Source organism: Camellia sinensis, chromosome 11, assembly GCF_055761805.1.
Source record: "Camellia sinensis isolate YWXY chromosome 11, ASM5576180v1, whole genome shotgun sequence".
Lineage (NCBI taxonomy): Eukaryota > Viridiplantae > Streptophyta > Magnoliopsida > Ericales > Theaceae > Camellia > Camellia sinensis.
The window spans coordinates 173,176,688-173,320,866 of record NC_138971.1 but is presented as its reverse complement, the minus strand read 5'-3'; the positions used below and the strand labels follow the sequence as shown (position 1 = coordinate 173,320,866).

The following is a 144,179-nucleotide window of genomic DNA, read 5'->3' as shown; positions in this document are numbered from 1 at the left end:
TCTCTCTCCGCTTTAGTGTTTTCTTTATATAAATAATACTTTGAGTTTAATTTAGAATATTTAGTGGATCACAGTGAGCGAAAGGTAAAAGTTAGAATTAACATTAAAATGAGTTATATTATATTTTGAGTTATCATAATATACTTTACATATGTTTTGACTTACCATAATCTATTTTATACAAGTTGTATTTTATTAATTATATTAATATAAGTTATATTTTATAAATATTTCAGTTACGTGAATTGATTTTTGAATCCTATTTGCTTAAAATGAAACTCATGGATATGTTTGTTTATATTTTAAAGAATATTTGACTATAACTTTATAAACAATTATGTTTTGTAAATACCACCACGGGAATCTCACGCCTTGGGGGACTTAAATAACCATTGACCTCTGTTTGGTCAATTTATGGCCCTCCATTGTCATGAATCTATTGACCTCTGCTCTGTGCAGAGATAAGTGCTACACTATTATAGGAGCCACCTCTTGAATCCGTACCTCTGTATTGTTATGAATCTATTGACCTTCTGATTTCTGGTGTGGAGCAAAACACTGTGCGGAGATAAGTGCTACACTATTGTGGGAGCCACCGCTATAATCCGTATGAGCCACCTCTTGAATCCGTATCTCTGTTCTGACTGTTACTTCTATGATCTCTGTTCTGTTTTGTTCGGTACCGTGGTTGTGATTATTTATTTACATAATCTTAGTTTTGCTACTTAAAAAATTATTTATTTAGACTAAGTTATCTTAAATTTTTAGTTACATAACTATCCATAGTTATTTTGTGTCCCTTATACTCTTGGCATAATATTTCTCACTCTGCCATGTGCTTATAACTGTTTACTAATTTTCAGGAAACAATGCAATTTAGATAGCTTTTGGAAAGTCTTAGACGCGGAATTACGGAATAGACACACACAACACTTTATGATATTTTTCTATGTAAATATCGACTTTTTTAATCAATAAATTTTGTAACAAAAATAGAAATCTCGATGATTATTTTGGTACCTTTACTTAAATATTACTTCCGCTCGCGTTTATTAATTTGTTCAAGAATTGGCCGGAGGTAACCTCAGTTACTGGCCATCACGATACTTAACCCTTAGGTACGAGGAGCGGGTCGTGACACAAAAAGTCAAAAAAGCCTCTAAAAAAGTCTCCAAAAAAATAAAAATATAATTCAATTCATACAAAAAAATTCAAAGATTTGTTCTCATTCATACTATTTACATATTTTTTTCGTAAATGAATAATTCATGTACCCCACCTTAACTATCTTGAATTTATCCCGAAAGAAATTGTGTAGTCAAGATTGAATTTGTATAGTATGGGGTTCATGTGTAGAATGAATTTGAACAATAAGATGATAGTTATGGGTAATTTCTCGATAGTTAAATCTAAATTTATAGTATTATTCTTCGTAAAAAGTTAAAAAAAATACTTCAAAACATATTAATTTAATTTTCATTTAAATTTTATTTATTTAATTTCAAATTCTATATAAATTCATAAATGTCTGAAGCTTTGAGACCACATTGGTTGATCATGTGAAGGATACTTGCGTACTCATCCCAAGGGGCAAAAAGACATATTCCTAGGTAAAAGAAAAATGGTTGAGATAACTACCGTTTGGGAAGGAGGTTTGTAAGGTTTTTTTTTTTTTTTGATTATTTTAATCATAAAAAATAAAATAGATTATTTTAGGTATAACTAATAAAATATCACATTCAATTTATAATCATTATATTTTTTTCTTACAAAAAAAAAGTTAAAAAGTCAAAAAAGTCCTTCCCAAACCAAACTTTTTAGCCCAGACTAAAATATTCAAAAAAATTAAAAAATAAAAAAGTCAACCCACTTCCCAAACTAACTCTTAGAGTGGTGCTCTAATAGCACCACTAATGATGTGATAGTGAGTCTCGTCTATTGCCTATACTTTATTTTTTATTTTTTATATTCTTAATACATTAATGTTATTAATGAATTTTTTTTTTGTGACATGAATCATTGTTGATATTTTACTCTTTTTTTTTTTACCACTTTTTCCCCTAAAAAAAAATTATGCCACAGAGTGGACCCTTATAATTATATAAAGCAGGAAAGAAATTGATTTTCTTTGGCATGATTTTGTTTTTTTGTTCATCGGAATAATTGGCATGATTGATACAATACAATCAAACAAAGGCTGGTCCATCAGCCAGCCCAAAATGTTGAATTCCAAAAAGTTCTACAACTTTATAAATATTTATATATATTTTTACACAATTTTTAATACTAACAATTGTTGACTTGTTTCTAACATTTTGCTAGACATGTGTAGCGGCCAATTAGAAGAAAAAAGCAAGTTAACCACTTCACCATTAGGAAGAAGAAAACAAAAATGAAAAATAAAAGTAAAAAGGTAGGAGCCAATAAATCATGAGTTAGTTAACCCCTTTGAGATTGTATTTTTTTTTTTTTTTTTTTGGTTAGAAAAATTTGATTTAATTTTTGTTTATAGTTTAGATGACGAAAAAAACTTTACAAAAATAAAATAAATTGATTATCTTAAAACTAGGAAATGGTGGTTTTAATTTCTATTGTTTGATTATCACCTTTTGAATACCGAATAGACTCGTTAAGAGAGAGAGAGTATTGTTATACACACCTTATTAAATGATACATATTTTAAGTACTTAAGTTTTCAATTAATATGGTTGAGTTGTAACTAAAAATGTTACAAAAGTTTAAAAATTAAGACTATTTTGATTGATAATTAAACATTATAAACTCTTACAATCAAAATTAATTTGGTTAATAAACATAAAGATCACAATGTTTGATTAAAATTAATTTGATACATCACTAACAAAATTTCATAATTATTCTTCATATCTTATTTAAGAGTTTAAACTATCAAAAGTTGTCATATATTTTGTCATTTTGATTAAATTAAGAAAACCATTTTAGAAGTCTTATCTTCTTTATTTATTTATTTAAATTCATAACACATTTCACGTGACAAATATCACGTGACATTATTTATGTGGTATTTTCGATAAATAAAAATTCACAAAGTAGATCTTGTTGCTTATGCATCAAAATATTTTATTTAAAACCAGATAATAACTACTCTTTCGTAGAATAGCAGTTAAAACGTGATGTCGCTCCACAAGAACTAATCGAATTGCGTTGATTAAAAAATAATCATTAAAGTAATTTGACGAGTTTGATTTTGAAAATAATAAAACTAAAACTAATTAAGATAATAAAACATAAAAGAAATAAAATAAAATAAGAAATTTCTTAGGTTTCGAATCAACCACTAACCTTGTATTAGTTTTCAGAAATCATTAATTTGGATAATATGATGTATCTTGATCAGAAATATATTATCAAGAGGATTTGAATATTAAAATCCGAAAACATGAATCATTTTCAATTAATGTCGATTGTTACCACTAAACTATACTAAGTTACGATTGATGCACGACCTATCTTACTAAGTATGACTCGTCTAATAATTTTAATACACAATAGTAAAAACAATTGTATAACATGATTTGAATAAAATATTTATTACACAAAAAATCTAAAAGTTATGTAATATATTCAAATCAAATTAAAAACAAAAATACTAAATACAATAAAACCTCTAATTACTTGGTCAGGGTGTCCTAAGAAGAAAATATTTTAAGTTTAAATAATTATAGATACACTACTCTAATATATGAAAAAGACTCTGATTTTTATCACTCTGTGCTACTCCTAGCTAGAACTCTCTCCTGAGCTCTGCTCTCCTCCCTCTTCTTTTATACTCTTAAGCATCCCCAACCCCCTCTTTAACTTCATATTCGAAGGATTTGCTCCTCTAACACATTCTTTAAATTCATATCTATTTGGAAGGAGGATGGGTTAATTCTCCATATTTGGAGAAAAGATGAAAAATAGATGATCCCCTCTAAAATATTATTCATTCTATATTTTTTATTATATTATAAATAACTTTTAATATGTAAATTTAATTTTTATAAAACTGGCATCATTAAAAAAGGTGAAATTATACCTTTAAAATGAGTATAATATTAAATATATTTTACAAAAATTTCAAAATTAAATATTTGTTAATAAACAAAAATTATTTACTTTTTAATGTTAAAAAAAATGCCCAACAAGTTAAAAAAAAAAAAATCAGTTGATAACACCCATCCGGAAAAAAATGAAAGTTTGTGATTAGAGTTTGAATAAATAGTGACATACTAAATTTATTTTCATCCTCTTAATGAGAGGATTGGGTTGAAGATGCTCTTATAAATGAGTTGGACCTGCAAAAGAAAAAACATAAATAAATAAATAAAATATATAATATAATATATAGAGATTGCATTATAGACTGTCTTTTTCATTAACTTTCTTTAATTAATTAATTAATTATTATTATTATTATAATAATATAATATAATATATATGAAATTCTGTTGGATTTCGCCGCCCGTCAATCTTATTTATTTATTTTATTATACTTATTAAAGAAAATTGATGAAAAATTTTATTTCAGAATCGCGTGAGGCATTAAGTTTATTGGATAATTATTTTTGATGAAAAGTATACATTTTGTCAAATATTGTGGTGAAAAATCTCTTTTGTTGTTTCTAAGGACATTTTATTTTTAGATTTATTCTTTTATGTTGATTTTTTGTAACTTACGTGTTCAAATTGCTCACAAAAATTATCTATTGAAATTTTTATCTGTTGAAATTATCTATTCAAAATTTCTTTCTGTTGAAATCATTCAAAAATCTATATATCTATTGAAATTATCTTTCTTTTTTTTCCTTATCTATTCAACAAAGCTGTCACAATCTTTAATTTTTTTTTATTTTCTGAAACAATGATTTGTACAAATTTCTCTCTTTCTCTATCTGTTGCATATCACCGAGCTTAATAAACCTATCTATGTTAAATAATTACATGTTGAACTTATTTGTGTGAAATTCTTATCAGAGATAGAGAAATTGAACAGATCGATCATCCTTTTTAACTCTCTCTCTCTCTCACTCCTCATCTATTCAACACAAGAACAAAAAAAAAAAAAAAAAAAGAAGATAAATTACAAATGTTTGACAAATATTTCTTATTTTCCATATTTGACAAATATTTATTTTTCTTATATTTTCATAGTAAATTGAGATAATCCACAAATTCAATATTAATTTTGTATTTCACGTTTTTCTTCTTAATTCTTTCAAGGGTATTAGGATTTTTTTTTAATGCTAAATTACGTTTTTTGTTTCTTATTTTTCCGTACATTATTCTATACCCAATATTAATTTTATATTATTATATATTATAGATTTGTCGTTTAAATTTTATAGTGATTCTATATATGAAATTATATTTCATTTCCTATATTATTCTATATAATCACAACTCACAGGAGAAAAAACATATACAACAATGATACTTTCGAGGAATCTCTAAAGTTTAGATTCACTGCTTGAGTTACTTTTTCAATTGTTGAACAACAGTTCTTTTATGTTTTGACATCATATTACAGATGATTAATCATTTTACATATTGAGATTTATCTATCGTTTGAATGTTTTTATTATTTTTTCTTTTCAGCTTTAGATGTTATGTGATTTTTTCCCACTTGTCATTGTTGATTTTTTTTTTTTATATAGTTGACATTTTAATTTAATTAAGAGTGTTTATTTTACAATATTATAATTTAATATATATATATATAATCATATAAAATCATTATATGATAATCTAACCACAACATATTTATATTTAATTTTTTTAATAAATTTTATATAATTTCAATTTCTATGTATTTTTTATTTTCCAAATGAATATAAAAGAAAATTAAATAGTTAGTGTACGGGAAGGAAATATTCGTCGCTCTCTGCACTCCTCGTGTCCAAGCTTTGCTTCTTCTTGAGTAACCTGAAAACACAAAGACAATGAGCTACCCGGCGATGTGCTGTCGGTAAAACCCTCCGACGATCAAGTTAGCACACTTACAGAGAGAGAGAGAGAAAGAGAGAGAGAAGAGACAAAGGGGTAGGTAGCTCTGGTGAACAGATGTTCCAGACTTGTGCATGGATACACAGCACTATTTATATAGTTTATGCGTGCTCCTCTGTGTCTGTCCTCCTCCTAATGGTTGGATATGTTCCCTTCTTATCTTCCTCTACGTATAAGAGCAAATACTGCCAAACATCGAATGTCAATACCGTCCAACGATATTGACGCGTACGGATGGCAAAATATCTTTCCAGCAATCAAATTACACCACGTAGCACACCCCACCGAGCTACAATAAGCGCGAGACCACAATCCTCTTTTAGGACCGCGCTATGTGCTCAGTCTCATCGAACAAACCCATTCGCAGGCCCAACCGAGCTCCGTAATCCACGCGCGAGCTTCTGTTTGGTTGAATCTGACTTGGGGACAAACTCCGTCCTCTGGAAATGCACATCCTCCGACCGGGCTAGTGTCTCATCTTGTCGCTGACTTGACTAGGTTATGACTTCTGTCGTACACGTGTCCTACGTCAGACCATGCTCAGACCTCGGTGCAACACGCGACCTCATTTCGTTCGAGTAAAAACCTTGGCTCAGGCTCACACCAACTCTCACTCTTAGTTAGAATTACTTTTAATTTTATGTTACTATTTTTTCTTCTAATTTAAATATTATTTTTAATATCAAAATAAGTATTTATCTGACTATTTTATAATTTAATATATATCATACAAAATTATTATATGATAATTACAATTTTATAATACGATAGAATTGAAATTATCAAAATATACAAATAATTTAACTAAAATTAATATATATATGTGTGTGTATATATAAGTATTCAAGTAACAATTTTATAGAATGATAATGTTCAATATTATCAAAAAAAATAATTAAAATCATACTTTAATTTTAATTTAATTATTCTTTTATAAGTACCATCAAATATTGTTTGAAAAAAAATAATACTTGCATTGCATGGGTCAGATGCTAGTTTTTATAATATTATGAATATAATAAAATATATTATAAATTGTATTAAAATATAATAAATTCAACAATTTATGTACAAATACTTAAAATGTATAAAAATACATAATATTATATAAAATTATAAAATAATACAAATAAATTAACTAATAAACTATATATTAACCGGCCAAATGTATTACATTTACGCCTCGATGAATTCCACCTGTAAAATTTTATGTTGTAATTATTGATTGCAAGAGTCAGATTCAAAACTAGTGAATAAATTATCTTTAGAATAATGACTTGGACCCCTTTTTTTCCCCACCCCCTTGACCCCCTCTTCACTTGATTGGTTACTTTTTCTTTCTTTCTTTTTTTTTATTCTTTCTCTTCCAATCACTACCTGCCACGCGTCTGTAGGAGGTGGTGATTGGAGGGATCTCAATCATCACCCTTACCTTAACATGTGCCTAAGCTTCTTTGCTATAACATTATATATTCATCATCACCATCTCATCTAGAAACAGTCAGAGATGGGTAATCACTATTATTGTTTTTTGTACTATCGAAGCAAATAAATTGAGAGTGTCTGGTTCTTTTGTTGAGAAATTTTTTTTTTTTTTTTTTTTTTGTGGTAAACCTGGTTCTCAGCAAGATGACACTAAGACTCTCCTCTAAATCTCTGTGAAGTGTCTGAATATTTGTTCTGTTTCCATCACATAGATATCATAGTATTTGTATTCATATTCTCTGTTCAATGATTTCAGGACTTTGATTTCTGCTGTTTTTCGCTCAAAGTGAAAGGTACTGCTTAAGGAGGTTTGTTTTTTCATATTCTATGTCTCTCTGCTTGGTTTCCACAAGCTTAGGAAGTTAAATTCCAAAATAGATTCAGATTTCATGGTCTAAATTTTCAATTTTCCTGGAAAATCTGTTCCCAAGAGGGAAATTCTGTTTATCTTTCTCAGATATAACACTGACCAAAACATTTTATGCTGGTGATAGTACTGAAAACACTGTTTTCTTAAGCAAAGTGTTTACAGTAACTTCTAAAAACAAATTTCTAAGCGTGGGAATGCAAGTGAATGATCAAGTGCAGTGGGTTTGTAGAATCACATTCCACAGCCGGTTTTGGTTATGTTTTCGTTCCTTTTTGTTTTTATTTTTCGTGTTTTCGGAAACAAAACAATGAAAAGTTTGAAAACGCAAACTATTTCCATATCACCTTTTGTGCCGAAATAGTTTTTGAAAAGCTAAAAAACAGCGTTTTGGTGGTTCCTAAAAATTGGGTTGTTTTTAAAAACAGTTTGCCAACAAGTTTAGGGTTTCTGCAGCTTTCATCCCACGCGTACCTCATACATTGAACACTGGTTATGCTTTGCTTTAACAATCAACACTTAATTTTTCATCTTCAATCACCAAATGTCTGATCTATAGGACTCTCTTATCCATTGTTTCAGATTTGCAGCATCTTAAAGACAAGAAAATACAGAATGGAAGAAGGTCCATGGACCAGTTTCTGTGGAAGTTCTGCGTGTTCACACGAACACAACTGCACATCAGGCTTTGCTGCAATTTTCAATCCACATTCATGCCCCAACCATGTTTTGGTCATTGCTTTTGATATCATTGTCTTTCTCATCTGTTTGTTTACTGTCATCTACAAATCAAACTCAAAGAAGGTCGTAGCCTCGCCCCATTCCCTTTACTGTTTGCCAATTTCCTCAGCCATTTTCAATGGCGGGTTAGGCTTTGCTTACTTGGGTTTCGGGGTTTGGACAATTCAAGAGAAATTGAGATCAGAATATAGTTTAATACCTCTTCATCAATGGCTAGTGGTGTTGTTTCAGGGCTTTACATGGTTGTTGCTGAGTCTAATTGTGAGCCTCAATACGCAACAGAGTCGACATATCGTAACAGTAAAGCTTTGTTCTGTACTTGCCTTGTTGTTTTCAGTGTTTCTATGCATTCCATCTGTTTGGGAAGCCATTGAGGAGAGAGTAGCATCGGTTAAGACTGTGCTAGATATCATGACCTTTCCCGTAGCAATTCTAATGATCTTTTGTGCTTTTCGAGCTCAAAAAAATGAGGGGATTGAGCCCAACACCAAGTTTGATTCACTCTATGAACCTTTACAATCTAAAGAAGCTAATAAGGATGGTGAAATCAACACAGATGAGTCAGATGACGATGTAACTCCTTTCGCCAAGGCTGGATTTTTAAGCAAAATGTCATTTTGGTGGTTGAATCCATTACTAAAGAAAGGCAAGGCGAAAGTTCTCGAGGACAAAGATATTCCAAAGCTACGTGAAGTTGATCGAGCAGAGACGTGTTACTTGACGTTTATGGAGGAGCTAAGGAAGCGAAAAGAGAAAGGAACGGCACAGAACCCTCCTTTTCTGTCGACAATCTTTTTCTGCCAGAGGAGAGCTCTTTTGATATCCGGGTTTTTTGCGTTGCTCAAAGTACTCACACTGTCTACAGGACCGGTGCTTTTGAAAGCTTTTATCGATGTTGCACAAGGCAAAGAAGCGTTTAAATATGAGGGATATGCGCTTACCTTGGGGCTTTTCCTTGCAAAATGCTTGGAATCAGTGTCGGAGAGACAATGGTACTTCCAAACTAGACTAATTGGGCTGCAAGTAAGATCTTTGCTATCTGCAGCAATCTATGAGAAGCAACTCCGACTTTCAAATGCTGCGAAGACCACTCACTCTCCGGGGGAGATAACAAATTATGTCACGGTTGATGCGTATAGAATAGGGGAATTTCCATACTGGTTTCATCAGATATGGACAACGAGCCTTCAGATATGCCTCGCGTTTATTATCATGTACTATTCTGTGGGGTTAGCAACTATTGCGGCGGTGGTAGTGATCATTGTGACTGTTTTTGGAAATTACCCGGTGGCCAAATTACAGCACAAACACCTGACAAAGCTCATGGCAGCACAAGACAAGAGGCTAAAGGCAATCACCGAGGCACTCGGAAACATGAAGGTTTTGAAGTTGTATGCTTGGGAGACGCATTTCAAGAGCGTTATAGCAAGGCTAAGGAATGATGAATCAAGCTATTTAGCGGCTGTTCTGTCACAAAGAGGGTACCATTTGGTTCTGTTTTGGTCGTCCCCAACCATAGTTTCAGCTATTACTTTCTGGACTTGTTACTTTCTTGGAATTCCTCTCAATGTTAGCAATGTTTTTACGTTTCTCGCAACGCTGCGAATCCTTCAGGAGCCCATCAGGCTGATCCCTGATATTGGGGCAGTGTTTATTGAGGGAAAAGTTTCGTTCACTCGAATAGTGAAATTTCTCGAGGCACCTGAGTTGCAGGATAGGCATATGAAGCAAAAGCACGATGCAAAGGGACACGAGCAATCTATATTTATCAATTCCTCTAGGATTTCATGGGATGCTAGTTCTTTAAAGCCTACTCTAACCGACATAAATTTGGCGGTTAAACCTGGTGAGAAGATAGCTGTATGTGGAGAGGTTGGCTCGGGTAAATCAACCCTTATAGCGACAATTCTTGGAGAAATTTCAAACATCAATGGCATAGTAAGTCTTCATTTTCACTTCTTTCTTTTCTAAACCACAATGGCACACACAATGTCTTGTTCTCCACATCTATGGAAGTACAAGAATGAAAAGTTTTTACTACAGACTCTAGACCAATATACTCTATTCAACCCGTGTGGTTTCTGCTTCATTTTCCAGGTTCAAGTACATGGAAAGATTGCCTATGTTGCTCAAACAGCATGGATCCAAACAGGAACCATACAAGAAAACATTCTCTTTGGGTCCAACATGGATTTCCATAGATACCAAGAAGTACTTGAAAAGTGTTCCCTAATAAAGGACCTCGAGATGCTTCCATTTGGCGATTGCACCATAATAGGAGAACGGGGCGTTAATCTTAGTGGTGGGCAGAAGCAACGCATTCAACTTGCACGTGCACTATATCAAGACGCAGATGTTTATCTCTTGGATGATCCATTCAGTGCTGTTGATGCACATACTGCAACCAGTTTATTTAATGTGATCATAATTCTCATCTCAATCTTTTTTATTTTTTATTTTTTTTGAAGCTAATATGGGTTATGTCCAGGAATATGTCATGGAAGCTCTAGCAGGGAAGACTGTCTTGCTTGTGACACACCAAGTCGACTTCCTTCCAGCATTTGATACTATCTTGGTTAGGAATTTAAGTACTTTTGTGTAAATTTTCCTGTTGTCCTTAAATTTACATTACATGTTGGTTTTTGAATTCTTTTAGTAAAGCGGTTCACATATTTTGTTCATTATTGATTTTGTTGACAGTTAATGTCGGATGGAAAGATCGTGGAAGCAGCTACCTATGATCAGTTGCTAACTTCTAGTCAACAATTTCAAATCCTTGTCAACGCTCACAAAGACACTGCCGGTTCTGAGATGCAAACCGAGTACTCTTCTCAAAGGCCTAAAACCTCCAAAGAAGAAATCCAGAAAATTTATACCAAGGAACAGCTAAAAGAATCATTAGGAGACCAGCTGGTTAAGAAAGAAGAAAGAGAAACAGGCGATGCCGGTTTCAAGCCTTACATACAGTATCTGAATAAGAGCAATGGCTTCTTGTACCTCTCTCTGGCTGTTATCGTTCACATTATCTACATAATTGGGCAATTTGTACAGAGTCTCTGGTTGGCTGCCGACGTACAAGACTATAGTGTCAGCAGATTGGAATTGATCTTAGTTTACACTTTGATTGGGTGTGGAATGTCGATCTTCTTGATCGTTAGATCTTATTTTGTAGTTGTTTTAGGCCTTAAAACTTCAAAATCTATTTTTTCCAAGTTAATGACATCTCTTTTCCGAGCTCCAATGTCCTTCTACGATTCAACGCCATTGGGAAGAATTCTCAGCCGGGTAAGAATCTCTACTGTGTAAAACAATGTATATTATGCTTCGACAAATTTATGAGATTTTGCCTCAAATTTTTATTTTTGGGGTATAGGTATCGTCGGATCTGAATATGGTGGACCTTGAATTGGCATTCAAGTTCAGTGTGAGCATAGGGACAACGATGAACACATATTTTAGCTTCTGCGTTTTGGCTATCATCACCTGGCCAATCTTGATTGTCATCATACCCATGGTTTATGTTACCATACTCCTACAGGTAATATATTCTGTTTTTTTATTTTTTTTGCACGAATTTAAAATGAGAGGGATGAGAAAATTTAGAGATACAGAAAAAGTGCACATAACACAAGGGTGGTGTGCGCGCAAACCACCATACTATTTATACGTTTTTTAATCTTTTCATACAGAGATTCTACTTTGTTTCTGCAAAGGAGTTGATGCGAATCGTTGGCACAACTAAGTCTTCACTTGCAAGCCATCTTGGTGAATCCATTGCTGGAGTAGTGACTGTTAGAGCTTTTGGAGAGGAAGATCGATTCTTTTCAGAGAACTTGCGCCTTATTGATGCAAACGCGAGTGCATTCTTCCACAATTTTTCAGCAAACGAGTGGTTGATCCAACGCCTAGAAATCCTGTGTTCAATTGTCCTCTCCTGCTCTGCGCTTGCATTGACTTTGTTCCCACTCGAAGCTTCTAAATCAGGTTTGTAATCATTATCACTAATACACTATCACTTGTCCAATTTTTTCTCTCATAATTTCATATGACAGCACAAAAATTGTGCTGCCTAATATCAAACATTTCATCTAAATGATAGTGATCAATCGTATGATCATCCAATGAGCGTTTTTTTTGTCATCCAGGATATATTGGAATGGCTCTATCATATGGTCTTTCGCTGAACTTGTTCGTAGTTGCTTCTGTCCAAAGCCAGTGCATGATATCGAATTTGATTATTTCTGTAGAAAGGCTAGAACAGTACTTGCATATTCCTAGCGAAGCCCCTGAAATAATAGAAAGCAATCGACCTGCATTGACCTGGCCAGAAGTTGGTAAAGTGGAGATCTGTAATTTGAAGGTAAAAAAAAATTGGCAATATGGTAATCGATTTCATTGCTTTCTTTGTTTTACAATCTGAAACTTCATTAAATGATATTGAGCAGGTTAGGTATCGGCCTAATGCTCCTCTGGTGCTTCGAGGGGTCAGTTGCGTGTTCGAAGGAGGGCACAAAATTGGGATTGTTGGAAGAACCGGTAGTGGGAAGACGACTCTGATCAGTGCCTTGTTTCGCTTGGTGGAGCCTACGGAGGGAATGATCATTATTGATGATCTAGATATAAGTACGATCGGGCTTCATGACCTTAGATCACACTTTGGGGTCATTCCACAAGATCCAACTCTCTTTTGTGGTTCTGTGAGATTCAATCTAGACCCGTTATCAGAACACACTGATCAGGAAATATGGGAGGTAAGGTTTCTAGATCTAACTTGAGCTAAAAGACCAAATTTTGATTGTTCTACTAACAAAAAAAAAAAAAAAAAAGACATAAAACTACTATTTTAAGTGGTTATACATGTTCTTGAATTGTTATACTAATTAGCTGTGGATCAGAAATACTAATCACTAATTGCTATGCATAGCCTTCAAGGTGGAAGATAGTGGTAGTCTTTTGTTTTAAATTTTATTTTCTGATTTGAAGATAAGTTGTATCAAATCAAATTTCACTTTTTTTTAGGCATTAAACTTTAACTTCCATACATTCTTTTCATGATTTCAAGCATCTGTCTAACATATATAGACAAAAGAGGAAATAGTAAAGCATTCGTTATTTTCATTTTTGTTTTTTTTAACAAAACCAGTCTTCAATAATTCAAAACAACTTTTTGGTATTTCCAAAGGGTTGTTTTCAGAAAACATTTCTGAATTCAGTTTCTGGAAACAGTTTTCCAAACAAAATTACTGATTCTATTGTAAACCATGTTTTGGAAGGTTCTTGAAAAATGTCAGCTTCGAGAGGCAGTTCAAGAGAAAGCAGAGGGCTTGAACTCTTTAGGTAAAATTGAAGAGTTTGTAGGCATACAAATTGACCTTTCTTCTAAAAGTTGTTAACTAACAACATATTTTGCAGTTGTGCAAGACGGATCAAATTGGAGCATGGGACAGCGACAGTTATTTTGTTTGGGACGAGCGTTACTGAAGAGAAGGAAGATACTGGTTCTTGATGAAGCCACTGCATCAATCGACAATGCAACCGACTCCATCATACAGAAAACCATTCGGACAGAATTTACAGACTGCACTGTCATCACAGTAGCCCACAGAATTCCAACTGTGATGGACTGCACAATGGTGCTTGCTGTTAAAGACGGTGAGTCCTTGTAGAATTGCGTATAAAATGAATGAAAACACAATAAAAAAACAAGATCTCGGAATTTCTATTACTCGTAACTCAAAATGAATTTGACTGAAACTCTAAGTCGAGTAGTCAAATATTTTTTGAAAACAGTAAATTTTCACTCAAAATGTGTTTGGGGTTTTCAACCTGATCTGACAATCTTGAAAAATCTCTCAAATTACCGTTTGGCCACTAAACGGTCAAATTACTATATGAACTTGCAATCTAACTGCAATGCATCATATATCCTTGTGTGCACAATGAAAATTCTGCATTGTTTACATTTGCAGGGCAATTGGTGGAGTATGATGAGCCGATGAAGCTCATGAGTAAAGAGGGTTCGCTGTTTGGGCAGCTGGTTAAGGAATACTGGTCTCATTCTGGATGTAAAATAAATTGATAGAGAGAGAGAGCAAATGAATAAATGTGTATATATATATTTGTTGTGTGTTTATACAAAGGGAGCTTAGCTCTCTATTTATAGACTGATATTGGGCATGCCATGCGAGATGCGAGGCACCGAAAGGCAAGGCTAATGCTTTAGCCGAAAGGAACAAACACAATGATAACAAAGGCGCCGAAAGCTAAAGCTATAACAATGCTATATTATATACAAAGTATAATAATATACTAACATCCCCCCGCAAACTCAAGGAGGGAAAGCATCAACCAAGTTGAGTTTGGAAACAAGATCAGTGAAGCGGCCAGGAGGATGAGCTTTAGTGAAGATATCAGCGGGTTGATCGACAGAAGCAATAGGGAGAAGATGGACAGTACCACAGGTAACATGCTGGCGAATGAAATGACAATCAATCTCAATATGTTTGGTGCGATCATGAAAAACATCATTGTGAGCAATTTGAAGAGCACTGTGATTGTCACAAAAAAGGTCAGTAGCACCAGAGGAGGGAACACCCAGATCAGTAAGAAGCCAACGAAGCCAGAGAAGTTCCTGAGTAGTATCAGCAAGAGCACGGTATTCGGCCTCAGTACTGGAACGAGCAGTAAGAGATTGTTTCTTGCTGCGCCAAGAAATAAGAGAATCACCCAAAAAAAAGCAGAACCCAGTAGTAGACCGGCGGTCAGTAGGATCTCCAGCCCAATCAGCATCGGAAAAAGCACGAAGCTGGAGAGAGGAGCGGGCGGAATAATGAAGACCATGAAACATGGTGCCTTTGAGATACCGAAGGATACGAAGTAAGGCAGCATAATGAGGGGTACGAGGAGCCGACATAAACTGGCTGACAATATGAACTGCATAGGCAATATCAGGACGAGTAACAGTGAGATAGACAAGACTGCCAACCAGCTGTCGATATAGGGTAGCATCAGAGAGAAGAGTGCCATCAAGAGGGGTAAGACGACTCTGAGGCTCGAGAGGAGTGGAGGCAGTCTTGCAATCCGTAAGACCAGCACGGGTGAGAAGATCAGAGGTATACTTAGCTTGAGAGATAAAAGAACCCGTAGAATCATGGAAGATTTCAAGACCCAAGAAATAGCTGAGAGGACCAAGGTCTTTCATCTCGAAATGGTGGCTAAGAAACTGTTTAAGGCGAAGAATACCATCAACATCATCACCGGTGATAATCATGTCATCCACATAAAGTAAAAGCAGGGTGGTCCCTTGAGCTGTTTTCCGGATAAAAAGAGCAGTATCATAAGAGCTGGAGGTGAAGCCACAGTCATGAATAGTAGAGCTGAACTTGGCAAACCAAGTGCGGGGAGCTTGTTTGAGACCGTATAAGGCACGCCGAAGTTTGCAGACTTTAGGAGGTGGATAATCAGACCCAGGGGGAGGTTGCATGTAGACTTCCTCAAGAAGAATACCATTAAGAAAAGCATTGGTGACGTCCATTTGATAAAGATCCCAGTGGCGGGAGGTAGCAACAGCAATCAAGCTGCGAACAGAGGTGAGACGAGCAACAGGAGCAAAGGTCTCTTCATAGTCAATACCATATTCTTGGTTAAAGCTTTTGGCAACAAGGCGGGCTTTGTAGCGCTCAATAGATCCATCAGAACAAGTCTTGATTTTGTATACCCATTTGCAGCCAATGGCAGACTTGCCAGGAGGAAGATCAACAATATCCCAAGTATGAGTTTTGGCTAAGGCCTGCAATTCAGTAGTCATAGCTTGCTGCCAAAGAGGATTAGAGCGAGCCTCACGATAGGAGGTCGGTTCATAAGTAGAAAAAGCAGTAGAACCAACAATAAAGTCACGAAGACGAGTAGAAGGTTGTGTTACCCGGCGTGGGCGAGCAGACGGAGGAGGAGCCAGTGGAAGAGACTCAGCAGGAGGGGAGGAGGCCGAGGAAGGAAGAGAAGGACCATCAGAGGAAGCAGGAGCAGGGGACAGTCCAGCAGGCAAGGCGACCTCTAGAGAAGTTGGCGTGGGTGGAGGAGGAAGATCATCAGAAAATAGATCGGTGAAAGGATCAGTAAAAAACAGAGAGGGGGAGGGAACAGACAAACGGAAGAGAGAGAGAGAGGAAAACATTTTGTGTTCCCAAAAGACCACATGACGAGAGATACGAAGTCGTTGGGAGAGAGGATCCCAACAACGATACCCTTTATGTTCAATACCATAGCCCAAGAAGCAACAAAGGCGGGAACGAGGTTCAAGTTTGGTACGTTCATGAGGTTGGAGAAGAACAAAACAGGCAGAGCCAAAGACTCGAAGGGTGGTGTAAGGAGGACGGGTGCCGTGTAGTCGCTCATAAGGAGTGTGATTATGAATGACAGGTGTAGGGATACAATTGATAGTGTAAGCAGCAGTGAGAGCTGCCTCTCCCCAAAAATGTTCTGGACAAGAGGAAGATAGAAGAAGAGCACGAGTAGTGTCGAGAAGATGCCGATGTTTCCGTTCAGCACGGCCATTTTGTTGAGACGTACCGGGACAGGAACGATGAGGTTGAGTACCATGACTCTGAAGGAAGGAAAGAAAGTCAAAATCTTTATATTCCATGGCATTGTCGGAGCGAAAAATCTTAATAGTTTTAGAAAATTGTGTGTTAACCATTGCAGCAAAATTGTAATAAAGTTGTTTGAGCTCAGAGCGAGTTTTCATAAGGAACAACCATGTAAAACGGGAAAAATCATCAATAAAAACAACAAAGTAGCGGGCTCCGCCCATAGTGGGAGTAGGAGAGGGTCCCCAAATATCAGAATGGATGAGATCAAATGGTGCAAGAGAAACAGAGTCACTTTTATTAAACGACAAAGCAGGTTGTTTAGCAAGTTGACAGGACACACAATCTAAAGCATCAGAACTGACAGGACCTAATTGACCACTAGAAATTAAAGTTTTTAAACGACCAGCAGAAAGATGGCCTAAACGATAGTGCCAAAGCTGAAAAGGAGATAAACGAGGAGCAGTGGTAGTAGTGGTAGGAGCTGTGATCTGAGAGGAATCCGGAACATGAAGATGGATAAGTTCGTAGAGGCGTCCATGCTTACGGCCTATCCCAAGGGTTTGCCCCGTCCGAGGGTCCTGCACCAAACAACCAGTAGGAGAAAAGGTAACAGTTAGACCATGCTCACATAATTGACTAATGGAGATAAGATTTAAAGTGAGAGCAGGCATAAGATAGACATGAGATAAAGATAAGTGAGAGGTGGAAACAGAACCAACATGACTCACAGACAGAAGAGACCCATCAGCAGTATGGATAGAAGGAACATGAGGAGTAACAGAGATAGGAGTAAAAATAGTAGAGTCAAAGGTCATGTGATTACAACAAGCGGAGTCAAAGTACCAGGAAGTGTTACCTGCAGTGACAGACAAGGCAGGAGAGGAAGGAGTACCAGATTTTTGCAAAAAATGTTGAAACATGGCTTCGACATCTGTGTGAGAGAAGACTGGAGTGGAAGGATCTATAGGGACAGGAGAAGGTACATCCTCTGAGGCAGCAGCAGCAGTGCGTTGGAACCGACCATGGGAGGTGCTGCGGGAAAAATGCCCGGGGGAAGGACCATTGCGAGAAGCACGGGCGGGATTGCGGAAGCAATCTTGCTGGAGATGACCAGGACCAGTCTTGTTGCAAAACCGACAGAGGCGAACAGGACAATTAACCAGAAGATGAGTCGACGGAAGACTGCGATTTTGACAGTAGTTGCAGAAGGTTGACTTCTGTGGTGAAGGAGGGGAATGAGAACTCTTAGTCTGGGGAGTAGCAAGAACAGAGTCCACAGGGTGCGGATGGAGAGTACCAAACCGAGTTTCCTCTGACAAGAGTTCAGAAATTGCTTGCTCAAGAGTGGGTAAAGGAGTGCGATGGAGGAGAGAAGCTCGTACGGGCTCAAAACGGGAAGTAAGAGCCATGAGAAACTGAACCAAGCGATGTTGGTCACGGTAAGTGGTAAACAAGACAGCATCCTGAGTACAAGCCCATGGAGGTTCAGAAAGAGCGAGTTGATCCCAAACATAATACATTTGAGACAAGAAATCATTAATGGTCTGAGTTGGTTCTTGGCGCATACGGTGAAGGTGACTCAGAAGCTGATATTGGTGAGCAAGGCCAGTAGTCTGATAGCGTTCTTGTAAAAAATCCCAGATGTCCTTGGCGGGAGAGGAAGCAGAGTCAAGTTGGAACCGACCAAACTGAAGGCTGATAGATGTGATAGAGGTATTGCGAAACCAGGTAATGATCTGATAGTTTTTACTATCCCAATCCTCCAGACGATCGATATATTTGGCAGCGGAGTCTGTGGTGGCAGCGGATTCGGTGGTTGTATGGATGGGTTTGCACACATCCCCAGTGATGATGCGCCAAAGTTTCTTTCCTTTGAGAAACCCAGACATAGCTTGTGCCCATAAGACATAGTTAGTCCCGTCAAGAACAACGGAAATAGGGTGGTTAGAGGAGTCGAGACGATCCATGAGGGCAAAAGCGTACTTTTGAGGTAGAATTTGAAAAATCCGAGGGTACCAGTGAATTCAAAAGGTCGAAATCAGTGGGAAAAGAGTGACTGGACCAAAAAATAGGAGCAGAAATTCGGTCGGCGCACGTTAGCAGAGAGTGCGCGGCGCACAATAGCAGGAGACAGCAGGCGGCGCACGAAAGCAGAGAGGTGCGCGGCGCACGTTAGCAGAGAGATGCGCGGCGCACAATAGCAGAGGACAGCAGGCGGCGCACGAAAGCAGTAGGGCTGACGTCGGCTGACGCAGAAACACGCGGCTCACGTTAGCAGAGAAGGCCGCGGCGCACAGTAGCACGGGACAGTGCAGAGGCGCGTAGAGCGCGTCGGAGAACGAAGGTGAGCGTGGCCTGAACTTCTGGCAGCCCGTGGAGGCGCGTGGAAGGTCGGACGGTGATGATTTTGGTGGCGATGGATTCGTCGTGAGGAGACGAAGAGATTGGTGTGGTTGAATAGAGAAGACAGAGAAGTTCGAGAGATGCAACAATCTGTCTAAATGTGTGGCTCTGATACCATGTAAAATAAATTGATAGAGAGAGAGAGCAAATGAATAAATGTGTATATATATATTTGTTGTGTGTTTATACAAAGGGAGCTTAGCTCTCTATTTATAGACTGATATTGGGCATGCCATGCGAGATGCGAGGCACCGAAAGGCAAGGCTAATGCTTTAGCCGAAAGGAACAAACACAATGATAACAAAGGCGCCGAAAGCTAAAGCTATAACAATGCTATATTATATACAAAGTATAATAATATACTAACACTGGAAACGCTAATGGTGTGGACTCAGAGGATTTGAAGCAATAGCTTAGTAGTTGTAAGAATAACTAATAAGGTGTTAATGGTATTGTGTAATGTGTTTTTGGGATGTCGTTGCTATTTCTTTGAAATAAACACTACATCTGTTGTGCGCCAGATATGTATCACAATTTGAGTAACGTTTTTGAATTTCAATTACTACACCTATTAGAACTTAATTTTTTTTAGAATTATTTGTTGGAGATGTTCTGAGAAATTAAAATTCAAGACCCGAAAACTTACAAAACTGTGTAATATTGGCACTTCCACAGTACCTAGTAAGTAGTAACTTATGATTCATGAAATGAGGTGAGTAACCATTAAGTTGCCAACTGTTCCAAAAATTTAAGCAGTTGGGAAATGAATTCAGCTAACAAGGACAGTGTGAAGTCATGACGAGCATTTTTTATATTTTAGAGTCACAACAGAGTAAATAGTTCAAAACAAACACTTCAAATATGATCATATTTTGAATTGCGATAGGAGCATCTTTAATGTTATTAAATGTCAAATTTAGAATGTTATTACTAAATTTGGGCTATACTACAGTACATAAATGCTACAATTTTGTAACCTTGCGCTATTGCTTGCATAATTTTTTAGCATAATCATCATCTCACCTTTTCAAATATGGTTGGATCTCTATAAATTACATTTACTTGTTGATAGCAATGCCAAAATTTGATAATTTATTAAAATTTGTATTAAATTTGAAACAATATAAAAATTTGGCACTACTTCAATGACAATTCCATTGGAGCGCCCAACATTTCAAAATTTTTTTCCCATCAAATTTGTTCAACAATTTAGATAAAAGCTTGATTTGGTAGAACTTATCCCAATTTTTCATCAAATTATCCAAAAAAACCTCCTCTAACCAATTCAAGTGAAAAAAATACTGATGTTCAATATTTCATCTTTCATAAGTAGAGAGAGTACGCAATTGGAGCAGTTGAGAGCTTTTCTCTCTAAACTTTCTCTTCTTAGGCTTTCAAGAGTGCAGCGGCCATCAGGGTGGGAGAGGGGCTTGCGGCGGCCTCTAGCCTCCCGTCTTTTCCTCCTACCCCCCTTTTCTTCTTCCCTTTCCTTGCTTTGGTCTAGGGGTTGGCGCGGGTCGGTTGCGGCCATGGAACCTCCAATCCGCCATCCGTTCGCCAGATTGGCGGATTGGAGAAAATCAATCTGCATCTGTTCGCCAATCCGGCGGATGTGGATTGAGCGGATTGGCTGTTTGGCGGATGGATGCGAATCAGTTTGGCGGTTTAAAATTTTATAAATTTTTAACATAATTCAACTTGTGCACTTCCTCAAAAAAAAAAAAAAAAAAGAAAGTATTACAGTCAATGATTTAAAAAAATATTATAATCACTGCATGCCTCATCCAAAGTAAGAAAGTTTGAAACTTTAGAATATTACAATCATTGCATGCCTCATGCACATACTACAATCATAGCATAACTCATCCACATAAAGTATTACAATTTGTGGTTTTTAAAATATAAAAACAATTCAAACCACCAAAACCATGAACAGAGTAGTAGTGGAGATTGTATGTCTTTGTATTGTCACATTTATATTTGTTTTTGAAATCAAAAACCAACCAGCATATATCATATTTTCTATTTATTATTTTTAGAAATAGATTTAAAAACTAAAAAATATAGATAAATAATACGTTTATTTTTTTCAATTGAAAAAAGATATTCAGGTTGAAAATTTTTTTTCAACAGAATATTTAAACTCTTTTTTAATTGAAAACACAAACAGAATATTTAAACAAACTGAAAACACAAAGGCTCATAAATTACTGGGGGTGCTCGCGGTTTGGTGGTTCGATTGCGGCCAAAGGAATCTCAAATTCGCCATCCGTCCGCCAGATTGGCGGATTGGAGAAAATCAATTCGCAATCGTCCGCTCGTTATCGCGCATCCGTCCAAAATGCGGCGGATCGGTTCAGTTCGGTCGGTTTTGGTTGATCGGTATATCTGTTGCTCACCCATACTTTGGTCCAATAACTTAGAAATTTTGGATTTCCATTTTTTCTGTCATCGGTGAAGTGTTTGTTTCCCTTTGCCTCAACTTTGGCCATGGCTTTCGTCAAATCCGCCCTCCCCCTTCCGTCACGCCTCCACCTGGCATTGTCCATCATCGCTAGATTTGTCGCCCTTCATCATCTTATCTGCCGCCTTCTCTTGGCCTACTGGACGCCGCCTTCCTTCCCCTGCTCTGCCACCTTATTCCCTGCCAAATTTGCTTGTCGTTGCTAAAGTTTTGGTTTTGTGGGTTTGTTTGCCTTTGTTTTCCTAGCTTGCCTTGCTTTAGGTTTGCCTTGCTGTTTTGTTGCTTTATTTTATGGTTTGTTTGTAGATTTACTTTTCTGTTTTCTGGTTGCCTATATTTTGTAGGTTTTCGTATTGTTTTGTTTGTTGGTGAGTCCATTCGGTGGTGATGCTAAACTTACCCTCTATCTGGTGGGGGTCTATAAATTCTTCCAAACATGCTCTATTGTTGAACTTTTATGATCAGCTCTATTTCGCAATACGAGCACGAGTACGAAATGTGCTTATGAATATTTTTATAGGTTTTTTCGTTTGTGTTTCTGGATGTATTTTTTTTTTTTTTTTGGTTTGGTGTAAATTTTGGGTTGGATAGATTCTTGTGAGTACCGTTTAGCTTTCCTTAAGAATTTTCTTCAGATCAAAAATATATATATATATATATATATATATTTCATCTTTCATTAGTTTTATCAAATTTAAGGGAAAAGAAAAAAAAAAGATTGTTGACCATTTCATGAAAGATTTACTTTCATTTCTAGTCTAATCACTACAAGAAATGTCAATTTTGGCGACCAAAATATTGGTCGCCAAAAGTCCAATATTTAGTCGCCGAAACCATTTGGCGACTAAATATTTTGTCGCCAAACTCGTCGCCTATACCCTGTCGGCGATAGTATTGGTGACTAAACTTTGTTTGGTCGCCGAAAGTGACTACATTTCGCTACTAAATTATGTTTAGTCAGCAAATGTTATGTTTCCGCCACTAAAACTTTAGTCGCCGAATGAGGCTTTTTGGCTACTAAGTTGTTGTTGTCGGGGAAGGTGTCACATTTAGCTACTAAATAATTAGTCACCGAAAGTACACATTTGGCTACGAAACATTATTTAGTCGCCAAAAGGTGCATTCCGTGACTAAAAATTTAGGGGGGATTTGGTGATAGCCTCCTTACTATCTAATTTGTCTTTCCAAAGGACAAGAATTATATAAGTACTTTCAAAACCCCCTAATATTTTAAAACTTGTTTCTTTTACTATATTACCCTCATATCTATCAGCTCTCCTATTAAGCCATCTTCACTGTGTATTTCAGAGTAAAATTTTACTCTGTATGAAAGTAAAATTTTACTCTGAATAAGAGTAAAAATGTTACACTCTGAAACTAAAGTAAAATTTTACTCTGTATGAAAGTAAAATTTTACTCTGTATGAAAGTAAAATTTTACACTCTGAAACTAAAAGTAAAATTTTACACTCTGAAACTAAAAGTAAAATTTTACTCTGTATAAAAGTAAAATTTTACTCTGAAAAACAAGTAAACTGTGAGACTCTGAAGCTAAAAGTAAAATTTTACTCTGTATAAAATTTTACTCTGTATAAAAGTAAAATTTTACTATGAATGAGAGTAAAATTTTACACTATGAAACTAAAAGTAAAATTTTACTCTGAAAAATAAGTAAACTGTAAGACTCTGAAGCTAAAAGTAAAATTTTACTCTGTATAAAAGTAAAATTTTACTTTGGTTCTGTCAAATGAAAAAAACAGAGCAATAGAACCAGAGTAAAATTTTACTCTGGTTCTATCAAATGAAATTTGATGTTTACTCTGAAAAATTGATGGAACTTTGAGCTTTGAGCTTTGAATCAGGCCTATAATCCTTGAATCAATCGATGTTTACTTTGAAAAACATTGAATCATGCCTATAATCCTTGAATCAGGCCTATAATCTGAAAATTTTAGAGAAATCTCAATTTTTCATACCCCGGTTCTTCAGATTTTTCAGATTTTTCAGATTTTTAAAACTTTGAGCTTTCAAAAATCTATATATTCGAATTCAAATCTCAAAACACACAAACACACACATATATATAGATATATATATATTTGAATTCAAATCTCAAAACACATATATTCGAATTCAAATCTCAAAACACACAAACACACACACACACACATATATATATATATATATCTATATATCTCGGGAGATTAGAGATCGGAATCGTTCATGGTGCACAGATTTGAGTTGAAACCCTATATCGAAAGAGGGAAGAGAAGCTTGCGGAGGCTCTGGAGGATGATGAAGTCATGAAGAGGTAACGGTCGAGGACGGAGTCGATGGAGGGTTGCCGAAGGCAAAGGTGTTGCCGGCGTTGGAGAAGGTGATGACGGCGGCTTCGGTGCCGCACAAGTTGCAGAGCTCGCCGGTCTTCTTGAAGAGGCCATCTGTGGAAAGGAAAAGAGTGGGAAATAGAGTGGGTATAATAGTCATATAAAATATTTAAATAATAAATTTGTCCTTTATGCAAGACTTTATAATTATGAGGGGGTTTAGAAAGTATAATTTTTTTCTTAGTCCTTTTAACAATGAAAGGAAGGTAAAGGGGGTTTATAGCCAAATTTCCCAAAATTTAGTGGCCAATAGTTTCTTTCTCTCATTCTCAATTGTTTTAGCTACTAATTATTTGGTCGCCAAAACTTTTTGGGTTATGTTTTGCTACTAAATTATTAGTCACCAAAACATTTGATTACGTATTTGGCTACCAAAATATTTGGTAGCCAAATGCTTTAACGTGTTTTTTTTTTTTTAAAAAAAAAAAAAAATTCTAAACAACCTGTATCCATTATGAATACAACCTGTACCCTGTATAAACAATGTAATCCATCAACACTAAATATGTTATCAAGCATTCAACAATGTGCACACATTTTAGCTCCAACCATCCAAAACATTAATATTGAACGTCCAATTCTATATATAATACAAATTCCATATGAACCAAGTCTAATCCAACGTCAATAATTTCATTTCATACATAATACAGGACTAACCAAATTAATTAACAAAAAGGACATATGTACCACAACCTAAATTAGCATATATGCTAATTTCTACCATGCCAAATTAGCTTATATTTACCACACCAATGGTATTTCTTCATTTGCAGCCTGTTCATAAGGCTTCCCATTATCCCAAGTTTCAAGAGCCGCAATATGATCACTGTGCTTCTCAAGCAAATCAGCAAACCGCAACATTATTCGTGATCTTTCCTGAAAGTACAAAGCAAATGATCAATGTGTGATATTCTTACATAAGCAGTCATCTTTGGCCATGGTCCTTGGTCGAATGCTTTGCGAGCAACAGACACTGCTTAGTTGACATCTTCAGCCTCAAATGCAACAGCGGTACTGAACCTATTGATGCTTCAGCCTCAGATTTTTGTAATAAAAAGAAAAGAGTTCTCTCTTCTAGAAGTGAGAAACCAATTTCATCAAGAAAAAAAATTTGTAGATTTCAAGTTGTTTCAATTTTACAGCCAAACAAGTTTAATATAAAATTTTAACCCAATTCCTATATATTGAGAGTCTAAACCTGCAAATAAAGAAAACAAAAAGATCATCAAGCATTGGTCATTTTTAAAAGGGGAAATATTTTTTCCTACTAAAGATTGGAATGATCAGTGTCACCAGATGATGCATTGTGGAATTAAAAAAAAAAAAAAAAACTACATCCCATTTTCCAATCATACAATTTGAAATAAAATAAACCATAATCACTCTCACTTGTCATAAATTGTATGATCATTCATGTTTATCCAACTTTGTAAATTCTTCCAAGAGCACCACAAAAAACCGGTCAATAGCACATTTAGCAACTACAACAGTTAAGCAAAATGCCATAGAGAAGCTAGTGGATGTGTGGATGTGCTGACAAAACAGGCAATTGGCAGTTCATTCTCAAGGCATGCATGATATATAAACATACTTGTATAAAATATCATTAGACAAACAAAAAATACCCTTAATTCATTTGTATCTTAATGTGACAAATGCATGGCAATTGGCAGCTCATTCTCGAGGCATGCATGATAACCCAAAACACCTCAAGTATTTCCCAATCAGCGGAAGCATTATTAATTGTTTCACTTGTCAAGATGTAGGAATTTGAAACTTAAAATGTTCATGGATACCTGCAACTTCTTCACATTTTCGCCCAATTTGCTTTGTGCCATCTTTGCAGCACTAGAATCCTGCACCCAAAGATGGAAATAATGCCTCCTACTGGAACATTGTATATGAAATTAAACCTAAATATAAAGCTTAAAAGTAGTGGATCTTATCTTATATCCAATAAAAATTCCAGTCCTTTCATATGGCTCACATCTTAAACATGGCTCACAAAAATTCCAGCACAATGCATTACAACCATCTTAAACATTATGACAATCAATATGGCTCACATTTCCACAGTCATGACCAAAATTATTCACCGTAATTCTTTTTTTTAAATGTTCAAAACAAAAGGTGATGTCTTGGTCAGATTTTGAATGTTCAGATCAGTATTAAACCCATTCAAATATATAACTAATTAACCAACTCAAACAAAATGTTAAGTGATGGAGTGCACAACAGATGATTAGACATAAATCTATTGGATGCATACTTACACCAGACATAGTAAATCCATATTTTTTCTTAATTTGATCAACTGCACCAGCCTTCTCTACTTGTGGCTCTTCCTTTGACAGCACTTATTCATTTTTTACCTTCATCTCTTTCAGTTTACCTGTTGTGTGAAAGTATTCAACCCACATTTATGCAACAATTAAGAATGGATTGTATTAGAGGCTATTTTGATTCCTAATTGAAATTAAACCAGTGATATGTTTTCATGTAACAAATCTAGTACTTCTAGTAAAATATTTGAAACCATTGAATGATAACTAACTACTTTCTCATGTAACAAGGGTTATACAGCACCAGAATATGCTATCTTAAAAAAAAAAAATTAATTAAAATATTACAGAATTAAAAACTACCAAAAAAAATAATTCAAGTATTCAAGTCTACAACTCCAATGCAAATGACTCCACCAGCTAGCTAATAATTATAAACTAATCTTTATAAAACATTTTCACATAACCATATAGCATTGAAAAATCAGCAATTGCAACAGTGCACTTGCCCCTTAAAAATTGAATTACCAAATCATTTTGTAGCAGCAACAAAGCGGGTATTAACATAAATTACATTGTTCTGGGACCACTGATAACATAAAAATTTCATGAATAGACTAATTTTCCCCAAAAACATTTTCATAGAATTTTACAGGCACATTTCCTGAATTTTAAAAACCTTAAAAATGTGTGAAAATAACCCAACCAATACAATCGCAACCATTTTCCATAAAACAGAATTCTTATTTCTATTCAAATGTGTTTAGAATTGCAGAGAGGAGCGGGTGATGGCATTGATGTTGGAGGGTTACCCAGCAGGATTATTAGCATCTCTCATAGAATGCTGAGTAGTGGTTACCATAGACTCACAGCTTGCATCAGTAGTTGCCGACGCCTGCAGGACATTCATTGAACATAGGTATCTAAGCCAAAACATGAAAATGCCATAAGGAAACTTTACTTTTGTTGTTTTTTAGAGCAGTTCAATATAATTCCTAGACTTTTATTATATTGTAGAACAGTTAAATATAATTCCTTTCAAAGTATAAAACTGAACAGGCTACCAATTTCACAGGTTATCTATGCAGAGCATTGAGCAAATATGTTTGGACATCCAATATGAGACATAAAATAGATATAATAGGCATCTGAAACACATAGAAGCAAGAAGAAAAAGATCACAAAATAAACAAAATGCACAACCCCACAGACTGGTCCCAGTTGCTAGTTGTTCACAACTTCTGGAAGAACCCGTAAAGTTGGGGTTCCCAAAACTGGAAATTATATTATCATTCTACAAATATAACAAATATCAACCCTTTGATTCTTTTTGAAAGTAAATGCATCCAATAAAGACAGATAACAAGAAATAGAAGTCGATCCATAAATATATAGCAATAGCAACAATAGGGTAAGAGATAAATTAACATATAGTGTGCAGTTGTTACCACATAAAACCATTCTCGCATACCAACTGTGACACCTGTTTCTACAACCGATCATTCTCCTCCATCAACAGCTTGTTCATCACCGTCATTTTCTTGTTCACAGTCTGCAGCCGAGAAGCCTCTTTTCGTTGCTTCTCTCGACACCTGCATAGGCCAAAAGAAACTTTAAAAAATCGTTTCAAATCCAACCTAAGAACCCAATTTACATTCAATTACATAGATTAATTTATTTACAAATAAGCAGAATTGCAATCAAAATCTACACATTTAAACAAAAATTCCAAGAAATTCAGTTAAATAACCAAAGTTTTGCATCAAGGCCTCTTCTTTACCTGCAATTTTGAAACCAGACTTTGATATGCTTGGGTTCGATGTTAGACAAAATGGGACAGTCGCGGATCAATTGCTGTCGACGCAAAGAGCTCGGCTTCGGACACTCGGCATAAACCCTTTCGAGGGCTTCCACTTGCTCGCCAGTGTACCGGACATATTTTTCGGCATCGAGATGCCTGTTCATGCTATCACTGCTACTCTCTCTGTGCTGATGTGCCACTGCCATCGCCATTTTACTCGAATTCGAAGCTTCTCTGCAATTCTAAACACACTGATCAAGAAAAGAAAATGGCGGTGAAAGTGGAGGGGAGAGGAGCGGCGGTAAGGGAGAGGGAGACAGAGAGGGAGAAGGACGCTAAAGAGAGAGGGAGAAAGAGAGAGAGAGAGAGAGATAGGCGCTATTAATGGTTCAGGGTTGGGTTTGGTTTGGTGAGAGCGTGAGATAATTTCTATAAATGGTTATTGGCGACTAAACCTTTTTGTCGCTAAAGATATTTTATAAATCCCTCTAAATATTTGAAATATCTCCCTCCAAAACATTTTACATCTTTGGCGACTAAAATTCAATTTTGTCGCTGAAAACAAACTTTTGGCTACTAAAATTTTGGTCGCCAAAGGTAAAAACATATTTTTTTATTTTTCGTTTTCATTCGACAAAACAAATCGAAAAATTATAATTTTTTTCCAAAATTTCAAAAAAAATTCAATAAAGATAAAAATTAACAAAAAAATAGTAAATATTTGTTGCTTATTTTGAATTTTGAATTTTTAAAATTTTTTAAAACATATATATTTCTTAGATTTGGCTCGAAAAAATGAATTGAAAAAATAAAAAATTTTAAAATAAAATTACTAAAGGACAAATTACTAAATAAAATAAAATAACTATTTTGTTTAGTCAAATTTTCAAGTGGAGACTAATGGTATTGTTGTTAATGAAATAAAATAACTATTTTTTTTAATCATCTTTGGCGACTAAAATATGATTTGGTCACCAAAGATAAAAAAAAAAAATTATTTTCATTCGGCTACCAAAAACTTTAGTAGCCAAAAGTAGGTGTACAGCGACTAAAAATGAATTTTGTCGGTGAAAATATATTTTTTGGCGACCAAATTTTGGTCGCCAAAGATCAAAACTAATTTTTTTATTTTCATTCGCCTACCAAACAATTTAGTAGCCAAAAGTAGGTCTACAGCGACTAAAAATGAATTTTGTCGGTGAAAATATATTTTTGGCGACCAAAGCCAAAGATCAAAAATAATTTTTTTATTTTCATTCGCCTACCAAACAATTTAGTAGCTAAAGGTAGGTCTACAACGACTAAAAATGAATTTTGTCGGTGAAAATATATTTTTGGCGACCAAAATTTTGGTCGCCGAAGATCAAAAATAATTTTTTTATTTTCATTCGCCTACCAAACAATTTAGTAGCTAAAGGTAGGTCTACAACGACTAAAAATGAATTTTGTCAGTGAAAATATATTTTTGGCGACCAAAATTTTGGTCGCCAAAGATCAAAAATAATTTTTTTATTTTCATTCGCCTACCAAACAATTTAGTAGCTAAAGGTAGGTCTACAGCGACTAAAAATGAATTTTGTCGGTGAAAATATATTTTTGGCGACCAAAATTTTGGTCGCCAAAGATCAAAAATAATTTTTTTATTTTCATTCGGCTACCAAACAATTTAGTAGCTAAAGGTACCTCTACGGCTACTAAAATTTCTTTTAGTCACCAATTGTTATATGTTTAGCTACTAAAAAATTTTTTAGTCGCCAATTGTAATATTTTTAGCTACTAAATTTTTTTTAGTCGCCAATAATCAACATTCCCCTACTAAAAAAAAATTAATAGCTAAAAAGTTGACTTTTGTCGACTAATATTATTTTTGGTAGCCAATTCCGTAACTTTTGGCGACTAAATTGTTTTTGGTAGACAAAAATGGTCGCCAAAAATGTATTTTCTTGTAGTGAATGATTTTTTTTAGTAAAAATTGAATTTGATATAAGTTTGATGAATAAAATAAATTTTATCACATTTAAATTAGTGGAAGATATCCTTATGTTACAAATTTGTTTTTGGAAAAAATAAAAAAACTAACTCGAAACGTCGTCGTTTCATGTTTCGCCTAGGAATCATCGTCGACGGTTACGCCACACGAGTTCAGATCTTCGGCCGCTCTTTCCAGCAGCACTCCCAGCAGCACTACAAAACGACGTCGTTTTATAGTGAAAAAACGATGTCGTTTTGTTTAGTTGGTTTTTTTTTTTTTTGTTTTTGTTCCGAAAATTCGAATTTCCCGCTTGATCATTTTGACTTCATCTTCGTCCCTCTCTCCTCTGTTTTGCCCTAACAAACCACGCAGCTGGATAGAGAGAGAGAGAGAGAGAGAGAGAGAGAGAGAGAGAGAGAGAGAGAGAGAAGAGAGGCGCTGGAGAACGGAGAGGCGACGGTAATGGAGAGAGGTTGGCGGAGGGACGCGAGTCCGGCTGTGACGCGACGATGGCGGAGGGACGCGAGTCCGGCTGTGATGAGGTATATTTCAGTCTCTGTGTTATGTATATATGTATATTTCAGTCTCTATATTTACATTTTGTTTGGATAATCAATGTATACATGTATTTGTATATATTTTGTTTGGCTGTGACGAGGTATACATATAGCGATCCCGGTATTCCCTGCTATTGTTTAACCGTAATCCGGACTCGGTTCCGTGGATTCGTTGTTGTTTTATTCTCATTTCTATCCCTTCCTCTTTGTGTTAGAATTTTGGGTTGTGTTGGGCAAGTTGGGAATAAGTTGGTTGTGTTTTAAAACTTAGAATTTTTGCCCAGGTTTTGGTCTCTACGCTCGAGCGGCGATTTGACGCTCGAGCGGGTTTTTGTTGTTGCCTTTCCGCTCGAGCGGTAGTTGGGACGCTCGAGCGTGAATTTCCTCCTCTCAGCATTTGGTCGTCTGCAGAAAATTCTGGGAGAGTGCATCCGGCGCTCGAGCGGATCTTTGGACGCTCGAGCGTGAACCTGTGTCTGACGCTCGAGCGGGGTGTTGTACGCTCGAGCGGACCTGTTTTATATCAGTTCGTGAAATCACCTTTTTGTTCACTTTTCAACATCCTTTCTCTCTCTTACTTTTCCAAAAAGCTATTTTGAGAGCTCCTCTCACTAAAACCCTAACTTCTCTCTTAGGATTGATCTAGTAGGAGTTATTTTCTCACCTTGGGCCTTTACAAAAGTTGTGTTGATCATCGAGGGCTATCATCTAATCTGAAAATTTCGGGATTTGGAGCATTTCCGTTTCTTCATCTCCTTCGTTGAGCCCCATCAATCGAGGTAGGGATAACCTACTCCATCTTATGAGCTTTGTCTTTGAATTTTAGCATTTTGATATGTTGGGGGTTGTTGGGTAGTTTCGTGAAAGTTTGGGCCTTTGTGTAATTTTACAAAAGTTGGGGTTTAAAATATATATAAACCTATATACATGTTAGGTATAGAGAAATGAAATTAATGTTGGTACATTGATGGGAATGGAACCTTAGGGTTGTTTTGTGAATTATGGTAATTTGCCCTAATTGGTTTAATTAATTAATGCATATAATTAATTGAAGAAAACGAGGAATTGAATTGAGAACGTTGAAATTGGGAATGTATGGGATTAGAGGGTGTAGACGAATCTTTTATTGCTCATCTAGTTGAAATGTTGATATATTATCCATTTGTGCATTTATTTCCTGCTTAGAAATAATTGCTTTGGGCTACCGGTGGAGGATAATGTTGATTGTTGTAGACAATGCATGATGATCAGGCAAACTAAAACTAATCAATCGGATGTGTCATAGAGTATGACGGTTGATAGAATACATTAACTTTATGTATTGAGTGATTGTGTATATGACCAATGTGTTTATATGCAATATGTGTAGACGGTTAGTAGAATACATTAACTTTATGTATTGATTGATTGCGTATGTGATTCTGTGTTTACATGCGTTATTTTGTGTATAGAACCTTTGTGTTTATATGCATTGTGTAGAGGAGGAGATGGGGGATGTACTCCGCGGTTTAGGGGAAGATGGGGGATGTACCTCTAAACCGGATAGGATTGGGAGGAGATGGGGGATGAACTCCGTAGATACAGCTCTTATGCTTGTCTAGAGAAGTGAAGATACAGCTCATATGCTTATCTTTGAGAAGTGTAGATACAGCTCATATGCTTGTCTAGTGAAGTGTGGATACAGCTTATATGCTTATCTGTTGATGTGTAACATGCTTATCTGTTGTGGTATTGATATAGCTCATATGCTTATCTATTGAAAAGTTGGTTTGATTTGATATAACACTAAAATGTATATCATCATCGTTTGTGAAGTATGGAAGTAGTTTATGTGTTACTGATACAACACCATAATGTGTATCCACCGTGAATTTTGAAAACGTTCTAGTGATGAATTATAATCTCATCAAAATGTTTTGGCCAGAGTACTGAGCCTTGTTTTCAAACCCAAAGTTGAACAAGAAATGAAAAGTGAATTGTAACGTAGACTTGGTTGTCTTGGAATTGAAATAAGATGTAAATGGAAGTGTAAGCATCGACCATCTATCAGTTGCTAATCTTTTAATCATTGTTCATAGTCGGTTTAGTATATCTCTGCTGGGCTGTGGCTCACCCTATATGGGAACATCATTTTCAGGTACAGGTAGCATGCCACTTCTGAGGACATAGCTTGGGAGGCTAGGGGCAAACTTGCTTTTGTTGCCTTATTTTCCTTTTGATGTATTACATGTAAATTCAAGCCAAGGGCTTAATGTGTAACCGAGTCAATACTCTCTTTTGTAACAAAGTGTTAACTTGGAAAACTGTAAGCCCGTAAGGCATTTACTTTTGTTGTTAACGTGTAATACTTTTGTAATGTAGTACTCTGATGAGTTGAGGAAATGTGGATCTTTTGTATATAAATGTATGTTTATATTGATGGGTTTAATGTTATTATTTTGAGGGTGTTACAATACATGTCTCTGTGTTAGAAATATGTCAGTCTATTTCTCTATTTCAGTCTGTATGTATTTGTAGACATTACAAATATACCAGTGCTATATTAATTTTTCAGACATTACAAATATACAATTTTTCAGACTTACAAGTGCTTTGATTTGCAGACATTACAAATATACAAATATACCACTGTATATATTAATTTTTCACATTACCAGTGCTTTGATTTGCAGACATTACAAATATACAAATATACCAGTGTATATATTAATTTTTCTCTATACATTTCTCTATATTAATTTTTATATATAATTAAGGATTTATATATAATTAAGGATTTTGTGAATTCAGAAATTAGTAATTATAAAGAAGAGTGATTAGTAACTATGATTGATTTTTCAATATCATTTATAACTATGATAGTTATATATAAAAGATATCATTTATAACTATGATCTGGTCCATCATTTCAAAGAGATTTACAAAATTATAAAATAAAACTACCTTAATAAACCACTCCCCATAACAAAATAAGTTCACATTTGATGTTGGCTAATTGATTCATTGAACCTATAAATTGATTCATTGAACCTATAAATCGAAGTAATATAAATTGATTCATTGATTCATTGAACCAATAGATCGAAGGAATATAAATTGATTCATTGAACCTATAAATCGAATTGCAGGTAATCGAAGAAAATAATGTTGTTAATGAGTTGGCTAATTGTGGTTGGAAGCCAAAATTGGGCATGTCATTTGACTCTGAACAAGCTGCATATGATTTTTACAATACCTATGGCGGAAAGGTGGGCTTTAGTATTAAGAAGCTATATGCACATAAGAACAAACATACTAAAGAAATAACTCCACGGACTTTTGTATGTTACAAAGAGGGAACTTGGGGCATTGACAAGCGAGATCCACTAGTAAAATTTCCGAGACAAGAGGTGAGGTGTGGTTGTCGTGCTCGATTTAGTATCAAGTTAGATAGAAATTTAGGAAAATATGTTGCCATTGATTTTGTTGAACATCATAATCATGATCTTGTGCCTCAAGAGTGCATTCATATGTTGCCATCCCAAAGAAAAATATCTACCACCCAAGCAATTGAAGTAGAATTGGCTGCAGAATCTGGAATTCCTCTTAGGTCTGCTTATGAGCTATTTGGTAGGGAATCTGGTGGAAGAGCATCACTTGGCTTCACCAAATTGGACCAAAAAAATTACTTGAGATCGAAGAGACAAAAAGATTTGGAATATGGAGAAGTGGGTAGTGTGTTGCAATACTTTCGTAAGAAAAGTTTAGAAAATCCATCCTTTTATAATGCAGTCCAATTAGATTGTGAAGAGCAAATAAGTAACATATTTTGGGCGGATACACAAATGATAATGGACTATGCTCAATTTGGTGATGTAGTGACCTTTGACACTACTTACAAATTAAATAATGAACATAGACCTTTTGGAACCTTTGTTGGATTTAATCATCATCGAGAAACTGTTGTATTCGGTGCAGCGTTGATGTATGATGAGACTGTTGAATCATTCACATGGTTGTTTCAGATTTTTTTGGAGGCAATGCCAAACAAAGCTCCAAAAACTATTTTCACCGATCAAGATGCTGCGATGGCTAAGGCCATTCCAATTGTCATGCCTAGTACAAACCATCGACTTTGTACATGGCATTTGATGCAAAATGCTGTGAAGCATGTGAGTTCCCTCTTTCAAGATGGTGGGGTAAAGGGTGTCTTTTCAAAATTTATGCATCAAATTGATGATGAAGAAGAATTCAAAATACAATGGAACCAAATGCTTGATAGGTATGATGCACACAACAATCATTGGTTGGCGCAAACTTTTGGTGTGAAGGAGAAATGGGGATGGCCATATATTATGAATTCTTGGGCAGCTGGAATGAGTACTACTCAACTAAGTGAATCATTCAATGCATTTTTGAAGGATTATCTCAATTGTGATCATAACTTGATGGAATTTTTCAAGCATTTTGAGAGGGTGCTCCATGACAAGAGGTATAAAGAATTGGAAGCCGAGTATAATTTGTGTCAAAAATTGCCAAGGGTTTCCATTCCAACTGTGATGTTAAAGCAAATGGCAGATATTTACACCAAAATAATTTTTGAGGAATTCCAAAATGAGTACGTGCAGTCCATTGAAGCGTCCATTGTAGGCACTATTCATGATGGTGAGAGTACCATATTCACAATTCAAACGGATGTAGATGGAAAAAAAAGATAAGAATGTGACAATGGATAGAGATGGTTTTTTGAGTTGTAGTTGCAAGAAGTTTGAAGTGAAGGGCATAGTGTGTCAACATTGTTTAAAGGTGCTTAGAGAGATAATCAATGCAAAAGACCTTCCTGCACAATACATACTCAAACGATGGACTAAAAAAGCAAGGGCTGAAACTATGAAAGATAGGCGTGGGTATGATGTGAAGGTTGATGTCAAACTACATCAAAGTGACTGATATAGGTCATTGATGAATATGTTTAGAGCTATAGCAAGTAGAGCCGCCGAAAGTGAAGAAACTTATCATTTGTCACTTGCAAAAGGTGAAGAACTGAGTGTCATGGTTGAAGACAAATTAAGTGTGCACACTTTTGGTCAAGTGGAGATCACAGAATTCAGAAATTCCTCAGCTAACACATGCCCACAGAGTGATGAAGTAGATAGTCCAATCCAAGCCAAGGGACTGAAGAAAAGACAAGCAACTACTAAGGAAAGAAGGAGGATCAAGGGCGGGATGGAAAATATATTGCAAAGAAGAAAAGAATGCAATCTAAGCAGGTAATTAATTGAAGTTATGTCTGATTGTTATGTGTTATCAATTTTGTGTTATGTGTGTTAGGAAAATAATTTATTAAATAATTTGGTTGTTTGCAGGGTGATAGTTTTTGTACTCTTGAAGGTCAATATGAGCCTCCTGTTGCCATGGGTAATATTTCTAGTCAGGTAATTTTTACTATTGTGTGCAACCTTGTATTAATTTGTTGGATTGATTATTCTTGCAACTAGTAGCGTTATATTGATTATTTTTTGGTCTTTTGTGATGCATGTAGGATGGTTCTTTTTCTACTTGTCAAGGTCAATCTCAACCTTCTTCCGACATGGGTAATCATTCGATACAGGTAATATTTAATTTAGGGTGTTTACCTTTGACATGCATAGACGTTAGGGAAATTGAACCTCATACGGAATTATGAACTTTGTCTTATTCTTTGCTTTATGTTGGTTTACTTTAGGGTGTTTACACTCCACAAGGTCAATCTCGACCTCCTTTTGCCATGGGTAGTAATTATGTTGAGGTAATATAGCATATTGTTTGTTTTTTAACATGAAAATGCATTATGAATTTTTTTTAAAATGCATTGTCGTATTCTTTGCTTTGTGTTGGTTTACTTTAGGGTGTTTACACTCCACAAGGTCAATCTCGACCTCCTTTTGCCATGGGTCGTAGTAATTACGTTCAGGTAATATTTCATATTGTATGTTTTTAAAAATGAAAATACATTATTATTTTTTTTTATGGACATTTTCTTTTATTTATGTTGGTTTACTTTAGGGTCATGGTTGCGAATCCCAATCTCAACCTTCTTTTGCCATGAGTCATACTAATTATGCCGAGGTAATATTTCATATTGTATGTTTTGTAAAATGAAAATACATTATTACTATTTTTCATTTCATACTTAATTTTTTTTACGTTGGTTTACTTTAGGGTGATGGTCGTGCAATCTATATTTCTCAACCTCAATCCCAATCTCGACCTGAATCCCAATCTCAACCTTCATTTGCCATGGGTCGTACAAGTGTACATCATGTCATGTCTCCTACATATGATGTGAGTTGTAATTGGTTACATACTTTACATTGAAAATGTAGTATAGATTCTAAAAAAAGTTTAATACATGTATCACTATTGCAGGGAAATAACACGCCTCAGTCAATGCCGCCTGATTCAATGCCTTTATTGTATCCCACTTCGACATCGTTTCAGAAACTGCTTCAAGATAGTACTGCAGTCCAACTGTCGCAAGCCTCACATAGTCCTGCTGACAGTCGTGTGGATGGACATCCCTGGAAGGCTTGCACTGAACGATGATGTTATTATATTTGTGGATTTGGGTGTATTTTTTTTTATGTTCGGTGGGATTTGGATATTTTTGATGGACAATTTTTTTTATGTATTTGTAATGCTTTGTGGGATTTGTATAATTTTTATGGATATATTTTTTATGTATTTGTAATGTTTGGTGGGATTTGAATTTTTTTATAGACATTTTTTATTACACCCAAGAAGGGGTGAGAGTTTAGTATTAATGAATTAATGTTTGGTGGGGATTTGAATGTTTGAGTAAAGTATTAATGTATTAATGTTTGAGTAAAGTATTATGTTTGGTGGGGATTTGAATTTGGGTGAATTGCTCAAGTATAAATCCCAAGAAGGGGTGAGAGTTTTGTTGTTGATTTGGGATGATAACACTTCACATGATAAATTCTTCATTAATACGGTCAGAATCCTTTCTTTGATTCATAGTTTACTCTGTTTTTCCATTCAATTTTTTGTACTGGTTGGACTGTCCACTTAAATGTGGTAATCTTCATGTTATGGTTTCCATTATAATTCTTCAAACGCCATTTTTCACATTTGTTTAAAAATGTAATTTCTAGAATTGTTTAGTTTACATTCTTAAAAAAAAATGGGTGTTCTGTTCAAGAGTAATTTGAAAGCATTTTTTGCATGTTATGAAAGTGCACAGCTTTAAACTTTGCATGCCATATGATACCAATTCTCACAATTGGGATATTCAAAATAAGAACGGAGATATATAATGCTTAAGTTTGGATGACATCATTAAAAACTAAAATCAATGTTTCTATGTCAATTTGAATTTAAAATTTCCTGTTTTGATTACACCCTGTAATGTAATGGACAGGTTGAACTTATTTCCTGTTTTGATTACACCCTGTAATGGACAGGTTTGATTTTATTTCCTGTTTTGATTACACCCTGTAATGGACAAAAAACACTTATTCCCTGTTTTCATTACACCCTGTAACGGACAGGTAGAACATAATCATAACCATACAAAGTGCACAACATAACCATACAAACAGATTACACAGATTACACAGCTCTGCTGGACAAAATGAACAAAATAACCAAGTGCCATTACATAACCATATAACCATACAAAATTAACAAGTCCAGTTAACTATACAAAGATATAGTTTACCTAACCACATAACCATACAAACTGCCACTAGCTCCCATGGGTCGCAAAGATTACAAAACTATTACATTTTTATAACTAACACGATCCCAATTACAAGCAAGATACACAACCCATAAATATGACTCGAATTTTGATTTATGTCTGTTTCCAACTTAAGCATCTTCGCCCTCATAAATTGAAGTTCTTTGCTTTGAAATCGAAGTTGTTCGTTCATAAGTCGAAGTTGTTGTTCGGTGACAGTTGACATATTTTCCATTTGCACTACTTCTTCACGTCTACCTTGTGAATTTGTAGGCAAGCACCATCCCATAAAATCGCCGCAATTTTTACAACAATAAAATAATTTGTTTCTGTTTTGTTTCGTCTCCGAAATTTGAATAGTTGCTTTCTTATGACATTTAGGGCAATTTCTGTTGTTGAATGTCAACTGATCTGAGGTACCTCCGTTAACAGTTGAACTTGACATCTGCAAAATTATGCACACAATTCATAGTAAAGTTATATACACATTCAACTTCAATCAATAAGTGCACTTGACAAATGGATCTATACTTGCATTAATAACTTCAAGATAACTTCAAGATCCAAACATATTGTTGAAGTTATGTATGCCAAACATATTTATAAATTAAAAAAAGAAAGAAGTTATATATGTCAAACATATTGTTGAATGATTGTGAACTTGTGATATCTCAGTTTGTAATCTAAATCCTTAAACTGGCATTCTTTACTTGAAATCTACCAACTTAACTGTTTGCTCATTCAAAAAATAAAAATAAAAATATTCCCACTTTTTTGCAGACTACCTTTTCCAAAACTAAATTTGAGGGCTAGGATGATCAATGCATGATAGCTTTGGTAAGTAATAAGCTAGTATAGGGTTTGAATCATTGTTTTCAATATATATATGATGTGTATCAGTGTATGTTTTGAATTCAGATTCAACTTCTCTAGCATTCAACAAGTAAAATTTCACAATCTGTATATTTGAGAATTTAAGTTTTGGATGGTTGGTTTTTGTATGTAAATAAAGTAAAAGCATTGAGAATCTGAGGTGAGCTAAATAGAGATTTACAGTATGTTAATGAGCATTCAAGCACATATGATAAATGGAGGTGCCAAGCAACATCTGCAGCAACTGTTAATGTTGCCCTAGATTGGTACAAAAAGAGAAAAAATTGAATAAAATATTAATGAAATATAGTTACATTTCACTTACATTTCACCCACCTTTTCTTTTTTCTTTTATAAATTCTAACAAAAAATCATAATCCAAACACAGTGTAAGGCATACTATGACATTATCATAACTTCATGGTATGGTGCAATTTTTGACCTTATTTATTCTTTATTGATGTATTTTTTCTTAATTTCATTAACAAATATTTTTTTGGTCAATTAAAAAAAAAAAACACATATTTATCGTATACGGTGCTAAAGAAAGAGTCATGGACGAACCTTATTAGACCGCTAGTGCAGTTATCGGGATTGCATATAGAGACTCGACTAAGTGATGGGAAGAACAATGTGGTGCATTTGTAATGTCTACAGGTTATAGGAGCATACTTTGACAAACTTGGGTCAAATTCATTTGCAGTTTACTCAATTACAGTGACAGATGCAGATGAAAAATGATTAGCATACTACTTTATTTTCTAGTTATCTATTCTGTAATAGAAAGAAATCTATGTTCAACTGAAATATGTTTTGAGAAATAAGAATTTGTTCACCCTGTTCAAATAAAAATATTTGTAATCCTGTTCTTAAATATGTTAAGAAATATGAGCATGGAATTCTGTTTCTCAAACTCTGTTCATCAACCATTGTCCGAATGGAATCTATGGAACATTGTCCTATTTCTCAAACTCTGTTTTATTTGAACATATTTAAGAATGGAATCTATGGAATCTATGTTCATCAACCATTGTCCGAATCTATGTTCATCAACCAAAAAGAGTATGGGCAAAAAAAAGAATGGAAAATCTATGGAAAATCGAAAGGGAAAAATCGAAAAGAATGGAAAGGGAGAGAAACGAACCTCGTCAGTTCACTCTTCCAGATCGTCCAGATCGTCTCTCTCCTTCATCCTGTATCGTCGCCTCACTCTTCCAGATCGTCCAGATCTTCTCCTCTCCTTCGTGTCCTGTGTCTAGGGTTCAAAAATGGAAAGGGGAAAGGTGAATAAGAAGAAAAGAAAGGAAAATATATATATATATATATATACAAAACGACATCGTTTTGTAGTGCTGCTGGGAGTGCTGCTGGAAAGAGCGGCCGAAGATCTGAACTCACGCTACACTCTCTCCTCGAGGAGTCCATCACTCCCCACCTGTATTAACCCCCCTACCTACCTAACCTATACACACACACACATATATTATATAAAAAAACATTTTTAATTCCAACTCTCCAATCTCCATTTCCACACTCCCCTTCTCTCTCTCTCTCTCAAACCTACCTAGTCTCTCTCTATGGAAGCAGCATCCCCATCTCTCTCCCGCATAGGCCTGGCCGTAATGGGCCAAAACCTAGCTCTGAACATCGCCGACAAAGGGTTCCCAATCTCCGTCTACAACCGCACCACCTCCAAAGTGGACGAAACCCTGGATCGCGCCCACCACGAAAGCGACCTCCCTCTCACCGGCCACTACACCCCTCGTGACTTCGTCCTATCTCTCCAAAAGCCCCGTTCCATCATCATCCTCGTCAAGGCCGGCTCTCCCGTCGACCAAACCATCTCTGCCCTCTCCTCCCACATGGACCCCGGCGACTCCATCATCGATGGCGGCAACGAATGGTACCAAAACACCGAACGCCGCATCCGCCAAGTCTCCGATCAAGGCCTACTCTATCTCGGCATGGGCGTCTCTGGAGGCGAAGAGGGTGCTCGATATGGTCCTTCTTTGATGCCTGGTGGCTCCTACCAAGCGTATCTCAATATTGAAGATATTGTGAGGAAAGTTGCCGCTCAAGTTGAGGATGGTCCTTGTGTGACCTATATTGGGGAAGGAGGGTCTGGGAATTTCATGAAGATGATTCATAATGGAATTGAGTATGGTGATATGCAGTTGATTTCGGAGGCTTATGACGTGTTGAAGAGTGTTGGGGGTTTGTCGAATGATGAATTGGGAGAGATTTTTAGGGAGTGGAATAGAGGGGAGCTTGAGAGTTTTTTGATTGAAATTACTGCTGATACATTCATGGTGAAGGATGAGTATGGAGATGGGGAATTGGTGGATAAGATTTTGGATAAGACTGGGATGAAGGGGACCGGGAAATGGACTGTCCAGCAGGCCGCGGAGCTTTCAGTAGCTGCTCCCACGATTGCAGCCTCGTTGGATTGTCGGTATTTGAGCGGGTTGAAGGAAGAGCGAGAGGTGGCCGCAGAGGTGTTGAGGGAAGCGGGTTTGAAGGAGGAGGTTGGGGCAGTGAGGAGTGGGATTGATAAGAAGAGGTTGATTGATGATGTGAGGCAGGCTTTGTATGCTTCCAAGATTTGTAGCTATGCTCAAGGGATGAACTTGTTGAGAGCAAAGAGTGTAATTCACCAGCATGTTTTGGGATGCTTGATTTATCAAGAGTATCAAGAAAAAATATGATATAATACTCTAATAATTTTTCACCAAAGATTGGGGAAAATATGTTTTGCAAGTGGCAAACGGATGTGGTGTACCATTTCATTCATTTATTGTTTGAAAAAAATATTTTATGTAATGGATATGTTATATGGCAGAATTAATGTGATTTACTTTTTCATTTATTAACTGTCATGTGATAAAAATGAAAATGAAATTGAAAATTAAAAAGCCACTTTGTGTTCAGCCCAGAGTATTGAGTTACATTAAAATTTGGGTAAATTACACAAATCTCCATTGAGATTTAGCGAAAGTAAAATAATTTTATAGTTTTGACATAATTACATTAATATTCTTTTTAGTAAGGGTAAATAAAGAGATTGAAACTAACGCAAATTGTGTGAAAACAAAAATATAAATAAAGTAAATTGTACATTTCAATATGAAAGAGATGACAGGGTCATTTTTTAATCTATATGATTAACGAATTATTAATAAAAACAAAAGTTAAGTATTATTTGAATTAAAAAACTTTAAGAGAATTCAATATAATTACATCAAATTTATAAGACTTATTGTATTTTTTTCTAAATTTTAGAAAAAATTAGGCTCAATTCGGTAAGTTGCTATTTTGTCAAAAAGTAAAAAAAAAAAATTCAATTCAATTCATACAAAAAAATTCAAAGATCCGTTCTCATTCATACTATTTACATATTTTTTTCATAAAAGAATAATTCTATGTACCCCAACTTAACTACCCTGAATTTACCGTGAAAGAAATTGTGTGGTTAGGATTGAATTTGTATAGTGTGGGTTTATGTGTATAATAAATTCAAACTGCAAGATGATAGTTCTAAATAATTTTTCGATAGTTAAGTTTAAATTTATAATATTATATTTCGTAAAAAGTCAAAAAAATACTTCAAAACATATTAATTTAATTTTCACTTAAAATTTATTTATTTATTTTTAAATTCTATATAAATTCATAAATGTCTAAAACTTTGACTCCACATTGGTTGATCATGTGAAGAATACTAGGGTACTCATCTCAAGGGGCAAAAAGGCATATTCCTAGGGCAATATTTTACTTTTTTTTTCACCACTTTTTCCCCTAAAAAAAAAATTATGCCACAGAGTGGACGCTTATAATTATATAAAGAAAGAAAGAAAAAGTTTGATTTTCTTTGGCATGATTTTGTTTTTTGTACATCGGAAATAATTGGCATGATTGATACAATAATAGTACTGCTACAAAGAAAGTCTGTTCCATCAGCCAGCTCAAAATGTTAAATTCCAAAAAGTTCTACAACTTTATAAATATTTATATATATTTTTACACAATATTTTATACTAATAATTGTTGACTTGTTTTTAACATTTTGATTTGCCAGATATGGATAGCGGCCAATTAAGAAGAAAAAAAAGCAAGTTAACCACTTCACCATTAGGAAGAAGAAGACAAAAATGAAAAATAAAACTAAAAAGGTGGGAGCCAATAAATCATGAGTTCAAAGTACTAGGTAGGAGCCAAGTTAACAACTTTGAGATTGGGGTTTTTTTTTTTTTTTTTTTTTTTTTTTTTTTTTTTTCAGTAGTTTTTGTTAGAAAAATTTGGTTTAATTTTTGTTTATAGTTTAGATGACAGAAAAAAATTTACAAAAATTAAATAAATTGATTATCTTAAAGCTCGGAAATGGTGGTTTTAATTTCTATTGTTTGATTATCACATTTTGAATACCAAATAGACTCGTTAAGAGAGAGTATTGTTATACACACCTTATTAAATGATACATAATTTATGTACTTATGTACTTACATTTTCAATTAATATGGTTGAGTTGTAACCAAAAATGTTACGAAAGTCTAAAAATTAAGACTATTTTGATTGATAATTAAACATTATAAACTCATACAATCAAAATTAATTTGGTTAATAAACAAAAAGATCGCAATGTTTGATTAGAATTAATTTGATACATAACTAACAAAATTTCATAATTATATTTCATATCTTATTCAAAAGTTTAAACTATCAAAAGTTGTCATATATTTTGTCATTTTGATTAAATTAAGAAAAACATTTTAAAAGTCTTATCTTCTTTATTTATTTATTTAAATTCATAACACATTTCACGTGACAAATATCACGTGACATTATTTATATGGTATTTTCGATAAATAAAAATTCACAAAATAGATGTTGTTGTTTATGAATCAAAATATTTTATTTAAAACCAGATAATAACTACTCTTTTGTAGAACAACGGTTAAGACGTGGTGTCGCTCCACAAGGACTAATCGAGTTGCGTTGATTAAAAAATAATCATTAAAGTAATTTAACGAGTTTGATTTTGAAAACAATAAAACTAAAACTAATTAAGATAATAAAACATAAAAGAAATAAAATAAAATAAGAAATTTCTCAGGTTTCGAATCAACCACTAACCTTGTATTAGTTTTCAAAAATCATTAATTTGGATAATATGATGTATCTTGATCAGAAATATATTATTAAGAGGATTTGAATATTAAAATCCAAAAACATGAATCATTTTCAGTTAATGCCGATTGCTACCACTAAACTACACTAAGTTACGATTGATGTACGATCCATCTTACTAAGTATGACTCGTCTAATAATTTTAATACATAACAATAAAAATAATTGTTTATATAATACATTCAAATCAAATTAAAAACAAAAATACTAAGTACAATAAAACCTCTAATTATAGATACACAACTCTAACATATGAAAAAGACTCTGATTTTTATCAGTCTCTGCTACTCTTGGCTAGAACTCTCTCCTGAGCTCTGCTCTCCTCTCTCTTTAGAGCATCTCCAACCTCCTCTATAACTTTATATTTGAAGGATTTGCTTCTCTAACATATCCTTTAAATCCATCTCTATTTGGAAAGAGGATAGGTTGATCCTCTATATTTGAAGGGATGATGAAAAATAGAGGATCCTCCCTCTAAAACATTATTTATTCTATATTTTTTTATCATATTACAAATAACTTTTAATATGTAAATTTAATTTTTATAAAATTAGCATCATTAAAAAGGGTGAAATTATACCTTTAAAATGAGTATAATATTAAATATATTTTACAAAAATTTCAAAATTAAATATTTGTTAATGAACAAAAATTATTTACTTTTTAATGTTAAAAAAAATACCCAACAAGTTAAAAAAAAAAATGTTGATAACACCCATTTGAAAAAAAAAAATAAAAATTTGTGATTAGAATTTAAATAAATAGTGACATATTCTATATTTATTTTTTGAATAAAAAAATTAATTTTTATCCTCTTGATAAGAGGGCTAGGTTGAAGATACTCTTATAAATGAGTTGGACCTGCAAAAGAAAGAACGTAAATAAATAAATAAAATATATAATATAATATATAGAGATTGGGGTGGTTAAAATATATAATATAATATTTAGAGATTGGGGTGGTTGGGCATTAAAGACTGTCTTTTTCATTAATTTTCTTTACTTAATTAATTATTATTATTATAATAATAATAATAATATAATATAATATAATATATATGTAATTCTGTTGGATTTCGCCGCCCGTAAATCTTATTTATTTACTTTATTATATTTATTAAAGAAAATTGATGATAAATTTAATTTCAAAATCGCGTGAGGCATTAAGTTTATTAGATAATTATTTTTGATGAGAAGTATATGTTTTGTCAAATATTGTGGTGAAAAATCTTTGTTGTTTCTAAGGACATTTTATTTCTAGATTTATTCTTTTATGTTGATTTTTTGTAACTTATTTGTTCAAATTGTTCAAAAAAATTATCTATTGAAATTTTTATCTGTTGAAATTATCTATTCAAAATTTCATTCTGTTGAAATCGTTCAAAAATCTATCTATCTATTGAAATTATCTTTCTTTTTTTTCCTTATCTGTTCAACAAAGCTGTCACAATCTTTAATTTTTTTATTTGCTGAAACAATGATTTATACAAATTTTTCTCTTTCTATCTATCTATTGCATATCACCGAGCTTATTAAACCTATCTATGTTAAATAATTATATGTTAAACTTATTTGTGTGAAATTCTTATTAGAGATAAAAAAAATTGAACATATCGATCATCCATTTTAACCGTCCCTCTCTCCCTCTCTCCTCATCTATTCAACACAAGAACAAAAAAAGAAGAAGATAAACCACAAATGTTTGACAAATATTTCTTATTTTCCATATTTGACAAATATTTTTTTTCATATATTTTCATGGCAAATTGAGATAATCCACAAACTCAATATCAATTTTGTATTTCACGTTTTTCTTCTTAATTCTTTTAAGGGTATTAGGATTTTTTTTAATGCTAAATTACGTTTTTTGTTTCTTATTTTCCCGTATATTATTCTATACCCAATACTAATTTTATATTATTATATATTATAGATTTGTCGTTTAAATTTTATAGTGATTCTATGTATAAAATTCTATTTCATTTCCTATATTATTCTATATAATCACAACTCATAAGAGGAAAAACTTGTACAACAATGTTACTTTCGAGGAACCTTTAAAGTTTGGATTTATTGCTTGAGTTATTTTTTTAATTGTTGAATAGTAGTTCTTTTATATTTTGACATCATATTACAGATGATTAATCATTTCACATACTGAGATTTATCTATTGTTTGGATGTTTTTGTTATTTTTTCTTGGGATTTTTGGTGAAATCCCTCTTTTGGGCCTTTTTATTAGGGTAAAGAATGACCCAATCAATTTTCTTTCAAAAAGTCCCTAAGTAGGAAATGCCTACCTTAATAAGGACATTTTATAATTTCTATTTTTTTTTATCACAATATTGTCCTTTTATGTATACGTATCATACATTTGAAATATTTGAAATCTGAGCTGAAGATCTCGCAGGAACGAAATCAGGAACGAAATCGATGAAAATGATCTCCAAATCTAAAGATCTCGCAGCCAAAGATCTTTCACTTGGTAAACAATAGACGATCTCGTCGCCGACGATCAACACTCTCAATTAAACGAGAGTTTCATTGAGATTTGCGATTGTTGATCGAGTTTTAGAAGTTTTTCTTCTCAATTAGATATGTTGATTTGTTGATTAATTTGTTTTGTTTTGTTTTGTTTTTGTTTGTTTTTTTTTTTTTGGATTTATTTTTGTTGTATTTTGATCTAATTTCATTTGACAGAACCAGAGTAAAATTTTACTCTAGTTCTATTGCTCTGTTTTTTGTTTTAGATAATGAAAGTAAAATTTTACTCTGGTTCTATTGCTTTATTTTTTGTTTGAGAGAATTAGAGTAAAATTTTACTCTGGTGTTGGAATGATAGTAAAATTTTGCTGTCAAGAGGTGGTCATTGCCAAACACTTCAGCCGCCACAAACACTGCCTCCGTTTTTTTACTTTTTTGCAGAGTAACATTTTACTTTTAAATTCAGAGTCTAACATTTTACTCGTTTTTCAAAATAAAATTTTACTTTTATACAGAGTAAAATTTTACTTTTAGCTTTAGAGTGTAACATTTTACTCTTATTCAAATTAAAATTTTATTTTTATATAGAGTAAAATTTTACTTTTAAATTCAGGGTGTAACATTTTACTCTTAGATTCAGAGTGTAACATTTTATTCTTATTTCAGAGTAAAATTTTACTTTTACATTCATGTCTCAAATTGTGTTGGTGACACATTGTATGAGTTGTCAATCTTTGGCAAACCTAATAGTAAAAATTAATTCTAAAATATAGTACAATGTTATATTAAACCACAGTAAAATTTTATCAACACAAATTGACTTTTGGACTTGTGGTGACAGTAAAATTTTACTTTGATTGATAGTAAATTTTTACTGTTAATTGTTTCATATTTCCCCACTTATATGGAAGGACATTTCAGTCAATTCATGACATTTTTTTAATTGAAGGGCTTTTAGAGTCATTGTTTAATTCAGTGGGCTTCACACAAAATAGGCCCAACGGGAGGGGCTTTTCACCAAAAATCCTTTTTTTCTTTTCAGCTTTAGATGTTATGTGATTTTTTCTCACTTGTCATTGTTGATTTTTTTTTTATTTAGTTGACATTTTATTTTAATTAAGAGTGTTTATTTTACAATATTATAATTTAATATATATATATATATATATATACATATAAAATCATTATATGATAATCTAACCACAACATATTTATATTTATTTTTTTAATAAGTTTTATATAATTTCAATTTCTATCTATTTTTATTTTCCAAATGAATATAAAAGAAAATTAAATAGTTAGTGTACGGGGAGGAAATATTTGTTGCTCTTCGCACTCCTCGTATCCAAGCTTTGCTTCTTCCTGAATAACCTAAAAACACAAAGACGATGAGCTACCCGGCGGTGTGCTGCCGGAAAAACCCTCCGATGATCAAATTAGCACACTTAGAGAAAGAGAGAGAGAGAGGAGACAAAGAGGTAAGTAGCTCTGGTGAACAGATGTTCCAGACTTGTGCATGGATACGCAACATCGTTTATATAGTTTTTGCGAGCTCCTCTATGTCTGTCCTCCTCCTGACACGTGGATATATTCCCTTCTTATCTTCATTCACGCATAAGAGCAAATACTACCAAACATCGAATGTCAATACCATCCAACGATATTGACGCGTACGGATGGCAGAATATCCATCCAGCAATCAAATTACGCCACATAGCACACCCCACCGAGCTACAACAAGCACGGTACCACAATCCTCCTTCAGGGCCGCGCTATGTGCTCAGTCTCATCAAACAAACCCATTCGCGGGCCTAACCGAGCTCTGTAATCCACGGCGAGCTTCTGCTCGGTCAAATCTGACGTGGAGACGAACTCCGTCCTCCGGAAATGCACATCCTCCGACCGAGCTAGCGTTTCGTCTTGCCGTTGACTTGACCGAGTTATGACTTCGGTCGTACACGTGTCCTACGTCAGACCATGCTCAAACCCCAGTGCAACATGCGACCTCATTTCGTTCGAGTAAAAACCTTGGCTCAGGCTCACACCAGCTCGACCATTTCTTATTTTAAATCTCCCTCTTAGTTAGAATTACTTTCAATTTTATGTTATTAATTTTTCTTCTAATTTAACAATTATTTTTAATATCAAAATAAGTATTTATCTGACTATTTTATAATATAATATATATCATACAAAATTATTATATGATAATTACACTTTTATAATACGCTAGAACTGAAATTATCAAAATATACAAATAATTTAACTAAAATTAATATATATATATATATATATATATATATGTGTGTGTGTGTGTATATATAAGTATTCAAGTAACAATTTTATAAAACGATAATGTTCAATATTATCAAAATAAATAATTAAAATCATACTTTAATTTTAATTTTAATTTAATTATTCTTTTATAAGTACCATCAAATATTTTTTGAAAAAAAAATAATACTTGTATTGCTCGGGTCAACTGCTAGTTTATATAATATTATGGATATAATAAAATATATTATAAATTGTATTAAAATATAATAAATTCAACAATTTATGTACAAATACTTAAAATGTATAAAAATACATAATATTATATAAAATCATAAAATAATACAAATAAATTAACTAATAAAATATATATTAACGGGCCAAATGTGTTACATTTACGCCTCGATGAATTCCACCTGTAGAATTTTATGTTATAATATTGATTGCAAGAATCAGATTCAAAACTAGTGAATAAATTACCCTTAACATGTACCTAAGCTTCTTTGCTATAACATTATATATTCATAATCACCATCTGTAGAAACTCAACAGTCAGAGATGGGTAATCATTATTATTGTTTTTTTTTACTATCTAAGCAAATAAATTGAGAGTGTCTGGTTCTTTTGTTGAGATAGTTTTTTTTGGTGGTAAACCTGGTTCTCAGCAAGATGACACTAAGATCCTCCTCTAAATCTCTGTGAAGTGTCTGAATATTTGCTCTGTTTCCATCACATAGATATCATAGTATTTGTATTCATATTCTCTGTTCAATGATTTCGGGACTTTGATTTCTGCTGTTTTTCGCTCAAAGTGAAAGGTACTGCTTAAGGAGGTTTGTTTTTCATGTTTTATTTATTTATTTATAATGTTTTCATATTCTATGTCTCTCTGCTTGGTTTCCACAAGCTTTGGAAGTTAAATTCCAAAATAGATTCAGATTTCATGGTTTAAATTTTCAATTTTCCTGGAAAATCTGTTCCCAAGAGGGAAATTCTTTTTATCTTTCTCAGATATAACACTGATCAAAACATTTTATGATGGTGATAGTACTGAAAACACAGTGTTTTCTTAAGCAAGGTGTTTACAGTAACTTCTAAAAACAAATTTCTGAGTGTGGGAATGCAACTGAATGATCAAGAGCAGTGGGTTTGTAACAATGAAAAGTTTGAAAATGCAAACTATTTCCATATCACCTTTTGTGCCAAAATAGTTTTTGAAAAGCTAAAAAACAACTTTTTGGTGGTTCCTAAAAATTGGGTTGTTTTTTAGTAAAACAGTTTGCCAACAAGTTTAGGGTTTCTGCAGCTCTCAACCCACATGTACCTCATACATTGAATACTGGTTATGCTTTGCTTTAACAATCAACACTTAATTTTTCATCTTCAATCACCAAATGTCTGATCTATAGGACTCTCTTATCCATTGTTTCAGATTTGCAGCATCTTAAAGACAAGAAAATACGGAATGGAAGAAGGTCCATGGACCATTTTCTGTGGAAATTCCGCATGTTCACACGAACACAACTGCGCATCAGGCTTTGCTGCAATTTTCAATCCACATTCATGCCCCAACCATGTTTTGGTCATTGCTTTTGATATCATTGTCTTTCTCATCTGTTTGTTTACTGTCATCTACAAATCAAACTCAAAAAAGGTCGTAGCCTCGCCCCATTCCCTTCACTGTTTGCCAATTTCCTCGGCCATTTTCAATGGCGGGTTAGGCTTGGCTTACTTGGGTTTCGGGGTTTGGACAATTCAAGAGAAATTGAGGTCAGAACATAGCTTAATACCTCTTCATCAATGGCTAGTGGTGTTGTTTCAGGGCTTTACATGGTTGTTGCTGAGTCTAATTGTGAGCCTCAATACACAACAGAGTCGACATATCGTAACAGTAAAGCTTTGTTCTGTACTTGCCTTGTTGTTTTCAGTGTTTCTATGCATTCCATCTGTTTGGGAAGTCGTTGAGGAGAGAGTAGCATCGGTTAAGGGTGTGCTAGATATCACGACCTTTCCCGTAGCAATTCTAATGATCTTTTGTGCTTTTCGAGCACAAACAAATGAAGGAATTGAGCCCAACACCAAGTTTGATTCACTCTGTTAATGTAAATTGTAAATGTAAATTGTACTCCACCTACCACCTCCACTTCACCTAACACACTCAACTCTACCTACCACCTCCACTTCACCCCCTACCAGCACCACCACAATCTGCTACCTTCTCTTCTATATATAGGAGTTGTAATCAATATACAGATAGACAACAATCTTGTAACAACAAATCAATCAATAATACAATATTTTCTAACATGGTATCAGAGCAGGTTTAGAACCTACTATTTTTCGTTTAACCGGCGGGCGGCAATCTCGCCTTGGCCGCCCGCCGGACCTCAACCTAGTCCACTCGAATTTTCTACACATACCTTGAAATTTCCCTCCTAGTTTCTTTCTCTGGTGCAGACATCTCTGTAAAAGTCGGTGTGTGCTACGGCCAGCTGGGGAACAACCTGCGGTCTCCGTCGAAATCCGTAGAACTCAGAGCCAAGCGAGTGAAGCTCTACGATGCAAACCCACAAATCCTGAAGGCCCTGAAAGGCACCGATCTCCAGGTCTCAATCATGGTCCCTAACCAGCTCCTCCCCAACATCTCCACTAACCAATCCTTAGCCGACGACTGGGTCCACACCAATGTCTTCTCTGTCTGTGTCATCAATGGCGGTGAGGGCAACAGTGGCTAGGTTTCCAATGGACCCAAACGCACTGGAGTCTTCGGGGCTGCCGTGGGGGGTGACAATAACGCCGTTCGCCGCCAAGGACGAGAGCGGAAACCCTCCCCTTTACAGATCGGACGGCCATCTTCTGCCGCGGTGTGAGTACTGCTGGGCCTACTACAACACCTACTGTGAGCAAGAACAGTGGGCTTGGACTTGCTCTCTCTGCGGCACTCTCAATGGCCTCTCTTCCCAGACTATCTCTTTGCCTCTTCTCTCTCTCTCTCTCACTTTGCACCCACTCTCTTTTGCTGGCCTCTCTTTTCCTTTCTTTTTATTTTATTATTCACTTCCACTATTTTCTTTTTTTTTTTTCTTTAAGTAAAAGCCAGTGTATGTCTCCCCACCTTCGTATCTTTTATCTGCAGCGCCCATGCTTTCCATTAAAATATATTCTCTGTTCCACCGCCTGAACATCCTCCCCCACAACAATATATTCTCTGTTCTCTTTTTCTATTTTATTTTATTTATTTATTTATTTTTATTCTTATTATTATTAAACAACACCAAAACCATTCCCATATACCAGCGCCCATAGTTTCCATTACTATATTATTCTTATTATTGTTATTATTCTTCAAAAAAAAAAAAAAAAAAAAAAAAAAAAAAAAAAAAAAAAAGCCGCAAGAAGATCTGCACACCAAACTCATTTTATTCATATCAGGGGATCAACCCCGATCACAATTTTACCACAAAAAAAAAAAAAAAAAAAAAAAAAAAAAAAAAAACCAAAAGCTTTGTTTTCTTTTCTGCAGCGGCCACACATCGACCTCACTTCTTCCCTACTCTGCCGCCGGCCTTTTCTTCTTGCCTCCGTCCTGGACGGCTCTTGACGGTGTTGCCTCCGTGTTTACCACTCCACTGGGCATGATCAGTACTCCCTGCTCCTCCACTGCAGCATATGGCGGCCCTCCAAATCGGAACATCACGGTGGCCTTCCGCTTCAGCTCCTTGTTTTCTGCCCTTAGCACGCTTATCTCTGCTCGCGCATCCTTATACATGCGTTGGAGCAGAGCCAGCTGGGAGTTTAAATGCTGCACCTCATTTGTCCTACTCTGCAGCCGGTTCGACAAGTTTGTGACCGCCGTCATGCTTTCCACACATGCCTTCAGCGTATACTGATTGGCCTCCACATCCGTCTGCACCGCCATTTTTTGCTCCACAGACCGCATCGGAAAGTTCAGCGGAGCAAACCCAGCGGTGTTTGGTTGAGGTTCACTGGCCACCGCACCAGTTCTCTCTCCTGTGGACTCGTTGAGGTCGGGAAAGAGGGTAAGCAGCCCACGGGAAGACGAGGCCATTTTCTGGGCAACAGAGTGTTACAGAATATCTCTCACAAACAGAGTGTTACAGACTATCTCTCTCAGCAAAACGACCTCTCTTTCTCAGCAAAATGAAGAATTTTTCAGAGGTTTCTCTCAATTTTTCTGTCTCAGTTTCTGCCTCCTCCGCTTCGGTTTATAACGACCATGACCCAGAGACAGCCACGCGCATCGCGCGCCTTTTGACACCGACAACCTTGCACGCCTTTTCATGGCACGCCTTTTGATGCATTCGGGCACGCCTTTTGATGGCACGCCTTTTGAGGGTGCGGGCACACCTTTTGAGGGCACGACTTTTGAGGGCTCGATATCTACATCCATGTATATTTTTTGGGCAGCCTATATACACACTCATACAGTGTCTTCTACACCGGTCAAGTTTATCAATCCCTTTGTTTCAACCTCAAATAGGTTTCTATCTTCACACCTATTTGAGTTTGAGGGGGGGTTATACCAGTATCATGTATAAGTCGCTCATGGCGCACTCCCTAAGTCGCCTCCTCGGTGCACCACCACAGCTTCTACAACGGTCCGACATGACCCCATAAACTGTCTTCTCCTCGGTGCACCACCACAGCTTCTACAACGGTCCGACATGACCCCATAAACTGTCTTCTCCAACGGTCCGACATGACCCCGTAAACTGTCTTCAACAACGGTCCGACATGACCCCGTAAACTGTCTGCTACATCGGTCCGACATGACCCCGTAAACTGTCCTGCTACAACGGTCCGACATGACCCCGTAAACTGTCCTGCTACATCGGTCCGACATGACCCCATAAACTGTCTTCTACATCGGTCTGACACGACCACACAGTGTCTGCTACAACGGTCCGACATGACCCCGTAAACTGTCTTCTACACCGGTCCGACATGACCTCGTAAACTGTCTTTTCCAACGGTCTGACATGACCCCGTAAACTGTCTTCTACACCGGTCCGACATGACCCCATAAACTGTCTTCTACATCGGTCTGACACGACCACACAGTGTCTGCTACAACGGTCCGACATGACCCCGTAAACTGTTTTCTACACCGGTCCGACATGACCCCGTAAACTGTCTGCTACAACGGTCCGACATGACCCCATAAACTGTCTGCTACATCGGTCTGACACGACCATACCGTGTCTCCTATCCTGTTTTATTTATCAGTTTATTTTTCTGTTTTGTGACTCTCTCCAAACTCAAGTTGGCTAGTGCCTATCCTCCTTGAGTTTGAGGGGGGCTGTTAATGTAAATTGTAAATGTAAATTGTACTCCACCTACCACCTCCACTTCACCTAACACACTCAACTCTACCTACCACCTCCACTTCACCCCCTACCAGCACCACCACAATCTGCTACCTTCTCTTCTATATATAGGAGTTGTAATCAATATACAGATAGACAACAATCTTGTAACAACAAATCAATCAATAATACAATATTTTCTAACACACTCTATGAACCTTTACAATCTAAAGAAGCTGATACGGATGGTGAAATCGACACAGATGAGTCAGATGACGATGTAACTCCTTTCGCCAAGGCTGGATTTTTAAGCAAAATGTCATTTTGGTGGTTGAATCCATTACTAAAGAAAGGCAAGGCGAAAGTTCTCGAGGACAAAGACATTCCAAAGCTACGTGAAGTTGATCGAGCAGAGACCTGTTACTTGACGTTTATGGAGGAGCTAAGGAAGCGAAAAGAGAAAGGAACGGCACAGAACCCTCCTTTTCTGTCGACCATCTTTTTCTGCCAGAGGAGAGCTCTTTTGATATCCGGGTTTTTTGCGTTGCTCAAAGTACTCACACTGTCTACAGGACCGGTGCTTTTGAAAGCTTTTATCGATGTTGCACAAGGCAAAGAAGCGTTTAAATATGAGGGATATGCGCTTACTTTGGGGCTTTTCCTCTCAAAATGCTTGGAATCAGTGTCGGAGAGACAATGGTACTTCCAAACTAGACTAATTGGGCTGCAAGTAAGATCTTTGCTATCTGCAGCAATCTATGAGAAGCAACTCCGACTTTCAAATGCTGCGAAGACCACTCACTCTCCGGGGGAGATAACAAATTATGTCACGGTTGATGCGTATAGAATAGGGGAATTTCCATACTGGTTTCATCAGATATGGACAACGAGCCTTCAGATATGCCTCGCGTTTATTATCATGTACTATTCTGTGGGGTTAGCAACTATTGCGGCGGTGGTAGTGATCATTGTGACTGTTTTTGGAAATTACCCGGTGGCCAAATTACAGCACGAACACCTGACAAAGCTCATGGCAGCACAAGACAAGAGGCTAAAGGCAATCACCGAGGCACTCGGAAACATGAAGGTTTTGAAGTTGTATGCTTGGGAGACGCATTTCAAGAGCGTTATAGCAAGGCTAAGGAATGATGAATCAAGCTATTTAGCGGCTGTTCTGTCACAAAGAGGGTACCATTTGGTTCTGTTTTGGTCGTCCCCAACCATAGTTTCAGCTATTACTTTCTGGACTTGTTACTTTCTTGGAATTCCTCTCAATGTTAGCAATGTTTTTACGTTTCTCGCAACGCTGCGAATCCTTCAGGAGCCCATCAGGTTGATCCCTGATATTGGGGCAGTGTTTATTGAAGGAAAAGTTTCGTTCACTCGAATAGTGAAATTTCTCGAGGCACCTGAGTTGCAGGATAGGAATATGAAGCAAAAGCACGATGCAAAGGGACACGAGAAATCTATATTTATCAATTCCTCTAGGATTTCATGGGATGCTAGTTCTTTAAAGCCTACTCTAACCGACATAAATTTGGCGGTTAAACCTGGTGAGAAGATAGCTATATGTGGAGAGGTTGGCTCGGGTAAATCAACCTTTATAGCGACAATTCTTGGAGAAATTTCAAACATCAATGGCATAGTAAGTTTTCATTTTCACTTCTTTCTTTTCTAAACCACAATGGCACACACAATGTCTTGTTCTCCACATCTATGGAAGTGCAAGAATGAAAAGTTTTTACTACAGACTCTAGACCAATATACTCTATTCAACCCGTGTCGTTTCTGCTTCATTTTCCAGGTTCAAGTACATGGAAAGATTGCCTATGTTGCTCAAACAGCATGGATCCAAACAGGAACCATACAAGAAAACATTCTCTTTGGGTCCAACATGGATTTCCATAGATACCAAGAAGTACTTGAAAAGTGTTCCCTAATAAAGGACCTCGAGATGCTTCCATTTGGCGATTGCACCATAATAGGAGAACGGGGCGTTAATCTCAGTGGTGGGCAGAAGCAACGCATTCAACTTGCACGTGCACTATATCAAGACGCAGATGTTTATCTCTTGGATGATCCATTCAGTGCTGTTGATGCACATACTGCAACCAGTTTATTTAATGTGATCATAATTCTCATCTCAATCTTTTTTATTTTTTATTTTTTTTGAAGCTAATATGGGTTATGTCCAGGAATATGTCATGGAAGCTCTAGCAGGGAAGACTGTCTTGCTTGTGACACACCAAGTCGACTTCCTACCAGCATTTGATACTATCTTGGTTAGGAATTTAAGTACTTTTGTGTTAATTTTCCTGTTGTCCTTAAATTTACATTACATGTTGGTTTTTGAATTCTTTTAGTAAAGCGGTTCACATATTTTGTTCATTATTGATTTTGTTGACAGTTAATGTCGGATGGAAAGATCGTGGAAGCAGCTACCTATGATCAGTTGCTAACTTCTAGTCAACAATTTCAAATCCTTGTCAACGCTCACAAAGACACTGCCGGTTCTGAGATGCAAACCGAGTACTCTTCTCAAAGGCCTAAAACCTCCAAAGAAGAAATCCAGAAAATTTATACCAAGGAACAGCTAAAAGAATCGTTAGGAGACCAGCTGGTTAAGAAAGAAGAAAGAGAAACAGGCGATGCCGGTTTCAAGCCTTACATACAGTATCTGAATAAGAGCAATGGCTTCTTGTACCTCTCTCTGGCTGTTATCATTCAGATTATCTACATAATTGGGCAATTTGTACAGAGTCTCTGGTTGGCTGCCGACGTACAAGACTATAGTGTCAGCAGATTGGAATTGATCTTAGTTTACACTTTGATTGGGTGTGGAATGTCGATCTTCTTGATCGTTAGATCTTGTTTTGTAGTTGTTTTAGGCCTTAAAACTTCAAAATCTATTTTTTCCAAGTTAATGACATCTCTTTTCCGAGCTCCAATGTCCTTCTACGATTCAACGCCATTGGGAAGAATTCTCAGCCGGGTAAGAATCTCTACTATGTAAAACAATGTATTTTATACTTTGACAAATTTATGAGATTTTGCCTCAAATTTTTATTTTTGGGGGTATAGGTATCGTCTGATCTGAATATGGTGGACCTTGAATTGGCATTCAAGTTCAGTGTGAGCATAGGGGCAACGATGAACACATATTTTAGCTTCTGCGTTTTGGCTATCATCACCTGGCCAATCTTGATTGTCATCATACCCATGGTTTATGTTACCATACTCTTACAGGTAATATATTCTGTTTTTTTATTTATTTTGCACGAATTTAAAATGAGAGGGATGAGAAAATTTAGAGATACAGAAAAAGTGCACATAACACAAGGGTGGTGTGCGCGTAAAACACCATACTATTTATGTTGGGATCTGGGATCCCGCCCAAAACCTTATAGAAATCATTGCAAGCAGAAAAACACACCCAACTTTGGTTTGGATATGAACATCACCAATTCCCACAATTTTTGAAAAACTGGAGTTACCCATTTTCACTGTACCAAAATCTCCAGCTTGGTACGTACTGAAGAACTCCTTCTGGGATTTGAAAAACTGGAGTTACCCATTTTCACTGTACCAAAATCTCCAGCTTGGTACGTACTGAAGAACTCCTTCTGGGATGTAGCGTGGTAGGAAGCTGCTGTATCTACCACCCACTCGGTGTCGTTGTCTGACATATGGAGGCATTCTTCTTCTTCAACAGAGAATAATGCAATATCCTCTGAGACAGAAACTGCAGTGGTCCCATCTTCGGTCTTTGGCTGTCTATTGCCTTGTTGTTGTTCTCCCTTCAAGGCATAGCAATACTTCTTTATGTGACCCTCCTGGCCACACAGAGAACACAATATTTACGTGGTTCGGCCCAATGCCTACATCCACGGACAGAAATGAGAATTTTCACTAAAATGGAGCAAAATACAAAATACAGAGGAGGAGATGAAACTCACTCAACTCACAGCTCTCACTCTCCAATTTCTGATATCTCTCATCCTCTCCCTCCCGTCTCTATTTATACACAAAAGGAGTAGGTGGGAGAGCCTTCATTCTTGACTTGGGTAGCCTCCATTCTTGACCTTTGCTATGGTTGGTGGCTGCCAAGCTTGACTTGGTTGGTTGCCTTCCCATGTTTTTCATGCATGTGGGTTGGAACAACAATTTATACGTTTTTTTAATCTTTTCATACAGAGATTCTACTTTGTTTCTGCAAAGGAGTTGATGTGAATCGTTGGCACAACTAAGTCTTCACTTGCAAGCCATCTTGGTGAATCCATTGCTGGAGTAGTGACTGTTAGAGCTTTTGGAGAGGAAGATCGATTCTTTTCAGAGAACTTGCGCCTTATTGATGCAAACGCGAGTGCATTCTTCCACAATTTTTCAGCAAATGAGTGGTTGATCCAACGCCTAGAAATCCTGTGTTCAATTGTCCTCTCCTGCTCTGCGCTTGCCTTGACTTTGTTCCCACTCGAAGCTTCTAAATCAGGTTTGTAATCATTATCACTAATACACTATCACTTGTCCAATTTTTTCTCTCATAATTTCATATGACAGCACAAAAAATTGTGCTGCCTAATATCAAACATTTCATCTAAATGATAGTGATCAATTGTATGATCATCCAATGAGCGTTTTTTTTGTCATCCAGGATATATTGGAATGGCTCTATCATATGGTCTTTCGCTGAACTTGTTCGTAGTTGCTTCTGTCCAAAGCCAGTGCATGATATCGAATTTGATTATTTCTGTAGAAAGGCTAGAACAGTACTTGCATATTCCTAGCGAAGCCCCTGAAATAATAGAAAGCAATCGACCTGCACTGACCTGGCCAGAAGTTGGTAAAGTGGAGATCTGTAATTTGAAGGTAAAAAAAAATTGGCAATATGGTAATCGATTTCATTGCTTTCTTTGTTTTACAATCTGAAACTTCATTAAATGATATTGAGCAGGTTAGGTATCGGCCTAATGCTCCTCTGGTGCTTCGAGGGGTCAGTTGCGTGTTCGAAGGAGGGCACAAAATTGGGATTGTTGGAAGAACCGGTAGTGGGAAGACGACTCTGATCAGTGCCTTGTTTCGCTTGGTGGAGCCTACGGAGGGAATGGTCATTATTGATGATCTAGATATCAGTACGATCGGGCTTCATGACCTTAGATCACACTTAGGGGTCATTCCACAAGATCCAACTCTCTTTTGTGGGTCTGTGAGATTCAATCTAGACCCGTTATCGGAACACACTGATCAGGAAATATGGGAGGTAAGGTTTCTAGACCTAACTTGAGCTAAAAGACCAAATTTTGATTGTTCTACTAACCAAACCAAATCAAACCAAACCAAGCCTTAAGTCCCATCAAATGGGGTCGGCTACATGAATCCTTCTTCTCCACGCAGCTCTACTAACAAAAAAAAAAAAAAAAAAGACATAAAACTACTATTCTAAGTGGTTATACATGTTCTTGAATTGTTATACTAATTAGCTGTGGATCAGAAATACTGATCACTAATCGCTATGCATAGCCTTCAAGGTGGAAGATAGTGGCAGTCTTTTGTTTTAAATTTTATTTTCTGATTTGAAGATAAGTTGTATCAAATCAAATTTCACTTTTTTTTAGGCATTAAACTTTCACTTCCATACATTCTTTTCATGATTTCAAGCATCTGTCTAACATATATAGACAAAAGAGGAAATAGTAAAGCATTCGTTATTTTCATTTTTGTTTTTTTTAACAAAACCAGTCTTCAATAATTCAAAATAACTTTTTGGTATTTCCAAAGGGTTGTTTTCAGAAAACATTTCTGAATTCAGTTTCTGGAAACAGTTTTCCAAACAAAATTACTGATTCTATTGTAAACCATGTTTTGGAAGGTTCTTGAAAAATGTCAGCTTCGAGAGGCAGTTCAAGAGAAAGCAGAGGGCTTGAACTCTTTAGGTAAAATTGAAGAGTTTGTAGGCATACAAATTGACCTGTCTTCTAAAAGTTGTTAACTAACAACATATTTTGCAGTTGTGCAAGACGGATCAAATTGGAGCATGAGACAGCGACAGTTTGTTAGGTTTTATTTCTTGGCAATCCCGTTTGACAAAACTCCTTTGAGTTGTAATTTTATTCGCATTTTTTATTTCAGTGAGACTTTGAGTGTTTAGATGCGAATCCAACTCGAATCAAGCCTTTCAGAGAAGTTTGTGTTGATAATGCTTTCAAGATTGCCACTTCGCTGATTATGACGGGGATCGACACTGGAATGTGTGATTTTACGCTCGAGCGGATACTCCTACGCTCGAGCGCATCTCAGTTTGTTCGCACGCAGTTTTTGGTCAGTCCGCTCGAGCGGGCTGTGTTGAGCTCGAGCGGAGATCGCGGGACAGATTCTATAAATTCGCGTGTTGGGTCAGATTTTAGGAGAACTGCTCCAGATCTTCTTTTTGGTTTCTAGGGTTTATATCTGGGGATACTTTGGGAGTTTTCTTTGATGTTTTTATTGAGTATTCAACTCATGATCTAAAGAGAGTACATCAAAGGTTTGTTTGTTATACACAAAAGAGAGAGTTATTCTTCAGTTGTGGATTCTGAAGAATTCGAGCCTGAAGCTGTGGTGGAATCCAGAGTGGCTCATCAGAAAGACAATTCCGTGGTGAAGATGGGGTTGGAAGAGGCACATAAAGGTTGGTTCAATTAGGCGTTGTGGATTCGCTAGGTAATTGAGAGTATACCTGTGTAATTCCTTTTATTCTTCTTAGTGGATTGTCTTGTGGCTGTTGCCCGTGGTTTTTTGATCACAGTTGGAGGTGTCCAATTGTGGTTTTTTCCACGTTAAATCGCTGTGTTTCTTTGTCTTGATTGTTTGATTGTTTGATTGGGATTGTTATACTCTGCTTAAAATTGATACATAATCACAAATCAACATCTAGGGGAATTCTAGATTTTTCACAGTTATTTTGTTTGGGACGAGCGTTACTGAAGAGAAGGAAGATACTGGTTCTTGATGAAGCCACTGCATCAATCGACAATGCAACCGACTCCATCATACAGAAAACCATTCGGACAGAATTTGCAGACTGCACTGTCATCACAGTAGCCCACAGAATTCCAACTGTGATGGACTGCACAATGGTGCTTGCTGTTAAAGACGGTGAGTCCTTGTAGAATTGCGTATAAAATGAATGAAAACACAATAAAAAAACAAGATCTCGGAATTTCTATTACTCGTAACTCAAAATGAATTTGACTGAAACTCTAAGTCGAGTAGTCAAATATTTTTTGAAAACAGTAAATTTTCACTTAAAATGTGTTTGGGGTTTTCAACCTGATCTGACAATCTTGAAAAATCTCTCAAATTACCGTTTGGCCACTAAACGGTCAAATTACTATATGAACTTGCAATCTAACTGCAATGCATCATATATCCTTGTGTGCACAATGAAAATTCTGCATTGTTTACATTTGCAGGGCAATTGGTGGAGTATGATGAGCCGATGAAGCTCATGAGTAAAGAGGGTTCGCTGTTTGGGCAGCTGGTTAAGGAATACTGGTCTCATTCTGGAAACGCTAATGGTGTGGACTCAGAGGATTTGAAGCAATAGCTTAGTAGTTGTAAGAATAACTAATAAGGTGTTAATGGTATTGTGTAATGTGTTTTTGGGATGTCGTTGCTATTTCTTTGAAATAAACACTACATCTGTTGTGCGCCAGATATGTATCACAATTTGAGTAACGTTTTTGAATTTCAATTACTACACCTATTAGAACTTAATTTTTTTTAGAATTATGTGTTGGAGATGTTCTGAGAAATTAAAATTCAAGACCCGAAAACTTACAAAACTGTGTAATATTGGCACTTCCACAGTACCTAGTAAGTAGTAACTTATGATTCATGAAATGAGGTGAGTAACCATTAAGTTGCCAACTGTTCCAAAAATTTAAGCAGTTGGGAAATGAATTCAGCTAACAAGGACAGTGTGAAGTCATGACGAGCATTTTTTATATTTTAGAGTCACAACAGAGTAAATAGTTCAAAACAAACACTTCAAATATGATCATATTTTGAATTGCGATAGGAGCATCTTTAATGTTATTAAATGTCAAATTTAGAATGTTATTACTAAATTTGGGCTATACTACAGTACATAAATGCTACAATTTTGTAACCTTGCGCTATTGCTTGCATAATTTTTTAGCATAATCATCATCTCACCTTTTCAAATATGGTTGGATCTCTATAAATTACATTTACTTGTTGATAGCAATGCCAAAATTTGATAATTTATTAAAATTTGTATTAAATTTGAAACAATATAAAAATTTGGCACTACTTCAATGACAATTCCATTGGAGCGCCCAACATTTCACAATTTTTTTCCCATCAAATTTGTTCAACAATTTAGATAAAAGCTTGATTTGGTAGAACTTATCCCAATTTTTCATCAAATTATCCAAAAAAACCTCCTCTAACCAATTCAAGTGAAAAAAATACTGATGTTCAATATTTTGAGGGTGTTTGGTGGAGCTTTTTTAAGCCAACTTATGACTTCTGGCTTTTAAAAAGTTATTTTGGACTGTTTGGTTAAACTTATTTCAAACAGCTTCTGATTCTAACAATTTATTTTAAGTCAAAAAAGCTGATTCTGAGAAGCTACTCACCCATTGCTTCTGATTATCAACTTCTGCTGTGGACATGTTAATTCACGGTTATACTCTTACATTTTTTTATTTTTTATTTTTTTAAAAATAGAAAAAGACTCAAATGGACTATTAAATATTATTATTATTTTTTATGAAAAATGTAGACAAATAGTGAATAATAAAAAATAAAAATTAATTGAAAAAGCTACTTCACAGCTTATTTAACAAACACTACTCAGCAACTTAAATCTATAATCCAACAGTTATACCAAACAGATTAACAGCTTCTGATTAAAGTCATAATCTATAATCTGTTAAGCTATAATCTATAATCTGTTTTAACAGTTACATCAAACAGCACCTTCATCCTTCATAAGTAGAGAGAGTACGCAATTGGAGCGGTTGAGAGCTTTTCTCTCTAAACTTTTCTCTTCTTAGGCTTTCAAGAGTGCAACGGCCATCAGGGTGGGAGAGGGGCTTGCGGCGGCCTCTAGCCTCGCGTCTTCTCCTCCTACCCCTCTTTTCTTCTTCCCTTTCCTTGCTTTGGTCTAGGGGTTGGCGCGGGTCGGTTGCAGCCATGGAACCTCTAATCCGCCATCCGTTCGCCAAATTGGTGGATTGGAGAAAATCAATCCGCATCTGTTCGCCAATCCGGCAGATGTGGATTGAGCGGATTGGCTGTTTGGCGGATGGATGCGAATCGGTTTGGCGGTTTAAAATTTTATAAATTTTTAACATAATTCAACTTGTGCACTTCCTCAAAAAAAAAAAAATATTACAATCACTTCATGCCTCATCCAAAGTAAGAAAGTTTGAAACTTTAGAATATTACAATCATTGCATGCCTCATGCACATACTACAATCATAGCATGACTCATCCACATAAAGTATTACAATTTGTGGTTCTTAAAATATAAAAATAATTCAAACCACCAAAACCATGAACAGAGTAGTAGTGGAGATTGTATGTCTTTGTATTGTCACATTTATATTTGTTTTTGAAAACAAAAACCAACCAGCATATATCATATTTTCTATTTATTATTTTTAGAAATAGATTTAAAAACTAAAAAATATAGATAAATAATACGTTTATTTTTTTCAATTGAAAAAAGATATTCAGGTTGAAAACTTTTTTTCAACAGAATATTTAAACTCTTTTTTAATTGAAAATATAAACAGAATATTTAAACAAACTGAAAACACAAAGGCTTATAAATTACTGGGGGTGCTCGCGGTTTGGCGGTTCGATTGTAGCCAAAGGAATCTCAAATTCGCCATCTGTCCGCCAGATTGGCGGATTGGAGAAAATCAATCCGCAATCGTCTGCTCGTTATCACGCATCCGTCCAAAATGCGGCGGATCGGTTCAGTTCGGTCGGTTTTGGCGGATCGGTATATCTGCTGCTCACCCCTACTTTGGTCCAATAACTTGGAAATTTTGGATTTCCATTTTTTCTCTCCTCGGTGAAGTGTTTGTTTTCCTTTGCCTCAACTTCGGCCATGGTTTTCGTCAAATCCGCCCCTTCCCTTCCGTCCTGCCTCCACCTGGCATTGTCCATCATCGCTAGATTTGTCGCCGTTCATTATCCTATCTACCGCCTTCTCTTGGCCTGCTGGACACCGCCTTCCTTCCCCTGCTCTGCCACCTTATTCCCTGCCAAATTTGCTTGTCGTTGCTAAAGTTTTGGTTTTGTGGGTCTGTTTGCCTTTGTTTTCCTAGCTTGCCTTGCTTTAGGTTTGCCTTGCTGTTTTGTTGCTTTATTTTATGGTTTGTTTGTAGATTTACTTTTCTGTTTTCTGGTTGCCTATATTTTGTAGGTTTTCGTATTGTTTTGTTTGTTGGTGAGTCCATTCGGTGGTGATGTTAAACTTACCCTCTATCTGGTGGGGGTCTATAAATTCTTCCAAAACCTAGCTCTGAACATCGCCGACAAAGGGTTCCCAATCTCTGTCTACAACCGCACCACCTCCAAAGTGGACGAAACCCTGGATCATGCCTACCGCGAAGGCGACCTCCCTCTCACCGGCCACTACACCCCTCGCAACTTCGTCCTATCTCTCCAAAAACCCCGTTCCATCATCATCCTCGTCAAGGCCGGCTCTCCCGTCGACCAAACCATCTCCGCCCTCTTCTCCCACATGGACCCCGGCGACACCATCATCGATGGCGGCAACAAATGGTACCAAAACACCGAACGCCGCATCGGCCAAGTCTCCGATCAAGGCCTCCTCTATCTCGGCATGGGCGTCTCTGGAGGTGAAGAGGGTGCTCGATATGGTCCTTCTTTGATGCCTGGTGGCTCCTATCAAGCGTATCTCAATATTGAAGATATTGTGAGGAAAGTTGCCGCTCAAGTTGAGGATGGTCCTTGTGTGACCTATATTGGGGAAGGAGGGTCTGGGAATTTCGTGAAGATGGTTCATAATGGAATTGAGTATGGTGATATGCAGTTGATTTCGGAGGCTTATGACGTGTTGAAGAGTGTTGGGGGTTTGTCGAATGATGAATTGGGAGAGATTTTTAGGGAGTGGAATTGAGGGGAGCTTGAGAGTTTTTTGATTGAAATTACGGCTGATATATTCATGGTGAAGGATGAGTATGGAGATGGGGAATTGGTGGATAAGATTTTGGATAAGACTGGGATAAAGGGGACCGGGAAATGGACTGTCCAGCAGGCCGCGGAGCTTTCGATAGCTGCTCCCATGATTGCAGCCTCGTTGGATTGTCGGTATTTGAGCGGGTTGAAGAAAGAGCGAGAGGTGGCCGCGGAGGTGTTGAGGGAAGCGGGTTTGAAGGAGGAGGTTGGGGCAGTGAGGAGTGGGATTGATAAGAAGAGGTTGATTGATGATGTGAGGCAGGCTTTGTATGCTTCCAAGATTTGTAGGTATGCTCAAGGGATGAACTTGTTGAGAGCAAAGAGTGTAATTCACCAGCATGTTTTGGGATGCTTGATTTATCAAGAGTATCAAGAAAAAATACGATATAATACTCTAATAATTTTTCACCAAAGATTGGGGAAAATATGTTTTGCAAGTGGCAAACGGATGTGGTGTACCATTTCATTCATTTATTGTTTGAAAAAAATATTTTATGTAATGGATATGTTATATGGAAGAATTAATGTGATTTACTTTTTCATTTATTAACTGTCATGTGATAAAAATGAAAATGAAAATGAAATTGAAAATTGAAAAGCCACTTTATGTTCAGCCCAGAGTATTGAGTTACATTAAAATTTGGGTAAATTACACAAATCTCCATTGAGATTTAGCGAAAGTAAAATAATTTTATAGTTTTGAAATAATTATATTAATATTCTTTTTAGTAAAGGTAAATAAAGAGATTGAAATTAACGCAAATTGTGTGAAAACAAAAAGATAAATAAAGTAAATTATACATTTCAATATGAAAAAGATGACAGGGTCATTTTTTAATCTATATGATTAACGAATTATTAATAAAAACAAAAGTTAAGTATTATTTGAATTAAAAAACTTTAAGAGAATTCAATATAATTACATCAAATTTATAAGACTTATTGTATTTTTTTCTAAATTTTAGAAAAAATTAGGCTCAATTCGGTAAGTTGCTATTTTTTCAAAAAAAAAAAAAAAAAAAAAAATTCAATTCAATTCATACAAGAAATTCAAAGATCCATTCTCATTCATACTATTTACATATTTTTTTCGTAAAAGAATAATTCTATGTACCCCACCTTAACTACCCTGAATTTACCGTGAAAGAAATTGTGTGGTTAGGATTAAATTTGTATAGTGTGAGATTTATGTGTATAATAAATTCAAACTACAAGATGATAGTTCTGAATAATTTTTTGATAGTTAAGTCTAAATTTATAATATTATTTTTCGTAAAAAATCAAAAAAATACTTCAAAACATATTAATTTAATTTTCACTTAAAATTTATTTATTTATTTTTAAATTCTATATAAATTCATAAATGTCTAAAACTTTGACTCCACATTGGTTGATCATGTGAAGAATACTGGGTACTCATCCCAAGGGGCAAAAAGGCATATTCCTAGGGCAATATTTTACTTTTTTTTCACCACTTTTTCCCCTAAAAAAAAAAATTATGCCACAGAGTGGACGCTTATCTATATAATAAGGCAAGAGATTTTTTAAAAAAGTCTTAAAATGTATGTGAGATACATTTTGATTCAATGGTCTAAATTGTCTCATCTCAACTTCAATGGTTGAGATGTCTTTATTTCCCTCTCTCTCTATCAATGGTTGATGAGGAAGAGGCTTTATTTCCCTCTTTGAGCATCAACGACATCAAGATGTGATGGTCAGAGAATCTCTCTCTCTCTCTCTCCTTTCCATCACAGGTACTCATCTCATCTCTCTCTCTCATTTCAATTTTTGAACTCTCTCTCTCTCTACCTGTATTGGAGCCCATCTCGATCATCGACCATCGCGACGCCGACGAGCACCGACCACCGACCACCTCTCCTCTGTGTGTCATCCTCTCTCGACGACACCACCGACCACCTCCTCTCCTCTCACCGTCCTCTTTCGTCTCTCTCCCCTAGCAAGGTAAACTAGAACTTCCAACTTGAATTTATGACATTTTTTGTGGGTTTGGTTGTAAAGTTGCAATTCATAACATTCTTTTGCTTGAATCTGAATTTTTTGTGGGTTTGTAAAGTTGAATCTGGATATTTTTGATATGTGGGTGTTTGGTTGCGTTGATTTTGAAATGAGTTTTGAATCTGGATATTTTGTATCTGTAATCAGTTGAATTCCATACCCATCCCAATACAGTTCTTGCTGGATTTTTCTTTAATTTTGTAGCTGTAATCATTAAGGTTTTTTGAAATCACCTGCCAATAAGGTTTCCAAGTTCTTCAACTTCTAACCCTTTTGATTCTGACATATAAACCCAGTTTATACACTCTATATTTTGAAATAAGATTTAAGTAAGATGGGTGCCAACCCTTAAACCCAATAATCTGGATATTGGATATTGGGTGCCAACACTTTTGAATCTGGATATTTTCATTTTAAAAAAGTTTTGGGTCTGAAATGGGTTTCACTTGATATATATATGCATGTATAGTCCAGTGTATAAAATTGATGAAGGGTTGGAGATGTTCTTAGTAAAATGTTTAAGACTCTAAAATTGTCCTCGAATTGATTGATTTTTTTTTATCTTTTTCTCTGCACATATGCTTCATATGATTTCTATTTTTTTTTATTTCCTTTTTAAGTATTTTTTCCGTTTGATTTTTGCTTTTAGGAGTGATTGTTTTGATCATTGTCGCTGTTAATCTACATATTCAATATCTGCTTATGATTATGGTTGTGCTATTTGATTTTAGCTTTGAAATTAAAAAATTCTAATTTATTGGAAGGCACAGATTTTTTATTTTGATTTTTTTAATTTTTGTAATTATGTAATTACATATTTTAATTTTAATTTATTGGAAGGCAAAAATTGTAATTACATATTTTAATTTTTGTAAGATATTAACCTTTATTTTTTAAATATGCATCAATTAGAAGTTTAATGACTCGAAAATAAAAATTGAAAATAATATATGATTGAGAAAATATGAAATAATAATTTTTTATACATATTGAAAAATCTAGAAATCCCCTAGATGTTGATTTGTGATTATGTATCAATTTTAAGCAGAATATAACAATCCCAATCAAACAATCAAGACAAAGAGACACAACGATTTAACGTGGAAAAAACCACAATTGGACACCTCCAACTGTGATAAAAAAACCACGGACAACAGCCACAAGAACAATCCACTAAGAAGATTTAAAGGAATTACACAGGTATACTCTCAATTACCTAGCGAATCCACAACGCCTAATTGAACCAACCTCTATGTGCCTCTTCCAACCCCATCTTCACCACGGAATTGTCTTTCTGATGAGCCACTCCGGATTCCACCAAAGCTTCAGGCTCGAATTCTTCAGAATCCACAACTGAAGAATAACTCTCTCTTTTGTGTATAACAAACAAACCTTTGATGTACTCTCTTTAAATCATGAGTTGAAGACTCAATAAAAACATCAAAGAAAACAAACAAAATATCCCCAGATATAAACTTTAAGAACCAAAAAGAAGATCTGGAGGACTTCAATCAATCCCTTAGTTTTGGGAGAAAACCAAGTATTTATAGAGAACCAAAAGTAATCCAAGATTGGGAAGAAAACAAACTTCTTGAGAAATCCGGATTCTGAGGTTCGCTCGAGCGAAGCTTTTCTGGCTCGAGCGAGCAGTGTATTTTTCATGATTTCTACTAGTGCCTTGGCTCGAGCGACGGATCCTTGGCTCGAGCGAGGAATACACTCTTTCAGGTTTTTGTATGGACGCAATCCTTGGCTTGAGCGCGCATTCCTTGGCTCGAGCGAGACCTAGCTCGAGGGAGAACTCCTTGGCTCGAGCGAGCAACGACGGACATGCAATTTTGAATGCAATTTTGCATTTTGCTTCGGCCGCGAGCTGACCGGGCAGCTCGACCCCCGTAATAATCAGCGAAGTGGCAATCTTGAAAGCATTAACATCACAAACTTCTCTGCATGGTTTGATTCGGGTTTGGATTCGCATCTAATAAACTCATAGCCTCACTGAAATAAAAGTGCGAAAATAAATACATCTGAAAGGAGTTTTGTCAAACGGGGTTGCCAAGAATAAAAACCTAACACATATGAATAATTAAGTAATGTAAATTGTGGGAAAAAAATAAATCCATTTATTTCAACTTAAAAAAAATCAAATAATAAATACATTACTTAAAATAATAAATTTTACGTTGTTTATATAGTGTGGAATAAGTCTTATATTAGATTATTAGAATTTTGATTTAAAGCTAAGGATTGAGAGCAATTCTTCCAACGGAGGGAACATACCCAGATCTAAGAGCTTTTAATTGGGCAGTGTCTATGGCGTTGGTTCTTATTCCCACATCTAAGAGCTTTATTTATTAATTTAATTTAATTATTATTATTATTATTATTATGAATTAATTTGATTTGTGTTGATTTATTATGGAATGGCTGAATAATTATTGCAAAAAGGGAGTTTCACCATCAACTGCAAAAGTTCATTTCAACCAAAAACTTTCAGTTTTAATAACCATTTGATAGGCTAGCTATTAAATTGTGTAATCATCAGGTTAGATGTGGAAATACTAATCATCAATGTAAAAGGTTTACATCTTGAAATAATAGTTATAAACTCTCTAGGTTAGATACATGTAAGACAGGTGTATTTTGCTATGAAATGGTGGCAAACAAGGCTTGCGTAGGGCTCTGTTTTGTTTAATTTCTGTTTGGTTGGCAAAGAAAGGCTTTGTATTCATACTTTTCTTAACCTAAGGATGGTTTGAATCAATAAAAATTGTGGATCTTGAATAAAAGTTGCATTCATCTTTGCTGGAATTCGGTTTTTAAATTCTTAAAAATCTAATCTGTGTTTTCAAGACACACTTTTGAGCTGTCATTTGTCATATTTAGTAGGGCATTCATGGTTCTTTATTTTTGCCATAGGAAGTTACTGTGAAATGGGAGTTTGGGTAATGTGGTGATGTAATTATGGTAATCTTGCTTGCATTTTAAGGTGTATTATTATTGGAAATGAATTCTGCATGTCATGGGGTTTGGGATGCTTATCGATGTACGCATAAAGATTGTTGGAAATGAATTCTTGAATTTCTATGCTCTGAAACACTTTTATCGATGTACACATAAAGATTACCTTCCTTTTTGGGATGCTTGAAACACTTTTGATCATCACATGTATTTCTTTCCCCTGATGATTCATATTTCTCTGATAAATCAGCCAATCTAGATTGTTGATAACTTGGCAGGCACAGACCTTGAAATGTCATAATGTTTCATCAAGAAACACAACATACTGGATGATAATATCATTTTAGGATCTAATTACGAAACACCTGAAAGGATATCTAACTAACATAATTGTTTTTTTTATAGCATTAATATCTATCTATTCTTATAAAAATGTTTTCTTTTTATTGGGATTGGATCATTGAGAACACTAAATGCAATTCTATACTCTTTTTTCATTGTCATCTTCAATGTTCTGTAAGAAGTTTATGAGTGTGATATACTTGATTTTTTTCCCATGCAGCAATGCTTGAAGTATCGAAAACCAAGGCTTTTTGTGAGTTCTTTACCTTTGTTTATCTCATTGAACTGTACTTATAAATTGGCACATACTATGAAATTACTTTCACCAAGAACAAGTTTTCTATTTTATGTGTAATTACTTTCACTAAGAGCTGTACTATATAAATTGGCAATCAGGTTTGGTTTTTGGTTTAGTAATGAAATTTTATGCTTACATACACTACTTTCTAAATTTCTTTAGTTTATATCAAGTAAAGCTTTTGGTGAAACATCATGAATAAGTATTTCCACATCTAACCTAGAGAGTTTATAACTATTATTTCAAGATGTATTCCTTTTACATTGATGATTAGTATTTCCACATCTAACCTGATGATTACACAATTTAATAGCTAGCCTATCAAATGGTTATTAAAACTGAAAGTTTTTGGTTGAAATGAACTTTTGTAGTTGACGGTGAAACTCCATTTCATCAAATTTAAATCAAATCAAGGGATTTGTAAAAAAATTTCACCAAATATTCAACAGTCATAGTTTTAATGAAATTTCAAAAAGATAAGTATTGGATATGCGTTTCTTTCATTAAAAATGGTTAAAACAGATCTTTAGGATAGGTTTGGATTTTTTTAGAAAGATTTGATGAAATAAAAGAGAGTATGGTTTGAGTGTTCCATATTAGATCAAGCTTTTAACCAAAATTTCTCTAAAATTTGATGAAAAAAAGAGACTAGGGTTGGAGATGCTCTTAGTATAGTGATCCTGCTCTTATTTGTATCTCAGTTAACCAAAATTTCTCTAAAATTTCATGAAAAAAAGAGACTAGGGTTGGAGATGCTCTTAGTATAGAGATTAGTATTTTCACATCTAACCTGATGATTACACAATTTATTTTTCTTTCTACAATCTTTGTTGGAGCTGAGTACGAGAAGATTTGGCAATATCAGGTATTTATCAGGTTACGGCTTCATGAGTTTTGCCTATTATCATTAATTGTTTTGTTTTTGGTTCTTTTGTTGATGAATTTTCAGTGTGTTGAAATTTTAGAATTGTAATGGATGATTTTCAAGAGTATTAGGTGTTCATTACAATTTTTACTTAATCTATTCAGCTACTCTTGGGATACTCTTGGGATGATTGGGATGATTAGGTGTTCATGATACTTAATAGAATTGTAATACTCTTGGGATTTCAAGAGTATTAGGTGTTCATGATTTTCAATATTATTTTCAACATTACAATTTTGAAAATACTCTTGGGATTAGGTGTTCATCAATCATCCATTACAATTTTTTTTTCAACATTCTTTCATCTGTTCCTCTGTTTTTTTGGGGTTCTAATTTTTAAGTTGTTGCTTACAACTTTGCCTTTTTGTTATTGTTTTATTGGGTGTTTTTAGATTTTACATTGTGTTCTCTCCTTGCAATATCTGTTCCATAAATGCAAAATTTCTGTTTGGTAATAGTACTTTTATTTTTTGAAAGAGTTAATTACTCAAACCGAATATGTGTTTCCAACGTGGCAGTAATTCAGGTAGTCTATAGTTTATTTAGAATTCTTGGGGTTTGTTTAGAATTTCATGGGGCATTCTTCAATTTTTTTTTTTGAAAAGTTGTATTTGTTGAATCGAATTGAAGCAGGATTGTATAATTTTCCGGTTTGTATTTGTGAATGTGCGATTTCTGGGTTTTTGACTGTTTATTCAATGTTTTGAGAGATGTGAGGTTTGTGAGATTTTGTTGGTTTATTATTGAGTCTTTGTTTTTTGGGTTTGAAACTAATCATTGTGAATCTGTGATGTGTTGTGAAGACATACATGTTCAAGTACGACAGTGTTCATGGACAATGGAAGCATCATGATGTCAAGGTCAAGGACTCAAAAACACATTCTTTTTGGCGAGAAACAAGTCGTTTTCGGAGTCAGGTAATTATGCCCTTTATTCTCTCAATTCCGTTGCAATTTTTTTGAATCAGAGTATATTTAAATGAAAAGTTTTAATTTTTTTTTGTGTATTTTTAGGAACCCTGATGAAATTCCATGGGGCGAAACCGGAGCCGATTTCGTTTTGGAGTCTACTGAAGTTTTCACTGATAAGGAAAAGGCTGCTGCCCACTTGAAGGTTTGATTTAATTTCCTATTTGTTTTTTTAAATATTTTTTTGTTCTGATAGAAATGTTTTTTGATATGTATAATTGGGTTGATTTAGTTGTCTGCATCATTGATCTGTGATCAAAGTTTGAATCGAATATAACACTATTGTCTCTGTCATTGTTGTTGATTTTTATGCATCGGTTAGATTTTATAAATGTGTTGATTTTGTTGTCTGCATTCAAAGATCAGTGATCAAAGTTTGAATTGAATATAACACTATTCTCTATCATTGTTATCGGGTTGATTTAGTTGTCTGCGTACAATGATCATTGAAGTTTGAGTTGAATGTAACACTATCTCTATCATCGTTGTTGATTTTTGTACATCTTGCTTAGTCAGGTTGAAGTTTGAGTTTGCTTTGAAATCCTTGACTTGGGTTCATTTCTGTTTATCATCATTTCTGGTTTCATCTTTGGGATTCTTTATAAATCTGCTGATCAACATTTGAGTCTTAGATCACAGTTTTTGAGTCTTTCTCATTACTCAAATTTTAAAATCACTAAATGATTCGCCTAATGATCATTGTTCGAGTTATTTTTGAAAACAGGTTCAAGAACCAAACATGCTGTCAAGAACCAAACAGTTATTTTTAAAATCACTAAATGATTCCCAGATGATCCTCTTCACAGGTTCAAGAACCAAACATGCTGTCAAAAATTGCTTCAGTTGACCGGAATGGCCTTCCGAGTTCCAACTGTGGATGTTTCAGTTGTGGACCTCACTGCGAGGCTTGAGAAGGCAGCTACATACCAGCAAATCAAAGATGCTATCAAGTGAGTATTCAGATTTCCTTCATTCCTTCAAATTCACCTCATTATGCAGTATATTACATTGGCAAATTGAGATTTGCATAATTGTATCAAATTTCTTTGGCTGCCAACTCTTGATTAGCATGTGACGAGGTCTTTTATTCTTTCTTGCTTAATTTCAGGGAGAAATCTGAGGGCAAACTCAAGGGTATTTTGGGGTTCACCGAAGACGATGTGGTCTCCACTGACTTCATAGGGGACAGCAGGTAGATTGTTATACTATTTACCCTCTTAATACTCTAGCTGATTGTGTTACTTAACAGTTAAATGCAGTAAATTTGAAATATAAAACAAAAAACAAAAAATATGTAGGTCAACTGGGCTTCTGTTTTCATTGGAAGAAGATGACAAATGGGCTTATGTTCCTTTCTTGGGTGGAATCTTACTTAAACCTTTATTAGTCAACTGCAAGTGCCATTTCACACCCACTTTGCTTCCTTTATTGCATTTTCTTTTTGTTAATAGTAAAACCAATACAGACCAGTGCAATGTAGGAATGGCAACAAAACATGTAGGTCCTCTGCTTTTAATTTTACTAAAGTATTTGCACTTGGGTCTTTTTATAATCCACAATAGGCCAGTGTATTGAGTTTTCTATTTGTACTTGAGTACCGACATTATGTTTTGTTCCTTTCTTGACTTGGGTTCATTTCTTCCAATTATGAAAACTTTAGTTAGGCCTGTTTCTGTTTTCATTTATGTCACATTAATTTAAACTTTAGTTAGGGAAATTATCCAGTTTTATGTCACATTTCTGGGTATTTTTCTAAAAATGAAAAACAGATGACAGAAAATGAAAACATTCGAGTATTCATATGTATATATAATCATAATTATTAAAATTATGGCCATTTTTAGAATTTTTCATTGTCTTCGCTTTTCAAAAAAACTAAAAACAGAAACACAACTAAACGGCTAGGAAAATTATTTGTTCTGTCACATATCGGGGTCATATACTATCCCAAAAAAATTTATAGCAAAGAAGAAAATATATACCTTTTCCCCAGATCTCATGTCGATTTTATCTTTAAATAGTGTTGGGAGTAAATTTAAATTTAAATAGTGTTGGGAATAAATTTAAATTTAAATAGTGTTGGGGTTAAATTTAAATTTAAATAGTGTTGGGATTAAATTTAAATTTAAATAGTGTTGGGATTAAATCTAAATGTAAATAGTGTTGGGATTAAATTTAAATAGTGTTGGGAATAAATTTAAATTTAAATAGTGTTGGGATTAAATTTAAATTTAAATAGTGTTGGGATTAAAAAATAAATTTAAATTTAAATAGTGTTGGGGTTAAATTTAAATTTAAATTTAAATAGTTTTGGGATTAAATAGTGTTGGGATTAAATTTATAATAAATTTAAATAGTATTGGGATTAAATAGTGTTGGGATTAAATTTAATTTTATCAAATTAAAAAATAAATTTAAATAGTGTTGGGATTAAAAAATAAATTTAAATAGTGTTGGGATTAAATTTTATATTAAATTTGTAATTTTATCAAATTAAAAAATAAATTTAAATAGTGTTGGGATTACTTGAAGAACCGACCTGATCAGCAGAATACAATGGAGGTGGTTTCGACCACTCGGCTGTGGTTAAGATTGATGAAATTAATTCTTATCTCGGATAGATATTGAATTTAATATATAAAAAACCATATAATCGACTCAATCAACTTATTCATAGGCGTACAACTTGAAACATGTGTGTTTATTTTCTAAATTAATAACTTGAATTCAGCTTTAAACAATTGTCGCTAAAGGGTTTTAAACAATTGTCGTAGAGTATAGTCTGTTAAATATATTTTTAGAACTGCATTTTAATCTTAATATTATTTACACCGTACCTTTAGGCACGGGCATACACTAGTAATTATATAAAGAAAGAAAGAAAAAGTTTGATTTTCTTGGATCCGGGGGTACTGTTGTGCCCAACTCACAGCAGTTGAGACGACGTCGTTTCGGCTCTGAATAAAAAAAAAAAAAAAAAAAATTGAAACGACTGCTCAGAGGGTTTGAACCCAGGCAACCTTGGGGTGCAAAACACGCTTTAACCACTGTCCTACTCAAACATCCTATGAATAATATGGACCTCTATTATATTTATATCAATCTTTATTCGAACATAAAAAAAAAATTATAGCCTGCTATTTTTACAATCTGTGTTCCAACATAATTTTTTTTTTACAACCTGCTAGTATTACAATTTGTATTCCAACATAAAAAAAAAAAAATTTACAACTTGCTAGTATTACAATCTGTATTCCATCATAAAAAGAAATTTACAATCTATTATTATTACAATCTGTATTCCAGCATAAAAAAAAAAAGTTACAATTAGCTACAGTCACCATAAAGCTTATAAAATAAAATAAAAAATCATTTCCATCTTCAAAAAAAAAAATTCCAATCTACACAATAACAGTGGTGGCTTCTCCTTAAATAAACCTTGAATCCATATCAAACACAAATAAAATAAAACACAATAACAATTGTTTCTCCTTAAATAAACATTGAATCCATATCCAATATGCACAATTTGATGCTCTATTTATCAAACACAAATAAAATAAAACACAATAACAATGGTGGCTTCTCCTTAAATAAACCTTGAATCTATTTCAATTTAATTCTCAAAAATAAAGCAAAAGGGTGGCCCACTAGATAAATGTTTACATTTCAATTTTGCGGGGGTGGTTCCGAATGACTAAAAACATCAAACAAACTATGCTCTGCTACCATAGGACTGTACTCTGCTAGATCAAATCCTAATCCCTGCCAAAAAAAAAAAAAGAAAAAAAGAAAAAAGACCCAAACCCTTCCTGCTCACAGACTCTGATTTTTTTGCTTCAATCGTTTTTTTGTATTTTACTTATAACAGGATGTAAATTTTTTTTGTTCGAATAAAGATTGATATAAATATAATATAAGTTCATAAAATTTACAAGGTGTTTGAGTAGCACAGTGGTTAAGGCGTGTTTTGCACCATAGGGTTGCCTGGTTCAAACCCTCTGAGTAGCCATTTCAAATAATTTTTTTTTTATTTAGAGTCGAAACGACGTCGTTTCAACTCTGCTGTGAGTTGGGCGCAGCAGTACCCCTGAATCTGATTTTCTTTGGCATGATTTTGTTTTTTGTACATCGGAAATAATTGGCATGATTGATACAATAATAGTACTGCAACAAAGAAAGTCTGTTCCATCAGCCAGCTCAAAATGTTAAATTCCAAAAAGTTCTACAACTTTATAAATATTTATATATATTTTTACACAATATTTTATACTAATAATTGTTGACTTGTTTTTAACATTTTGATTTGCTAGATATGTGTAGCGGCCAATTAAGAAGAAAAAAAGCAAGTTAACCACTTCACCATTAGGAAGAAGAAGACAAAAATGAAAAATAAAAGTAAAAAGGTGGGAGCCAATAAATCATGAGTTCATGGTACTAGGTAGGAGCCAAGTTAACCCCTTTGAGATTGGGTTTTTTTTTTTTTTTTTTTCAGTAGTTTTTGTTAGAAAAATTTGGTTTAATTTTTGTTTATAGTTTAGATGACAGAAAAAACTTTACAAAAATTAAATAAATTGATGATCTTAAAGCTAGGAAATGGTGGTTTTAATTTCTATTATTTAATTATCACATTTTGAATACCAAATAGACTTGTTAAGAGAGAGTATTGTTATACACACCTTATTAAATGATACATAATTTATGTACTTATGTACTTACATTTTCAATTAATATGGTTGAGTTGTAACCAAAAATGTTACGAAAGTCTAAAAATTAAGACTATTTTGATTGATAATTAAACATTATAAACTCATACAATCAAAATTAATTTGGTTAATAAACAAAAAGATCGCAATGTTTGATTAAAATTAATTTGATACATAACTAACAAAATTTCATAATTATATTTCATATCTTATTCAAAAGTTTAAACTATCAAAAGGTGTCATATATTTTGTCATTTTGATTAAATTAAGAAAAACATTTTAAAAGTCTTATCTTCTTTATTTATTTATTTAGATTCATAACACATTTCACGTGACAAATATCACGTGACATTATTTATATGGTATTTTCGATAAATAAAAATTCACAAAATAGATGTTGTTGTTTATGAATCAAAATATTTTATTTAAAACCAGATAATAACTACTCTTTTGTAGAACAACGGTTAAGACGTGGTGTCGCTCCACAAGGACTAATTGAGTTGCGTTGATTAAAAAAAAATCATTAAAGTAATTTAATGAGTTTGATTTTGAAAACAATAAAACTAAAATGAATTAAGATAATAAAACATAAAAGAAATAAAATAAAATAAGAAATTTCTCAGGTTTCGAATCAACCACTAACCTTGTATTAGTTTTCAAAAATCATTAATTTGGATAATATGATGTATCTTGATCAGAAATATATTATTAAGAGGATTTGAATATTAAAATCCAAAAACATGAATCATTTTCAGTTAATGCCGATTGCTACCACTAAACTACACTAAGTTACGATTGATGCACGATCCATCTTACTAAGTATGACTCGTCTAATAATTTTAATACATAACAATAAAAATAATTGCATAATATGATTTGAATAAAACATTTATTACACAAAAGATCTAAAAGTTAAATAATACGTTCAAATCAAATTAAAAACAAAAACACTAAATACAATAAAACCTCTAATTACTTGGTCAGGGTACCCTAAGAAGAAAATATTTTAAGTTCACATAATTATAGATACACAACTCTAACATATGAAAAAGACTCTGATTTTTATCAGTCTCTGCTACTCTTGGCTAGAACTCTCTCCTGAGCTCTGCTCTCCTCTATCTTTAGAGCATCTCCAACCTCCTCTATAACTTCATACTTCATATTTGAAGGATTTGCTTCTATAACATATCCTTTAAATCCATCTCTATTTGGAAAGAGGATAGGTTGATCCTCTATATTTGAAGGGATGATGAGAAATAGAGGATCCTCCCTCTAAAATACTATTTATTCTATATTTTTTTATCATATTACAAATAACTTTTAATACGTAAATTTAATTTTTATAAAATTAGCATCATTAAAAAGGGTGAAATTATACCTTTAAAATGAGTATATTATTAAATATATTTTAGAAAAATTTCAAAATTAAATATTTGTTAATGAACAAAAATTATTTACTTTTTAATATTAAAAAAAATACCCAACAAGTTAAAAAAAAAATGTTGATAACACCCATCTGAAAAAAAAAATAAAAGTTTGTGATTAGAATTTAAATAAATAGTGACATATTCTATATTTATTTTTTGAATAAAAAAATTAATTTTCATCCTCTTGATAAGAGGGTTAGGTTGAAGATGCTCTTATAAATGAGTTGGACCTGCAAAAGAAAGAACGTAAATAAATAAATAAAATATATAATATAATATATAGAGATTGGGGTGGTTAAAATATATAATATAATATTTAGAGATTGGGGTGGTTGGGCATTAAAGACTGTCTTTTTCATTAATTTTCTTTACTTAATTAATTATTATAATAATAATAATAATAATAATAATATAATATAATATAATATATATGTAATTCTGTTGGATTTCGCCGCCCGTGAATCTTATTTATTTACTTTATTATATTTATTAAAGAAAATTGATGATAAATTTAATTTCAAAATCGCGTGAGACATTAAGTTTGTTAGATAATTATTTTTGATGAGAAGTATATGTTTTGTCAAATATTGTGGTGAAAAATCTTTGTTGTTTCTAAGGACATTTTATTTCTAGATTTATTCTTTTATGTTGCTTTTTTGTAACTTATTTGTTCAAATTGTTCAAAAAAATTATCTATTGAAATTTTTATCTGTTGAAATTATCTATTCAAAATTTCTTTCTGCTGAAATCGTTCAAAAATCTATCTATCTATTGAAATTATCTTTCTTTTTTTTCCTTATCTGTCAACAAAGCTGTCACAATCTTTAATTTTTTTATTTGCTGAAACAATGATTTATACAAATTTTTCTCTTTCTATCTATCTATTGCATATCACCGAGCTTATTAAACCTATCTATGTTAAATAATTATATGTTAAACTTATTTGTGTGAAATTCTTATCAGAGATAAAAAAAATTGAACATATCGATCATCAATTTTAACTGTCTCTCTCTCCCTCTTTCCTCATCTATTCAACACAAGAACAAAAAAAGAAAAAGAAAAAAAAGAAGAAGATAAACCACAAATGTTTGACAAATATTTCTTATTTTCCATATTTGACAAATATTTTTTTTCATATATTTTCATGGCAAATTGAGATAATCCACAAACTCAATATCAATTTTGTATTTCACGTTTTTCTTCTTAATTCTTTTAATGGTATTAGGATTTTTTTTAATGCTAAATTACGTTTTTTGTTTCTTATTTTCCCGTATATTATTCTATACCCAATACTAATTTTATATTATTATATATTATAGATTTGTCGTTTAAATTTTATAGTGATTCTATGCATAAAATTCTATTTCATTTCCTATATTATTCTATATAATCACAACTCATAGGAGGAAAAAACTTGTACAACAATGTTACTTTCGAGGAACCTTTAAAGTTTGGATTTATTGCTTGAGTTATTTTTTTAATTGTTGAACAGTAGTTCTTTTATATTTTGACATCATATTACAGATGATTAATCATTTCACATACTGAGATTTATCTATTGTTTGGATGTTTTTGTTATTTTTTCTTGGGATTTTTGGTGAAATCCCTCTTTTGGGTCTTTTTATTAGGGTAAAGAATGACCCAATCAATTTTCTTTCAAAAAGTCCCTAAGTAGGAAATGCCTACCTTAATAAGGACATTTTATAATTTCTATTTTTTTTATCACAATATTGTCCTTTTATGTATACGTATCATACATTTGAAATATTTGAAATCTGAGCTGAAGATCTCGCAGGAACGAAATCAGGAACGAAATCGATGAAAACGATCTCCAAATCTAAAGATCTCGCAGCCAAAGATCTCTTACTTGGTCAACAATAGATGATCTCGCCGCCGACGATCAACACTCTCAATTAAACGAGAGTTTCATTGAGATTTGTGATTGTAAATCGAGTTTTAGAAGTTTTTCTTCTCAATTAGATATGTTGATTTGTTGATTAATTTGTTTTGTTTTGTTTTGTTTTTGTTTGTTTGTTTTTTTTTTTTTGGATTTATTTTTGTTGTGTTTTGATCTAATTTCATTTGACAGAACCAGAGTAAAATTTTACTCTGGTTCTATTGCTTTGTTTTTTGTTTTAGATAATGAAAGTAAAATTTTACTCTGGTTCTATTGCTCTATTTTTTGTTTGAGAGAATTAGAGTAAAATTTTACTCTGGTGTTAGAATGACACTAAAATTTTGCTGTCAAGAGGTGGTCATTGCCAAACACTTCAGCCGCCTCAAACACTGCCTCCGTTTTTTTACTTTTTTGCAGAGTAACATTTTACTTTTAGATTCAGAGTCTAACATTTTACTCGTTTTTCAAAGTAAAATTTTACTTTTATACAGAGTAAAATTTTACTTTTGTGGAGAGTCTAACATTTTAATAGTTTTTTAGAGTAAAATTTTACTTTTACCTTTAGAGTGTAACATTTTACTCTTATTCAGATTAAAATTTTACTTTTATACAGAGTAAAATTTTACTTTTAAATTCAAGGTGTAACATTTTACTCTTAGATTCAGAGTGTAACATTTTATTCTTATTTCAGAGTAAAATTTTACTTTTATGTAGAGCAAAATTTTACTTTTACATTCATGTCTCAAGTTGTGTTAGTGACACATTGTATGAGTTGTCAATCTTTGGCAAACCTAATAGTAAAAATTAACTCTAAAATATAGTACAACTAGTGTATGCCCGTGCCTAAAGGCACGGTGTAAATAATATTCTGTTTGAATAATTTTCATATGTCATTCTCTCTTAAGCTAGGAACACTGAGAATCAAGCATACCTAATCTGTTTTACCATGACATACAAAAAATGAATAGATAACATACATTTGAGCAAGGGGATTCCCTTTATTATAAACACAACTTCAAATAAAATGAACAACAAAATGGTGTTCTCCGTTTGGAGCACACCATGCCAATACGAAAATAGTATTCTTGATCAAAATCTAAATAACAAACACCTTCAAATGTTTAACTCTCAAACCAAACCAAATCTATATAAATTTCTACAGCGTCAATCTGCCATAATCTTTAACTTTATACAACGTCAATCGTTTTCAAAGTTTGTCAATAATAAAACCAAAAATAGTGTAAATTCTGCCCTCGAGATTGTTGCTCACTCGAGATTGCCCCTGTTTCAACACTCATCAGTCAAAGAAGTGCACGTTTAGTTTATACAACAATAAATACAAAATCATTAGAGAGATAAGAAAAACTTAAGCCTGAAGAAACGTAGACTTGTAAAAAGGCAGCCAATATGATAATTAAAAGAGACTATCCAATTCAAAACAAACACACGCATTGTCACACTACTGAAATGTTTTTTTATAGACCACCCCATTCAAACCAAACACATACATTGTTGCAAAATAATAATTGGTTACCCAATGCAAACACTACGAACAAACACAACACATTATCAACACAAATACAAATTAATGATTGATAAAAATATTAATTTATAAAAATCAATCAATATTTTCTTTGGATTTTATTTTTTTCAACTCTTTCTTTTTGAAACTTCCTTTAGTTGATCACATAATGTTATAGGGAAAATTTAAGAAAGACGTGTTCTTAAGAAAGAATTTAATAAAATAAAATTCAAAAAGCAAACTCTTCGCTTAGTAATTCAACAATAAACTCTAACTAACTTAATTCTCCCATCATTTACAAATCAATACAACTTAAAAAACCCCATTTATTTTCTTCCAAAAACCCAAAGCCATTTATTATATCAGTTTAGTCCCATCAATTTTGTGTATGTAACCCTCCGTCATCTTCTTCAATCTTCACCTACACCCATTCAGATTCATTTTGCTTCCAACCTTAAATAAATTTTGAATATTTGTTAAGCAATACATGACCATAAGTAAAATATCAAACCAGCCTCTTTGGATCTATTTGGTAAGCTCATGGGTAGCAGCCAACAAAATTTAGATTGAAATTAAATAAACTATAAGACTAAACTGATATAATAAAATTCAATGGATAAAACAACAAATCAACATTATACAGTAAGGGGGCAATTGTTTATAGGGTATTAAAAAAGTAATAGGCAATGCTGAAACTATATAAATATATGTTTATCACAACTTACCAATCCCCACTCCCAAATAAAGGGGGAAAAAAAATGAGGGTGCGAGGAGAACAAACAAACAAACTGACTAAATCTGTACAATTTAGTGCTTAAAAGGAATGCGTACGTTTCACTTCCATGTATTATTTTTCATGTATGGAACAGATATTGCAAGGAGAACTGAAAACAATTGGTGTGAACACAGTTTATATTCAACAATAAAGCAAAAAGTTTTGCGAGTAGATAAAGAACAAATTTTTCCAACTCCTTCAAGATGCTCATGTCTCGTAAAGAGGGTGCGAGCCTACATTTTCTAAGGCTTAATTTAGTTGGTAGTTTAGCAGAAAAACTTGGTAAAATTTTTGAGTCATGAAATTAGTTTGTCTTTTTTTATAAAAAGACACAAAAAAAAAAAAAAAAAACTTATTCCAATTAATTGTGAGCTGAAAGACTCAAGTAATAAACTATTATCAATCCAATGGAAAAAGGGTTTGCCCAGTTTCTATATTAAAAAAAAAACACCATTTATATCAAATTAGATCTAATTTGTCTCAGAACCTTGAAGCCATTAAAACAAAAAAACTAATGCCCATTAACAAAATTCAGAGAAAATGCAAAGAAACTGAAAAGGGAATGAATACCTTGGAAAAGGGAATGAAAAGAAAATGCAAAGAACTCGTCAAATGTCCACAATCAACACAATTCGAAGTGGTGGGAAAAGGGAATGAATACCTTGGAAGAAGGCGCAAAGATAGACCCAAAAAATTTAGAAGATGATGAAAGTTACCTTGCGAGCAAAGTTTGAGTTGCAAAAATCGAGGACTGGAGAATTGGAGAGCAGCATCAGATAAAAACAGATCAATTATCAGAACCTTGAAGCCACTGAAACAAAAAAAAAATTCACAAAACCCAATAACAGAAAAACTGAAATTGAATCAAATAATTCTAATTTTAATTTTAGAATTCTAATTCTAATCAAAGAAAATTCTAATTTTAATTAACACCGAATAACCCAATTCTAATTTTAACAGGAGGATCACCCCATGTTTGTGGCTGCTATGATAACAACAGGAGGATCACCCGTGTACAACAAAATAAAAAATTAACCAGTGGTAATAAAAAAACAGTCAATGGTGTTCTACAGAAAATTGGAAAAACTAACCAGTGTACAACAAAATAAAAAACTAACCAGTTTACACTAAATGGTGTTCTACACTCAATGGTCACCACAACCAGTTCAAAAACTAATGTAGTTCTTGGTGCTTGGATAAAATGTATTAGATTGAGATGAGTTGAGTTTAATTAATAAAATTGTAGGTTTGGGAGAATGGAATTCTAATAATAACAGTATGGAGCCCAATGTAAATGACCCATAAACAATGTAAAATAACATTGAAGCCTCTGGATTGTAACAATGAAATGGCAGCAAAAGGAACACTGAGAATGAGAATCTAACCCTAACAATTGAAACCCAACTCAATGATAAATAAAAGAGAAAACCCAGATCACCTAATCTATCAAATTCAAATACCAAGATGACAGATCTCATCAAAGATTCAGAAATAATTAGAACTTAATCATTACACATGTTTTGCCACTTCTATAATTTCATATCTACCAAACAAAAACGGTACAAATACATAGATAAGGATATTATATATGTCAGGAATCATACCTGCTGGAGGAGATTGGAGAGAAGGGCGAAGAGCTGGGCATCTGCTGCTGCTGCTGCTGCTGCTGCTTTTCCTTCAACGCAAAAGAAAAACAAAAACCCATCTCACAATTAGTTTAAGGTTTAAGGTTTAGAAACACCAATCCAAATAAATTATAGGTGATCCAAAGAAAAACAAAACCCATTGCTAACTGATATATATTTGAGAATCAAACCCATTGCTAACAAAACCCATTTAAGGAAAAGCAAACCCATTGCCAAATAAATTATAGGAGGCCGAAGAAAAACAAATACATATTAGTTTAAGGTTTAGAAACACCAATCCAAATAAATTGAAAGCTACATAAATAAAAAATGAAAAAGAAACATAACAAAGAGAAGATTGTGAAGATCATCAAACCTGCAAGAGCTTCGAAGCAAAATTCAAAAACTCAGAACTAAACCCATTGCTAACTGAAAGAAGTCAATAATTCCCTCAATTACTCAATTACTCTCCAGAATGTTTAACCAAATATAAAAACCCATCTCACAATTTGAACACACATGTACTCTATACTAACTATTAATAATAATAATAAATTAGCTTATACAAAATATGTTATTAATCAATCAATAAAAACAAATAATCAAAAAGAAAAACAACCTCGCGAGAAGCTCAAAATGGTAATTTCCAAGAAGGTAGGTAAAAATGGTGTTATTAATAAATCACTACTAAACAATTCTCAAAATGGTGATTTCCAAGAATGGTGATTTCCATCTGTATCATCTACTTATGTTAGGTAAAAATGGTGATTTCCAAGAAGTTACGTGTAATAAAATAAAGAAACAGAAATTCTAACATCTATACGTATACATAATCTATGATTATATACATGCACAATTCTCAAACTTTTCAACATCAATTGGTTAGAAAAACCCAGCTAATTGTACTATCAATCACGCGTAGAAATCAACAATCTAAGGCTGCAAAACCCAGAAAATCTATTGGACCCATCAATCTCCAGCAGATCAATAAATTTCTAAATTACCATGAATTTCTAAAATCTATTGGACCCATCAATCTCCAACACCCCAAAACAAATTGAAGGCACGGTGTAAATAAGCGTTTCTCCCATTCTCCTCCTCATTATTACATGCCAGGAGGAACTCACCTCCCATCCCACCATCGACCACCTCTCTCAAACTGTCAGAAACTCTTCTATTCAAGATTGCAATTAGAGAAAGGCGGTCAACATCATTAAGCATATCACAAAATTACCATCGAGGCAAGACAATCAAGTATTAACATAATTACCATACATGTAAAACAACTACAGTTTTCACTACCCAACTAATCAATCAACAAACATTAACAAAGAAAACACAACTAAACAACACCAAAAGAGGGATGAGATTGTATACATGAAATTGAGGAATTAAGAAGAGTTTACAATTCATGACATAACTAATAAAATTAAAAGAAGGTACAGTTAATCAAAGGTACAGTTAATTAAAAGAAGGTACATATATGAGCAAAAGTAAAACAGTTAATCAAAAATGTTCCTGTAAACCTTTAACTTGATTTCTATAAATTTGACATAATTATTTTAATTTACCTAAAACTTGGCTCCATTTTTACTAATAATTTGTTAGGTTTATGGATGAAAAAAGAAAAATGTCAAATGCTATTACGTTAAAATATATATATTCTATTCTTATTTATCATATGTCCACAAACCATTAATTTTGATTATTTTAATATTATTAAAAGAGAATTCGATGTAATTATATCAAATATTATATGGCAGCAAAGCATGCTACTCCTATTTTCTTTTTATTTTATTTTATTTATTTATTTTATTCATTTATTTATTTAAGGTAATATTATTTATTTAAGGGAAGTTATGGCATGGTGTAGTTACCCTAAAAAATATCGAATTTGCATCATCATTCTGCAAGCATTAGAAATTATAAATTTCAGGTCATTGAACCTTTTTTGAATTGGTAATTACTGAGCTATTACTTCTGAGTGCAATCATCTTACTCATTAAAATTACAAACAACAAAGCTAAATATGAAAACAGAATAAGAACCCATGACTTGCAATCTCTCTAATCACTTCAATGGACTGAAATCAATCACTCCAAGTATTTCATAAACCACACACGATGAGAACGAAGCCCCAGTCGATGAAGATATGAAGAGGTCAAGCAGAATGAAACTGAATATTAGAGAGATGAATGAAAAACAGAATGAATACAGGGAGAGATTAAGTGGAATGGAATAAAAAAAGCGAGATCAAAATGATAAACTACCATCACAATTAATTAAGAGCCAAGATAATAATAAAAAAAAAAAAGTAACATCTCAATTATTTCAAAAATTGAGATTAAATTTTTAATCACGCTTTATAAAAGTGAGATGTTTTTAAATATAAATGTGTGATGTTTAGGTATTATTGTAGTAGTGATTAAACACTTGATTTAATCTCAGCTTTCATTCAGAACAATGCTTCAAATGGAGGAAATAAGCTGGTTGCTCAATTAATAACCTGAACATTCTTTTATATTTCTTGCCATGTAAAATTACTACCATATATGATCAGAAACATTTTTGGTTTGCATTTTGGACTAATAACCAACTGTTTGTTATAACCTTTAATCAGTGCGTTAAAAGTTCAAACCCATTTCTACCTCAATTTCATTACAATTTCACAGTTAGAAACTTCGGGTTTTCTGATGCTTTTAAACCTTTTAACCACTATCAACATTTTATTTTAATTTTTTTTATAATTTAGAATTGTTCTAGCAAGAGTTGGCCTATTGAACTCACTCATCCTTTCAAACATCATGTATAGAAATTGAAATTTATAGAAATCAAATGTTCCTGTAAACAGTTAATCAAAATTTGATATGAGCAAAGATTAAACAGTCTGAGAGCAATAAAAAATGTTCTATTTTGTTAGTCGGATCGCCTAATTTCTTTTCAGCAGCAAAACTTGAATCCTCTGTTACAAACCCAAAACAGTTAATCGATTGCAAAGATAGTTTTATATAATATGATAGAGAGAGAGAGAGAGAGAGAGAGGTGTTTTACTTTCAGGTATGGCAAGGGTTTTGGAGAGAGAGAGAGCTTCTCAGATTAACTTCTCGGATTGGGACCAGACTTTTCTCAGATGGTGTAGCCATCGGATTAGCTTCCGATTCAACTTTCATTGGCCACTTGGGACTCTTCTGCTGCTGCTCTCTCTTTCGCCTGTCGTTGAGGAGGAAGAGGGTGGGTGAGATCGTTCTTCTAAAGCAGAAGAACAGATGATGAGCAGCGTCGGTGGTGGTAAGCGGCGGCAACAGATCGGTGGTGGTGTGTTGGTGAAGGATGAAGAAGGGTAAAGGTAAGAACAGGAGATCAGGTTTTTTTTTTATTTATTTTGAAGTGAGAACGTGAGAGAGAAACCTATAGAGAGGGAGTTGAAGAGATATGTTTAGGCAGACGTGGGGGAGAGAGAAGAGAGCGTTTGGGCGGGAATCAAACACATCTGAACCATTGATATTTATTAGAATGGATCTAAACCCTTGATTCAAAATGTAACTCTCATACATTTGAAGACATTTTCAAAAAGCCTCTTGCCTTATTATATAGATGTTACATTAAACCACAGTAAAATTTTATCAACACAAATTGACTTTTGGACTTGTGGTGACAGTAAAATTTTACTTTGATTGATAGTAAATTTTTACTGTTAATTGTTTCATATTTCCCCACTTATATGGAAGGACATTTCAGTCAATTCATGACATTTTTTTAATTGAGGGGCTTTTAGAGTCATTGTTTAATTCAGTGGGCTTCACACAAAATAGGCCCAATGAGAGGGGCTTTTCACCAAAAATCCCTTTTTTCTTTTCAGCTTTAGATGTTATGTGATTTTTTCTCACTTGTCATTGTTGATTTTTTTTTTTTATATAGTTGACATTTTATTTTAATTAAGAGTGTTTATTTTACAATATTATAATTTAATATATATATATATATATATACATATAAAATCATTATATGATAATCTAACCATAACATATTTATATTTATTTTTTTAATAAATTTTATATAATTTCAATTTCTATCTATTTTTATTTTCCAAATGAATATAAAAGAAAATTAAATAGTTAGTGTACGGGGAGAAAATGTTCGTCGCTCTCCGCACTCCTCGTATCCAAGTTTTGCTTCTTCCTGAATAACCTGAAAACACAAAGACGACGAGCTACCTGGCAGTGTGCTGCCGGAAAAATCCTCCGATGATCAAATTAGCACACTTAGAGAAAGAGAGAGAGAGAGAGAGGAGACAAAGAGGTAGGTAGCTCTGGTGAACAGATGTTCCAGACTTGTGCATGGATACGCAACATCGTTTATATAGTTTTTGCGAGCTCCTCTATGTCTGTTCTCCTCATGACGCGTGGATATATTCCCTTCTTATCTTCATCCACGCATAAGAGCAAATACTACCAAACATCGAATGTCAATACCGTTCAACGATATTGACGCGTACGGATGGCAGAATATCCATCCAGCAATCAAATTACGCCACATAGCACACCCCACCGAGCTACAACAAGAACGGTACCACAATCCTCCTTCAGGGCCGCGCTATGTGCTCAGTCTCATCAAACAAAACCATTCGCGGGCCCAACCGAGCTCTATAATCCACGGCGAGCTTCTGCTCGGTCAAATTTGACCTGGGGACGAACTCCGTCCTCCGGAAATGCACATCCTCCGACCGGGCTAACGTTTCGTCTTGCCGCTGACTTGACCGAGTTATGACTTCGGTCGTACACGTGTCCTACATCAGACCATGCTCAAACCCCAGTGCAACACGCGACCTCATTTCGTTCGAGTAAAAACCTTGGCTCAGGCTCATACCAGCTCGACCATTTCTTATTTTAAATCTCCCTCTTAGTTAGAATTACTTTCAATTTTATGTTACTAATTTTTCTTCTAATTTAACAATTATTTTTAATATCAAAATAAGTATTTATCTTACTATTTTATAATTTAATATATATCATACAAAATTATTATATGATAATTACACTTTTATAATACGCTAGAACTAAAATTATCAAAATATACAAATTATTTAACTAAAATTAATATATATATATATATATATATATATATATATATATATATATATATATATATATATATATATATATATATAAGTATTCAAGTAACAATTTTATAAAACGATAATGTTCAATATTATCAAAGTAAATAATTAAAATCATACTTTAATTTTAATTTTAATTTAATTATTCTTTTATAAGTACCATCAAATATTTTTTGAAAAAAAAATAATACTTGTATTGCACGGGTCAACTGCTAGTTTATATAATATTATGGATATAATAAAATATATTATAAATTGTATTAAAATATAATAAATTTAACAATTTATGTACAAATACTTAAAATGTATAAAAATACATAATATTATATAAAATCATAAAATAATACAAATAAATTAACTAATAAAATATATATTAACGGGCCAAATGTGTTACATTTACGTCTCGATGAATTCCACCTGTAAAATTTTATGTTATAATATTGATTGCAAGAATCAGATTCAAAACTAGTGAATAAATTACCCTTAACATGTACCTAAGCTTCTTTGCTATAACATTATATATTCATAATCACCATCTCATCTAGAAACTCAACAGTCAGAGATGGGTAATCATTATTATTGTTTTTTTTTACTATCTAAGCAAATAAATTGAGAGTGTCTGGTTCTTTTGTTGAGATAGTTTTTTTTGGTGGTAAACCTGGTTCTCAGCAAGATGACACTAAGATTCTCCTCTAAATCTCTGTGAAGTGTCTGAATATTTGTTCTGTTTCCATCACATAGATATCATAGTATTTGTATTCATATTCTCTGTTCAATGATTTCGGGACTTTGATTTATGCTGTTTTTCGCTCAAAGTGAAAGGTACTGCTTAAGGAGGTTTGTTTTTCATGTTTTATTTATTTATTTATAATGTTTTCATATTCTATGTCTCTCTGCTTGGTTTCCACAAGCTTTGGAAGTTAAATTCCAAAATAGATTCAGATTTCATGGTTTAAATTTTCAATTTTCCTGGAAAATCTGTTCCCAAGAGGGAAATTCTTTTTATCTTTCTCAGATATAACACTGATCAAAACATTTTATGATGGTGATAGTACTGAAAACACAGTGTTTTCTTAAGCAAGGTGTTTACAATAACTTCTAAAAACAAATTTCTGAGTGTGGGAATGCAACTGAATGATCAAGAGCAGTGGGTTTGTAACAATGAAAAGTTTGAAAATGCAAACTATTTCCATATCACCTTTTGTGCCGAAATAGTTTTTGAAAAGCTAAAAAACAACTTTTTGGTGGTTCCTAAAAATTGGGTTGTTTTTTAGTAAAACAGTTTGCCAACAAGTTTAGGGTTTCTGCAACTCTCAACCCACATGTACCTCATACATTGAATACTGGTTATGCTTTGCTTTAACAATCAACACTTAATTTTTCATCTTCAATCACCAAATGTCTGATCTATAGGACTCTCTTATCCATTGTTTCAGATTTGCAGCATCTTAAAGACAAGAAAATACGGAATGGAAGAAGGTCCATGGACCATTTTCTGTGGAAATTCCGCATGTTCACACGAACACAACTGCGCATCAGGCTTTGCTGCAATTTTCAATCCACATTCATGCCCCAACCATGTTTTGGTCATTGCTTTTGATATCATTGTCTTTCTCATCTGTTTGTTTACTGTCATCTACAAATCAAACTCAAAAAAGGTCGTAGCCTCGCCCTATTCCCTTCACTGTTTGCCAATTTCCTCGGCCATTTTCAATGGCGGGTTAGGCTTGGCTTACTTGGGTTTCGGGGTTTGGAACTGTTTCTGTTTGATCTCATCAAGAATTGTAGGTTAAGCGGAGATAGCGGTTAACAGCCCAACTTGTTCTAAGTCATTCTGCAGTTCTTTCCAGTTGGATAACAGACATGACAAACTTCCCATTGATTTTTGGCTCAAGGCATCCGCTACGGTATTAGTTTTCCTTGGGTGGTACAAGATCTGCAAATCGTAATCTTTGATTAACTCTAACCATCGCCTCTGTCTCATGTTTAATTCTTTTTCGGTGAAGAAGTATTTCAAGCTCTTATGGTCGGTGTACACCTCACAAGTTACCTCATACAAGTAGTGACGCCAGATTTTCAAAGCAAACACCACAGCTGCTAACTCAAGATCATGCGTTGGGTAATTCTTTTCATGCGGTCGGAGTTGTCTAAAAGCTTAGGCAATCACTTTTCCATTTTGCATTAATACACACCCCAAACCTTTGTAGGAAGTATCACTATACACTTGTGACGCCCCAAATTTTTCGAACATCAAGGGAAATTAAATAAACAAAATGACTTAATAAACTAAAAATTTGACATCTTAATAGGGTAATCCAACTCTCGTACATAACCAAACGTCCAAATAACAATAGATAAAAGCTTAAAATTATCCAAATACAACATCAAATGAAATTATAAAGTCCTTAATAGCTATTATATAAAATAATATTATTTATTCGGCTCTACTCGGGGTTTCAGGTCAGCCAAGGCTCTACGTTAGCGTCGACTCCATTTCAGCTTCAGTTATTTTCTCGCCAAGACCTGGCATAAAACGCCAGGGCAACAAAAATATATGCCATGAGTTTTGCAACACAGTAAGAAAACATAACCAACCTACCATTCTTTTTAAGAGAAAAATAATGAGATTATAAACACGAGGTAACAATATAATTGTAAGCATAAATTACAACCATTAAAATAATTTTAATAAATTAGGTGACACTCGAAATCTCACCAAAGAGATTTAACTTACCAACCACTAAGCATGGCAACGGTTAATTTGAAACCCTCCCTTGGTCAAATATTCAAGTGTTACCAACCGTAACGACCAGGGATGCCCACGTCCGGAGTGATATACCCAAGTAGTGGCATCCGTGGTCTGCCCCAAGGAAACGGTCTGCCAGGGGTACGTAACCTCCCTGTGTGCCACCAGCACATCCACCCTTATTCCAAAACCAAATACCGAAAAGGGTTCAAATAAGTCCCGTGCCATCTTAGAGTTTCGCAACACAATTTACGTGAGAATTCTCAAAACCAGGGTTCACCCTGAACAACCGGTATTAACCGTCAATCCCTTGATTTCATACACTCTTTAAAATCAGGACTCACCCTGAATAACCGGTATTAACCGTCAACCCTTAATTTCGTATACTCTTTAAAACCCAGACTCACTCTGAACAACTGGTATTAACCGTCAATTGTTAACTTTGTATATGCCGTTAATCATTTCAGTTAATTTTGATAGTACTCACAAATAATTTTAAATTTTAATCACAATTGATGTTATATCAACTCATTAAAATTCCCAACATAAAATATTGCACATGTCACACAATAATAAATAAATGTACAACATTTAAATAAACAATTTATTTAAACCATGGTATGAAATAATAATTTAGATACAGAGAAAATAAACCAAAGCCACACACGTGCATGGATCTTTAATTTACAAGATTAGACTACCACAATATTAAATAAATCACAATACACCCATACATGGATTACTAATTTACTATATTTGATGAATTGGACCAGCACAATAACTGATTTTTATCCGAATAAATAATTAAAGTCATGATCTTAAACCTGTCAGGAAATTTTCAGGTTATACCTTAGGTAATAAAAATTATAAATAAATTATTTATGCAGTTCTAAAATTCGTGGAAATGTACAGAATATTCAATAAATATGTTTGGATCAATTTTCAGGAATAAATTCCCAAAGATAAGTTATAGATAATTCTGTAAAATTCTAAGAAATTTTATGACACAGATTTATCACATTTTCTTAAATTAATTCCATACTTAAATTTATAAATCAAGCCCACAATCTCAAAATTTAGTATGAAATTAGACTTCTCAAATTTCATATTTTAGTTAGAAATTTCCAGATTTGGATTAATATGGAATTTTTAATAAGCTTTTAAACATATACTAAAATCTGTCTTACAGTAGCAGATTTAATTATAAATTTGTATAAATTCGTACCAAGCTCAATAATTGTTAAGAAAATTCCTGGGTGAACTAGACATCATTCTCAACAACTTTGTAGAAGAAATCATTTCAAAATTTTGAGCATAAAATTGTCTAAAAATTCGTACAAGTTTCTAGCAGATTGAAGAGTTATATAATCAAACCAAATAAAATCTTTAATCATCTCTTTAATGGCACAAATTACACATGCAAGTCTAAATCCAAGATTATATCATGATTTTAAGGCTACTAATAAAGAATTGACCTTCAAATATTTAACATACCAATCACAAATTCACATACAACTATAAACAAAATTTTATCTAAAATTTTAGCTATGTTAACATATGAACACAAATCTAAATATTTAACAATTAAAAAGAATTAGACGGTTATAAGAGTTTACTTACTATGTTAGGTTGTTAACGATTTATCGTCCGAATTTGATTTATGATTCTGATCGTAAGATATGATTGTCCTGGCTCCATGATCGTCTTGCTAAAATTTCACATCAATCGGACGCAATCTCACCGTTGATCTGCCATTGGATTCTCTTAGAACATTTAGTTGTTGATCATCATCTTAGACTCAAATTTTGCAAGATCTAACCCCAAAAATGGATTCTACACGTCGAAAAACCTAAGGGTGGTCATCCCCAAAGTCATAGGACCACTCGATTAACCTAGAGGTACTAGGGTGCACCGTAGTAGCATGGGCCGAGAAACACAGGATAAAATTTAAGCTCATCTTCTCCAAAGCCGTAGCATGCACGAACAGAAGAGACCCAGAAATTTGGTTTCAATGTCCCCAGTTCAAATACTTGTATCTTCTTCATCGTAACTCCGTTTTATCTTATTTTTCTGTCATTGGATTCACCTCACGGCCTAGTTTTTGGTTCACTACTCACACGCCTCGTTCCGTCTCTTTTTGCATGCCGTCGGACCTCCAAAATTTGACCAAAAATAAGATTATTTTCCTACCGTCTCGGACATTTCTTCGAACCATCTTTCGGACTCCATAACTTTCTTAATTCTTAACGGTTTTACTTCATTCTTTCGCCAATCTCTTCAACTTACTCCGTACTTCATCTTACATGATCCATTTTCCTCAATTCTTCCCGGAATGGATGATTTTGGCATGCCGAAAGTAAGCCGAAAACCAACTTTTGAAATTCAAAATAAATTTCTCTAACTTTGCTTCTTTCTCCTCCATCTTCTTTCTTCTTCTCTTTCTTCACCTACAACACTTTGTGGATGGTGGTTCTAGATGATAATAGAAATAGGTGATGGTGGTGGTGCCGGTCCGACGGTGCGCCAATGGTGGTGAAATTCGCGGGTTGGCGATAGTGTGGGTTGAGGCCATGGCTATGGAGGTTGGGGAAGGAGGAAAAACATAGATAAAGGAGAAAGAGAGTTTTGAGAATGAGAGGTAGAGGGAGAGGGAGAACCGAGAGAAAGAGAGATATCAAATTAGAAGAGAAGCAAAGTGAGGAAGATGAAAAGAAATAAAATAAAAAAAATAAAAAAAAATAAAAAAAAAGAGAGAAATAGAACACTTGGTGGCATGGCATCAGCATGCTCACCACGTTGCAGGTGGAATGCAAGAAAACCTGGGGTAGCAACCCATGGTTTTTGATTGGGTTTTAGTACAGCAATTATATGGTTTCAGTGTAATTTGATTACCAAAAAAATATAGAGAAAAATATAATAAAAATATCATACGGTTCAGAAATTAATATTGAGTAATAATATAAAGTCAAAAATATTTTATTTTATTTTGTTTTGAATAAATTTTCAGTATAAAAATATACAGACTATTAAATTCAAAATATTGTGAATAATTATTTAAGAAAATTAAAAATATACATATTATTTTTATTATATAAAAATACGGGGTTTCACAACACTTGAAACCCATCAATACCATTAGGCAAAATTAAGATTGGTGCAGTGACTAACCTGGTTTTCAGTTCTTGAAAGGCTGCCTCTCTTTGTTCGTTCCAGTCAAATGGCACATTTTTCTGAGTTAACTGGGTCAATGGCATTGCAAGCTTGGAAAAGTCTTTCACAAATCTTCGGTAGTAACTTGCAAGTCCCAGAAAACTTTTAACTTCTGTTATGTTCGTCAGTCTAGGCCAATCCACAATAGCTTCAATCTTCTGAGGGTCAACAGAAACACCACCCTCATTGATCACATGTCCCAAAAATGCTACATTATCAAGCCAGAATTCACATTTGGACAATTTAGCATACAGTTTCTTTTTCCTCAAAAGCTGCAAAGTAGTTCTCAGATGGTTCCCATGTTCTTCCCTGTCTTTAGAATAAATCAGAATGTCATCAATAAACACAACAATGAATTCATCAAGATATTTTTTGAAAACCCTATTCATTAGGTCCATAAAAGCTGCAGGTGCATTTGTTACTCCAAAAGGCATTACCAAGAATTCATAATGTCCATATCTAGTTCTGAATGCAGTTTTCTCTACGTCTTCTGCCTTAACCTTTAACTGATGATAACCGAACCTAAGATCAATTTTAGAGAACACTTTAGCTCCTTGGAGTTGATCAAACAAATCATTTATTCGGGGTAATGGATATTTGTTCTTAATGGTCACTTTGTTCAATTCCCGGTAATCGATACATAACCTCAAAGACCCGTCTTTCTTTTTGACAAATAATACTGGAGCACCCCAAGGTGAGGTACTCAGACGAATGAATTTCTTGTCTAAGAGTTCCTGTAGTTGAGCTTTCAGTTCTTTCAGTTCAGAAGTTGACATCCTATATGGAGTCTTGGAGATGGGCTGTGTTCCAGGTGTTACATCAATGGTGAATTCTATTTCCTTATCAATTAAGTCCCCAGGCAGGTCATTTGGAAACACATCGGGAAATTCACAAGCAACCGGGATAGTTTCTACCGTAGTTCCGTCAGATGGTGTAGTCAGTATACAGCACAAGTAACCTCTACATCCCTTTCTAAACAGTTTTATGGCCTTCAAAGCTGAAATCAAATATGGGGGAGAAACTACCCCATCCCCAGTAAAAGTAAATTCAGGCATACCTAGTGGTCTAAACACAATAGATTTACTTGCACAGTCAATGGTAGCACAGTATTTAGTCAACCAGTTCATTCCCAAAATACAATCAAAGTGATCAATGTTCAAGGGTAATAAATCAACATATAATATCACATCGCCAATCATAATATCACATGCTGGATAAACATAAGTGCACACCATAGAATCCCCAGACGGCGTAAATACAGATAACACATATGTCATAAGTTCTAATAGTCTAGTCAATTTTCGAGAGAAAGCATGTGATACAAAGGAATGTGTAGAACCAGAATCTATCAGTACACATGCATTTTGAGAACATACAGAGAGTGTACCTGACACCACAGTATAGGTGTTTGGTACGTCACCAGGCACTAAGGCGAACACTCTCCCTTGCCTCAATGTTTCATTATTTGCATTCCCTCTAACATTGGCCCTTACATTTGGTCTTGCTGCGGAAACAGACCCGGTGAAACTTGTCATAGGACGGCTAACCTCGTTGAATCTCATCAGGCAATCCCTCACCATGTGGCCAGTCTTGCCATAGTGAAAACACGTACCTGATGCTCGATAACAAGCACCTCTGTGCTTCTTTCCGCAGTCGGGGCAGTTTGGAGTAGATCCGCTACTTTGACTAGAGCTGTTGGAGGATCCTGTGTTTTGCCTCTTCAAAACTGACCGGCCTTTCTTGAAACTGAATCCGGCCCTCTTTCCTTTCCATTTTGTTGTTGGTGTTGTAGTTTGTTTCTTAGCTACTATTGTGGCTTCTGCCATCAATGCCCTGTCGAGTACCTCCACATAAGTAGGTAATTTTAGGACACCCACTCGGTCAAATATTTCCAGGTCCAGCCCTCCCTCAAACTTCTGTGCTTTCTTGTAATCAGCATCCACCATATATAGAGCAAAACGTGCCAATTCGGTGAATTTGGCTTCATACTCTGCTACAGACATTCTTCCCTGTTTAAGTTCTTGAAACTCGGACACCTTCCTATCCCTGAAGCATGGAGAAAATATTTATCATAAAAGATTGCATCAAACTGTGCCCATGTCATATTCCCATTGCCACTTCGAATCAGTAACCACCACCTTCGGGCTTCATCTTTCAGAGTATAGGTGGCTAGGAGAACTTTCTGAGTTTTTGAACATGGGAACACTTCATATAACTTCTCCATTTCAAGTAGCCACGTCTCTACTTTCAATGGTTCAATTCCTCCATAGAACATTGGTGGTTTCATTTTCATGAATTTCTGTGTCAGATTGATGATATCATTATTATCCTCCTCGGCTTGTGCCGGTGGAGGCGGAGGGGGCAAAGGTTGTTGTCTCTATTGTTGTGTCAAGGTTTCAATCAATGCTGCTAACATCTGTTCCATTCGGCCCATACGAGTCTCTGAAGATTCACTTTCACCACTTCCCCTTGCATTCTCCATCTTACTATACAGAAATCAAATGATAATAAACACAGGCATAATCTTATTCGTTTCCTTCAATTTATTTGACTCAAATGTACATTCAGTTTTTATATTCAGTTGAATTACCACACACTCACACATACAGATGAAATGCCCCTAATGCTTACTAGGACATCCTAAGCTCATACGGACCTGTGGGTGCGGTAGAACACGTGTTCTGATACTACTCTGTCACGACCCAAACCGGTCCCTGTGGGTTTAGCACCGTAACCGGCCAGTAATTCGTGGATTACCAAAGGCCTCTGAACAGATTAGCAAATAATAAGGGGCTGCGGAAACAATAATACAAAATAGACAAGGTCCAATGAGCTGTGATAACGTACATGAGACAAAACATTTTAAAGCTTATTTATATATACATAAACATACCAGTCAAAGGACACCACTATTTACAAAGTATTTACAGAAGTACACATCTCAAGACCTGACTTTACAAGACAGTCACAAAGACTAGCATGAATACAAAAACAGCTATAAAACGAGACTTCGATCGGAACCTCCTCGGAAGGCACAGCGGTTGGCTGACAGATACAGAATAGAAGGGCGTCAACTCTGGCCCTGATCACCCGCCGGCTCACCTACATACATAATATAGACTGTGAGTGGAAGCCTAGTGAATAATAACAGAGTAAAGGGATTTTATGAATGATGTCCAGCACAAGTTAGGATCCAGTATTTAAATAAGAACATATTCAGACTTCAAAACAGAAATAGATTTAGATACACACTCATGTTCATATTCAGATTTTGCATAAGATCATGCGTGGTACACCCATTAGCTATCAGATCAATTTGGTCCAGAGACCCGCATGCATAGTTGGTACCAACGACTATAAAGGTCCATATCTTGCGCGCAAGTAGCCATGTTATTGTTACCCCCAGGCAAGGGCCACGTGCAGATTGGCTGCGGTATTGTTACCCCCGGACGAGGGCCACGTGCAGATTGGCCGCGGTATTGTTACCCCTGGGCGAGGGCCACGTGAACTAAGGGTGCCACAAATACTTTTCAGAAAATTAAACATTTATTCATAATTCATAAAATAGCATTTCAAAAAACAGATCATACCATACCAGTCAGAAAATACTTAAGTTAAACATAACTTTACAGAGTTATTACTCACAGTGGGCCTTGAGACAAACAGACGGAGTAGGTTAGTCAGACAGGACGCGGCACGTGACCTACATAACACATAACAGATACACACTTGAAACACACGCTCTAATTGTACAAACTTATTTCGTTAGCTCTTAGTGTGTTTCTAATCTCTTATCCTCATTAAAGGGTCCTGAACGTGGCCTAGGAATGCCTAGGATGGAATGAGGATGCGAAAATGCATTGAAAATCATTTCTCAAATTTTTCTGAAGATAAGGTCCACGCTCGAGCGTGGCTTTCCCCGCTCGAGTGGACATGCAGATAAAGAAACTCCGCTCGAGCGTGGACTTCCCCGCTCGAGCGAACTGCAACTTATGAAAAAGTGCTGGATGCATGAAATTTACGCTCGACGGGCGCTCGACCCCCGCTCGAGCGTGTGACACAGACCCTCGCTCGAGCGTGGCTTCCCCCGCTTGAGCGGACTGCAAAACACACAAACTTCTGGGTATACGCATTTCACGCTCGAGCGTGACTCTCGCCGCTCGAGCGGAAGTGCATGTACTCAGGCTTCACGTTCGAGCGTGAAAGTCCTCGCTCGAGCGTGGGTCAATTTTCTGGAAAATCCAGATTGACCTCCAAGCATGAAACTCAACCTTTAAGCCTTCAAAACTCATTTTTCTGGGCCAATATTTGAGGAAACATATAATAACTCATAAAACAACATGTATTAAAATCATTTCAAGAAATCATGGCCCAAGAGCAACCCAATTTGTGCAAAATCAACATGAACTCTATGAATATGCTATTAATTCAACATGCAAGAACCTCCTTGAATTCAAACCCTCCAAAGCCTAATCAAACTTGATAATTTGATGGAAAACAAGTTCAATGACCATAACGTGAGTGAAATTAACACATGCATGAAAGAAATCTTAGAATTTAAACTCAAAGCATGGAAATTTATGCATGCATGCATGGATTGACTCTCAAAACCACACATTGAGCTAAGTCTAGACTTTAAATACTAATTTCACCATGAATCTAGCAAGGACAACTCAAATTCATAATTAAAAGGATGAACTCCCTACCTTAGGTCTTCAATTCCAAGTATACAGGCTCAATTATGCAATTCTTCTACAATTCTGCAAGTTCTTCAAGTAATTCTCTAGATGAAACCAAACTTCTCCTCTCTCACTCTCTCATACGGTTTTGGTCAAGAAAATGGCTGAGGAGAGATGCTTCTAAGTGTAATGAGGTGTAATAAAGTTGATCTCAAATTAAACCACTAAGTGGCAAACTTGTAATAACTCAAACGAGTGTAAATTAACATTATTTAATCTAATTTAATCATACCAAATCAAATTTTAATTAAATCTACCATAAAATCATATATATTCTAACTAGTATGAAACACTAATCAATTTCAAAATTGGGCGCCGATAAGGCTTTCAATTCGCAGTTCAAAGTCTAAACATGAACAGATCATTTTATGACAACCAGATAGAAACGCAAAGATAATGCAATACATATGCAAATTAATTTCGGGTTCCTTCTAAATTAATGTTAGGCATAACTAATCATGGATTAGCATTAATCGGAGGTCGGGGTTATTATAGAGACTCTAATCACACGGATTCGGGTAGAGGAGGAAACATGAGAACAAGATGCGCTTATGACACAAGAGCATTCCACTGCAAAGGTAAATTTAACTTCTGGACATATTTTACCTAAAGGTCAATTTCATAAAAATAGTTACTTGAAGCCAGTTAAGAAAATCTAGAAAAATACTGGAAGACCACAAAATAAAAATTACCCGAGGCAAAAGAAATGGAACCAAGAACCCTCTTCACAAGATCTGACAAATGTAACATGTTTTGTGTGTGGCAAAAGTGAGCATATTGCTCGAACTTGCAAATTTCAAAAACAACAGTCTCGACCACAGGCTAATGTTACCGAGGAACTATTTGTGGCTATAATTACAAATATTTTTATGGTTCAATCTATGGAAGGGTGGTGGGTAGACTCTGGTGCCAATAGGCATGTCTGCTATGATAAAGATTGGTTCAAAGATTTCACTCCTTTTAATGACGAAAGGACTGTTATGCTTGGTGATTCCAGTTTAACCAAGGTGCTCGGGTGTGGGGATGTTGAGCTGAATTTTACCTCTGGACGTGTGCTTGTTTTAAAAAATATGTTGTACACACCGTCCATGAGGAAAAATTTGATGTCGAGTTATATGCTCAACAAAGCTGGTTTCAAGCAGACTATTGAATCTGACCAATATGTAATCACTAAAAAAGGCATATTTGTGGAAAAATGATATGCATGTGATGGAATGTTTAAATTAAATGTTGAGAATAAGAAATCACATGTTTCTGTTTACATGCTGTCTTCTATGAATTTTTGGCATGCTCGTTTGTGTCATATTAATAGCCGATATGTGGGAGTCATGAGTAGTTTAGGATTAATTCCCAGACTAACAAATAAGTTTGAGAAATGTGAAGTTTGCAGTCAAGCAAAAATAATTAAAAGGCCTCATAAAAGTGTGGTGAGAAATACTGAATTGTTAGAATTAATTCACACTGATTTTGAAGGAATTTTAACATATGGTGGAAATAGATATTTTATCATTTTTAGTGATGATTTTTCAAAATACACTTATGTATACTTGTTGAAAAATAAAAGTGATGCTTTTGAAAAATTTAAAGAATTTCTTCTTGAAGTTGAAAATCAATTAGTAAAAAGATTAAAAGATATAGAAGTGATAGAGGCCGGGAATATGAATATTTTGGATTCAACTCGTTTGCTCAATCTTTGAGAATAATCCATGAAACTACTCCACCATATTCATCTGCATCTAATGGTGTAGCAGAAAGAAAAAATAGAACTTTAACTGATTTAACAAATGCTATGCTAATTGAAGCAGGTGCTCATGCAAATTTGTGGGGAGAAACAATTTTAACTGCATGTTATGTTATGAATAGAGTGCCACATAAAAAAAAAAAGTTACGCCTTTTGAGTTGTAGAAAGGGTGTAAGCCAAATTTGAGATATTTGAGGGTTTGGGGTCATCTACTTTTGTTAGACTTGTGGACCCTAAAAGACCTAAATTAGGTGTGAAAGTTGCACTTGTGCTTTTTTTGGATATGCAACAAATAGTACAGCCTATAGACTTTTTGATATGGGAAACAAAATAATTTTTGAATTAAGTGATGCAATTTTTCATGAAGAAAAATTTTCTTTTAAATCTAAAAATGGTGGAGGTCAAAATTATCAAGAAAATATTTTATCTGAAATCGGTTCCTCTACTCCTCTTTTACAAAACCAAGATACTGTAGTTTTTGAACTTAGAAGGAGTAAAAAGAGCCAGATTAGAAAAAGATTTTGGCCCTGATTATCATGTTTTTAATGTGGAGGAAACTCCATTAACTTTACAAGAAGCTTTGGCATCTCCTAACTCTATTTTTTGGAATGAGGCTGTAAATGATGAGATTGAATCATTATTATCCAATAAAAATTGGGTATTAGTAGATTTACCACCAGGTTATAAAACTATTGGCTGTAAATGGGTTTTGAGAAAAAACCTTAAACCGAATGGAACTATTGATAAATATAAAGCAAGGTTTGCTGCAAAAGGTTTTAAACAACAAGCAGATTTTGACTTTTTTGATACATTTTCTTCGGTTATTAGAGTTACATCCATTAGATTATTAATTGCAGTGGCTACAATTCATGATCTAAAAATTCATCAAATTGATGTTAAAACAATCTTTTTAAATGGAGACCTGGGTGAAGAAATCTATATGGATCAACTTGAGGGTTTTGTGGAACCTGGTCAAGAAAGCAAAGTGTGCAAGCTAGTTAAATCCTTATATGGCTTAAAATAGGCCACTAAACAGTGGCATGCGAAATTTGATTCCTGCATGATTGAGAATGGCTATAAAACGAATGAATGTGATAAATGCATCTACTATAAATCTGAAGAAAATTCACATGTCATTATTAGCCTCTATGTGGATGATTTACTTATATTTGGCTCTAATTTGCATATCATCGTGGAAACTAAAAATATGCTTAGTAGCCATTTTGATATGAAAGATCTTGGTGAGACTAATTATATTTTGGGAATGAAAATTACCAAAACTTGTGATGATATATTTCTTGATCAGTCGCATTATGTTGAGAAAATTTTGAGAAAATATAATTTTTATAAGTGCAAGCATGTTCTTACTCCTTTTGATCCTCATGTGCGTTTATTTTCTATTGAAAATGCTGAGGATGTAATTAATCAAAAGGAATATGCTAGTATGATTGGTAGCTTGCGTTATGCGACTGACTGTACTAGACTTGACATTGCCTATGCAGTTGGAGTACTTAGCCGGTTTACTAGTAAGCCTGGCAGTGATCATTGGCTAGCCATTGAGCGTATTATAAAATATTTATTTGGTACCATAAAATATGGCTTATTTTATAATAAGTATCCTGCAGTACTTGAAGGTTACAGTGATGCCAATTGGAATACCTTGTCAGGTGATTCATTATCAACCACTGGTTATTTATTTACATTGGGAGGCGGTGCTATAAGTTGGAAATCGAAAAAACAAATCATTATTGTTAATTCAACAATGGAGGTTGAGCTTATTGCTTTAGCTACAACTAGTGAAGAAGCAAATTGATTGAGAGATTTATTAAATGAAATCTTTTGTGGGAAAAAACTGATTCCACCTATATTGATTCATTGTGATAACACCGCAGCAATTGGTTGAGTTAATAACCGTTATTATAATGGTAAATCCAGACCTATCAGAAGAAAACACAGTACTATGAGATCTTATATGAATAATGGCATCATAAATGTGGATTATATTAAATCTGGTGATAATCTTGCAGATCCATTAACTAAGGCCTTAGCAAGAGATAGAATTTGGAATACATCGAGGGGGATGGGGTTGAAGCCCATTGAATATAGCATGAGCCATGTATGAGGATACTCAACCTAGGGACCAGAGATCCTGTAATTGGGTTCAATGAGAAAAACGATCATATGATGGTCGTGAGAAATACACTAAATTACTTTTTACCCATCCCTATGATGTAAGTGCATTTATCCTGTAACGTTGTAGAGGTTAAGTTATTAAAAAAACTCTTAATGAATTTCTGTAGCTCTTATTGAGTAGGGTATCAAAGTTACGGGAGCACCCCTGACAGAATTCACCTATGTGAGTGTGGTAGTGGGGCTGTTACCTATGAGATTTGGGTTAATTCTCAAACACACTCATGAATCTTGGGATCGCACAATGTCGTAATGTACTGGCTTTTAAAGCTTATGTGAACACCTGGAATATTATGTGTGTGCAATAATTATTTATTTTCCTTAAGCAGTCATAGTTCAATGCTAAGCATACTATTGGCTCTGGAGTAGATATTATTGTTTCACTAATGGAGGTTCAATACAGAGCACACCTACCGTGATACATAATATCCTTATTTGCCTAATAATCTCAATTTTTGTTACTTATAATATTAAAATAGGTGGGAAAATGTTAGCAGATATTTTAATATTATAATGTGTTATAGATTATATTATGTGATTGGGCTCCAAATAACTTGTTAATCCTTTCTTTTCCTCCAAGGAAACTTGCCCACTAAGTTTCCAAGACAAGTCTTCCTAGATAAGTCTTCCAAGTCTTTTAAGTCTTTCAAGTTTTCTTCTCAAGTCTTCCAAGGAAATTTCTCACCAATTTCCTTTCCTATTCTTATCCACTAAGTGTCTTCTCCTCCAAGCCACTTGCCTAACAAGCTTCATATTCTATAAATTGATCTAACTTCTTATCTTGGAGGAGAGAAGAAGTTTTGATTGCTTTATTATGTTTTGTGTGAGATTATCAGGCAAATAAAAAAGGGTGTATGTAATAAAGCTTTGGGTTCAACCAATTGTGTAGTATTGGTGAACCATACGACTTAGTCGGGCTATTGTATCCTGGGGGGACAAGTCAAGGTTTTTTTCTACTGCACCGGTGTGAGACTTTGCCTAACCGCAGAGGGCTTGAATCTTATTAAAGAGAGCGAATTTCCCGCGCCTCAGCCCTTACAATAGTTATTGTAATTTTTATTATTTGTATTTTCTGATGTTTTATTTGTAATTATCACCAACATAGTTCAAAACAAACACTTCAAATATGATCATATTTTGAATTGCAATAAGAGCATCTTTAATGTTATTAAATGTCAAATTTAGAATGTTATTACTAAATTTGGGCTATACTACAGTACATAAATGCTACAATTTTGTAACTTTGCTCTATTGCTTGCATAATTTTTTAGCATAATCATCATCTCATCTTTTCAAATATGGTTGGATCTCTATAAATTACATTGATAGCAATGCCAAAATTTGATAATTTATTAAAATTTGTATTAAATTTGAAACAATATAAAAATTTGGCATTACTTCAATTACAATTTCATTGGAGCGCCCAACATTTCACAATTTTTTTCCCATCAAATTTGTTCAACAATTTAGATAAAAGCTTGATTAGGTAGAACTTATCCCAATTTTTCATCAAATTATCCAAAAAAACCTCCTCTAATCAATTCAAGTGAAAAAAATACTGATGTTCAATATTTCATCTTTCATATGTAGAGAGAATACGCAATTGGAGTGGTTGAGAGCTTTTCTCTCTAAACTTTTCTCCTCTTAGGGTTTCAAGAGTGCAGCGGCCATCAGGGTGGAAGAGGGGCTTGTGGCGGCCTCTAGCCTCCCTTCTCCTCCTCCTACCCCTCTTTTCTTCTTCCCTTTCCTTGCTTTGGTCCAATAACTTGGAAATTTTGGCTTTCCATCTTTTCCCTCCTCGGTGAAGTGTTTGTTTCCCTCTGCCTTAACTTCGGCCATGGCTTTTGTCAAATCCATCGTCTCCCTTCCGTCCCACCTCCACTTGGCATTGTCCATCATCGCTAGATTTGTCGCCATTCATCATCTTATCTGTCGCCTTCTCCTGGCCTGCTGGACGCCGCCTTCTTTCCCCTGTTATGCCACCTCATTCCCTACCAGATTTGCTTGTCATTGCTAAAGTTTTGGTTTTGTGGGTTTGTTTGCCTTTGTTTTCCTGGCTTGCCTTGCTTTAGGTTTGCCTTGCTGTTTTGTTGCTTTATTTTATGGTTTGTTTGTGGATTTACTTTTCTGTTTTCCGGTTGCCTATGTTTTGTAGGTTTTCGTGTTGTTTTGTTTGTTGGTGAGTCCATCGGTGGTGATGTTAAACTTGCCCTCTATCTGGTGGGGGTATATAAATTCTTCCAAACATGCTCTATTGTTGAACTTTTATAATTAGCTCTGCTTCGCAATACGAGCACGAGTACGAAATGTGCTTATGAATATTTTTATAGGTTTTTTCCTTTACGTTACTTGCTGTATTTTATTTTATTTTTTTGTTTGGTGTAAATTTTCGGTTGGATGGATTCTTGTGAGTACCGTTTAGCTTTCTTTAATGAATTTTCCTTAGATCAATATATAAATATATATATATATATATATATATATATATATATTTCATCTTTCATTAGTTTTATCAAATTTAAGGGGAAAAAAAAAGATTGTTCAACATTTCATGAAAGATTTATTTTCATTTCTAATTTAATGATTTTTTTAGTAAAAATTTAATTTGATATAAATTTGATGAATAGAATAAATTAAATTTTATCATATTTAAATTAGTGGAAGATATCCTTATGTCACAAATTTGTTTTTGGAAAAAATAAAAAAACTAACTTGAAACGTCTTCGTTTCATGTTCTGCTTAGGAATCATCGTCGACGGTTACACCGCACGAGCATAGATCTTTCCCTTGCACTCCCTCCTTGTACTCCTTCATTGCAGGGCTTTCGGGCCCACTTTTAGGCCCAATTTTAATAATTTGAACCGTTCATATTTTAAAAATCAAGTTGATCGAATATCAGAAAGCATGTGTTCAGAAAAGTCGAACTACAAACTATTTTTTTAAAGAATTTAATAAATAATTTCCGAACACATGTTTTCTGATATTCAATCAATTTGATTTTTTACAAATATGATATACTGCATAAATCGTAAAATATAAACGGTTCAAATTATTAAAATTAAACCTAAAAATAAACCTAAAGACCTACAAAAAAGAAGCGCAAAGAGGAGAGTCCGGATCCTCTGCCATACTTTCCTGCCATGCTTTCTTGTCATGCCCCAAAACGACGTCGTTTTGGGGCAAAATTTCAAAAATAAAATAAAATAAAAATAAAACAGAACAGAACCGGAGAAGTGGAAGAAGAAAGAAGGCAAGAACGACGAAGAGGCGTCTGCTGGGTTCTGCTGGGTTCAACAAACATCAAAATTTTGCAGATCCAGATGACGATGATGAACAAAATTTTGCACTTTTTTTTTTCTTTTCTTCTTCGTTCTTTCTTTCTCTCTCTGCTTGTATTGGAGAAGCTCACTCTCATTCTCTGATTTTGATGCACATAATAGAAGAGAGAGAAAGAGTGAGTGAGAGAGAGAGAGAGAGAGAGAGAGAGAGAGAGAGAGAGAGAGAGAGATTGGGACTTGAGAGGAGCAGTGTACAAGTTTTACACACAGCATTCATTCATTCAAACCCCCAAAAAGAAACACAAGGGACTTGGGATCTTTTCTGCATTTGGGTATTTTTGTTTCTAAAATTGACCAAAGGAGAGAAAAACCAGGTGGGCATTCCTTTCAATCCTTGTTCCACTGAACCCTATGATGAGTAGGATTTAGCAACAAAGCTTGGTTTTCTTTTTACTTTTCACCTTCATTTGCAAAAACTCTCATTTCTCAGAACTTTAATATGTGTATCATCCATGGAGTTTCCCCATTTGGGTTATGATGCATCTGTGTAAATTTTTGTTTATGTGTTAATACATAATTAGATAAAGATGATCAAGGGGTTTTCCCATTTGGGATTTTGGGTATTACAGAGGATCTTCACATTTTTTATTATATTTTTTAGCCTATGATTTGTAATATATATACACATATATATATATATGTATTGTAGATTTGTATAGATATAAAGATATATATTCATATATATATATAGGGATGGTTTCATATATATAGTATAATTTTTTATTTTTAACAGTTGAACAGCTTCAACAATGGCGAATCTGGTTTTGTTGATTTGTAATATATATATATATATATATTGTAGATTTGTGTGGATATAAAGATATATATACATATATATATAGGGATGGTTTCATATATATAGTATAATTTTTGATTTTTAACAGTTGAACAGTTTCAACAATGACGGATTTGGTTCTGTTTTGTTTTATTTTATTATTATTTTTTAAATTTTACCCTAAAACGATATCGTTTTAGAGCATGACAGGAAAACATGACAGAAAAATATGACAGAGGATCCGGACTCCAAAGAGGAAGCGTAAGGGGGAGGATCCCAACTCTACGCCACTCTCTCTCTCCTCGACGAGTCCGTCGCTCCCCACCGGTATCAACCTACCTACCTACCCAACCTATACACACTCACACACACATACATATAAAAAAACATTTTCAATTCCAACTCTCCAATCTCCATTTCCACACTTCCCTTCTCTCTCTCTCTCTCTCTCTCTCAAACGTACCTAGTCTCTCTCTATGGAAGCAGCATCCCCATCTCTCTCCCGCATAGGCCTGGCCGGACTGGCCGTAATGGGCCAAAACCTAGCTCTGAACATCGCCGACAAAGGGTTCCCAATCTCCGTCTACAACCGCACCAACTCCAAAGTGGACGAAACCCTGGATCGCGCCCACCGCGAAGGCGACCTCCCTCTCACCGGCCACTACACCCCTCGCGACTTCGTCCTATCTCTCCAAAAACCCCGTTCCATCATCATCCTCGTCAAGGCCGGCTCTCCCGTCGACCAAACCATCTCCGCCCTCTCCTCCCACATGGACCCCGGCGACTCCATCATCGACGGCGGCAACGAATGGTACCAAAACACCGAACGCCGCATCCGCCAAGTCTCCGATCAAGGCCTCCTCTATCTCGGCATGGGCGTCTCTGGAGGCGAAGAGGGTGCTCGATATGGTCCTTCTTTGATGCCTGGTGGCTCCTACCAAGCGTATCTCAATATTGAAGATATTGTGAGGAAAGTTGCCGCTCAAGTTGAGGATGGTCCTTGTGTGACCTATATTGGGGAAGGAGGGTCTGGGAATTTCGTGAAGATGGTTCATAATGGAATTGAGTATGGTGATATGCAGTTGATTTCGGAGGCTTATGACGTGTTGAAGAGTGTTGGGGGTTTGTCGAATGATGAATTGGGAGAGATTTTTAGGGAGTGGAATAGAGGGGAGCTTGAGAGTTTTTTGATTGAAATTACGGCTGATATATTCATGGTGAAGGATGAGTATGGAGATGGGGAATTGGTGGATAAGATTTTGGATAAGACTGGGATGAAGGGGACCGGGAAATGGACTGTCCAGCAGGCCGCGGAGCTTTCGGTAGCTGCTCCCACGATTGCAGCCTCGTTGGATTGTCGGTATTTGAGCGGGTTGAAGGAAGAGCGAGAGGCGGCCGCGGAGGTGTTGAGGGAAGCGGGTTTGAAGGAGGAGATTGGGGCTGTGAGGAGTGGGATTGATAAGAAGAGGTTGATTGATGATGTGAGGCAGGCTTTGTATGCTTCCAAGATTTGTAGCTATGCTCAAGGGATGAACTTGTTGAGAGCAAAGAGTGTTGAGAAGGGTTGGAATTTGAATTTTGGGGAATTAGCTAGGATTTGGAAAGGTGGGTGTATTATCAGAGCTGTGTTTTTGGACCGGATTAAGAAGGCGTATCAGCGGAATCCGAATTTGGCAAGCTTGGTGGTGGACCCGGAGTTTGCGAGGGAGATGGTGCAGAGACAGGCGGCGTGGAGGAGAGTGGTGGGTTTGGCGATTTCAGCCGGGATTAGTACACCGGGGATGTGTGCTAGTCTTGCTTACTTTGATACTTATAGGAGGGCTAGGCTTCCTGCAAATCTTGTTCAGGCTCAGAGGGACTTGTTTGGGGCACATACCTATGAGAGGATTGATCGCCCCGGTTCGTTTCATACAGAATGGACAAAGCTTGCTAGAAAAAGTAACACCCGTGTTGCTGCTCTCAATTGAGCTGTTTTTCAATTGTTCCATCACTTGTTTGCACATTGGGTGTTGTTATTGATGTTTCTATTGAATTCAAGTTGCATCTTTTGCTTTGGATTCCCTGCTTAGGCATATCAACTGTTGTTTTAGCCTCGCAGTCTTTTCTTTTTTTTTTTGATGCTAATAACTGATGCATGCCTTCAGAGTATTACCTGCTTCAGTGTTTCCAAATGATTTATTGCCAGTGCAGGTGAGAAGATGAGCTTTTCCTTGTTCTTCCTTGAATATTATTTTACACAACCTTGCTTGCCATAACTATTCCCCTGGCCCCCTTATGATATGTTCAACTTAGAAACATGGTCATATTCAATCGAATTTGTTGAATCTAATAATATATCAATCCATTGAAACGTTAGTTTAAGAAATATATCGTTTTGATGCACAGTTTTAGTTCTATTAAAGAAAAATGAATGGAGTAATTTGGAGTTGAGTAATTTGGAGTCAGTTATAACTTAAATATGTCACATGTATTGAGAGTGAGATATGATTGTAAATTGAAAAGTCTTACGGTAGTAGACATGTTTTACTGTATGGGAGATTTATTTTGAGATCTTTTCTTTTATTTTTTGTTTTGTTTATGGGTTAGGGGAAAAAAGAAGAAAAAGGAAAGAGCTAGAGTTATGGGATGATGATGCCAAAATTATTGTTCTACCATGGAAGGATGTATTTGTAAAATGTTCCCCCCCCCCCCCCCCAAAAAAAAAAAAAAACAAAACAAAACAAAAAACAAAACAAAAAAAATTATGTTGTTTTATGTTGCTAAATTTTTGAGTTGGCCATGTAAAGGGAGTTGGGTACAAATGTTGGGTCTAGGTGTGAAATGCTGTCCCTCTTACTTTGCATTGAGTTATATCTTCCCACTCGCATTTCTGTGAGAAGTGCTTCGTGTTGTTGATTGTGTGCTTTACGGGGAACTTCTAGCTTGCTTATTTTTGTGCCTTCTTTGTTAGATCTACCAGTTGCTGTGTTTGACAACATGAGTTTTTTTATGCATGGTCCATAGCCATATTGTATGTGTTGAAAGCTTTAATAATGATCATGTTATAACCATTTGTTTTGATGGAAGATTTGGATCGAAAGTTAAGGTGGTAATGGGATCTTCTCTTAGATCTCTACGGAAAGACAGCTGTCAATCAGTTGAATTCATATTTCTATCTGTACACAACTTTTTAGAGGTACTACTATCAGATTAGAGCTTTTCTCCCAATGGAGTGAATATGCTAGAAAACTTCATGTATTGACATATAAGTTGACAACTTGTCTTTTGAGTAGCTGTGTGAAGTGTGAATGTAAATTTGGAAATGGCTTGGGTTACCTTTGGATTCCTTTTTATTCACTTGAGGATTCATTACTTGCTTTGTTAAATTGGAACCCTTTCTCTTCTAAGAGTGCCTAGCTCTCTCCTCCAACAGAGCTGAGGCACTCGTAGGAGGATGGCAATTGTACTTACTGCCACCCCTCTCTTCTATGGTTGCCTCAGCTCTCTCCTCCTCCACCTCTGGTTATCCTGTGCTGGCTAAGGGCCTACCATCTTCCCAAAGCACATTGTTCCGGCCACCCTGGACATAGCACTCGCATTAGGTAATTACTTCCTATAGTTTGATAGGTTTTCATATTCGTGGTGCGGTGCATAGTTCTTTTAATATAAATTTGTTGTTTTTGCTCAGAACTTTGGTTGAGCACAGGCTTGTTAGCTGAAAATTTGTAGTACCCTGTGTTGAATTTGATGACTTCTGATTGCTTTTAATGTCTCCTTGCCTTCTTTGGTCTTTCTCTGTTTCAAGTCCAACATTACAGATGCTAATTAGTTGATTTCAGAGTTTGAATGACGGTGCTCTCTCTTAATGGCAACTTTTACAGTTCCTTGGTGGCTTATCAATGTTGTTGGACGGAATTTTTTGACTTCATTATACATTCAATTCTTGTTGTCTGAACGCCGACCAGCTGCATTTTTGTAGCTATATTGCCTTGAGAAAATGCGGAAGCTGATACTGTATGTTAGAGAAGATATGCTATTTTCTTTTGGAAAGCAGCTACTCTCCTGTCTGCACAGTGGACCATGATTATCAGAATTCCAATCCAGATCGTAGGATCTCACCATTCTATGATTTCAGTTGGGCCAAACGATCCGGATCAAATTAAGATCTTAAAGTCATTACGATCCTAATCATAAAATGATGTAGAATCGCATACAATCCCTGATTCTATTTCGATCCCGATCCTATCAAAAAAAAAATTTTTGTTATTATTTATTTTTTATATATATGTGCATAGTTTGATTATAAACTCATTTTTCAAATGTCTTCTCTAATTTATGTTAACATAGAATATACATTATATCAAATTATCAGTTTTCTTTGATCTTTTTAAAATTATGTAACAAAGATTATCATTATCGATAATTTTTCATTTTATTTTGCATTAAGAGTAGGATCTTACAATTCTTGATCTGATTTTATGATTCAATCCATTAGTCCCTCCCAACGATCCTACCTGGGATCTCAATTTTAACAACCTTGCCGTGGACTGGTCCCATTTAGTCCGGGCCGTGGACTCACCTCAGGATGCACTTTAATTAGCTGATCCGTTCATATTCTCATATCTGATCTTCTGTTTTAAGAACACATTTTCTACTGTCTCGATTGCATCTTATTCTCAGAGACCTTGCTTTCACCTACTACGGCATATGTGAAGTTAGATGTCTCAGATGAAGAGGAGACAAGCCAGTTTGATGAGCTCCCCATTTATATACACATCTAGAATTATTTTGTTGTCTTGTGTATGGAATAGTTTTGGCTATTATACTCAACTTAGCAAGCCTGACGAAGTGTTGGTTTGGTAGATGAGTCATTTCCTCACCCTTGCTCTATGATGTAGTTTGTTTTCCTATTCCTCTCTTATCAATTATTTGAAAAAAAGAACCTTTGTTTCAAATAGATCGGGATAGTTTTCATGAAACTTTTCAGGGTGGATAGCATTTTTGTTTCTTATGATTGTTGATTTTATTAGCAGTCGTTTTCTTGGTTAATTTTAGCTATTATATTAGCATGAATTTATATGTGAGTTGAGCCTTCAGTTGAGCTTTGTCGTCATCTCACATTTTTGTTTTATTTTTTTTCTTTGTTTTGCTTTTGTGTGTGTATGTATTATGTCTTTCTCAATAATGACCCAAACAATGACATGTTCTCAGGCAAAAAATATAAATGAAACAATCAATTCATAAAAAATAAACATGATAGGGAAAAACTACCAAGCACGGCATACACTCTGCTATTGTTTATAGATTATGTCCAATATTCTGGCAAAGCAAACTCTTAATCTTTTTTCTTCTTTTTTAATCTTGTGAAAACCGGATTGAATCGGCTGGTTTAACTGATTGACCCATTGACTTATCCATAAAACAGTACGGAGGAACTCTGGTGGAAACTGTGGTTGAATCAGTGAAATGGTCAAACTCATTCTGGTTTGCTCGACGGTCCTGGGTTTCAGAACATTGCTTCCGGTTCTTCCTTTTGAGAAAGGAATGAAGAAAAATTAAGAGAGAACGAAAAGAAAAAAGAAAAGAAAAAAGAGCATTGGATCATGAAAGGCTAGCATTCTCAAGGACTGGATGAGTTCTCATAACACCTGCAGAGGGCATTTTACTCTCCCCTATGGAAACTGTTTCAAGACCAACCCCTTCATCAGCTTGCCTTTCCATTTCCTTCACTTTCTTCACCTTCATAAACCTGACAAGCACCACCCCAACAAAACCTGCCACCACGGCAAACCCGACAACTCCGAGCACAAAACCACCCACCCACAAACCCCAAATCCCCTCCTTCTTCCCCATCAACGGAGTAACCATCGAAAAATAACCCTGATTTCCACTGTAACAAAAATTCCCCCTGGCGCTCACATCACTGACAATACCCGTCCCATTGGGACTAAAAATCGCACATCTTTCTTCTGGAAATGTCAAGTTGGGGAACTGAATTTTTATCAGCTTCCCCATCGTGTCGAGGTTGATCTTGGCGATACTATTCGAGCTTACATTCGAGGCATCAAAAGCCACAAAACCGATCACAGAGGACACTAGTGAGTAACCTGGCAAGTTGAAGTAGTGAGAAGACCAATTGCCAAAGTCTTGATAGATAATGACAATCCTCTTCACGTAAGGCACTGGAATGGTGTGTAATGGGATTTGGAAGTGGCTGAAATTAGCACCTTTGCCCCACAAGGTCTTGCTTCGGAGCCTGACAACCGAGACTTGTATCCCGGATAGATTGGCAGGGAGATTTGCTCTGTAGAGAGCACCAGTGCGAGGTCGGTGTTGAATGAGAGTTTGGGAGGCAAGATCATGGAGAAGATGATCTAAGGATTCATTGGTGAGGTTGTCAAAGGCGTGCGCGACGGGGAAGAAGAAGAAGAAGAAGATGGAGAGACGAATCAAGCAGAGAACCTTCCAAGTCCTGTTGGATTGGAACAATGGTGGTTTCAACATGTTTTGATTGTGTTCCATTGCATCTTCTGAGGCAGAGAAGATCTAAGCTCAGTTTTAACTTTCTGGATGGAAAGTGTAATCATTTCATGAATTCGAGTGAGTCTTGGAAATGGCTAATTTTTTGGTTCTTGCGGGACCTTAGCCTAAAGGTACTTTAGTTTTTTTTTTTTTTTTTTTGAGTATTGAGCTAATTATCACAAGAGGATGGTTGTGGACACATGACAATTACAAAATTGACCATGAAAAATTAATAGTGGCCATACATATGAGAAGTTAGTGTCCATTGAAAAGACTATTTCACTGATGTTGTTCCACATGTATCTTCTTTGATTTGTTTATGGACGACTTATATGTCATGCATTCTTTGATGAGTAATGCAATCTCCTTCATTAAAGATATGGACACAGAATTTAAATATAATCGGAGAGACAATATAAGATTGAGATTAAACTCTTATGTAGTAGAACACATTGAACCATACATTGAATATTCTGAGTATTTTTCTGTATACAAATTCTGTGTATGTAGCATTGTTGAATCTCATTTCTTATTTCATTTGATTGAAATCTACATTAATAAATACATATAAAACTTACTAATTTGTGTCTAAAATAAAATGAATGGGCTGACAAATAAAAATATATGATTTTTTTTTTTTTTTTTATTGAGTGGATTTTCTTCACAAGGTCCTGCTTATAATGGGTCCCATTATAAGAAGAAGTAAAAAAGAAAAAAACTTCCATGATCGTGTCATGGGGGGTTAACTTACCCAAAAAAAAAAAAATTGTCATGGGGGGCACCGACCAACAAGTATGGAGAAATGCAATCATAAAATTGGTGGTTGATGAAACAAATTAGGGACAATCTTGTTCCATAAAATGCGTGGATTAACCGCCTGCAGGAGGACCACTGATTCAAACTCATTTCCTCTTCACTCTCTCTTTGGAAGCAATTTAGCATTAAATGGTGGAGTGGACATAGTAATGATTCGCCCTCTACATGCCAATTCCCTATTCATCTAGTGGCATTGTCTAAGAACACATAAATTAACATAAAATATAAATGAATGTATAAAATTTATCGATCCCGAGCTCTTGTCTAAGTAGTTGTACGGGGAGGAAATATCCGTTGCTGTCCGTACTCCTTTCGTCCAAGCTCCGTGTCTATCCAATCAACCTGAGAATACAACGGCGGTAAGCTACCCGGCGGTGTATTGCCGGAAAACTCCTCCAATAGTCGAGTTAGCTCACACTTAGAGAGAGAGAGAGAGAGAGAGAGAGAGATATTTAATCAATGTCAAATTGTATCTCACCAAATGAGAGAGAGAAAGAGAGAGAGACAGACAGACAGAGAGACAGAGATATTTAATGAATATCAAATTGTATCTCACCAAATGATCTTCCATCCCTGGCATGGGGGGCGCAGTTACGCTTATATACTTTTTGCGCTTAACTCTGCGCCCATTAGCCTATTGACACGTGGAGCTGCTCTCTCATCTGTCAGCACAAATCCCGCTAACACCACCTAATCAAACCGCTAGACAACATTAGAGGGAACTAGGCAGCCCGACGGCATCACCTCGGCCTCACACGACTGTGCTACGTAACGAGTCCGAGGGCTCCATTCGCCGAGCTACATCACAACCGAGCTCAGTGGCATTCCGGTAGAGCCGAGTTCAAGACAGGTCGAGTTGGTAAATAGAAGGTCTTTCCCGCCAAGCTAAACGTGCGAACCATGGAACTCGGGTTGGCAGGCAATCATCTCGGCCAAATAAGCTCGAGCCAGACACGTGACCTGATCCTTGGCCGAGCAAAATCGACTTTGGACATGGACAAGCCCAAGTAGCTCGGTCCCAACGTGGTCCTGGGCCTCGACCGAGCAAAGCCACCTCTAGCCAAGCCCAAGTTAGCTCAGCCCAAACACGCTCGGCCCTTAATTTGCCTGGCTTCTACCACGGCCCAAACCAGCTTATAAATCTCCCTCTCAATTGCCCCTTAATTCCGTCCGCAAAAACGTGACTGGGATTACATGATCCGACCGGAGTAGATTCTCCGCTAGTCTTTCCTTCGTAAGGCGTTAACCGTGTTACTCCCCACGCTCGGTTCCTAGACTTGCTCGGTCGACGCCTCAACTTGCCATCTTGTCTCTTCAGTACTGACGTCGCTGTCATTATGGACACGCGTCGTCCATTCGTTGGCCTCGAGCAGCCAACCCAGCCGTCTCTTCATATTCGAATTTTGGCGGTTCTTTTCTTCTATAAACACGTCACTTGCCCCTTCACATTTTCTTCTTACTGTTTCTCTTCCACTCCTGATGTCCAAACGTTGCAGTGCCAACCTCCCTACTCAAATACCGTTCTTGCCTAAGACTGAATTCGTGCTCGAGGAATCGACTTTCGCCCCAAAACTGGTAAGTTCTTCAAATCTCTTCGTCATTTCTCACTTGATATTGAGTCTAGGGCATGATTGGGGTAGGTTTTAGGATGTAGCCCTCCCAATATCCACCTTTGCCCCTTCTCACTCAACTTTTCTTCAACTTTTGTGATGAACACGCGAGGATCTGGGGCGGACAGGGCTCCAGATCTTCTTTTGATCCCAAAAAACACCAAGACCGAGCAAGTTACGAGTTTGCAAAACTCACGTAGGAACCGAGGTAATAGAGCGCTGGACCGTTCGACCGGGCTACAATCTGGTCCGCTTGAGCGGCCGAGCTACTGGGTTTACCTCCGTGACCGAGATGGTCTGGCACTCCATATGATCGAGCTAAAGTCAAGCTCGTTTGCGCGACCGCGCTCTCACTTACACTTACACTTCCTTTTACTGCAGAGTCCAAGGAGACCACGCACCAACACTAAGGCTCTCAAAGGCCGAGCAGCTATCAAACGATAGTTTGCCAAACCAACACAGTCGTGCTAAAACCAGCCGGCTTCACATGGGGCGCTACCGCTTCCTGGTTGACACGCCGGTCGCTCTAGCCACGTTCCAAGAAGAATACGGCGTCCCCGCAGACATACATCTCGAGCTCGGTGCCGAGAACACAACCCCTTGGGGCAGATTAGACCAGTGCCTTTTCACCGTGCTTTCCATTATTGAAGGCGGCCTTCGTTTCCCGGTCAATCCTCTCATGTGCGAGTTCTTGAGGCGCACCGGGCTAGCACCAACACAAGTCTTAACCAACACCTATAGAATAATTAACGGGATAGCCGAGCTGAACAACCGGCTAGGCCTCAACCTAGGATTAGCCAAAATACTTCGCTAGTACACCCGCGGGCATACAAGCGATGGACTAAACTATTACCTAAAGATCAGATTGGGCAAGGAGAAGATAGTAACTGGCACCCCGGATAAAGATATGCACGACGACAACTTTTTCTAGGTGTCTGGAAACTATGAAACAGCCAACGTGCCCGGCTAGTACATCAGCAAGAACTTCGGTTCGACATGTAGGTCGTGCTCACTGCTCGGTCAAATTATTTTCCTTCACCGTTCTGTACTTATGCCTTTTCTTCTTTTCCTCTTTGCAACTATTGAAGCTTTGCAAGCCAACTACTACAACCCCAACAAAGCAGCCATCAGAATCGTGCTCTGGTACCGTAACCGAGATTGCCACGAACTTCTCGGCTACGTATCGACCTACAGATACTCAGCTCCCTACCGGAGTAGGGTAACAGACTTTCTCCGAGCACCGTCTCCACCACCCGATCCAACACTACCGGACGTGCCCCTAATCCAGTTGACCGAAGAAGAGGAGATGGCCAAACGAAGCCGCATCAAGAATCTCATCACCGCCACATCCACCGAGCTACCGAGCATCCCTTCTCGCCCAACTGCTGCCGGTCAAACAAGCAGGGCCGTGGTTGCGCTGGCGTTAACTGCCGCGGTGCAGACCAGCAAGGAAAGCCGCCGAGCCGAGAAAAGGCCTCAAACCGCCGATCCCACAGCTGAGCTCGTTACGGAGCTAAACACCGAGCAACCTGCGGTCACAACTGAGCCAATATCGCCCTGGAAGCCTCAGTTGAAGCACCGGGGAAAGGAGATCCTGGCAAGCGCATCGATCAAAGGCGACAAAGGACACCTTCTAGCCTTTGACCTAACAAAAGCTTTCCTTCTGCCGAGTGACGTGACCGGTAGTGACCATGTGCCTAACACCCGGCTCATGAAGTCCTCGGTCAAGTCTATGACCCAGGTAAGAATCTCGCATGTTTTATTCAAATTTTTTTGAGTGTTTGCACGGTTGGATTTACTTATTCAAAATCCCTTCTTGCAGGCCATCCAGAAGCAACATCTGGTGATGGAGCGGATTCATAGAATCCGACAGAAGGCGACCGATGCTGTCAGCCTGGTTGAGCACCTCCAAACTGAGCTGGGGCGGTCGAAGGCTTCTTTGGAGATTGCAAACACAGACAACTCCAAATTGCTCGGCCAACTTGGGGCCACCGAGAAAGAAAGTGATGCTCTCCGTGCCGAGCTGGAAGAGTTGAAACAATCAAGGAAGGATGAACTGGATGAGGCAAACAATGAAGGTTTCAATGAGGCCGAGGAAAGCTACACTAAGCAAGTCGAGGCTACCAAGGACATTTTCTTCAAGTCCAGCTGGAAGGCTGCTTGCAAACAGCTCGGCCAAGGATATGGAACCGGCGTGTTTACCTCTTCCCCCGCTGCCTTTCTGCCGGCCTATATGGTGCCGTATGTAAATGATGTCTTCAGTGCATTGCAAGCCGAGGCCTAGGAAGAAGGCGGGGAAAACGTCGAGGAGGATGCCGAAGGAGCACACCCCCCGAAGGAGGCCGGCCAGGTTGAGTCCGGCGCCCGAGAAACCACAGCCACGGTCGACCTGGAGACAGCTACAACCGGCAATGACTTTGTTGACCTTTCCCCCTTAGTTTAGTTTTTTTTTTTTTTTAAAGAATGTAACCAGGTTGCTTGCCCCACCTCATGTAATTCAGTTTCTCATCAATGAAAAGTTTTGATTTATTTAACTGTTGCACTGCTTTGTTGTCTATGTCTCATCATCTCGGCAGGAACCTTTAAACAAAACGTCAACTACTTTAGCCGGGGTAAAGCACCTCGGTCAAATCTTTTGAGTTGGGCAAATCACCAACCCCTTAAGCCGAGACAAAACATCTTGGCTAAAGCCTTGAGCAAATCATCGACTCATCTAGCCGAGGTAAACCATCTCGGCTAATAACACAGTTGAATAAATCAACTCATTCAACCGGAATAAAACATCTCGGTTGAAACCACAGAGTTGAGTAAATCATCAACTCCTTCAACCGGAGTAAAACATCTCGGTTGAATCCACAAAGTTGAGTAAATCATCAACTCATTCAACCGGAATAAAACATCTCGGTTGAATCCACAGAGTTGAGTAAGTCATCAACTCATTCAACTGGAGTAAAACATCTCGGTTGAATCCACAGAGTTGAGTAGATCATCAACTCATTCAACCGGAATAAAATATCTCAGTTGAATCCACAGAGTTGAGTAAATCATCAACTCATTCAACCGGAACAAAACATCTCGGTTGAATCCACAGAGTTGAGTAAATAATCAACTTATTCAACCGGAGTAAAACATCTCGGTTGAATCCACAGAGTTGAGTAAATCATCAACTCATTCAACCAAAATAAAACATCTCGGTTGAAACCATAAAGTTGGCATTGAAAACAGCAAAATGCTTCAGTAAAGATAAGTCACTTCTATTATATTTGACAAAAAGAGTGTTACATTCGGCAGTGTGGGGAAAACAAATCCTTCCTCAAAAAATTACATAAGAACGAAAAAATACTAAAAATAGTACAGTTTGAGGTTAGCCGCATTTCACGGCCGGCGTATGCCTTTGCCATCCAAATCTTCTAAATGGTATGCCCCCTTGCCCGCTAGACCAGTTACCTTGTAGGGCGCTTCCTAATTTGCCCCTAGCTTGCCTTCGCCTGGCACCAGTGTGTTGCCCATGACCTTCCTTAAAACCCAGTCACCCACTTTAAACGGTCGAGGGTGCACAATTTTGTTGTATTTCCTGGACAGTTCTTGTTGGTATGCGGCCACGTGGATCAAAGCTTTTTCCCGGCGCTCATCAGCTAGATTCCAGGGCGACTGCTTCAGAGTTCATCTCGGGCTCAAAATTTTCACTGCGGATGGTGGGCATGCCGATTTCCAATAGGATGACCGCCTCCATGCCGTATGCCAACGTAAAAGGAGTTTTCCCGGTAGATCGCCTCGGGGTCGTCCGATATGCCCAAAGGACACTTGGGAGTCCCTCGACCCATTTTCCTTTGGCTTTCTCAAGTCTTTTCTTCAACCCATCAAGAATGGTCTTGTTTGATGCTTCGGCTTGGCAATTGGACTGCGGGGAAGCCGGGGTGGAGTTGTAGAATTCGATCTTCAATTCTTCATAAAATCCTCTGAATAAGCGGCCGCCAAATTGGGTGCCATGATCAGAAATCAGAAATCAGAATCTTGGGGACGCCAAACCGTGTTACCACATTTTGCCAGACAAACCGTTTGACGTCTTTCTCCTTGATAGTCGCTAAGGGCTCAGCTTCAACCCATTTGGTGAAGTAATTCGTAGCTGCAATGAAGAACTTCAGGTTGTCTAGTGCCATTGTGTCACGACCCAAACCCGCCCCTATGGGTTTAGCACCGTAACCGGCCAGTAATCCGAGATTACCGAAGGCCTGCAGAACAGTAGTCCAGTAAAATAGAGTACAGGGCCTGGCGGAAGCCAATACAGTAAATAAACAATGCCCAATGAGCTGTGACAGTCTATATGCCAAAAAGATTTTTCATGCATTCATATAATCACAACAGTACAGGCTATACAAGCATTTACAGACATTCAGTACAGGGATCTAATCCCTTGATAACAGTACAGTACAGTGGATAACAGTCTATACAGTAATACAAAACAGTGACAGGGACTAGCGGGGGAAAAGACACCCCAAGCCATAGCATGGCGAACTTGGAACCTCGCAGTGAGGCACGGTGGTTGGCTTGACAAAACTGGAATAACCCTGACGCCTCTAGCTTTGATCCAGTGCCTGAACACCTACATATATATATGAGCAGTGAGCTAAAGCCCAGTGAATAACATAAAGCGTAAAGGGGTTTAGAATAAATGTCCTTACAGTAATGAAAACAGTTCATTTCAATCAGTATTTCAGTTGCTCAGTACAGTAAACAGTCATATGTGGTACATCCATTAGCATATCAGTAACAGTAGGTCTTAAAAGACCGAACAGTAATGATGGCCATCAGTCGGTAAACAGTAATGGCTCCACAAGGGAACCGACAGAGATCTCTGTAACAGTAACAGTAAACAGTAGGTGCTAAGGATGCCACAGTACAGTTCAGAAATAAAGGACATATATTCATTCAGTAATACCAGTTCAGTAAACAGTTCAGTTCAATATTCAAAGATAATCAATTGAACATATCTTTACACAATTGTTACACACAGAGTTTTGGGCTACAGTAGGCTAGAGCGTCTCCTCGAAATGCCAACCCTATACAGTTAACAGATTGAACACACTCTAAGTTTCACAGCTGGGAAAGGTAATAATTAAATCCCTAAATTTGCCTCGGTGTGTTCTACATCTATATCCTCAAGAAGATGTCTTAAACTAGGCCTAAGAATGCCTAGAATAGGATGAGGATGCAAAGATGTACTTTTAAAAGCATTTTCAGATTTTTCAGAAAACAGGGGTCACGCTCGAGCGTAGGTTACTCCGCTCGAGCGGACATGCAGACAAAGGTACCCGCTCGAGCGTAGAATTATCCGCTCGAGCGTTCTGCAAAAACAGTCATAAGTGCTGGATGGGTGGAATCTTCGCTCGACGGACGCTCGACGCCCGCTCGAGCTTGAGACACATGATTACGCTCGAGTGCCCAATCCTACGCTCGAGCGGTCTGTAAAACAGTGCAGAGATGCTGGATGCTCGAATTCCCCGCTCGAGCGCCACTTCCCCCGCTCGAGCGGGAGTGCAAAATCTGGAAATCCCAGATTACACCTCCAAGCTCAAACTCAAGTTCAAAAGCATCAAAATCGATCCTCTTGGGCCCATTTTCTGGAAAATCCTTATAAACACATGGAATAACATGATTCAAAACTCAATTTGAGAAATCAAAGCCCAAGGGTGTTTAATTCGAACCCAATTTCAAACCAATTTCATGAACAATACGAACATGCAAACATGCATGAATTTTAAACAACTTCAAAGTTCAATTTGGTGCTCTAAGGAGCCAATTAATCCAAAAACAAGTTGAAAACATGGACCATTACAAAATTATGGACATGCAAGTACCATTTTACCATGAAATCAACTCACAACTCAACAATTCAAACATGCATGCAACAATTAAGCTCCAATTCAACAACAATGAACCAAAACATGACTTAGTTCTACAATGAAGCATGAATCATGCAAGAACTAGCTCAAACACATCAATAAAGGTTGATTTCTCTTACCTATGTCTTCAATTAAAGGCAAGGGAACTAGATTAGCAACCACACTTCAATTTCCTCAAGCAATTCTACCAATGAACTCAAGATCAACTCAATTCTCTCTCACTCTCTATTTCCCTCTCTCTAGTCGGTGATGTGCTCAAAAGAAATGGCTGAGCAAATGTTCATATCAAGTATAAGGCTCAAATGTGTGTGAGTTAGTGGTCCATTAGGGGTAGTTTGGTGAATAAAGCCAACTTAAGCAATTGATCAATATTTAATCTAATTTAATCATACCTAATCAGTTTTCAGATAAATACACCATAAAATCACATTAATTATGAGGGTCATAAAACATCAATCAATTCCCGGTTCGGCCGCCGATAAGGCCTTCAATTAGCGGTTTAAACAGAACACGTGAACAGATCAAAGAGACAATCAAACAGATAGAATACCAATTAACACACATACTCAGTCAATACAGTTCCAGTTTTCAGTCAGTCAGTTCAGTACTTTATCCAGTTCAGTTTAACGGTAATCAATGTTTATCGGTACTCAATCAGTCATTAATCGGTAAACAGTATGAGGGTCGTTACAGTCTCCCCTCCTTATAAAGAGTTTAGTCCTCTAAACTCGAGTTACCTTCAGTCTGGAAGAAAACAGGGTTCAGTGGGAACAGTTTAGGATATCTTTTAGCCATGTCTTCTTCCCTTTCCCAAGTGGCATACATACCACCATGGTTCTGCCAGTCAACTTTCACTAGCGGGATCTCTTTGTTTCTCAGTTTCTTGATCCGTCTGTTTACAATCTGTATAGGCCGTTCCTCATAAGTGTAGTCATCACTCAGCACTATACGAGTAGGCTCTATTACATGGAAAGGATCCCGTAGGTAGTCTCTCAACATAGAAATGTGGAAGACGTTATGCATATGCTTCATTTCAGGAGGAAGCGCAACTTGATACGCCACCGGATTGATTTTCTCAATAATCTCATATGGTCCGACGTATCTCGGTGCTAACTTGCCTTTGACTCCAAAACGAGTCTGGCCTTTCATTGGTGTCACTTTTACAAATACGTGATCACCCACTTCATACTCTCTATCTCGTCTTCTGACATCAGCATAACTCTTCTGTCTGCTCTGCGCAGTTTTCAGTCTCTGTTGTATCAGTTTCACTTTCTCAGTCGTTTCATAAACAATCTCGGGCCCAAGCAAAGGCCCATCTCCAACTTCTGCCCAGCAAATCGGAGATCTACATTTTCTGCCATACAATGCCTCGAAAGGCGCCATACCAATGCTCGAATGGTAGCTGTTGTTGTAGGCGAATTCAGCCAATGGTAAATGGCTTTCCCAGTTTCCCTGAAAATCAAGGACACACATTCTCAGTAAATCCTGCAGAGTCTGGATGGTCCTTTCTGACTGGCCATCTGTCTGAGGATGGTAGGCACTACTCAATCTCAGTTCAGTACCTAGTGCAGTCTGTAGGCTTTGCCAAAATCTCGATGTAAACTTCGAATCCCTGTCAGAAACAATGGACACAAGCACTCCATGCAGTCTAACAATTTCGTCAATATAGAGTATAGCCAATTTGTCCGCATTATAAATTGTCTTAACAGGTAAGAAGTAAGCAGATTTAGTCAGTTTGTCAACAATAACCCAAATCGAGTCCATACCTTTACTGGAGCGAGGCAATCCCACAATAAAATCCATAGTGATATGTTCCTATTTCCACTCCGGTATCGGTAAGGGCTGCAATAAGCCTGCGGGTCGTTGATGTTCGGCTTTAACTTGTTGGTAATGAAGACATTTCGATACAAATTCTGCGATTTCTTTCTTCATTCCCGGCCACCAGAAATTCAATTTCAGGTCTTGGTACATTTTCGTGTTCCCTGGGTGGATAGACAGTTTTGAATTGTGGCCCTCTTGCAGAACTCTTCTTCTCAATTCAGTATCGTTTGGTACACACAGTCTTTCTTGAAATTTCAACACATCATTCTTAACCTTGAAACCCGGTCTAGGTTTAGTTTCCCTTTCTTCGATGATCTTCTTCAAGAAGTCATCTAGTTGTTGTTTCTCTTTAATTTCTTCGATCAGTGCTGGTTGAGCAGAAATAGCAGCTAAGGTTCCGCCTTGTTCTCGCAAAACAATTTCAATTTCAGATTTTTCAAGGTCACAAAGCAGCTCTTTCTGTCCAGTGAGTAAACAGGCTAAGTTTCCAATTGATTTCCGACTCAACGCATCGGCAACGGTATTGGCTTTTCCCGGATGGTACAAAATCTGCAGGTCATAGTCTTTAATCAGTTCTAGCCATCTCCGCTGTCTCATGTTCAGTTCTTTCTGTGTGAAGAAATATTTCAAACTCTTGTGGTCGGTATATACTTCACATGTCACCCCATACAGATAGTGACGCCAGATTTTCAGTGCAAATACTACTGCAGCAAGTTCCAGATCATGGGTCGGGTAGTTCTTTTCATGCGGTCTCAGTTGTCGGGAAGCATAGGCAATTACTCTCCCATTCTGCATTAAAACACATCCCAAACCCATATGAGAAGCATCACTAAAGACAGTATAACCATCCGTACCTGAAGGTAAAGTCAGAACAGGTGCAGTCACTAATCGAGTTTTCAACTCCTGAAAAACAGATTCTCTTTGGTCAGTCCAGTCAAATGATATTCCCTTCTAAGTCAGTTGAGTCAACGGTAAAGCAATTTTGGAGAAATCTCTGACAAATCTTCTGTAATATCCATCCAAACCCAAAAAACTTCGGACTTCAATCACGTTTGTCGGTCTAGGCCAGTTCACTACAGCTTCAATTTTCTGCGGATCAACAGAAATTCCATCTTTGCTAACAACATGCCCCAAAAACATAACATGGTCAAGCCAAAATTCACATTTAGACAGTTTAGCATACAGTTTCTGTTCTCTTAAGGTTTGTAGGGCAAGTCTCAGATGATGTTCATGTTCTTCTATATTCTTGGAGTAAATCAATATGTCATCAATAAATACAACAATAAAATTGTCAAGGTATGGTTTAAAAATTCTGTTCATGAGGTCCATAAATGCAGCTGGTGCGTTCGTGACTCCAAAAGGCATAACTTAAAATTCGTAATGTCCATACCTCGTTCTAAAAGCAGTTTTATCAATGTCATCTGATTTAACTTTCAACTGATGGTATCCGGATCTGAGGTCAATCTTCGAAAATACTTTAGCACCCTGTAACTGATCAAACAGGTCATCAATACGCGGTAATGGGTATTTATTCTTTACAGTTACCTTATTCAGTTCACGATAGTCAATGCACAGTCTCAGTGAGCCGTCTTTCTTCTTTACAAACAAAACAGGCACACCCCATGGTGAGGTACTGGGTCTGATGAACTTTTTGTCTAACAGTTCTTACAGTTGTACTTTCAGTTCTTTCAATTCAGTTGGAGCCATTCGGTATGGAGCTTTAGAAACCGGCTGTGTTCCGGGAACCACATCAACAGTAAACTCAATTTCCCCGTCAATCAAATCTCCTGGCAAATTGTTTGGAAAGACATCTGGGAATTCTCTGACTATAGGAATACAGTTCACATTAGCATTATCATCAGTAGATACAGTCAGTACAGAACACAGATATCCCTTACAGCCCTTTCTAATCAGTTTAACAGCTTTCACAGATGAAATCAGATATGGGGGAGGTACTATTCCAACCCCATTAAACACAAATTCAGGCAAACTAGGTGGACGGAAAACTACTTGTTTTGTTACACAGTCTATGGTGGCATGATATTTCGTTAACCAGTCCATCCCCAATATAGCATCAAAATGATCAATATTCAATGGCAGTAAATCAATAAACAGATGTGCATCTCCAACAATGATTTCACAAGCAGGGTACATGTATGCACAGGTCATAGATCCCCCAACGGGTGATGATACAGCTAATAGATAATTCATAGGTTCTAAAAGGCATGCGACACATAAGAATGCGTAGACCCCGAATCAATCAGTACATAAGCATTTTGAGTACAAATAGAGAGAATACTTGACACAACGGTCTCGGTATTCTGGACGTCTCCCGGTACTAGGGCGAACACTCGGCCCTGCCTCATAGGCTCTTTCCCGGTAGCTTTGGGGTTCGGTTTTGGTGTAACAGTTGATACCGCTACGCTTGGTGTAGCTTTACTACTAGCTTGTGGAGTAGAGGGGCAGTCCTTAACCATGTGGCCCACCTTGCCACACCTGTAACAGGCTCCTGATATCTTGTAACAGACTCCCTTGTGATTTTTACCATATTCAGAACAGGGCAGTATTGTACGGTTTCCTTGACTAGACGTAGTCGTTGACCCCGTATTCTGTTTCTTGTTCAATGGACTATGCTTGCCTTTCTTAAACTTGAAACTCTGCCTTTTTCCCCGCCATTCAGACAATGGTGTTTCAGTTTTCAGTGCTTCAATGTTCGATTCAGCCATCAAGGCTCGGTCAAGGACATTCACATAGTTCGGTAGTTTCAGAACATTTATTCGGTCAAGAATTGTAACATTAAGGCCGCCTTCAAATTTTCTGGCCTTCTTATACTCAGTATCCACCATATGCGGTGCATATCTAGCAAGCTCGGTGAATTTTGTCTCATATTCAGCCACAGACATTACTCCTTGTCTCAGCTGTTCAAACTCAGTTACTTTCCTATCCCTAACACACTGAGGGAAGTATTTTTCAAAGACGGCTCCCTTGAATTGAGCCCAAGTCAGAACGGTATTTTCATCACGGATGAGCATCCACTACCTTCTAGCTTCTTCTTGCAATGTGAAGGTGGCCAACAGTACCTTATGTGCTTCAGAGCACGGAAAAACCTCAAATAATTTTTCGGTTTCCAGAACCCAAGCTTCAGCTTTTAACGGTTCAAGGCCTCCCTGAAAGGATGGCGGTTTCATTTTGCTGAACTTCTGGGTCAGAGCAATTATATCCCCATCATTAACATTCATATTCTATTCATTCACATTCACATTTTGTTCCGGTACAACCGGAGGAGGAGGTGGGGGCTGTTGATTCAGTTGTTGGTCCAGTCTTGCAGTTATCAGTTCCATCATGTGTTCCAGTCTGGCCATTCTGGCCTCAGAGGATGAGGTTTCAGTTTCGTTTGCAGTGTTTGCATTATCCATTTCACTATAAGCAGTTATAATAGTTTTAAACATAAGTAGTCATTTGTTTAACAGTTTACCACATCAACATATATTCAGTCAGTCATATCACACACTCATCATGCTCATGAGATGCCCTAATTACTTTTCTAGGACACCCTATAGCTCATTTGGACACGTGTGTGCGGTATAACTCGTGGTAAGTATCGCTCTGATACCACTCTGTCACGACCCAAACCCGGCCCTATGGGTTTAGCACCGTAACCGACCAGTAATCCGAGATTACCGAAGGCCTGCAGAACAGTAGTCCAGTAAAACAGAGTACAGGGCCTGGCGGAAGCCAATACAGTAAATAAACAATGCCCAATGAGCTGTGACAGTCTGTATGCCAAAAAGATTTTTCATGCATTCATATAATCACAACAGTACAGGCTATACAAGCATTTACAGACATTCAGTATAGGGATCTAATCCCTTGATAACAGTACAGTATAGTGGATAACAGTCTATACAGTAATACAAAACAGTGACAGGGACCAGCGGGGGAAAAGACACCCCAAGCTATAGCATGGCGAACTCGGAACCTCGCAGTGAGGCACGGTGGTTGGCTTGACAAAACTGGAATAACCCTGACGCCTCTAGCTTTGATCCGGTGCCTAAACACCTACATATATATATGAGCAGTGAGCTAAAGCCCAGTGAATAACATAAAGCGTAAAGAGGTTTAGAATGAATGTCCTTACAGTAATGAAAACAGTTCGTTTCAATCAGTATTTCAGTTGCTCAGTACAGTAAACAGTCATATGTGGTACATCCATTAGCATATCAGTAACAGTAGGTCTTAAAAGACCGAACAGTAATGATGGCCATCAGTCGGTAAACAGTAGTGGCTCCACAAGGGAACCGACAGAGATCTCTGTAACAGTAACAGTAAACGGTAGGTGCTAAGGATGCCACAGTACAGTTCAGAAATAAAGGACATATATTCATTCAATAATACCAGTTCAGTAAACAGTTCAGTTCAGTATTCAAAGATAATCAATTGAACATATCTTTACACAATTGTTACTCACAGAGTTCTGGGCTACAGTAGGCTAGAGCGTCTCCTCGAAATGCCAACCCTATACAGTTAACAGATTGAACACACTCTAAGTTTCACAGCTGGGAAAGGTAATAATTAAATCCATAAATTTGCCTCGGTGTGTTCTACATCTATATCCTCAAGAAGATGTCTTAAACTAGGCCTAAGAATGCCTAGAATGGGATGAGGATGCAAAGATGCACTTTTAAAAGCATTTTTAGATTTTTCAGAAAACAGGGGTCGCGCTCGAGCGTAGGTTACTCCGCTCGAGCGGACATGCAGACAAAGGTACCCACTCGAGCGTAGAATTATCCGCTCGAGCGTTCTGCAAAAACAGTCAAAAGTGCTGGATGGGTGGAATCTCCGCTCGACGGATGCTCGACACTCGCTCGAGCTTGAGACACATGATTACGCTCGAGCGCCCAATCTTACGCTCGAGCGGTCTGTAAAACAGTGCAGAGATGCTGGATGCTCGAATTCCCCGCTCGAGCGCCACTTCCCCCGCTCGAGCGGGAGTGCAAAATCTGGAAATCCCAGATTGCACCTCCAAGCTCAAACTCAAGTTCAAAAGCATCAAAATCGATCCTCTTGGGCCCATTTTCTGGAAAATCCTTATAAACACATGGAATAACATGATTCAAAACTCAATTTGAGAAATCAAAGCCCAGGGGTGTTTAATTCGAACCCAATTTCAAACCAATTTCATGAACAATACGAACATGCAAACATGCATGAATTTTAAACAACTTCAAAGTTCAATTTGGTGCTCTAAGGAGCCAATTAATCCAAAAACAAGTTGAAAACATGGACCATTACAAAATTATGGACATGCAAGTACCATTTTACCATGAAATCAACTCACAACTCAACAATTCAAACATGCATGCAACAATTAAGCTCCAATTCAACAACAATGAACCAAAACATGACTTAGTTCTACAATGAAGCATGAATCATGCAAGAACTAGCTCAAACACATCAATAAAGGTTGATTTCTCTTACCTATGTCTTCAATTAAAGGCAAGGGAACTAGATTAGCAACCACACTTCAATTTCCTCAAGCAATTCTACCAATGAACTCAAGATCAACTCAATTCTCTCTCACTCTCTATTTCCCTCTCTCTAGTCGGTGATGTGCTCAAAAGAAATGGCTGAGCAAATGTTCATATCAAGTATAAGGCTCAAATGTGTGTGAGTTAGTGGTCCATTAGGGTTAGTTTGGTGAATAAAGCCAACTTAAGCAATTGATCAATATTTAATCTAATTTAATCATACCTAATCAGTTTTCAGATAAATACACCATAAAATCACATTAATTATGAGGGTCATAAAACATCAATCAATTCCCGGTTCGGCCGCCGATAAGGCCTTCAATTAGCGGTTTAAACAGAACACGTGAACAGATCAAAGAGACAATCAAACAGATAGAATACCAATTAACACACATACTCAGTCAATACAGTTCCAGTTTTCAGTCAGTCAGTTCAGTACTTTATCCAGTTCAGTTTAACGGTAATCAATGTTTATCGGTACTCAATCAGTCATTAATCGGTAAACAGTATGAGGGTCGTTACACATTGGGAGTGGTCCCACTATGTCTAGCCCCCACATATCAAAAGGCCAAGGGCTTGTGAGGGAAAGGAGTTCTCTGGCCGGCTGGTGAATTTGGTGGGCGAACTTCTAGCACTTCTCACATTTTCTAACATACTTTTGAGCGTCCGCTTGCATGTACGACCACCAATATCCTTGCGAGATAGCTCGGTAGGCCAAAGATCTTCCCCCGATGTGACTTTCGCATATGCCTTCATGAATTTCGTACAGGAAAGGTTCTACGCTGTTTGGGTGTACACACTTCAAGTAAGAACCGATGTATGACTTCTTATATAAAGCGCCAGATGGAGAGAGCCAAAACCGCTCTGACTTCACCCGGACTTTATGTGCTTCATTTTTATCGGTCGGAAGGGTTCGTTCTTTCAGGAAGAGGATAATAGGGTCCATCCAAGAAGGGCCAAGCTTGGTGCAGAGTACTTCTGTCTGCTCAGGTTCCTCGATACTAAGCCTTGGAAGAAACTCAATCAGGAGAGGGCTGGGGGATGTTCTGTCGACCATGGAAGCTAGACCGACTAATTCATCCGCACGACCGTTTTCTTCACGACCAATTTGTTGGACCCTTATTGTCTGGAATCGCTTGATGTGTTCTCTTACGAGAGCTTGGTACTTGGCCATTCTGTCGTCTTTGGCTTCGTAGACCCCGGACACTTGGTTGACAACAAGTTGGGAGTCACTGTAAACCATCAACTCGGATGCGCGCAACTGAAGCGCGCTCTTAAGCCCGGCCAATAGCGCCTCGTACTCAGCCTCGTTGTTTGATGTAGGGAATCTGAGGGTGATAGAGTGCTCGATGGTCAGACCATCTGGCGAGATCAAAACTATGCCCAGCCCGGCGCCGTGACGATTTGAGGCTCCATCTACAAAAAGATTCCACATTTCACCGACGAAGAGTTTCCAACACTCTGAGGGGTTCTGGGAGGCGTGAAGGTTGACGGGATCATCGGCACTCAGCTGTTCGGTTTCAGGTTCGAATTTATGAAGAGCCAAGGTGAATGAGATTTCAGGTTTGAATTATGAAGAGCCGTCGACTTATGTTATAATCTAACTACTAACATACTATTTGCTATCTTGTAAAAATAAAATAAACTTTATCAAAAATTTATTAGTGAAATTCACTTATAAAAAAATTTACTCCATATATATATAACTTATCTATCATTTTATGTAGATATTTAAATGAGAAAACATGATAACTGATGATTAGTATGTGACATAATTTTTCCAATTCATCATTACAGGTCAACAATTAATCTTGTACGAAATTTAGACTGCCTAAAATTGGTTGATTTTATTGGATAAGAATGGAGACAAGAGTGACCTGCATATGTCTTTGTTTGTGCATATAAGAAAAATCTAAATTGGAAGTCAACCTATAAACAATGCCTACCTGCCCATGCCAGACATCTAGAAAGTCAGGGGAACTGTTAATAAATGAAACTAAACAAAAAATATCGCAGAGGAATCTTAAGAGCATTTCCAATAAAAATGTTAAAATTGTAAGTTGCACAAGATAAAGTTATAAAAATGAGACTCAATTTTGTGTGTTATGAATTTGTTGATTTCATACTTGCTCACGTACGCAGTAGTTTGTTACATTTGTTACATATTTGGGTGGTTGCTTTTATCTACATACAACAGTGTCATACTTTACACAAGAGTATATGTTTTTAGAGGGAGTTTGTGTTGTATTTTAATCTATTTTTTGGGTTGCATTGCATGAGAATAAGACTCTTCCACCATGTTTTGGGGCTTATTTCTGTCAAGAGGAGGGCCAAGTTGCGAGAAACTGTTTCGCTGCATCTGTAACTGGCTGCACTGCTTCGGCCATTGAAACACTTGAAGGGAGGTCCAAACAAAGCCAGGCAGACTCCAGAGTCATAGGCAAGTATTGCAGTAACCGACTGCAGTATTTCATGCACGAAATGACTTCGAATTTGTCAGCAGCCATAAGCACATCAAGCAATGCAGAAGGTGTGGTTGTTGATAATGTGCTACTGTACATAAAATTCAGGAGGTCCATGAGGGCTGCTTCCTCTGCTCCACAACAATTATACAACAAAGAGACAGAGAGAGGACTCTTGTTAGTTGGGTTAATGTAATATTTCTTAGCAAAAGGGGAAAAAATAAAAATAAAAAAGGAAAGCAAGAAAGAAGACAACAGTTAAAATGATAAAAGTGTGTTTGACCATGTGATTCTTGGAAGGTATTAGTAGAAATAAAATGTCACATGCTCAAAATTGTGAGAAATTCGATGGAGTGATTGAAAACATGGTATACATCAAAAAAGCCATGGACCCTAACTAGATTTAGGGAAAATTCCATCTGGGGCTTTAATTTGCATTTTATTAATTTTGAAAAGTTTAGTTTCGTCAATTATTTGGTCTTACGAATCCGATTTTGTCTGAGAATCTTCTAGAATGCTTATTTTTCTTTCAAGCCTAATTTTCATAATTTCCTTTATTTTTGCCCATCTGTCAAGGAATTGTCTTAATTGGTTGTTTCCTAGTTAGATTAAGGTTCGATTTTATTATAAATACAAAAATTTCATTAACAATTTTCTCTATCATTTCTTTATAATTCTGGTAATCTTACGATTCAACAGAGTTGTGGTGTTCTTACTGCCACAAATTCTACTCTTAAACGTTTTAGCTTCGTCAAAAAACCGCCAATGGGTACTAGAGGTACATCTGAACCTTAGGATGGCAACAATCAACAGGATAAATTGACATCGTAAAACTAGAAGTTTCGTGAACTTTTATATCACATGAACAAGCTAGCAAGACATAGACTTGACCAAAAACATAAAACTAATGAAATGATACTCTACTATTATTTACCAGAGGCATGGATTCTTAGAGTTACATGTCGCTGCTCCGACTCTCTCATTCCATTAGAGAAAAGCTGCAAAGAAATAGGCCAACATCATCAACAATCCCGTCCAACCAAAGTTATAAACAAAAAAACATTTGGGACTGCCCCCACCATGGCATGGGACCCACTCCTTATGAGATATCTGTTGGATATCACCCCATGTGAGGAGTGATTCTTTCTCCACCAAAGCACAACAAGTGAAGGAGGGCGGCTGCCAACTGACAAGCCACAAGGTAGATGGCCACTGAAAGATGAGTGAACTGGCCGTGTGTGTGCCAGCCAAGCTCTCTACCTCCTCCATCTTGGTGTATAAATGGAGAGGTCGAGGGGAGAGTTTAGAGTGAGGAAAATTGTGAGTGGAAAAATGTAGAGCAAGTGAGACAAAGAGTCCCTCTATGTGAGAGGGGGAGTTCAGTGAGAGTTGAATGAGAGAGTCTCCTCATCCGTTGTGTAAATCTCTTTGTAATCATTTATAGTGAATCTCCGCTTACTTTCCCATAGACATAGGCATTGAGGCCGAACCACATTAAATATAGCGTCTCCTTGGATGTGTGTTTTTCTGCTTAGTATGATTTCTGGAAGGTCTTGGGCGGGATTCCGGATCCCCAACAATATTAGTTAGATCCAAGCTTAGAAAAACAACACACAAAGGCAGAATGAAGAGTCTTTAGAATTATGATTTGAGCGTGGAAAATTTGTTTGGTGAATGAGTTTTGAAAAGAGTTTTGAATTGAGTAGAAAATTTTTGATGTGACATATGATATTTGATACAAAAACTTACAACTCATAACCAAATACACAACTCAAAATTCTATTACAGCTCATAAATTTTTTTAAAAAATTCAGAAAATATTTTTTGTTGAATATATAAAAAATAACACGTGTCAATTGCACAAAAAAAAAAATTTTGCATTGTTCCGGTCAACTAGCTAGACGACCAGTGGGACGACCAGTTAACTCAAATTTTTCTACCTTCGACCGAGTTTTCAAAAGTGAGCGTGAAATTAATTTTTAAAACCTGCAAACAAATGTCATGTGCAAACTAAAGGGTGGAACTTCGTTCCAAAACCCTTCCAGACACAGCCTTTAGTTTTCCTTCACCTTGCAGAAAAATGGACTTTTTGCTGCTAAAATTGGAGAGCTGATGTGTACATTCTTGACTCCAAGAACCATTGAACAGTCCATGTTCCAAAATGAATCAATGTTTTGAACATCTTCATCTTCTACAAAACCATCTAATTAATGTTACAAATTAGTACATTGACTACAAATTACCCAACTCATTTTATTAAATACCCAATAGTCAGAACTAAGAAGAGGTGTTCTAAACCATGTTACTACTAGTTATCAGTTAGCATTATCATCATTGTTGTTGTGATTCTATAAAACTAATGAGAAATGATAGGTTGTTTCTCAATTTTTTTGTTTGGATGAAAAAACAAAAAACAAAAGATGTCTTTTAGTAATTTATTTGTGGAGTAATTTAGATATTATAAAATATTTATAAAGAGCAATTTTTGTTTTTCATACCATCTCCAACCCTTCACCTATTTAGATCATCAATTTAGACCAAAAAAGTTATTTGATATATCTCATTAGTGAGAATCAAAATTTCATCAATTATTTTTAAAAAGTACCTATCCCAAGAACCTCTTTTAAAAGTTTTAATTGAAAAAAAAAAAAAAAAAAAAAAAAACTTATTCTCAATCTTTCATCTTTAAACAATTTCATCATGCCAAACTGAAAAAAAGAATTGTTGAAAATCTGGTAAAAGATTTTATTTATAACTGTTTTGATGAAATATTTAATGAAAATATAATTTGATATTAGTTTGATAAAATGATTGGATCACATTTTTATCAATTTTAAACTGATATATGATTTAGTGAAGGATTTGACATGCTCTCACAAAATCAAACAAAACATGATCCTTCCCTATTTTTTTTTTTTTTTTCACATCTAATTTAATTTTAAATTTGAGTAAAAAGCTTGAATTATAAATTATTCTAACTCTTTCATCAAATTTTCATAAAAATCTTTAAAAATTCCCCTTCTATCACAGTTTTACTTTTCATCAAATTTGTTGAAAAAATCATATCTAAGTTTGGCAACCTATTAATACAAAAATAGCCAAAAAAATATATTAGGAAAAAAAAAAAAAAAAACCTCAACTATTTTATCTATTTTTCTACACATCTTCGTAAAAATCAAAAAATAATTAAAATAACTAATTTTCAAAACAACCCTTTATCTTATTAAATTTTCAATAAATTTAATGAATTTCAAAGTTGATGAAAAAATATTTCATCATGATTTGATGAACATCTAATGAAAAGATTGAAAATTTGATGAACACTCAACAATATTTATTTTTTATCAAATTAATAGTTTTTATTGCTTTTAAAAAAAAATAAAAAATTAATGAGATGAGTTGGCTGAGTTACCGTTTTCTTTGTCGATGTCTTCTATACTTGATTTTCGGTTACAAGTCGAATCGGACTCGGGTATGTCGGGGATGATTTCGATCCGAAGAACCCGATCCGAGAAGTCACTGTCGTTGAAGGCAAACAACTCGAAATTCAAGTCCAAGTCGGAGTCGGAGTCGGAGTCGGAGCCCGAATCCGAGGCGGAACACCAACAAAAGAAATCCGAATCCATGATCGTCCGAGGATCCAAGAACTTCACGTCGTCCGGTGTTGTGTTCATCTCCAGTAGTTCTCAATTATTGATCATACGAATTTATTATTATTATTTTAAAAGCCTCATTTTAATTGTCAAACTTTATTATTATATTTATATGTCACAGTCAATAATAATAAATTAAAATAATTTATTAATTTTATATGATATTTTTCAGTATTTTTTTTTTATCTATTATCATTAGAATACTAGGAGGTGGAATCTAAGACTATCACTCCTATTATAACTATTAGTTGGCCTGATGCATGGGTAATTTTTTTTCGGAAAATTTACCAATAAATTCTATTTCACAAACTCTTAAATTAATTAGTCCCAACTTTATTCTTTTGTTCGGGTAAGTCCTATCAGTGGGAAAGTTTGTTACTTGTTGATCCTATTTTCCATATTTGGTGCAACTGTGTCGACAGTTTTACCCATTATTGTTATGTTTCCATATTCTGTTGGGGGATCACGTGGGTCTTGAGATTTTGTGGGTATAACAGTTGATATTTCAATGTTACCTGTGGAGACGTTTCAGCCTATGCGACTTTAGGGTTGTTAGTGGTGTGGGTCGGTGATTTACGGTGGCTGTGTGACGGACTGATTCAGAAAGTTTAACGAAAGTCGGTTCCCCGTTGGTTGAAAGGTATGTCTTCTTATTTGTATAGCATTTGCAGTTTTGTACGTTTTGGTGTTTTTGACTGAACGACAACAGGTGAGGGTGGGGGGTTATGTGGTGCATTTTTTGGGGTGATTTTTTGTGTTAGGCTGGTATGCTCTGTTTTTTGAATTGCTTCCGTTGTGGGTGTGTGCCGCATTACGTGTTGGTGTAAGGGGGGTTCTGTTCAGCAAGTGGGGTGTGGGGGTTGTGTGCTGCATTTTTGGGGGTTGTTTTCTGTGTTACAGACATATGTGTTGTTGTTCGAATTTTCTCTTGTGTGGGTGTGTATTGTTTTGGTTTTCTAGTGTTTTGTGGGTTTTCTGGTGTGGGTGCATATTTTCTGGTGTGGGTGTGTATTGTTTAGGATTTTTCTGGTCCTGATGAAGCACGTGTTAATCTTGTTAGGGGGATGGAAACACAGGTTATGTTAATTTGTTGTTATGGAAATGTTAATGCTGCAATTAATTTGCAAGCTCCATTTCGGTTTGATGACATGGTTAATTGTGCGTGCGAAAAGTTTCCTGGGTTAACACCGGCCCAAGTGCGTTTGTTCTTCAAGATACCAGGTTATAACAATTTCATATTACATAATGATGTCGATGTGGAAAACATGGTATCTCTTGCACGGTCTTTCCGTCTGCAATGCATCGATGTCATCGTTCAATTACAAGAGTCACGCGACGCTGACAATGCTGGCAGCCCGGTTCATAATCTGCAGACTGTCCCGTGTCACACAGCGGGGGTGTGTGATGATTCGGACATGGATGACGAACAAGATTTATTGGAAAATTTCTGCCCTCACATTGATAAGGTTTTTTTGTCTGCTCCATGGGCTAATGGGATTCAACATGTTGGTCAAAGTTTTCAAGGTGGAGCATCTGAATTTCGAAATGTTCTTTGCAAGTATGCGGTTGAGTGTGGCTTTCGCTTCAAATTTGTGAAGAACGATTCTGTTCGAATCACAGCTGTATGTACGATGAGAGAATCGAGAGGATGCATGTGGTTGGTACATGCACGTGTATTGCATGCCAATGGATTTTTCTACCTTCGTAAGTGGAACAGCGAGCACATTTGTGGTGTTGCTGTACGGACCCCCAAAAACCCTAGGGCTGGTTCCGATCTGGTGTCCGATGTTATTTGTGAACGGGTACGTGATAAACCACTCACAAGGCCTACTGATGTTGTGTATGACTTGAAAAAAGATTACGGATTGGAGGTTAGTTACCGAGTTGCATGGTTAGGTGTAGAAAAAGCTCGTGGTGAAATGTTCGGTGCACACTCTATTTCATTTGACCAACTACGATGGTATAGTAGCGTAGTAATGGAAAATAATCCTGGGAGTTACATCAACATTGAATATGATGAACAAAACTACCGTTTCATACAGTATTTCATATCATTCAAAGCATGCATCGACGGGTCCAACCATTGCCGCCCATTGCTTTTCTTGGACGGGACTTTTCTAAAAGGAAAATTCAAGGGGAACTTGCTAGCCGCAACTGCGAAGGATGGCAACCAAGGTATTACTATGTGGTAATTATTTATATATTATATTTATGTGGGGCAAATATACTTACATTGTTGCTAGGAAGGACACTTTTTGTTCCACATTGGGGAGACCGTCATAACACTTGTTCATAATTTATGTTTCACAGATTGGTTATTTGACAAACAAATTAAAAATGCAGGTTTATTCCCTGTGGCCATTGCGATTGTTGATTATGAAAACACCACAAATTGGGCTTGGTTTTTGGGACACCTCACAAACGTGGTAAACCGGCAAAGAACACTTACATTTGTCTCTGACCGACATGCGGGCTTACTAGAATCGATACCCATCATATTCCCCACAGCGAAGCATGCGTTTTGCTTACAACATTTGCAGCGTAACTTGCAAGACAAGTTACGTTATGTGAACAGTTCATACCGGTCTGTGATGTTGGCTAAATTTCGTGCCTGTGCATATGCTCCGACTGTGGCTGCATTCAACCAGAGTATGGAAGAGTTCACAAAATGTGGACGTAAGGTTGTGCTTGCTTTCTTAAAAGATTTACCCTCACATTACTGGGCGAATGCTTACTTCCAGTACGTAATTACTTTATTTCTTTCCCGCACACACACTACATTCCTACAGTACATCTTTTCTGTATCATGCATGCGCATTGCCTATTTTTTTGACTAACACATTTCATCATTCTTCAAAAGCAGAGGTTCACGGTACGGTGAGATGAGTTCCAACGCCATTGAATCATTTAACTCATGAATACAGGAAGCACGCCACCTACCAATAACTCAAATGATTGATAGTATCCGGGGAAAAATTATGCACCAGATGGAAAAACGGAGACGTAAGGCAAATGCGTGGGCAGGTGTTATTTGTCCCAAAATGGAAGCTCGGTTGGTCAAAGCGTACAACAAAGGTAGATCGTGGCTCGTAAGCCAATCAAACGATGACGTGTACGAGGTTCACTCTTTTCCATCCGTCATGGTCGATGTTGGCAGACGTACATGTTCTTGTTTCAAGTGGCAAACCAACGACTTTCCATGTGCTCATGCAGTCGTGGCAATCCGAAACAGTGGTCTAGACCTGTACCAGTTAGTTATTCCCTACTACCATGTGGCTGAGTACCAGAATTCATATGCACAAAACATAACCCCCATTCCAACTGTAGAGAAACCACAATTTGACTCTGCAGATTTTGTCATACATTCCCCCGCTGTCAAACGCCCACCGGGAAGGCCCAAGAAGAAACGCATGCTTTCCAAAGGGGAACAAGTCCAACAAATTCGGTGTGGTCGTTGTCAACGCATAGGTAACCACAACAGGAAAACGTGTAAGGAACCAATTTAGCTTCTACACATAATTCGCTGATTCGTATTTTTGACATTAAACTTTCACAGTTTTCTTATTAAATAAGTGGATGTTCCACAATTCCATATGCCGTCATTCAGACAGAAGAGTTAATGAACAATTTTATTTTTGATGCATTATTCTGTTTACCTCTTCACTGTATTTATTTACATCTGCTTCGTATTGTAGTGCTATTAATTTCAGCACATACGCCATAATTCAATGTGTAGTTGCAACATTTTATCGTGATGTGACCACATCCGCAAACATTACATACAAATAATAAATATATCACAGAATTGCCTGCTAACAACCATGTTTGGACCATTTTCAATTTTGTCCGGATAACCGTCATGCGGCCCATAGTCGTGTCGTTTTCCATCTTTTCCATGACTATAATTTTCGCATATATACCATGCTTATACATCAATATCTTTCAATTTTCGACACCCAACTTCTATTACTACGTGCACATCAACGGCACACATTTTCTGCCCACAACTCAGTCCCACAAGTTTTAAATACAATCACACAACCTACCTACAAACGCATGAAGCAACAGGCCAAACAAACAACCAAAATCATACTGCAAATCATACCATACTTTCCATTCAAAATGCGTAAAACGTTATCCACAACGACTAGTACGTAATACCCACAAAAAATATGTCCAACATTTTCTAAACCTGAATTTCCAAACCACAAGTGCAAACCAACAAACATGTTGTTTCAAAAAAACAAACAAAATGCATAAGCCAAATTCAAAAACCAGAAAATGCTGCGTCCGAATTCTCTCTCGTCGCCATTTCAGACCAAACACATCTAATCCTTCAACCCCCGGGTCAGATCGTTGATGAAATACTTAACCATGTTCGCTCGCAACACACTGCAATTACTACCTTGCAATGTTCGCTCCACGTCGCCACGATACACATACTGTCGCATTATCCCACACACTATCACCCCACAATCAAGCCTGCACATGAAATAAGCACATGTAATCAGTGCCACTCATAACAGCATTGTCATCATTACAGTACCCTTACATTTACAACAACACTGTTACTTACGTGTCTGGTTTTTGCTGTGGACACTTAGTTACGGCCTCTAATGGATGCCTGAAATTTGCCTCAATGCTCTGCTCATCCAGTCCGAACTGACGTAACGATTGCATCATAACATCTGAGACACGTTCTTTCTGTAATTCAATAAAATTACAAAATTAAACCACCACAAAACCAAATCACCAACCATCGTCTACACAACTACAACCAATTTACACAACACACATACTAGTTACACTTATTTACTAGCAGAACAGCTTCGGTGTGGTGCACATCAGTCCTATCCCCACGTTGCCTCATCGGGTTATAATGCTTCCAACTACCATCTTCAGTGTCATACACTACAAGCGTCCAGTGCCCAAGATGACACATTGGAAAATGCATGAAACGAAACTCGCTCCCTGCAGACACATTCTTCCGGATATAATTTCCTATTGAACGCACATCATTACTTTTCACCACGTCCTGCAAATACATCATTGTCATCCAACATTACTACACCACCACAACACCTACAACAAAAAACAAATAAATAAATAAACCACAAACTCACCAGGCACACACTACTGAAAAAATATGACTTGTCCACCAACTCATTGTCTCCATACATCCTCAACTGGTCGGTCTTCAACAACTCCACGTACGCATCAACGACCTACCAACCACCATAACCAATTTTCAGAACAATGCTGTAGTAACTAAATAATTGTCATGATGCCACCGTTTAAAACGAAATTAACCACAAATATATGAATAGGGAATACAACATTAAAACCACTATATGTAAACACTCACATTCCCATGCATGGAGCTCTGTCGTACAAGGTTTTTCACATCGCTGAAATAAACCACAATGCCATTCATATTGTCTTCCCACATGACCGCCCTGTACATAGTACTGACGTACATTATACAAATTTACAAATGAATGCAAACAACACAAATAACACTCAAAATAAATACGTACCCATCACCATGCCGCTCATACGCTTTGGTTATTCTGGCCTTCTCATCCATTGTCATCATCTTCCAAACCCCCAACCGGTTATTCAAATCAAACCCAGACCACTTTTTCTCAGGTAACACCACCGCTTCGACGTCAATAATTGCATTATGCACGTCACGTTTGCTGTCATCCACTGCGTTACAATTGTTCCTGACTGTCTTCTTAGTACGCCCACCCAATAGTGGGTAATCAAACTCAGGTATTTTTCGCTCCCTTCTAACTTTGTTCTTGATTTTACGCACATATGAATTTACATAACCCAATCCTGCAACACATTCAACGTCACTAGTCAAGCCTTCAGCTTCAGCAGCAGAACTACAGCTACCATAATGACCACGAAGCATCCCTGGTCTGCACTCCGCCACATTGTCCACCCCCCCTCGTCACCACTGCGTCCATGCTGTGGTAATATACGCAAAGGTGACACATCACAGAACATAACACCATCACATCCATCGTTCCCCACATTAACCACACCACTACTCCCAATATCCACGCCTTCCCGGAACCGTTGCGTTACGTCGTGCACATCACGGTCCTCCAATTGTTCCTCAAGCACTAAGACTCTCTTCTGCAATTCGTCATTTTCATTTTTTAACTTACTCAACTCATCGTTTTTCATCTTCACCACACACTCAAATCCCCCTACTATGTTAACAGCTTGCAACTCCATCTTCCTCTTCAAACCAACAACTTCTTCTTCAAGCGACGACACCATTTTGTCTTCTTTTTGTTTTGCATTTCAAGCTCTGCGACTGCAATTAGTGCCTCTTCTAATTTGTGGTTACTATCCCTTTCAATACCGGAATTGCGATCCACATGCTCTGTGAACCGTTT

General features: G+C 36.1%; 10 protein-coding genes, 3 long non-coding RNA genes and 1 pseudogene across 23 annotated transcripts; 8 read left to right on the top strand and 6 right to left on the bottom strand.

The window, feature by feature from the left end:
- Window positions 1–7,423: 7,423 nt before the first annotated feature.
- LOC114272333 (ABC transporter C family member 10) lies at window positions 7,424–20,190 on the top strand. Of its 9 annotated transcripts, XM_082896288.1 has the most exons (14): window positions 7,424–7,535; window positions 7,766–7,817; window positions 8,459–10,555; window positions 10,715–11,035; window positions 11,106–11,192; window positions 11,318–11,902; window positions 11,991–12,155; window positions 12,307–12,601; window positions 12,763–12,977; window positions 13,063–13,368; window positions 13,891–13,954; window positions 14,030–14,269; window positions 14,587–14,681; window positions 19,982–20,190. In XM_082896288.1, exons 3-14 carry the CDS (start codon window positions 8,492–8,494, stop codon window positions 20,018–20,020), a joined length of 4,476 nt encoding a protein of 1,491 aa, XP_082752414.1. In that variant the 5' UTR covers window positions 7,424–7,535; window positions 7,766–7,817; window positions 8,459–8,491; the 3' UTR covers window positions 20,021–20,190. The 9 variants fall into 9 exon arrangements, 6 of the variants coding, with proteins under 6 accessions (XP_082752414.1, XP_082752418.1, XP_082752416.1 ...); XM_082896292.1 differs by lacking the exon at window positions 19,982–20,190 and having other exon boundaries at window positions 7,463–7,535; window positions 7,766–7,802; window positions 14,587–14,785; XM_082896290.1 differs by lacking the exon at window positions 19,982–20,190 and having other exon boundaries at window positions 7,524–7,682; window positions 14,587–14,785.
- Window positions 20,191–25,018: 4,828 nt separating this feature from the next.
- LOC114305927 (uncharacterized) lies at window positions 25,019–29,005 on the bottom strand. Its single transcript, XR_014344990.1, has 4 exons — window positions 28,524–29,005; window positions 28,192–28,335; window positions 26,258–26,317; window positions 25,019–25,337 (listed from the first exon to the last, which is right to left on the bottom strand). It is a non-coding gene; the product is annotated as an uncharacterized LOC114305927 (long non-coding RNA).
- A 2,020-nt stretch (window positions 29,006–31,025) lies between these two features.
- Window positions 31,026–37,637, top strand: LOC114260500 (protein FAR1-RELATED SEQUENCE 5-like). The gene is made up of 9 exons (XM_082895685.1): window positions 31,026–31,058; window positions 34,202–35,749; window positions 36,419–36,487; window positions 36,595–36,663; window positions 36,778–36,840; window positions 36,940–37,005; window positions 37,098–37,160; window positions 37,254–37,376; window positions 37,461–37,637. Exons 1-9 carry the CDS (start codon window positions 31,026–31,028, stop codon window positions 37,635–37,637), a joined length of 2,211 nt encoding a protein of 736 aa, XP_082751811.1.
- Window positions 37,638–38,686: 1,049 nt separating this feature from the next.
- LOC145803354 (uncharacterized) lies at window positions 38,687–41,056 on the bottom strand. Its single transcript, XR_014345459.1, has 2 exons — window positions 40,811–41,056; window positions 38,687–39,238 (listed from the first exon to the last, which is right to left on the bottom strand). It is a non-coding gene; the product is annotated as an uncharacterized LOC145803354 (long non-coding RNA).
- A 101-nt stretch (window positions 41,057–41,157) lies between these two features.
- Window positions 41,158–42,371, top strand: LOC114272315 (6-phosphogluconate dehydrogenase, decarboxylating 3, chloroplastic). The gene has a single exon (XM_028213985.2). The coding sequence runs from the start codon at window positions 41,244–41,246 to the stop codon at window positions 42,369–42,371; it is 1,128 nt and encodes a 375-aa protein (XP_028069786.2). The 5' UTR covers window positions 41,158–41,243.
- An 8,686-nt stretch (window positions 42,372–51,057) lies between these two features.
- On the top strand, window positions 51,058–62,686 carry LOC114272338 (ABC transporter C family member 10). Its single transcript, XM_082896286.1, is given in 13 exon segments — window positions 51,058–51,676; window positions 55,120–56,579; window positions 56,739–57,059; window positions 57,130–57,216; window positions 57,342–57,926; window positions 58,016–58,180; window positions 59,129–59,423; window positions 59,586–59,800; window positions 59,886–60,191; window positions 60,801–60,864; window positions 60,940–60,983; window positions 61,867–62,065; window positions 62,383–62,686. Coding segments are annotated over 13 exon segments (4,479 nt in total). The 5' UTR covers window positions 51,058–51,072; the 3' UTR covers window positions 62,517–62,686.
- A 1,810-nt stretch (window positions 62,687–64,496) lies between these two features.
- Window positions 64,497–68,826, top strand: LOC114272314 (6-phosphogluconate dehydrogenase, decarboxylating 1, chloroplastic pseudogene; annotated as a pseudogene).
- Window positions 68,827–71,851: 3,025 nt separating this feature from the next.
- On the top strand, window positions 71,852–75,262 carry LOC145803353 (glyceraldehyde-3-phosphate dehydrogenase, cytosolic-like). 2 transcript variants are annotated; one of them, XM_082896621.1, is made up of 4 exons: window positions 71,852–73,614; window positions 73,711–73,810; window positions 74,472–74,615; window positions 74,774–75,262. In XM_082896621.1, the coding sequence occupies exons 1-3, from the start codon at window positions 73,529–73,531 to the stop codon at window positions 74,574–74,576; spliced, it is 291 nt and encodes a 96-aa protein (XP_082752747.1). In that variant the 5' UTR covers window positions 71,852–73,528; the 3' UTR covers window positions 74,577–74,615; window positions 74,774–75,262. The 2 variants fall into 2 exon arrangements, with proteins under 2 accessions (XP_082752747.1, XP_082752746.1); XM_082896620.1 differs by lacking the exon at window positions 74,774–75,262 and having other exon boundaries at window positions 74,472–74,755.
- A 17,749-nt stretch (window positions 75,263–93,011) lies between these two features.
- LOC145803049 (uncharacterized) lies at window positions 93,012–96,191 on the bottom strand. The gene is made up of 2 exons (XR_014345127.1): window positions 95,100–96,191; window positions 93,012–93,256 (listed from the first exon to the last, which is right to left on the bottom strand). It is a non-coding gene; the product is annotated as an uncharacterized LOC145803049 (long non-coding RNA).
- A 741-nt stretch (window positions 96,192–96,932) lies between these two features.
- LOC145802880 (uncharacterized) lies at window positions 96,933–98,976 on the bottom strand. The gene is made up of 4 exons (XM_082895684.1): window positions 98,828–98,976; window positions 98,077–98,735; window positions 97,370–97,746; window positions 96,933–96,998 (listed from the first exon to the last, which is right to left on the bottom strand). Exons 1-4 carry the CDS (start codon window positions 98,974–98,976, stop codon window positions 96,933–96,935), a joined length of 1,251 nt encoding a protein of 416 aa, XP_082751810.1.
- A 10,752-nt stretch (window positions 98,977–109,728) lies between these two features.
- On the top strand, window positions 109,729–111,620 carry LOC114272332 (6-phosphogluconate dehydrogenase, decarboxylating 1, chloroplastic). Its single transcript, XM_028213999.2, has one exon. The coding sequence runs from the start codon at window positions 109,949–109,951 to the stop codon at window positions 111,437–111,439; it is 1,491 nt and encodes a 496-aa protein (XP_028069800.2). The 5' UTR covers window positions 109,729–109,948; the 3' UTR covers window positions 111,440–111,620.
- Window positions 111,621–115,052: 3,432 nt separating this feature from the next.
- Window positions 115,053–115,973, bottom strand: LOC145788956 (uncharacterized). The gene has a single exon (XM_082895683.1). The coding sequence runs from the start codon at window positions 115,971–115,973 to the stop codon at window positions 115,053–115,055; it is 921 nt and encodes a 306-aa protein (XP_082751809.1).
- Window positions 115,974–133,745: 17,772 nt separating this feature from the next.
- Window positions 133,746–137,846, bottom strand: LOC114272313 (BTB/POZ domain-containing protein POB1-like). 2 transcript variants are annotated; one of them, XM_082896284.1, is made up of 4 exons: window positions 137,526–137,846; window positions 136,183–136,316; window positions 135,048–135,111; window positions 133,746–134,244 (listed from the first exon to the last, which is right to left on the bottom strand). In XM_082896284.1, the coding sequence occupies exons 1-4, from the start codon at window positions 137,785–137,787 to the stop codon at window positions 133,970–133,972; spliced, it is 735 nt and encodes a 244-aa protein (XP_082752410.1). In that variant the 5' UTR covers window positions 137,788–137,846; the 3' UTR covers window positions 133,746–133,969. The 2 variants fall into 2 exon arrangements, with proteins under 2 accessions (XP_082752410.1, XP_082752411.1); XM_082896285.1 differs by having other exon boundaries at window positions 136,183–136,304; window positions 137,526–137,845.
- A 984-nt stretch (window positions 137,847–138,830) lies between these two features.
- On the top strand, window positions 138,831–141,272 carry LOC114272312 (uncharacterized). The gene is made up of 3 exons (XM_082895682.1): window positions 138,831–139,941; window positions 140,110–140,510; window positions 140,691–141,272. The coding sequence occupies exons 1-3, from the start codon at window positions 138,831–138,833 to the stop codon at window positions 141,270–141,272; spliced, it is 2,094 nt and encodes a 697-aa protein (XP_082751808.1).
- Window positions 141,273–144,179: the final 2,907 nt, after the last annotated feature.

Bases quoted from the DNA above. Each gene is read 5' to 3' on its own strand.
- LOC114260500 (XM_082895685.1), top strand. From the start codon at position 31,026: ATGGCGGAGGGACGCGAGTCCGGCTGTGATGAG. The intron at 36,841-36,939 runs GTAATATAGCAT...GGTTTACTTTAG, and splicing joins TGGGTAGTAATTATGTTGAG to GGTGTTTACACTCCACAAGG. The intron at 37,377-37,460 runs GTGAGTTGTAAT...TCACTATTGCAG, and splicing joins TCATGTCTCCTACATATGAT to GGAAATAACACGCCTCAGTC.
- LOC145788956 (XM_082895683.1), bottom strand. From the start codon at position 115,973: ATGGAACACAATCAAAACATGTTGAAACCACCATTGTTCCAATCCAAC.
- LOC114272333 (XM_082896288.1), top strand. From the start codon at position 8,492: ATGGAAGAAGGTCCATGGACCAGTTTCTGTGGAAGTTCTGCGTGTTCA. The intron at 12,156-12,306 runs GTAATATATTCT...CTTTTCATACAG, and splicing joins ATGTTACCATACTCCTACAG to AGATTCTACTTTGTTTCTGC. The intron at 12,602-12,762 runs GTTTGTAATCAT...TTTGTCATCCAG, and splicing joins ACTCGAAGCTTCTAAATCAG to GATATATTGGAATGGCTCTA.
- LOC114272313 (XM_082896284.1), bottom strand. From the start codon at position 137,787: ATGAACACAACACCGGACGACGTGAAGTTCTTGGATCCTCGGACGATC. The intron at 135,112-136,182 runs GTGAAGGAAAAC...ATTTCTTTGCAG, and splicing joins AAAGTCCATTTTTCTGCAAG to CTTTTCTCTAATGGAATGAG. The intron at 134,245-135,047 runs GTAAATAATAGT...GTTGTGGAGCAG, and splicing joins TCTAAGAATCCATGCCTCTG to AGGAAGCAGCCCTCATGGAC.
- LOC114272315 (XM_028213985.2), top strand. From the start codon at position 41,244: ATGGAAGCAGCATCCCCATCTCTCTCCCGCATAGGCCTGGCCGTAATG.
- LOC114272312 (XM_082895682.1), top strand. From the start codon at position 138,831: ATGGAAACACAGGTTATGTTAATTTGTTGTTATGGAAATGTTAATGCT. The intron at 139,942-140,109 runs GTATTACTATGT...TTAAAAATGCAG, and splicing joins TGCGAAGGATGGCAACCAAG to GTTTATTCCCTGTGGCCATT. The intron at 140,511-140,690 runs GTAATTACTTTA...TCATGAATACAG, and splicing joins CGAATGCTTACTTCCAGTAC to GAAGCACGCCACCTACCAAT.
- LOC114272332 (XM_028213999.2), top strand. From the start codon at position 109,949: ATGGAAGCAGCATCCCCATCTCTCTCCCGCATAGGCCTGGCCGGACTG.
- LOC145802880 (XM_082895684.1), bottom strand. From the start codon at position 98,976: ATGAAACCACCAATGTTCTATGGAGGAATTGAACCATTGAAAGTAGAG. The intron at 97,747-98,076 runs GTACACTCTCTG...TTAGACCACTAG, and splicing joins CACCTATACTGTGGTGTCAG to GTATGCCTGAATTTACTTTT. The intron at 96,999-97,369 runs GTATTATTTGTC...TTCTAAAGACAG, and splicing joins CCTCACCTTGGGGTGCTCCA to GGAAGAACATGGGAACCATC.
- LOC145803353 (XM_082896621.1), top strand. From the start codon at position 73,529: ATGGACAATGGAAGCATCATGATGTCAAGGTCAAGGACTCAAAAACAC. The intron at 73,615-73,710 runs GTAATTATGCCC...GTGTATTTTTAG, and splicing joins CAAGTCGTTTTCGGAGTCAG to GAACCCTGATGAAATTCCAT. The intron at 73,811-74,471 runs GTTTGATTTAAT...TCCTCTTCACAG, and splicing joins AGGCTGCTGCCCACTTGAAG to GTTCAAGAACCAAACATGCT.